This window comes from Cinclus cinclus, chromosome 6 (genome assembly GCF_963662255.1).
Source record: "Cinclus cinclus chromosome 6, bCinCin1.1, whole genome shotgun sequence".
NCBI classification, from domain to species: Eukaryota; Metazoa; Chordata; class Aves; order Passeriformes; family Cinclidae; genus Cinclus; species Cinclus cinclus.
In genome coordinates, this window is record NC_085051.1 from 3,546,031 (window position 1) to 3,690,209 (window position 144,179).

General features: G+C 42.4%; 4 protein-coding genes across 7 annotated transcripts; 3 read left to right on the forward strand and 1 right to left on the reverse strand.

Moving 5' to 3' along the window:
- The first annotated feature begins 43,555 nt into the window (after positions 1-43,555).
- PTH (parathyroid hormone) lies at positions 43,556-44,615 on the forward strand. The gene is made up of 2 exons (XM_062494585.1): positions 43,556-43,641; positions 44,369-44,615. Exons 1-2 carry the CDS (start codon positions 43,556-43,558, stop codon positions 44,613-44,615), a joined length of 333 nt encoding a protein of 110 aa, XP_062350569.1.
- Positions 44,616-48,940: 4,325 nt separating this feature from the next.
- On the forward strand, positions 48,941-76,366 carry BTBD10 (BTB domain containing 10). 3 transcript variants are annotated; one of them, XM_062494483.1, is made up of 8 exons: positions 48,941-49,030; positions 68,380-68,573; positions 69,230-69,515; positions 71,121-71,223; positions 71,938-72,058; positions 73,048-73,245; positions 73,783-73,893; positions 75,418-76,366. In XM_062494483.1, exons 2-8 carry the CDS (start codon positions 68,420-68,422, stop codon positions 75,726-75,728), a joined length of 1,284 nt encoding a protein of 427 aa, XP_062350467.1. In that variant the 5' UTR covers positions 48,941-49,030; positions 68,380-68,419; the 3' UTR covers positions 75,729-76,366. The 3 variants fall into 3 exon arrangements, with proteins under 3 accessions (XP_062350467.1, XP_062350466.1, XP_062350465.1); XM_062494482.1 differs by lacking the exon at positions 48,941-49,030 and adding an exon at positions 55,885-56,035; XM_062494481.1 differs by lacking the exon at positions 48,941-49,030 and adding an exon at positions 62,624-62,748.
- Positions 76,367-76,768: 402 nt separating this feature from the next.
- On the reverse strand, positions 76,769-103,386 carry BMAL1 (basic helix-loop-helix ARNT like 1). Of its 2 annotated transcripts, none has more exons than XM_062495710.1 (18): positions 103,265-103,386; positions 102,479-102,626; positions 99,713-99,733; positions 98,780-98,818; positions 98,392-98,433; positions 96,405-96,562; positions 94,523-94,602; positions 93,481-93,573; positions 92,380-92,497; positions 90,242-90,391; positions 88,286-88,529; positions 82,742-82,848; positions 82,244-82,394; positions 81,586-81,674; positions 80,655-80,763; positions 78,912-79,005; positions 77,827-77,929; positions 76,769-77,443 (listed from the first exon to the last, which is right to left on the reverse strand). In XM_062495710.1, the coding sequence occupies exons 2-18, from the start codon at positions 102,616-102,618 to the stop codon at positions 77,283-77,285; spliced, it is 1,899 nt and encodes a 632-aa protein (XP_062351694.1). In that variant the 5' UTR covers positions 102,619-102,626; positions 103,265-103,386; the 3' UTR covers positions 76,769-77,282. The 2 variants fall into 2 exon arrangements, with proteins under 2 accessions (XP_062351694.1, XP_062351693.1); XM_062495709.1 differs by having other exon boundaries at positions 88,286-88,532.
- A 24,068-nt stretch (positions 103,387-127,454) lies between these two features.
- Positions 127,455-128,393, forward strand: LOC134044963 (basic proline-rich protein-like). Its single transcript, XM_062494501.1, has one exon. The coding sequence runs from the start codon at positions 127,455-127,457 to the stop codon at positions 128,391-128,393; it is 939 nt and encodes a 312-aa protein (XP_062350485.1).
- The last annotated feature ends 15,786 nt before the right edge of the window (positions 128,394-144,179 follow it).

The window sequence follows — 144,179 nt, forward strand, 5'->3', positions numbered from 1 at the left end:
AAACCATGTATGGAATCTAGGTGTGAACGATCAAAATCTGAAACCAGCATAGGCTTATGCTTTGCTCTGTTAGAAAGAAAGGTTATCTCAAGCACAGGGAAAGGAAAGAATGCTCCCATTCTCCACCTACCTACCTACCTACCTTTCCCTGCCTTCCCCAAGAATGCATCTCCACATACCAGTTAGCATAGCACTGCTGGCAACTCCTCATCTCAAACTCAGAAGGGTCTTTACCTCACAGGTAACATATATTACTTTTTAAAGCTCTTTATGGCAACAAATTACTCAAGAATCACAGAATCACAGAACTGCTAGGGTTGGAAGAACTACTTTATAATTCTGTTTTTAAATACAACTATCTAGAAATACATGTAGCTCCTATCAGAAATTTAGGTTGGTCTCTGACACATAACAAGCTGCTGCAGGTGCAAAAAAAAAAAAATCTACCTTGCAAGACACCACAGCAAAACCAAATTTAACATTTTAAGGTTGTCAAGAATCAGCAATTACTTTATCTATCTTAGAGTACATCTTGTATGTTTACAACAGCTGTTAACCAACAATACACATTGTCACCAATTTTCCAATCATCTTTTAACAGCTACCTCTTCAAACAAACAGAGAACTCCCAAACACAAAATTGTCTAATGCACACTGTGGAATACCTAAAACCCTGTATCACAGACACTTTTTTGAGCTAATAAGCAAAAACAGTCTAGAATAAAGAAATCTGACAGTTGAAAGGCTTAGTTAAGAGCTCTGTAAAGAATTCCTGCTCTAGAACAGAAATTATCAATATTCCCACATTACCCATGGTATAAAAAGCCTTTGCTAGAGGAATCTTACGTGAAGCTGCTACAGAGCAACTGCTGCAGGGATCCTTCTCAATTCACAACTTCAGGGCTAAGCCCACGGTGACACTTTGTAGATAGGCTTGTGTGAAGGGTGCTGTCCTCTGATAAATCAAGAGTTCATAAGCACCTCAGGAAAAAAAAAGAAAAGCCACCACCAAACCAACACTCCAGGATCCTAGCCAACATTCCCCATCCTGTAAAAAATTCTTGTGTCCAAGGCTGAGCAAGTGCTATTATGCAGCAAACAACAGCAGCTCTGTTTGCCTCCAGAGCTACTGCAGCAATATTTAACTCACAGCTTCAGAGGGCTCTGACTCCCAAAACAAGGACAATTCTGTTTTTAACAGGAAAATGATCAGTTCCCAGATTTGTCCAAACACAGACCAAGATGCTTAAAGATGTGCTTTCCAAGTGCCAGGAAAGCCTGCTGCAGTTGCACTGAATGTTTAAATTCTAAATCCAGCAACCAGAGAGCGTGCATGTGTGTCCTTGCTAGAGATTAAATGCTCTGTCTTCTAGTTTATCACTGACAAACATTAGGTCAACAGCATGCTCCCTCCAAATTCAATCCTATCAAGATTATCGCTCACAGGAAATAGAAAATGTGCATTTCCCAACCTCTCAAACATCAGCAACAAGCCACAAAGTTCTGCAAAAACAACAAGCCAACAAATCAATTTCCCCTTTCCCTCTGACAGCTTGAACCCAGCAGGAGTAAAAAGCAGAAAAAGTAAGGTGGTAGGAGCATTTTGTTTATGTATATTCAGAAGATGAAATTCATCCAGACATCAAATCTGAGTGTACCAAGTATGTTTAAACACCACAAACACACCCCATTGTAGCCACACTACACAAAAATTACAGAAGTCCCTCATACAGAGCTCCAATTGCCACATTGCAAGGACACCAGCGCAAGCCAAAAATAAATAAATAAATCTCTGGGAACTGGAGAGATTGGAGAGACTCGGGCAACAAAGGAAGTAATATTTAACTCATCTAAACAAGGTTACTGCCAGAAAGACAAGTCTGGGTCATGTCATATCATATCATATCATCATGTCTCATTTCATCTGTGCCTTGTTCCACAAAAGTAAATCAATGAATGCTATCAGCAGAGTGCCCACATTTTCAAGCGCCACAAGGGCCAGTGACCTACCCTACACGGCCAATACCTAACCAGCGTATCTCCAAAGGACACAAGCTGTCTTTGTGGTCCAAGGTTATATCCATTGGGAAACCTTATCTGTGAGAGATACTGCTCTAAAAGATGAGTAGAGACTGTAAGCTGCTGTGGGTGCAAGTTAACCTTAAAGCACGCCTATTCCAAACTTCCCAATCACGTGGAAGACTTGGGATTCTTCCCTCAACTAGCAGAAAGACAGGCTTATCCATGTTTTAGATTTCACCAGCATTCTGATCTACAATCTGCATTTTCTTTATTAGCTGTAAGCCTGGGACCAAGAAAATGTAACACACCTCCAGGAGCTGGAGAACACACTGACAGGCTTGGAAGCTAATTAGAACAACTAAGTTTTGAAGAATTATCAAAAAGGGCCCACTAACCCAACATCAGCTATCCAGTCTTTGGCTTGGCCTTCCTGGCATTATGCCAGACTTCAAGTGTCTCACTACACACTTTCCACACAATAATGGGGATAGAGCCAGAGTAATACTGTGTTCTCTACACATGAAATACAACAAAACTAAATCTATGTGAAGGACCAGGCCCAACAACTGCAACATGGATAAATGCCACCAGAAGACCCAAAACTCTGTGGCAAAGAATATGTCAAACAAACAAATGGGGCTGACACTCGGTGAATTAAGAGAATTTCTGAAAAACAACAAGGCATTTCAAATTAGTTGAAGACTATAAAGAAACTTCCCGACTACCAATGAAGAGATTTGCCCTCTCTAAATCATTTATCTTATGAAACACAATACCAGTTCGAGTAACCAATCTAGTTAGGTCAAAGTTTACATAGCTGGGTGTATAGCTCTGTGTACAAAAATAATGACTTGCTTTTCAAACAGTTCTCCTCACTATTCTTACCCATTGAAACATGCTAGATACTGAAAGCTTGCCCTAGAGTGTGTGCTCCTCAAGCTCCATTCCTCCTGGATATATTACTACCTCTGGCAGCACAGGCGTTCAAGGTAAGGAACATTATCCAGCTGATTCAGGTGAGACTTAGCTAACAATGCATATGATCTATTTAACAGCACTATAGCACATTAATATCAAAATCCAGACTGACACCAGACATGGAAGTAGTTCTGCCACTTTCTTTAGATGACAATGACAAAACCCAAGTACAGTGCTCACTCAATTGCTGTGGGAAGATGGTGAATTGGGACCCATGGCCACCAATAACTTACCAGCAGAATTCAGCCCAACTCACAAACTGCTTCACCCAAGACCCTTGTGAAATAAGATACTCTGAGGTGAGGGTGAGCTCACAATCATGGAGTACTTGCCCTCTTTTAACCCTTTATTCTTATGGAACAGAACCTGGTTTCAGCGTGGGCCACTGTTGAATTGATCTCAGCAGAATTCTTGTCATCAGAGCTCTTCAAAGCATGTGGTTACACAGATATTTCTTCAGTATGTGCTCACACACCTCACCTCGGCCCAAGCTCTGATTTTAGTAAAGATTTCCAGTTACTTGCATGTCTAGTCAGAGGGCTTCTGTACCAGATGACTTTGTAATTACTTCTTAGAAAGTAATCTGTTCACAAAGGATATACTAGGGAAGTCCCATAGTATGTAACTATGTTTCTTTTACAGACAGTCTCTCCTCTGAAAATGAATTCAAACAAAGTAGAAGGCTTTTACTGTCCCTTTATAATTAGGTTATAAGTTGACATTTTTCTAAATTGTTACTATAGTCATCAAGTGCACTTTGAAGGTGAAAAAAAGCCCTTTTGGCATAGTTAAACTCATTTCTCAAAATTGCACAAAAGGCTTGGATCAGGTCAGAAATTAAGCCATTCCAGGAAAGCATATCCCACATAAGAATGTTTACTGTACTCCACCTCCAGTTCACATGAAAACATGTTTAACACACAAGCAGGGAGGTTTTAACCAAATTCTAGGAAATCAAGAGGCAGGCAGATTCAAGATTTGCTGAACAGAGCTGAGTTCCAGATAATTTTATCTCATTTAATTGGAAATCTGCATTAGAAATCTCACTTGCACTTTTGGTTATGAAAGGATTACAAGATAAAGGCTGGCTGTTTATCAGGGTAGTTGCATAAATCATGGATCTTGCTTTGCATAAATCATTACTCTTGAGTTAACCCTGAAAGGAGAAAAGAACCTGTCTGAAAGACATCTACAGCACAATGAGCAGAGCAGCATCACTCAATTCTGACTCTCCATCACTCAGTTGTTATTCACTGCCTTAAGAAAACAGGCCAAAGGCATCACTTCAGCCTCCTCATGAGCCTGCTGATATCCAGCCCTGGTTATCACCAGGGAAAGCTTTAGCAGCAGCAGGATTATTGCTCCAGTTCCAACTGTGATGCTGTCGTTTTGCTGGGAGGGGAAAGCCAAAAATCGAGTAAATGGAATGTTGAGTCTTCACCCACCCCCTTCAAGTGCTCTTCAGTTTGTCAAGTTTCAGTGATAAGAGACGAATCTTGGTAATTAAAATCCAGATCCACCTTTTTCATATCGATCAGACAAGAAAAGGAAAGCTACCCAAAAAAACTGCACCTGCAATTATGTTGTGTTCACTTATTATTCACAAAGCAATTACAACTGGAATACTTAATCATGAACAAAAAGCCCAGCTCTTACTCCTCTCACGTTTTTGATTACACAGGTTTGACTCATGTTCTACAAGAAATATTACATGATGAGCTTGAAGTCCTAGGAATCAACACTCCCCAGACTCCTTCCATACTTTCCCAAACCTCTTAACAGTTAAAAATGGTATTTTGTAATAATACCATGTATATAATATACTAATATGTTCCTGCAGGAATTCATAATTACTAATTTATCTGCCAACTGCTCTACCAAGCTGTATTTGAAACATAATCAACTTCTAAAGAAAAAAAGAAATAAACCATACTAGTCTACCTTTCCTTTCTTCCAATATATATGGAACAAACGACCACCAAAAAAAATACAAGCCCATTCCCACAACTTTCTTGTCTTTAAATTGACTTAAACAGATACTCAGAGTTGTACCAAGAGATGGCCTACCTGTGTTCCAAGCAGGATGCTGGCAGCCTCCTGCTCGTGCTCAGGTGAAGAGCTATTTACTCGGCAGGACGGCCGACACCGATGGCGTGCAGACTGCTGAGAGCTCCAATCCTAACTCCTATTTATGCTAATGAATGTCTTCCTCGGATCTATCAATCACACCTCTTGCACAAGGAGCCCCGGGAATGTACAAACATCACGCTGAACAACGGCGGGGAAAGGCACGAGGCGGTGTGTGCACACAGACACCAACAGCAACACCTGCTCAGAGCACAGCCTCTGTCACCACACTCAGTGCTCACCACAAACCCTGCACTGGAGATGCTCCGAAGACAAAAATTGGGAATGTCTAGTTTATTCAGACAGACAGGATTTGTTACTGCAGCTGGCAGCTTCCAAACCATGCAAGTGTCGAGGCTAAACAAAGCAGGGCTGGAACACTTACTACTGCAAGGCTTGGAATCAGTACCAGGGAGAAATACCATGGGTGAGCACGATGGCACTAACCATGCCCAGACACCCAAAGTTTACACAATGCAAGTCCCCCACACCACGTACCAAACTAGCCAAGCACAGTTTTTGCTGATATTGGCTCTCTTTCAGAATTTTTAGCTTACTACTCAGCAGCTCTGCTTCCTACAGACAAGTAACAAGCAAGCTACACTGAACATCCTCAAACACTGAATATTTTGTGATAAAAAAAAAACCAAACACACATAATTTGTGGCTGAAGAAGCCAACCAAGCCTGCAGTCACTGTGACAATTCATGTCTTCAGCAACATCCAGGACCTTCTCAGGCCCTCACTTAGACCTTCCAAATGGCTGTATAAGCATTTTAGTTTGTTGTGTGTCCCCTTCCAAGCACCGGAAACAACAACCCTCGTGAGGAACTGGGAGCTCCTCCAAGAGCTAGAACTCAGAAACAGGATGATGACACAGAACCCTTTGCTTCGGAGCAGCCAGAAGGAAATTCAGCTTGGCGTTTCAGGACCTAAGAGGTGGTATGGATGGTTACAGTTTTGTTTTGATGTTAAGTTTTATCAAAAAGTATCAGCTGCTACAGACGACTAAAATCATCTTAGACAGGCTGGGTTATTCTGGAACTGTAAGAAGAAAAAAATTAAAACGTCTAAAACCTGCAGATACACTTAATTTAGAACAACTCCCCCAATGTGCTTTCATTGTTAAAACTGTGTCTAGTAAAGCTTTACTATACCTAGAGTCCAGCAAAAAAAAGGCCAGGTACTGGCAGTAAAAAGTTAGAGATCTAGATTTGTGATTGTAGCTGCACAACAGGTAGAGGTACAAAGCCCCCCATAAAAACATAACCCATAAAATTATTCATTCCTATCCTCTATAGGTTTTTGATAGGGAAATGGCTGGGTTTTAAGGCATTTATATGTGAGTGGAGGGTGAAAAACAGGGTAGAGAAGCTGAAGGGTGAAGATCCTAGAAATGTACCCTATACCTAGTATATAATTTCCAAACTGCTGAAATAATGGTATCGCAGTTAAGAAGCACAGACACGATGGACAAATTGGGGAAGTTGGGAATCAAGAAATTCTAGCGTGCTGCAGTACAGATGGATGTCGAAGATACTAAAACTCCTACATGCTCCACTTCTTAATTATTACCGTAAGAGTTATTAAAACATTAAAAAAAACCCGTTTCAGATGCTAAAGCCTTGAAGTAGGTTAAATGAAATTAAAGGCTTCTATTTTCACGGGATTCAAACTGGTTTCGATTACAAGCCCGCTACCAACCACCGGCCACACTTCAAACTTCACTCGTGAAGTCTTTCGACAGACCCACGGGGCTCCTGCTGCAGGAGGACCATGAGCCTGTCCCGGGGCACAGGCGGAGGAGGGAGGGAGGGAGGGAAGGGCTCTCCCGCTCCGCACGGAGCGCTCCCAGCGCACGGAGCCGCGGGCCGGGGCGGCGGGCGCGGCCCATCCATCCCGGCTCTCCCGCACACGCTCGCTCCTCGGAGCGGCAGAGAACCCGCGGCCTTCCCCGCGAGCCCGATCCGAGCGCCGGCTCTGCCCGACGGGACCGCCGAGCCGGAGCCGCCGGGCAGGCAGGGCCGGGGCCGCCGCAGGCCCGCCCGGCGCTCGGGGGATGGACGGTGGTACCCGGGCCCCGCGGCGGGGGGAGCGGGGGCTCCGGGCCTCGCCCACGCTCCCCGCTTCGCCGAGCATCGACCGCGGCCGCCGCGCTCCGCCGGCCCGGCCGCCGCCACGACGCTCCCCGGCGCCCTCCATCCTCCCCTCCCGGAAAGGCGCGGAAGCCCCCGCCCCCAGGGCCCCCGTCGCGGAGCGCGGAGCGGTGGCGGTACCTGGTGCGGTACCCGGTGCGGTACCCGGTGCGGTACCTGGAGCGGGCCCCGCTGTGCCCGCCCGGCGCTCGCCGCCCCGAGGGTCCCGCACGGCCCCGCACGGCCGCTCCCGTTGGCCGCTGCGCGCGCGCTCCCCGCGCGCCCATTGGCCGCTCGCGCCGCCGCTCGCGGGACGGGGGCGGCGCGGATTGGCGGGAGGCCGCAGGCCCCGCCCACAGCCCCGCGGCGCGCGGGGAGCCGCGCGCTCCCCCCCGCACGCGTACAGGAGACATCACAGAGAGAGAGAGAGAGAGAGAGAGAGAGAGAGAGAGAGACGGACAGAAACACGGACAGACAGACGGAAACACGGACAGACAGACAGACACTGACAGACACACACATCACAGAGAGAGACAGACAGACAGATGGACAGAAACAGGGAGAGACAGACACTGACAGACATATAGACACACACATCACAGACAGACAGACAGACAGAAACAGGGACAGACAGACACAGACACACAGACACACAGTGACGCACACACACTGACACAAAGACACTGACACAGACACACAGACACTGACACACAGACACTGACATACAGACACACACTGACACACAGACACACACACTGACACACACTGACATACCAACAAACATACAGTGACACACAGACACACATAGACACACAGACACACATAGACACACACTGACACACACTGACACACAGACACACACAGAGACACACTGACAGTCACACAGACACGCACACACTTTACACACACATCACACACATCATGCACACATCACACACACACATCACACACTCATCACACACATATCACCCACATCACACACAGCTATCACATACACCACACACACATCACCCATATCACACACACATCACCTATATCACACACACATCACCCATGTCACACACACATCACCCATATCACACACACATCTCCCATAACACACACACATCACCTATATCACACACACATCACCCATAACACACACACATCTCCCATATCACACACACATCACCCATATCACACACACATCTCCCATATCACACACACATCACCCATATCACACACACATCACACACACATCACCCATATCACACACACATCTCCCATAACACACCCATCACCCATATCACACACACATCACCCATATCACACACACATCACCCATATCACACACACATCTCCCATAACACACACACATCACCCATATCACACACACATCACCCATAACACACACACATCTCCCATATCACACACACATCTCCCATAACACACACACATCACCCATATCACACACACATCACCCATATCACACACACATCTGCCATAACACACACACACATCTCCCATAACACACACACATCACCCATATCACACACACATCACACACATCACCCATATCACACACACATCTCCCATAACACACACACATCACCCATATCACACACACATCACCCATATCACACACACATCACCCATATCACACACACATCACACACACATCACCCATATCACACACACATCACCCATATCACACACACATCTCCCATAACACACACACATCACCCATATCACACACACATCTCCCATATCACACACACATCCCGCACATCCCTCCCTCTGGCGCACAGCCCGCTGTGGGGAGCGGCTGCTCAGCGAGGGGCCGGCGGTGTCTCTGCGGTGTCCCTGCGTGTGTCCGTGTCCCAAACCCTGGATGCTGCCATCCCGAACCAGCGCAGGCCCAGACCCGCCCGTGGAGCTCCAAGCCCGGATCTCCAGACCCGGCTGGGACTCTGGGATCAACCGGTCCAGCCCCTCAGAGCCCGGAGCCACCAGGCCAAGGCAGCAGTACCGCGGGGCTTGGAGCATCCTGAGCCTGCGGGGATGCTCTTTGCCAAAGAGCCGTGGGATCATGGGCTGCTGGAATCACCACAGCTGGAAGAGGATTTGAGGCCACGGAGCCCAACCCTGCTCTGCCACTGCAGCCCTCGAAGCGCTGAGCTCGACTTTGAGATCACCAGTTTGCTCTTGATAGGTGCCAGATTTGTGTGTGAAAGTCACCGCGCTCTGCTTGCCTCACCGTTTGTTACCAAACCCTGCAACGTGATGTCCTGGTGCTGTGGTGCCACCGTGCCATGCCCTGCCACCGTACGCCATCGGTTTCACAACCCAATATTGCACAGATGGACACGCATCAGCTAAACAATAAAAAAAAAAAAAAAAGAGGTATTTAAAGTTAGGAAACACCCTATATAAGCTTGTGCAACCTGTGCTATCCACATTACTGTACAAATAGGGACTATATGAGAATTGTTGTAAGCACAGTCCTGGCTTGTGCAAGGGCAGGCTGGTTTTCCAGAATGGTTTGTGCCTGACCCAGGCCATGAGAATGGGAGCTCTGCTCAGATCCTCCACGGCACCTCGATGATCATTTTATACTTACTTTTAGATGTGTGTTCCCATGATTTATTCACTCCGTAGCAGTTACATCTGGTACCTAGGTACTTCTAGACAGTGTATTTAGAATCACATAGCTGTAAACTCCTTATCATAACTGTCCAGGGGACAGTTTCTCACAGACTGTTTCTTGCTCACTGGAGCTGGGACATCATCCAGTCATTCAGCCACATGGGAAACCCAATTCTGGCAAAGATTTGAGTCTTAGTCTCCCATAAAAAGGTTTTACCATTTTGTTGTACCCTGTTATACACCAAGGATTTCTTTTTTGTTGTACTGAAACCCTCACACGTGGTAGGCAGCCCTACAGACTGTGGGGTGGGGATTTTTCATTTCAGATTCCCAAGAAAGGAAGAGTCCATTGCAGCACAGACACAAAATTGCAGTCAGCGCATATAAACTCTTAAGAAAAAAATAGATATTTTTTAAACCCCCTAGTTGGTATATGCAAATTAAAGTTTCTCAGATTACTACAGCAGTTAAATTTAGGTACATTTTTCAGAAGTTGCTCAGTCAAATGTGTCTGTGACACAAAAGGGAAGTCATGGGGAATATCCCAGCAATATTTCTGTGTGGAAACAACAGTGTCATTTGTCCAGTCTGGTTTTTGAAAAAACAGCTAAAAATTTCACTGCTTGAAAACAGCTAAAAATGGTGGGGTTTTAAAATTTGTCTCAGATAAATACCATATCCTCTAGTCATTGTAGTCCATTAATGATAAATTATAATGCAGTGACAGTGGATTAACTGATGCTCTCAGTATAAATGGTTGATAACAACAGCATCAATAATAATAATAATAATAATAATAATAATAATAATAATAATAATAATAAAGCAAATCAGATTTTTTTCAGGATTACCCTTTAAAGCCACAATTAATTTATCCCTCTTAAATTATTTATCATCAGGAAAACATCACAGTGACATTGTATCATGGTAATTTGCATTTTAATGTAGTAACATATGGTTACTTCTCAAAGAACCTACCAAATTGGTTTTTCAAGGTAGCATTGTGAATTTTTCATTGCAGGAAATAGAAGATATCAATCCAAATGTGTCCTAGTCTGGGAACACTGAATAAATTATTAAAAAAAAAAAAAAAACAACAATCCAACCCTATTTGAAACTCTATTACCCAGCACAGAGATAGCATGACACAAGGTTGTGGAAATCTATAGGTAAATAACTGCAAGTGCTTGCAAAGCAAAATCTCGGTTTGTTACCCATGAGAGTGAGACAAACACCTAAATGCTCACTGTCAGGGAGAAAAATAGAGATTTGGATCATATTTTTCAATTGAGCCACTTGTCTTAGCAGTACTAGCAAGTTACGTAATTCATAGGAACCTTTCAGGGCTTTCCAGGCTGCTTCATTACATCTCTCCAATTTTAAGCAAGGCCAACAGCTGTGAAAATTTTGAGCCCTTTACTGACCAGCTCATGGAAGTGTTTAATTTTGCACCCCCTGCCTGGACAAGGCTTCCCAATCTCCTTGCTTTGGAGGCTGGCAGAGGTGCCACTGGCAGAAATGTGAGAGGATGAACACCAAGCCACCAAGCATCAGCAGGAAATACAGCCGTGCTGCAGGAGCACAGTTTGAAACAGCAAACTTTCCTGTGCATAATTCCACTTCTTGCAAATATATACACTGTGTACCTATATGTGCTCTGTATATCTCAGGGACTGAGCTGGTTTTGTGCAAACTGCAGTCGTGTTTCTTTGTTTCAGTCACACCATGAAGTGTTTTGCATAAACCAAGGCAGGTGTTTACCATTGTCTAGCTACTTGTGAAGGCAGTAAGGGATGCTCACTTCAATTCCTTGCTAAATGCAACCCGTTTGATTAAAAGATTAGTCAAGAGAAATATCCCTTTCTGTGCTGCCAGAAGAAAGGGCATAGGTAGGTTCTGTTCAGCCAGTTTAGACTCCTGCAATATTCCATTTGTGCTCACGCTGATAGGGGCTAACAGCCACAGGGAAAGAAGGGGTTTATAAAGGATGCATTTGTGATGTAATGAGCATTAACAGCTCTTGTCCCCAAGCTGCAGTGCATTCCAGGCACAGTGATATAGGCTGGAATTTGCAAACTTTCTGCTGCGCAGGATGCAGTGAGAAAGAAACAGTCCTGCAGAAGCTCAGGACTTGCCTCGGTATGAGCAGTAACTAACACAGTTAAAGCTTGTTTGTTTTCTGATTTGTGGTACTGTGCTTCAAAGATAAGGGTCTGACCAAAACTAGTTAAACCTGTTTAGGAAAAGTTCAGGAACTTATTTTTAGCTGTGGATTAAAGCTACTTAGTGCATTTAAAGATATATTTGGATTCAAAAGAGGGCAAACACCACATGAGAGGAAATTTGTGATTTTACTCTCCAAAGAGTCAATACAGTTTTTTGACAAGCGCCTCTTTTGTCTTTTACTAATGAATTAACTGATTGAGGATACTTGTTTAGTGGCCTGAGTGGGTTTTAAATTCAACCCTGAATATACTGCCTGTTAGGTATCAGTGTACAAACAGGATGGGTAACAAATATATTGCTTACAATCGAATGCGTTCTGCTACCTTTTCTATGTTTTCCATTGTAATGTGCCAGTTCTTTGGGGCTTGGAAGCAGCTGTTAGGACTATGATGTGTATATATAGTAAAGGTTCCTGAATCACAGAATGGAATGGACATCTACAGATTGTCTGGGCCACCCTCCCTGCCCAAAGCAGGTTCACCAGGGCTGTGTCCAGCTGGGCGTTGAGCATCCACGGACAGACACTCTACACCCACTCTGGGCAGCCTGTGCCAGTGTTGGACCTCCTTTGCAGTAATAGAAAAAGGTTTTGTCCTTTGTTTAAGCGGAAATTCTGTACTCCTCTCTGTAGCCTCCTATCCTATCACTGGCCACTACTGAGAAAAGAATCTCTGCATTCCCCTGAGCAGGTATTTATCCACACAGCTCGTGGTCAGTGTGCTGGCCACCTGCAACCCCAGGGCCTTCCCCACAAAGCTGCTTTCCACCCACTTTGTCCCCAGTCTGTACTGGTGCACTGGGGTTTTCCTCCCCAGTGCAGGACTTTGCATTTCCTTTATTGAACTTCACAAGTTTCCTGTTGGCAGATAGTTATCTTTTCCTGCATGACTAAACACAAACATTATTTCTACTCTCGCGTCCTTGCCGCGTCACTTAAAAGCAGCAGAAGTACCCGCCTGAGATCTGAATGTGAAACTTCATTTCATATTTCTTCTTTTGAAAAAACTAATTAGAATGCCTCTTAACTGTGCTGGCCACTGTGCCCATGCCCTGCTATCTTAATATTAATGATATTTATGTTTTATATTTCCTCTCTTTTATTTCACTGCCTTTTGGCATATCAATGCACTTAATTATAATTTAGTACACTGAGTAGATTGATAAATGTGTGGGTGATAGAAACAGTTGCTAGGAAAGGCTGACATCCATCAGGAGTGCAGCAGGGGGAAGGGATCCTTCAGAGGAATGATGGAGGTTTAGTTATAACTTGATCATGGGAGGTTGGCACATCACTTTTTTTAAAAATGGGGCTGTCTGGGTCACATTACTAAAATGAGACATAAATAACATTATGAATTATAAAATTATATTATGAATTATTATGAATTTATTAAATGAATTATAAAGAACAAATTTTTGTACAGGATAGACTTTTTGAAAGAGCCTTCAAAGGTATTGAAGATGTGAAAGCTGTTGCTCAGTCAGAAACAGTCGACTCGCAGAAAACAATTCTACGACAGGTACCTCTGTGGGGAACCGAGGATTAAAGGGACCTCAAGGGGCTGGTGGTGCTCACCTGTCCCGGGCCCGGGCTCACAAAACCGCTTTGTGAAATGACCCTGTGCGATCTTTAGCACAGCTGCGCTTTGCTGCCTGTAACCACCTTCTAACTGCTCTCCGTTTTCAGTCTCAATGCGTTTGCCAATTCACACCTTTGTTTCTGTGCCAGCACTTGCCTTTTTAGCCAACAAACCACTCCTGCAGGGGTGCATTTGCAGGGAGCAATCTTATCCCATTTCAGCTTTCGTTTCACAGGGCTGGAGGAACCATGATCTGCAAGTTTTCTCTTGTGTAGAGACTCTCTTTCTAATCCATTCCAAGTGCCCACCTCTGCATGTTTTTCAGATTAAATTTGTAATTTTATACAATATTCCAGGTAAAGTTTCACCAAGATCTTACATGGCAAAAATATTTTCGTACTTCTACTGAAATCATATATCTTGATGGCAGCTTGGGCTTATATTTGTTTTTGGCATAACTTCCTCATGTCAGCAGTTCATAAAAAGTGTGATTCTGAAGAGTGTATTTTGGGTTCCACTTCTGTCATGTCAAAATGAGGTTCTAGTGCTATTTGTTCCCAAGCACAAAACTACATATTTGTATAAATAAATAAAATTTCTTCTTATTTCTAGCAGTCTAGGCTATAGGCTCTTTTAGTATTAATTCTAATTGGCAGTCATTAATTATTTGAGTTAATAGTGTTTCTTCACTTTATCAGTGAATTTTCATTATCATGTATCATTGTATTACTTGTATTACATGTATTACATGTATTACTTGTAGCTATTTCCTTTTATGCCAGCTCATTTCATGCTTCACTTTGCCTCTTTATTCTATTTATTAGTTTTCCATATAAAAATGTCGGAATCTGTTTCTTTCTTTTGCTTAGTAGCTACGTAATACACCCCAAGTTCTGGTTTTGAATTCATGGTCACTTCTCCCTTCTATTTCTGTTTCAGTTACCCTTTTCTTGCATAAGCTGAATGATTTGTCCTCAAGCACTGATGACATAAAATCACATCTGCCTCCCAAAAATGAAGGTGATAATTTCTCCCTCTGGGTAAAACTACATAAACTTTACATTTTTTTTTTTATTGCTCACCATGATTGCTTCACAATTTTTCCTGTTGTTCTATTAAACAGTTTAATAGTATACTTTCATATAAGCAGAACACCCTGCCTCAATGGCGTTTTCTCTGAAGAATTTCTCTTGAGCTGTTTGATTTTGTAGGTTCAGACTTATTAATGTATTTCTCATGTTTGAGTGACCCAAGAGACTGTGTCTACAGAGAAGCCTCCTGCGGATGCCTGTTGCAGGGCAGTCCAGAATCTAAGAGAAAAGGGAAAGAGAGCAGAGAACTGGGATCATTCGTTTTCTGTAGCCTGCACTGAATGAGAAATGGGTGGAGAGAAACTCCTGCTTGTTCAGCTGAGCCCAGGGAAAGACTGGGTAAGGCCTTTGAGTGCAGACAAGGTGTACTGTGACTGCTGGCCACCAGTTTGCACTTTCAGTGCTACTGCCTGTGCAAACCCTGCCTGCTGGCATAGCTCAGAGAGCCCTTCCTTTGTGATCAGGAACTTACTTCTCCACAGCCATGAACTAATTGCTGTTTCTAATTGCCCTGTGCTTTCCACCCTAGAGTAATTTCAAAAAGTTTTTACACTTGGTTTGGTTTTACTCAGGTGATAGAAGGAGCTGCTGATCCTGTGTTTTGGTGTGGAGAAAGTTAAAGACAAATCTCTCTCGGAGTTTTCTGTGTTTTTCTGTTTTCTGGAGTTGGAAAGATAGTTTGACATGGCAAAAGCAGGTAGACAAAGAGCCAAGATAACAAAGTAATTAAAGAAAGAGAGGGGTAAAAGGCAACAGAAAGTAGGGCAGGGAAGGATTTTAAACACAAAGATGTGTAGGTAGATGACAAAGAGCTGAAGACTGGCCATCAACAGCAAATGGAGTTGCAAAAATGGCACTTGACTCTTGAATCCATTTGTGATGTGCTTTGCATTTTTGGGCTGTGGAGATGGAGAAGGTGTTCAGAAAATCCATCAGATATGGAAATGGGGAATCATGTAAACTTCCCTTTATTTTGAGTGTGAATCATTGGATGGATGAGGAAAAAATACATCTTCTCTCATAGCTGCACTGTCAACACCCAAATGATGTCATTTTTCTACAGAAGAAAGTGTTGTTATTCTTCATCAAGGTTTCCAGGCTGCCACAGCACGAAGTCTGTAAAAGACAGCCTCAGACTCATGGCAAATTACATCTTCAAGGGTGAACAAGAACAAGATCCCTGCTGAAGATACCTGATTGTAACACATGTTAAGTATGGAAAAATGCAAATCCTACCTTAGGAAACTACATCATGATAAAGCAAATGTTGCGCTGAAGTGATTCCTATTGCTCCTGTGATGGGGTTACTCTGACAGCATCTCTGGCCAGGGCCTTGAAGCTGTCCCTAAAAATCTGCAGCAGATACAGCAGCACAAAGAAAAAAGGATCAGTTTGGTGTATGATTACCTTCTGGCTCTTAGGCACAGTCCCAAAACCCATTCTGAGATTTTTTAAAATTTAAAATTAGTAAAATAGTTGTGCAGTAGGAGAAAGACCATGTTCAGGAACTGTGGAACTTGTTCTAAGTAACTTATTTACTTAAAGAGACCCACAAGTCAGGAAGAGCAAAACAAGATAGTGAAGGCCCACAAAGAGGATTAGTGTCTGTAATTAACTCACCTGTGGCATATTCTTTTGTCTGCATTTTACTTTATGCCATTGGCTGTACAGAGCAGGGACCACACATGGTTTGAGATGCTACTGCAGTTCGAATAAATATTTGACATTGATTTAGAGCCATCAACCTTAGTGCCATTTGCAGTTTCCAGATTATTTATTGATGACGTGTGAGTAGCACTAGAAGACAGAAGTTGACAATCAAGGAGAGCAACACCCTGCCTTTGTTTCTTACACTCTGCTTCCATAAGCATCTGCAATTGGTCACACTTAGGGCAGCATTGAGAAAAGAAAATATTGGCTCATTTGGCTGTCATTATCTTCACTAATATCACTGAGCAGATTTACAAAGGTTAAGCAATGTACTCTGTTTATGGGACATAATTGCAAGATGCCACTGATGTTGAGGCACCCCTGATAAGATTAATATCTCATCAACCAATGAACTATATGAATTCCAACACTGAAAAATGCTTTGTTCAGATAGGTTACACTGAGCTGAGCAACTCTTAGAGAGCTGCTGAAATTCACCTTAGCATTATCCCTATAAGAACAGAAAATAATATTCTTGGCCACACAGTAAATTTAAACTCCACCAAGTGCACTTTGTAACACTCACTGCCATGAAATTATTTTTTTAAGGCACTTGAATTTACAGTCTGTGATTTAATTGCAGCTGTAATATCACTGCAATATTGCTGCAACTTCCAAGGGGGCTTGACAACTAAGGCAGAGTAATTCAGGGTCCCAAGGATACAGCCCTTTGGGGCAGAATTTAAGGACATATTGGACATCTCTCAGGTGTTTCTGGTCCCAGCACTCAGCCCTAAGCAGATAGCAGGGTGTTCAGAAATCCCAAACACTGTCACAAAGCCACAGTAGCTGTGGCACTTCCCAGAGGGGTCAACACTAAAGTGTTTTCACGGCTTGCAAATGCACAACAAACCCAGCACACCGTGTGCTGGAGTCAGAGAAAATGCCTGGTCTCCCCATGAAGAATACACAGAGGTTGTCTGCTGCAGCCTGTCAGGGTAGCCGTTTAAGCACTAATTCAATGGATATGTGCCAGCATCCAAAGATCCCCTACCCAAAAATACCAGCCTAAATGCAATAGTCCTTTCTCCAGCAGAAGGACTCAGCAGTGACTCTGAGCTGTGATCTCATTTTGGAGCTGCCTAAATGTCCAGTAATCTGGCAATTAATATGCCAACAGGGGCGTTGACAGATCTGATTTCAGTCCTCAGTCGGGTTGATGAGTGGCTTTAGTGTTATTCTTTGTCCCATTGTCCATGGGAGTGACCTTGACAGCAGGCTGCCATACAACCAGATTGCCAATCTTCTGGAACCTCTTACTTCACTGTTCGGGTCTATAGAACAAATTCTTCAGAGCAGGGATGTGGATGAGACACAGAATGTGGATTAGAGAACACTTCTCTCCTTCTACCGAGGATTCCTCTAGAGGAGAAAGCCAATCCCACTGTCCTAAGGAGAGAAGCACCTTTCTGCTCAGGTGTCAATTACATTTCTCTCTGTTCTTGGCAGGACCCAGCAGTGGGATTAAAGATGAATGCATTGCTTAGAGAGCCAGGGTTTGCAATCAGGAGCTGAGGCAGTCAGATGCCTGAAAGGCAACACTTTTAGAAACCTTATTCAGATCCATTTGGTGAGCTTTGAGGCTCACCAGTAGAAGAAATCAAACTGGGCATTTCTTCTGTGGCACTCTTTAATAGCTGCTCTTATTCGACAATGGGTCATGAGCTCCAGTCTTTGGCCATACTGGAATTTAATTTTTTTCCTTCTTCTTTATTGCTGATTAACTCAGGACAGCTTTTTTTTTTTTTCCTCAAAATTATTATGGCATAAAATATTATTTTGTACTTGAGTTTTTTTCTGTCAAATCCTGGTTTCTGTGACATGATATCAGCTGCATTCATCTTAACTATTTCCATTAGTTAACCATCTTCATATTTCTTGGTGTTTCATGGAAATGAAAGCTGTAGCACTTGGATTCACTAACTTTGCCTGAAGGGCAGTAATCCATTTTGCAGATAGAATGTGAAATAAATCAAGTCTCCATCAAGTCTTAAAATGGCTGAAGGTTCTCTTTCATTTCCTTCTTGTCCCATGCCTATTTCTTAATTTCTTTATCTTCTCTTTGTCTTACTGAGCTGTGCGCTACAATTCTTGGAATCTTTTAAAATCACAGAAAAAAATTTAGTTGGAAGGGACCTTGTCTGTGACCCCCCCACTGAAAGCAGAGGTGATCCCAAGGCTTGGCCAATTTCAAAAAAATCTGTTTTCCCTGGCTGCAAACCCCCCTCCTTCTGCTACTCTGATTTACACTGATCACATCTATTGTTTCTGCAAATGTTAATGCATGATAAAGGAGCTGTAGTTGTTTTGGAATTAACTAGACACACTATAAGCATAGTGCCCGAGTGTTTCATTTTGTTCTTTGCCTGGATGTGTAGGTGGTGAGTTCTGCTGAGCTCCTGTGAGCACAGGCTCCTGCACAACCACACCACTGTGTGGGCTCTGGACTTTCTAAGCCCCGTGTTACAATGCAGGTAAGAGCATGCAACACTAATTTAGGACAAAACACATTACGGAGATATTGAAACAAATACTCAATCCAAGCATTACAAAACCAGAAAGCTCAGAAAAATAGAGAACAAACTGTGTCAGGATAGATCAGCGCAGCTCTGGCTGTCGGTGGTGACACCAGGCAGAAATCAGGGGAGTGGCAGTGAAGGCACTGCAGGGTTTGTGATCTCTGAAGTTTCACGGTGTAGCCTGAAATGCCTCTGTTACATCACTGGTGGAACATAAGGATGCAGACATCTCTCAGAGCATGGCAGCAGCACTGATCTGGTGGCTTTTTTTTTTTTTTTTTGCTAGGGTCAAATGCTTGTCAGAGTTAGGAGAACATCAGCCAGCTGTGCAGGGAGCCACAGGCAGAGCAATGTCTTCTTCTTCCCCTTAGGAGTGTCATTAAATGGAATTGTGCCTCCCGTCTGAGACCCAGCATTGTGCTCTTCTAGCCCTCCCTCTCAGAGCCCTTCCTGTCCCTGTCCCTGTCCCTGTCCCTGTCCCTGTCCCTGTCCCTGTCCCTGTCCCTGTCCCTGTCCCTGGGGGTGCCTCCTCAGCCCCAGGCAGGCTGCAGCCCACAGAGACCACCGGGCAGGCTCCAGGGCAGATCAGAGCAGAGCACAGACACACACATGAGGCTGTAATATGTTCTAGAGCACTGGCAGGCTGCAAGAGCCCCATCTCTCCTTGCCCAGCTCGTTAGTTTGAGTGCAGTGCCATGAGGGTGCAGTGACAGTGACTCTGGTCCTGGGGTTACCTGACAGCTGTGTGCAGCCAGGGATTCCAAGGGATGCTGGCCTAATTACCTCTCCTCACAGCTTTTAACTCAAAGGAGCACCTTGTTTTTCCTGGAAGTCTGAAAAAACCCCCACTTTTCTCTGTCTTTTAATTGTAAATGCTGCAGCAGAAACAATCAAGTGCTGTACTCCCAAAAGCCTGTGCACTGGACAAAGTTGCATTTTCTCTTCAGTATGACAGAATCTAGGGGGAAAAAATATCAGGTAAAAAGAGTTTAGCCATACTGGAGCTAAAAGACATCCCCATTGATCAAACTGCTGGACCTGCAGAGGGTTTGGGGGATCCCCAGTATTCCCATGCATGTGCAGATTGATGGTGTGGGGGTGGCTTTGGGCTCACAGGTACAGATGTGAGACTGCAGAACTCATTAGCTTCTCTGTCTGTGCAGTCAGTGGGCAGGAACTCTGAGCTCCACCCCAGTGCACATCTTCAAGACATCTGAAACAGTCTCCTTGCCCTTCCCCTCATCTGCTTTTTAACATTTTCATTCCTATATGTCAGTTCCTTCTAAATTTTTTGACCAATGTTGTTTTCCAGAACAGTTATGAAAGTCTATTTCTAGTCTTGTGTACCCAAGATTGTACAAAGATATAAAGAGAAAACCTGTGTTTATTCTTCTTCCCTTATGTAAACATGTGAGACCATCTTTTTAACAAGGTAGAAGGTTTTTTTTAACCATGTTCTAATGCAAAAGACTTTGAGTTTCTGTTAGATGACTTCAGCTTCAACAGGCTGAAAAATGTTTGTGTTCTGGTTAGGGTTTTTTATCATTTTGGCTTTCACCTATCATATCCAACATACAGTTTTACCCATCTTCTTTTTCATGGAGCTCTTTAATCTCCTTTTGGGACAGCTTGCAGTTGCTCTTTATCCCAGCCATCACTGTATTTCTTCATGAGTGCTCTGTCTTGCACTCAAGTCAAAGGTGCTATTGTTTGCTGGCTGTTTTTATATTCTTTTTGGGCAGGCTAATCTTGCTCATAATTTATATTTAGGGCCACAGCTGATTTCTTCATCAAATGCATTTGGTTTTGAAGCTCTGAAGGTTTTACCCTGTCGCAGGGCACTCATTCTGGGACTGCTTTGCTGGGCCTAGCTGGAACAACTCTTTTGGTTACTCCTGGTGCATTAGGAGTTTTACAGTGCAGGTTGCTGGGTTTGTTTAGTGCAGCCTTGCCCTGTAGCTGTGAGTCAGCCTCATCTGGCAGCATTCACCAGGTTACCCAAACGACCAACCCTCACAACTTCATTTGCTCCAGTCTCTGGAATAATCTCACCACACCCACCAGCATCCTCTGTCCTTTCCTGAGCTGCTGTCCCCAGTTTCTCTGGGATGTTATGTTGGGGTTGTGTTATGTTATGTTATGTTATGTTATGTTATGTTATGTTATGTTATGTTATGTTATGTTATGTTATGTTATGTTATGTTATGTTATTGCAGAGCTCTGTCTGTCTGAATTTCATAGAGTCTTACATACTGGAGGCTGATTATTGCAGAGCTTTCTCCACAATACTGTGTTCTTTATGAGCCCACTTCATCTGCAGTTGTCCTGAACCCTTTCTGATTGGTGCTTCTGGGTTCAGGCTCTGTCCTTTTTATCCCTCTTTCTACTGCCTAGGCAATGCTGGAAGACTTGTTTTAGGGTACAGTGTAAAGTTACATAATCCCAGCTGAATGCTGAAGAGTTATCTTTCAGGTAATAAAATATTAATTTGCTCCCACCAATATTTTGAAACACATTAAAGAAGCTTTTATACTGATTCCTGCCATTTGTTAAAACTTGTGTTTAGAAAACTCCCCTCTGGATCATATTTACTCTGATGGCTTCTTTTAGAACTTTGACTGTGATGGCTCACCTGTGTGAAATGAAAATGCTGTGTTTGGGAACTGATTGTGATAGTGATAATTTAATTTGAAAGTGTAAAATTATTCCAGATGGCTGCTGATGTTAAATTAAGCACTACTGCCTTGAAATAGAGAATCTTGTTCTCTGAGTGTGACAGATGCCTCAGAAAGTTGTTACTTGGCACACTTTGGTAAGTATTAAAGATATAATCTTGGGTGAAACCAGTAATTTTGTTGATGGAAATGTCTCACAGAACACAGAAGAAAATTCATCACTGCAGAGTAGAGTTCTCTAGAAGGAAAACACTTCTTTAATGATTATTAACAAACAAAAGAAAAAGTTCAATAAAATAGCTGATCTAATTTTCTTGTAAAATCCATGGAGACTTTAGGAAAATGTCGTGGGTCAGAATGTATTTTCTTGCTTATGGTTCTGTGGTAGAATCAGCACAGTCCACTCTGAGGGAAATACAGTGAAGTTGCTTGTAGGTGTGAGGAAGAAACCTTAGACAGAAATTCTTAGTGTTGCCAGGTACAGAAGGAAGGTGTACAAATGTAACTTTTCCACAGACTCCTCTGAGGAGAGCAATTGATACAGGAAGCTCTAAACAATAACAGAGCCCAAAAAGTAGCTGGAACTTATTTTTTTAGCTACTTCAAGTTGTTCTATGAGGATAAGGAATTTTTTGTGTCACAGAATGTTTGAGCCCTTCTGTGAGGGAAGAAGTGACAATGCTCGGGGGGACTCAGTTCCTTGTTTTCCTGGCAGGCTTGAAATGTTAGAAAATAAGAGTAAGCTGACTACTTCTGCCAGGAAGAAAAAGATAAATATCAAAACTGAGTCAGAAAGGTTCCTATATGCCACATCCAAAACCATGCTGCAGAGTCTGAACTGAAGGAAACCCAAGAGCCACCTGCACGTTTGGAACTTCACCAAGATTTACTCACAGTGTGCTAGAACTCAGCTCTTTGCTTTCTGATGTCTGCAAGCTCATTTTCTTATGAAGAGCTGCAGATATAACTTCACAGCTTGGAGGAGGATGATGGCATGTGACCTTTAGGTTCCCAAGACACGTGAAGTGAAGTCAGGCTCAGGATGAAGAGTTTTCCTCCACAGGTCCCTTTCTGCTGTGCCGTGGCACTGGCTGATGCAAACAGTCACACCTCTGTGTGTGCTCATGTTTATGTGCAATCCCACTTGCCACCTCTGTTCATCAGAGATTAAAAAGTGAATATTCACTAGGAGACAAGTGAAAAAGCATGAAATTCCTTTTCTGAGTGTGCTGGTTTGCTCACATTGAAACTGGGGCTGGACTCCTCAAGGCTGAGACAGGATCACAGGCTGGGGAGAGTGTACTTCATTCCAGTGGCCAGCACATACCTGCTTGCAAATGGTTATACTTTCTAGTATATTTGGTTCCTTGAACTCAACAGCAGGAGGTTCATATTTCAGTTTTACTGTAGTGAAGCTGAGGTACGGAAAATTTCACAGCTGAAGGCTAAGCAGCCTCGGAAGAATATGAATCGGGCTGCTAAACCCACAGTTCCTGGTCTTCTTTCTAAGCCAAACTTAATCTGACTCTGTCAGATATTGTAGCATTAGGTTTATCTAAAGACTTCTGCAAATGTAGCCATGAATCCCGAAAAGCTGAAAACATGGAAAGGCTGCAGCTGGAAGTCCTACAGCCTTGGAGAGAAGTTGCATTTAGAAGAAAGAAATATGTGTAGCACACTTATTCAAGAAATGTGGTAGTTTAAGGACTGTTTTGGAGAGATAGTGGGGCATTTGAGTAGCTTCTGCTCTGTGGGATCAAAACTGACCTTGCGTCTTCTCACACAAGACATGTATTTTTTGTTTGCCTCAGTCTGAAAGGTCACTCTTTTTGAAAACATTTACTGTCTCCCAGCAAACAGTGACAGTGCTGGGCAGGTTTTGTCCAGAGAGCAGAGAAGTAGCTGAAATGTGAGTTTTCTTTAATTCATTTTGCTCCATCCAATTTATTGTGGACAAGAAGTTGTATACTTAATAAAGCCATACACATAAGGGATATTATGCCATATTCGTGATGAGCTACCCACAAGCAGAGCAAAGTGTATGTGTGGCATTGTTACTGATGAAAAACTCAATGTTAATGACAATAAATGATGCTCTGTACTATGCACTGACCCTAGAAAATAGAATCCACTGGAATGGATATGCAAATATTTGTGTGAGTCACGCCAAACCAAGGCTATGCTTCTCAGGCACGAAGCTCATTCTTAGAAAGGAGTAAAGAAACGTCTTTCAATTCACCAAGCTGACTCAGAAAATGACTATGCATGTCATAAAGCATGTTCATACAACTCTTGACGTGGTTTGCAGGCCTCAGCTCCTTTGTTCCCACTGCCTTCAAACCAGCTCGTTAGCCTAAGAGCAGTGAACCACCAAAAAAGTGCTCCTGGCAACACGAACCACAGTGCCCTGACCCAGAGAAAGGTGCAGGTTTTGCACAATGTGATCCCTCAAGGCTAGGAGCTGGAGGAGCAGCTCCAGCTGAGGTTTGCTCATTAACCTTTCTATCCATGTGGGGCAGAGGTTCACGGACCCGTGTTTGCTGCAACCTAAACCCCCAAGTGATGAATCCCCCTCTGTCCCTGTGTGCTGTGTGTGAGCTCTGTGCTTGCTTCACACCGTTGCCACAGGCAGGGAGGGGATTACAGCTCTGAACCTGCCAGTTTGGGTAGAGGGCAAGGGGAGCTGCACAGCCAGCCTTCTCCTGTCATCTCACCTCTGCTCCCTTTCTCCCCCCTGCACACTGTCTGCACATGAGTGCTATCTGCTGAGGCCTTGCATTTTAGCTTTTGTATTTTTCAGAATCTCTACTGCTTAGTGTGTAACTCTGACACTTCATATTAGGTGTTAGTGAGTTCTCTTCACAGGGTAGTGACAAAAGAATTCCTTTCTAGCTAGGGAATCAAGGACAACTGGTACCCAAAATCAGAAACAACACAGAGAGAAAGGGGGCAAGGCAGGGGGGCTGAGACTTCATAGCCTGGGGCTGTGGTTGGATAATTGACCCCAAGATGTAGATGAACCAAAACTTACAAAAGTGTAAAGACCAGGATCCACCTTGGATTTGATTTGGGTGTAGCCCCAGCCAGGCTATTGCACTGCCCAAGGTGCATCCTTTCAATAAATACCTATTTTATTCCTTTTGCTCTGTCTAGTCTCTGTTCCAGCTCAGCCTTTCCAGGCAACATGCCACCTCAGTTTTACATGCAGAGAAATCTATTGAGCAATTTCTGAAAGATTAATAAAATTTCTTTTATGGAGGAACATGGCATGCTAAAGACATTCCTGTTAAAAAAGACTAATCTGTACCCCTTATTCCTAGTGAAATTTTATTTAAAAAATACTTCTTAGTGAATTATATCTGTAATTCTACAGATAAGACTGCATGAGGAGTGGAAATGCTTCAATAGACTTGCACCTTCCATTTGATTTTTCTTTTCAAACAAAGAATTCAGGGTAGTAGCTGCTCCAACATCAAAGTCACTACTGAATATTCATATTGGAGCATGGATTCTCACAATTGTCTGTGCACTGATTGCCTGACACATTTGAGTTCTGAAAGATGAAAAAGATTTGGTGTGTTGGCTTAAGGAGATGTCTTTCACATTTGTAAGAAGCCTACAGTTTTTCTTGCACCAGAACTTTGTCTGGGGCTTTGCTGGGAATGCTTTTACAATTCTACTATGTTGAGGTGATTCAGTGTTTTGAATTCTTGCAGGCAAAAGTCCAGAGGTTAAACTTGATGATCTTGATCCAGATCAGGACACCCTACAATGATTTCATGATTTGCTGTAAAGTAACCAGTTTGAAAAGTGGCTAGTGGAGCAGATCCTAGAGAACTGAAGTGTTCAGGTCACACAGTAAAAAAAGTCAATCCTAGAGCCATAGGGAACAAATATTCTTGAGCATTCTCTCTTTATACATCAGCAGTGTCATTCTGAGAAAGAAGAGCAGCTCCTGAGCCTGAATTTCTGTCAGGAAACAACACTTCATGCAGTATTTTCTAGAATCTCTCACATTGCAATCTCCAAGTTTCAGCTTTCTCTTTGTTAGCCAGGGTTAGCACAGACTGGAGTCTCTGTTGCTTTTGTTCAATGCATTTGTGTGTTAAAGGTAAAGGACACAGTAAATACCAGCTTTGTATAATTTGCAGCTCTGATCTTGTGCTGCCTGAGAACAAATAGTCTCTTTATGTGTGGGAACAGCGACAGACACATCCTGGTCTTCATCATGAGCAACTGGGTGTTCCATTTTACCTGGAACAGCTGATATGAACAGAAGCTTAAACTGAAGGAAAGGAAGCAGAGGAATAAAGAATGATGTGTCTCAATAGGGCTTAGTCTAAGGTGAGCCAAGAAGGAAAGGAAACAGATGAAACCTGCAAGGAACCAGATGAACCCTGCATAATTGTCTCTACAGGGCTGAGAGGGAAAAAAAAAATTAGGATGGATATTAAGTAACTACGAAAAGTAGACAAAACTAGTCACACCCTAAGAGTCAATTTAAATTCCAGATTTACAGCCAGACTGTGCTGGCATCCAAAATCTTCCTCTGTTTTGTTGTTAACCAGAATGCTCCTATGTGTGTCACAGCTGCATGTGGCACAGGAATTAGGAAGCAAGTGGTGGGACAGAGAGAGTTTCTTACTGATGGAGGACACCTGGAAAGGAATGTGCAACAGCAAGGTCACTTGCCTGTTGAAAATAGGAAAGGGTCCTGAAGAATTCACATAATTTATAAATTATGTAAAAACTTGCCTCCTGCTCAAAGACAATGGACATGGTGAGAAATCTCTGAGACACATAAATCACCTCTGCTTTCTGGAATAATACTTGCATCATGTGAAGTAGAATGTTGAGTAGAAATATGCACAAACCACCCAGGGAACAGTGGGTTTTCTTATTACAATGAAATGTTGAGCTTCACTTCTAAATCCTTTTGCCTTTGTTTTCCAGTTTGCAATGTTGGACAATCACCCATTTGGAAAGATGTTATTTAACCCTAAAGGAATTATTTGACAAATGCTTTAAAATTTCCTAGAATTTTTATCTTTATATGAAGTATTGTGTGGCTCTGGTGCTGATTTTCCTGGAATTAAAATCCCTTCCTTAAGCCATCTGGGGGACATCAGTTTTCCAAAACTACCACATGGCACATTCGTATCCATTCCAGCAAGGTGTTTTCCTTGCTCTTTTGAAAATGTTGACAAATTTGACTTCGAGAGAAATGTTTATCTACTATTCATTAATTTTGAGGGTTGTAATAAAAAGTTGATGGGATTGTTTCATCTCAACGTGAGAGCACCATCTAGAGGCAAATAATATAAAACCACGCCAATCCCTTAAGTAATTACATTCTCTTTCAGAATTCTAGGGGCTTTCAGAATTATGTTCAGTATACTTTTAATAAATGTTCCCAAATTATCAAACACTCTCAAAAAATTTCAATGCTGTTTGAGATATGCCATTAGCCAATTACCTACACCTATCTAGCCCAGAGAAAGGGTAATTTCAGCTTCTTTTATTAAGCAGCTGGATTATTTAATTGATCTTTAATTGCTGTGGCAGCTTCATCTAGCTGTGCAGAGATGCCTTAGATATACATTTTATGGCATTACAGTCTGCTTTATAAATTCAGCTTATTCCCACTGATCCCGATACAGCAATTCTCAATGGTTATGAAGGTTCCTCTAAACCAGGGGGATTCATTATTGAGCCTCTTGATTCTCTGGGATGTCAGTATCTCCTTCTCTGTCATCACAAAGTAATGTAGTAATCCTAAAATGTAGGAAAGGTCTTAATTTGATTATTAAAATACTTCTTACTCTTCATACTTGTAGTGCTTCCTAAGTGTTTGCTAAGGAGGATAAGATCTAAGTGGTCATGGATTTCTTCTTCTTTTAGGTTTTATGCCTGGAAAGTGTGTGACCTGCACGCAGCACCTGCAGAGGATTGAAGATGGAGTTCAATATGTGGCTCAACTGGGTTTAACTTCCTGTGCTAGGAACAAACTTCACCTGACAAAATGTGACAAAATGCACTTGTGTCCACTCCTTGTAATTCTAGCAGACAACACAATTACCTTTAAATGTTGAAGGAAATTAAAGTCTTTTCTGGGAGGGCAGTTGAAATTTCCTTGAAGGATAACTCCAGGTTTGAAGGATAATTTCAGGTCTAATGATACCAGAAGATCACTGAAACCAAGGACTTCCAGTACCTGAGGGGAGCCTACAAGACAGATTGGAAGGGACTATTTCAAGATCATGTAGTGACAGAACAAGGGGAATGGCTTCAGACTGAAAAAGAGTAGGTTTAGATGAGATATTACAAAGAAATTCCTTCCTGTGAGGGTGGAGAGGCCCTGGCACAGGCTACCCAGAGAAGCTGTGGCTGCTCCTGGATCCCTGGAAATGTTCAAGGTGAGGCTGGATAGAGCTCTGAGCAACCTGGTCCAGTGGAAAATGTCCCTGCCCTTGGCAGACTGGGATCCTTAAGATCTCTTCCAACCCAGGAAATTCTGTGATTTTCTAAGGATCAAATTATATCCTCGAGGATATATGTGGCACTCCACAGAGAAATCAACTTAAAAGCTTGTCATGGTTTAACCCCAGCCCAGCCCCAGACAGCCCACTGCTCTCTCCCACACCACTGGGATCTGGGGGAAAAATCAGGGTAAAGGCTACAAAACTCATGGGCTGAGGTAAGAGACTTCAATAGGGAAAGCAAAAGCTCTGTACACAGGCAGAGCAAAACAAGGAATTGATTCCCTGCTTCCCCAAGGGCACGCAGTTCAGCCATCTCCAGGAGAGCAGGGTCCCATCACAGGTAACGGTGACTTGGGAAGACAAATGCCATCATTCCAAATATCCCCCTTTTCCTCCTTCTTCCCCCTACTTTCTGTGACATCCCACGGTCTGGAATTTCCCTTTGGTCAGCTGGGGTCACCTGTCCTGGCTGTGTCCCCTCCCAGGCACCCCCAAGTCCCTCACCAGCGTGGCTTTACCAAAAGCAGAGAAGATCCTGGCTCTGTGCAAGCCCTGCTCAGCAACAACAAAAACATCTCTGTGTTACCAACCCCGAGTTCAGCACAAATCCAAACACAGCCCCACACCAGTCACTGCAAAGGAAATTAACTCTACCCCAGCCTAAACCAGCACAAACATATGCAACTAAAATTTTATTCCCACTGGGAAACATAAAACTGTCAGGGCATTTGTTTTCCACATGCCTTGGGTTTTAAGGGATGGTTTTTATCCTGGAACTAAGGAGGAACAAAGAAAAAAAAATGGGAAAATTAACACAGATCAGTGGCTCTCAAGTCTTCTACATTGGATCAAATTATATAGCTTGATACCCAAGAAAGTGGAGGAAAAATATTTTCAAAAGCTTGTTAATTGCATGCTTTAGAAGTATGAAAAGTTGTATTTTCACGAAAGCCATGTGACAGTTCTGAATTAAGAAGAGTTTGGCACAGTCTGTTTTCAGGCTGAACAGATCTTTGGAGATAGCTGATTTCTGAGGTTGACTTCCTTACAGAATACTGATGTAAGTGCTATTGTGTAAGTAAGACACTGTGTGAATCACTACCTCTACATCTTGCTTCTTATATCTGATTTCTCTCAAATATTTACAATTTTTTTCAAACAGGCCCAGTTTCTGCTGTTTTTTTTCTGCCCAGGAATCTGACAGCCTTTGCTCTGCAGCTGATTAGAAATACTCACGTGCCCGATTCATGCAGCTCAATATTTGTGGTAGTGACCTATCTGGGAGGAGAAGTCAACAGGAAGGTGGTAACTTCCTAAAGCATTCTTTCTAAATCTGGAGGAGCTCACCTGTCAACCCTTCAATTGAGCAAGAAATTAGCTACATCACTGTCCAGATGGAGCCTTTGTGCAACCACAGTTCACTGACTTCAGCAGGATGACTGCAGGGTGAACCTGGCCCAGTTTCTCTGTGTTACCACAGTGACTGTGGGAAGGTTCTGTCATACCTGGGCTGCACCCAGAGCAGTGTGGGCAGCTGAGTGAGGTGATCCTGCTCTGCTGACCCCACCTGCAGAGCTGCATCCAGCTTGGGGTCCCAGCACTGCAGGGACATGGACCTGCTGGAGCCAGTCCAGGGAGAGGCACCAAGGGGATCAGAGAGATGGAGCATCTCCCCTGAGAGAATTGGGATTGCCCAGTCTGGAGAAGAGGAGGCTTTGGAGTGAAGTCCTTGCTGTACCTGAAGGGAGCCTGCTAGAAAGATGGAGAAAGACTATTTACAGGACACTGGGGAATGGCTTCAAACTGGGGAAGGGCAGGTTAAATTGGATATTAGGAAGAAATTCCTTCCTGTGAGGATGGTGAGGCACAGGCACAGGTTGCCCAGAGATGCTGGTGCTGCCCCATCCCTGGAAGTGCTGAGGGCCAGGTTGGATGGGGGCCAGGTTGGATGGGGCTTTGAGCAACCTGCTCTAGTGGAAAGTGTCATTGTCCCTGGCTGTGCTCTTGCATTAAAGACCATTAAAATCTCCAACCCAATCTGTACTATGATTCTATAATTCTACATTCTGTATTATTTGAATAGCAATTTGTTCCGATTTTTTTTTTCCTTAGGAATAGGGTTTTTGGCTATCTGTTTTCTTCTCACAAATGTGGGAGGTTTGTTTCTCAGTGCCATGAATAAGGAATCCAAAATCACTAGTTTCAGTAGCAGAAGCAAACCCATTCATTGCGAGCCGGCTGGTCCCCCGTGCCCAGGAGAGGGCAGCAGTAACAGAAAAATATCTTTCTAATATATTCAAGAATTGAAGAATATCCATGTGAAGCTGATATACAATTTCCCCTCAAGATTCTTACCATTCTTTCTCATTTCCACAGCAAGTAAACCCCTATCCTTGCTGGTAGTACAGGGGACTCTTGTATCTTTTATTGCAGATATCATCAAAAGGAACAACCATAGAAAAGAAGGTCCCCAGGCCAAATCAATTAAACCCAAAGTTTCAGAACTTATCCCTATAAGAGTTAGAGGAAGTCTCTTAGAAACCCATGGCTTGCCTCCTAAAAATTGTCAGGGACACGATTTACAGACCTTTATTTCAACTTAAATTTGGGTGGTTTTGAACAAAACGTGGATCTGCTGATGATATCAATTGGCTCACACCAAATATCAGGATTTAATAAAAAACTTATTTTGCCAAGCCGGAGCTTCCCACTGTGCATCCCTGCCTCTACAGCATTGAAAGAACTGTTTCTACAGTTCTACAGGGGAATGCCTGCTTGCCTCTCAAAACAGAAATTTGGGAGCTGGGGAATTGGATCTGTAGGCCAGATTCTCCTTTGGAGATCGCTGGCACAGAGAACATTTCCCAGGAAGAACGTTTGGCTTGTGGGAGCAATGCTCCCAGAGGAGCCTCCCATGGGAGTCTGTGCTTTTGGAACTGTACCAGTAAAAAGCCCCAACACCCTGGCAGTCTGCTCTCAAGAACCACCTGGAAAAATTTGGTCCATTGAATTCACACTGAAGACAGCGACTGCCACTGAGTTCCTGAAGTCTTGACATAGATGTTTTGGGTCAGCAAACTTAATTATTCAACATTTCATGTACTGTGTGCCTGCACTGAGCAAAGAGAGAAGCATTATAAAGGGCTGCTTCTCCTTGTTGTGTGTGGGATTTGGTGTGATAAATTCAGGTGACACCCACTCCCGCATAATCTTTTGTATTTTTGCTTTGTTTTTCTGGTTCTGAGATGGATATCTGGAGAAATCAATTGGACGTACAGATGTAATGATAATATGAGGCAAGAAAAGTGCCTGTTAGGCAAAAAAATGACCTTTGTGATACCTCCATCTCAGCAGATCCACCCTTGATTGCAAATATTCATGACTAATGGCATCATTTTAATTATAATGGAAAACTTGTTGTTGGGATGCTGCAAGTGCATTTTCAAAACCTTTTCTATTAGAATGTTTTGCCACTGCTTGCTGAAACTCCTTGAGCTGCAATAATTTTCTATTAAACTTGCCAAAGCCAACTTACAGCCAAAGCAATGTATGATATAAATTCTAAACGAGGTAAAACAAATTGATGGAAAATCTATTTAAATGCACAAGTGTCTTCACATAAATACTTCCACATAAATAGTTTTTCCATGTCTGGATTTCTTTTCTGACGAAAACAGAAAGTGAGGGGACAAAATCTTTGTGGGAAACTCATGTGCCAGTGGATGATATCTCTTGACATGTGAGATTCTTAGGAATACAGAAATTTCTAAATCAGGTCATACTCAGGATCCATCTTCTCTATCTGCCACTTTTTAGCATGTTCAAATAATTCTGATAGATGAGTGAGGCAGAAACTTCTTTGTTTATGTTGGTTACTCTTGCAGTGGTTTCCATTTTAATTATTCAGGCAGCCAATGTACCTAAATAAATCTTAGTGTTGTATAATACACCAGATCACCCAAAGAGATTTTTTCAAAGGCTGACACAACCTGCTCACTGTCCCCAGGAACAGAGGATATTTCTATACAATGTTTTGCTTAGTGTAAACAAAACTAAATACTGAAGATCCTCTACCTACCTTACATAACTTGTTTCTTTCCCTAGTTACTGAATCACTTGGCTCATAATTAAGTGGCATTTGAAATGCCTAGTTCAGTTTCCTTTGAGCAGCTAAAATTTTATTCTTTTCAGTCAACCTCACTCTATATATCTTTAAACATGATATTTGCTTTATTTTGCCCCTTGCTTTTTATTTTTCATTGGAAGCTGCTATGTAACTACCTCAGCATAAAATCCTTAAAAAAGAACAGCAATTGCTTGAGAGACAGGGTGGAAACTGTGATAATGTTTTTTTTTCCCTTTGCTTCAAGAAGGATGAGCCCAGAAACAGCAGGTCAAACATTTTCTGTGCTCCTGTACAATCACAGCTTGGGCTGGACTGCTGCAAGGTGTTAACCTTGCAATAGTAATGGCTGGGCAAGGACTGGAAAGAAAGAGCACTGCTGCTTGAAGTATGGGAGATTCTGACTAAGGGGAAATGTCTTTCTCTCCAAGGTAATTAAACAGGTTGCCCAGAGGGCTTCCAAGGTTTTTTTTTCTCCTATGCACATTTTCAAGAGCCAGCTGAATAAAGCATGCTGGGTCTGAATTAATTGTCGACCCTGCTTGTGAGCAGGCACTTGTGCTACAGGACATCTGAGTATTTGTTTCTGTGAAACATGAGATAGTTGAAAGCCTCCTCTTCTAAAGATGTTACATGGACTGTGGTCTCTTCTGAACACTGATGAATTTGAAATGCCCTTTGCAATTTTGCATGGTGTGTACTCAAAAAAAAAAAAAAAAAAGAGCTATTTCTGTGGAAATGCAAAGTATTGATGTGATATCATCACCTAGTTAGTCTAATGCTATTTACAATGCAGGCACAGAAGCTGAGCTAACACCTGTGTCTCACCATCACAGGAGGACTAGGATGTAAGTAAATGCCAGTGACAAAGTATTTATCATACTTGTGCAGTGAGATAGTACGGAGAAGTGTTTTATTACATGGAGGTAGGATTGGCACCAGAAATAACAGCTGTCAGGGTGAAACTCTCCAGAAATCCAAAAAATTACAATTATTTCAATCACTGCTCATCGTTTTGCAAAGAGCTTTTACATCATGCTTCAAAAGAACAGAGTTATAAACTTAGCAGAACATATCTACTCATATTTCTTCAGGAATATGGTATGTAGTGTGTCATAGGATTGACGATAAACTAGGAATAAAAATCCCAGAGAGAACCTCAACGGAGATGGATAAAATAATGAAGGCTGATGGAAAGAAAATAAGTGTGTCTGGAGAGCACAAAACATAGGCACTCATCAAGGGAAAATCTAGTAACACACAAGAAGCTTAAAAATCCAGCCTGCAATTTTTTTTTTTTTTTTGCAGGGGAAGACGAGATGAGGTTGCAGCCCTGGCAGAGTGGGAAATTTGTGCCTCTTGCAGGTGTCAGATCCCTTGTGCCAAAAGATGGAACACATTACATAACAGAGCAGCAGAAGGCTGGCAGCCCCATGGCTGCAATGCCCCTTCTCACACCAAACCAGGTCAGCTTTTGCTCTCAACTATCACTCCAGTCACAGGAGTGATGCAGGGACCCTTGGGTGGTATTTCCTATTATTGCAGGTAGATTTCAGCTTTGAAATTTGTGCACATAACTTTTCCTGGTTTCGTTTGATGAGGATTACCACGAGCAAGAGAGCTGTTGTGGCATTAGGGGTAACACAGCTGTAGGACACTCTTTCCAGAAGGATTCTGTTGTCTGTCCTCAATGGGATGAGGTCATATTTGAGCATATCCACAGATCTGTCTGTTGCAATGCACTGTCCCCTCTTTACATTAATCAGGGTGCGGGGCCACAGTGATTGCTCAGCCTGAGCAGAGGCAGAAACTGGCAGAAATGCACTTGCAAGCACTAAGGACTCCTGGGGTATTCTCTTTGCAAGTACTTCCAACACACAGCTCTGCTGCAGAAGGCCCTAAGAGTTTTAGAGAGTTAGAATTGGATCCAGTAATAGCTTTTTCACTCAGCATACTCTAGGTGCAGTGGCTCCTTTAAGGACAGATTTCAGAGCTCCAGAACAAAATCTTCCTTCTAAGTTTATGTTGCTTGCTAAATACTAATAGTTTCCAGAGGAAGCAACACTTCTCTGGCTTCTCATGAAGATATAAGTTCAAGGCCAGCCTTACAAATGTGCACCATTCTGTTTGAATATTTGCTCCTCATATAACTCAACCATGTGCATCCAGACTAGTGCATCAAAAATATGCCTTTTTGACCCTACCCAGTTGCACAGTGTTATAGTCTGATATTTCAGACCTGCTGTTCGTTTTACATGTTCTTTCATAAATATCTGCAGCCAAGGCCCAAATCCTCAGATGCTGAAAATTAGCATTTGCTCCTTTGAGTCGGTGTCAACCCAGCAGCTACTCCAGCAAGTGCTGAGTGTAAACCAGAGGGATGCACTAATTTTAAAGTGGTGTGCAAAGAACCTGATTTACAGAGTGAATGAGGATGTTTAGAGAAAAGAGTTATGTAATTCATCTATTTTGGGGATTAGCCATCCCCGAAGTTCTGAAAAAGGTAACTAGGTTGGGCTATTAATAGAGTCTGTTCCTGCAGTTACAGCACAGAGGCCAGCACAGAGCAGCACTCATCTCAAGCCACCTTCTCTGTGTGCCCCTGGTGAATTTATGCATCACAAATGTCTATAGATCTCTCAGATCCAAAGAGATTCAGGGCTCCAGGATGCACTCCCACCTCAGCATCTGTTGGCATGTTAGTATGCCCTATTTCCTATCAGCTTCTGGCCATGCCTTGGGTTTTTGGGTCATTTGTTTTACACAAAGATTCCTTGTGGGTTTCCTGATGTAAGAAAGAGGAGAAGGGGCACTGATCTTGGGAAAACTAATGCAGCAATTGCCTAAATTACCCTGCTTTGTAATTCCATAAGGCTGCTAGGGAAGATGGCTTAGGATCCTTCCTTCATATGGTTCTCCGTTTCTATGATACCTTTGTGGGATCACTGCAAAAGTATGAAGCTCCTATACATTTATGTATAGAAATTGTTATCTTTTCTTAAATGTTGAGAACCAGCCATTTGTTTAGGTAGTAGGCAGTGAGAAGAGGGCAGAGGAGACAATAGGAAGAAAGTAATCTGGGAAACAGTTTACCCAGAAAAAATGAATTTAAGGACTAGATTCTATAGGGTTGACCATTTGAATAATGACTAGGAGCCATTGAAAATGAAGTTACTTCTTGGGCAGAACTGGTTGATTCTTACCCTTACTAGTCTACCCCATGAGACAGAGTGATCACAATGTAAAGAAAAGAATAACAGAAAATGAGGGCAGAAATACAGGTTAGGTCCTCAATTACTCATCATTCTAGCTTGTCATTCATACCCAGTGCAAATTAAGCAAATAGTGATTTTTTTATCTTGTCCAAACTGCAGAGGTTGAAGTGACAATGTGCAGTGCATGCAAGTGGGGATCTAGTCCTTTTATAAAAGCAGAGAAAATTAAGATGAAGAGCCTGAATGTCATATGGAAGGAGACACAACCTATGAATAGATTTCAGTGGAAGATAAGCAAAGGAAAAATAGTAACAATGAAAAACTTTAAATTGAGATAGTCTGTATAGCATTCATATAAGGTGCTATATTTCTTGGTGGACTAGACTGTGAGAATTACTATCAGATTTTCATGTTAGAGCTGATATTTCAGGAGATGCTAGGAAAAAGTTTTGAGAAAATTTATGATCAACACAGAAAGATTTTTATATATATATAAAATAATATGCATGTATTTAAAATGAAGAAAATTTTTAGTTCCAGAATTTGATTTTGACAAATATTAATAGTCCAGTCAATAATTTAGTGAAAAGGCTGTATTAAATTAAGCAGGGAAAATACAGAAAAAGTGTTATCTCTCTAGCAAATAATATAAAGGTATGTAAGGATACATGAAGATATTTTCATGAAGAAACTTCAGTTCAAAATATTTATCTATGGAGTTAATCTTTGATAAGTATTTGCCTAGAAGTTTTCATTTAAAGGGGTTTATTTCTGGGACAAAGTCCTAAATATATAACAGAAAGCATTTTATGTGTTGTAATTTATAGCTCAATTAATGAAAAGCTTTGTAGTAAATACAACATATTTTTCTCCTTAGCATCACCATTATGAGAGGGTCTGCATCTCCTTGTATGTTTACATATGCTATGTTTACATAGCACATAGCAAAGTATTTTCTTTCAAAACCCCAACAATGATTTATTCAGGTTCTGTACATTTATGAGTTTTCCAGCAGATTGTGGACTAAGATTTTTCCAGGATAGCCACTGGATTACAGGAAAGGTCTGAAATGTCATCCTGCTTTTTGCAAATTGCACTTGTCATTCCCATGAGATTTCATCAGGCTTCAGAATGCTCGCTTGGTTGCTATCTGCTCATCTGCAGTGGCTGCAAAAAATATGGGAATATGAACCTGAGCTATCTTTTCAGGAGAAATGATAGAAAAATACGTGGCTACCTGCATAAAACCTGCAGTCCTTCCCTGTTTTATCCTCTATCATCCCGAATCCTCATGGTTCTTTTATGCAGAGCTGGCACAATCATTCTTACAGTGGTTTTGGTAGGTCAAACCTGACACTTGCAGGTATCTGCTGTTCCTAATCTTTAACTATTCAAACCTTTTTTAGTAGATGCCCTAAATGCTTTTTGAATGTTGGTTTTATTGAATGTGCATGTGTTTGTGTGTGCAGATTTTTACTGAAGAGAAGGTCCTGAATCCCAAAGTCTTGAGTGCAGTGCTTGAGACTGGCAATGAAACAAGAATGGATTTTAGACTCATCCCTGGTTAAGTATTAGATGCATTTCCCCCTGGGATTACTTGTGCTCCAGGAAGCAGTGTCTTTGTGTGGATTGTCAGGGATGCCATGGTGGTTTCAGGGATGGCACAAAAGAACCTGTGCCCTCAGTAGAGTTCCAAGTGCCCTGCATGGCACTGGAAGGGAACTCAGGCCTGCACTAAGAACTCAGAGCCAGCAAAGGCCTGGAAATATTCTGGCCTCTATGTGACTACAGATAGGTGTGAGTATGCATATGCATAATCCAGTTTGGTATTATCCCTAAAATCCAGTGATCCAACAGCAGTATTGGTCCAGCTTCCTGTCCACTGGAAAAGGTCATAAAATGCTGCATTGTTCATTATAGCATTGAATTCAGCAGAGCATGGTGTTTCAGTGTCACGAGGGTTAATATTTATTAATTACTGACTATAAAATGACTTACCAGAACTTTAAAATCCAAATCAAAACCTAGACTTTCACTCACAGTTTTATAAATACTTACATACCTAGTGTACAATTCACTAACAGAGCTTTAGAAATGTGCCAATGTCTACTTGTTGAAACCAACTATGGCTTTTCTAATTGTTCAGGATGCACAGAAGCATTTCTGTTACTGACCAATGAAATACGTAGGGACTCAGAGGTAGCTCTCCCTCATAACTTCCCTTGACAGGCATTTTAGCATTCCTCCAGGCTGCTCTGGGCTGTTAATTTCACCAAGCTTCAGATTCTTCCCATGAGAGAGAGATGAGGTAAGCAGGAGGCTGCATCTGGTCTTCAAAAGAGCCATGTAATGCTCTGTGACATTCTAGGCAGCTACCGTACCGGGTGGCATGCAGGGAGCGAGCACTCTTGCATTCCTGATCCCATCAGCAAAGCCTGCCATGCCCATGAGAGGTCAGCTGGGCCAGGAATTCTCTGATCAACTGGACATGGCTGAGTTACACTGAGGGCAAAAGGAAGTGTCCATCCACTGCGTGTGTTACGTTCAATTATCTAACTCTAGAAATAATCTGGATCACAATTACCATGACAGTGTTCACTCCATTTCCCCAGACAAGCAAGTGAACTTAAAGTCAGGGGAGTGGGACTAGACCCTACCAGCCTCTGTTCTCTCTCTGATCTTTCTCTCAGTGATGTTTGCATTCAATCCATCTTTGTCTAAATTTCCATAGCCTAGAAAAACGCATCATCAGTGTGCACTTTCCTCAGAAAGAAAACAGGGTGATTTGGGAATACTGTGATTCTCAAGTGAAAGGTTTTATGTAACTGGAGAAAAGATATGTTAGTAAGAAATTATGTCCAAATGCACAATTACCAGTGGCTGCTAAAACCAAACTGTATGAAGCAGACTGGACACAAACTAGAAGTCTGATAGGTGACCTTCTGAGAAATCCTTGTGCTGTTCTTTATCCAGTTGGATAAAAAACATGGGGTTGAAGCTCCATCTGAACCCAAACCCCGCCTGAAGATAGCCAACATTACTTACATAAATTACTTCTGCTGTGGTATTTGAGAAGCCACAAATCTTGTCAATCAAATGAAGTTCTAAAGAGTTTACTGGCTGTCACTTTGGCTCTTCATTGTGTCAAGACAGAAACATTCCTTGGACACATTTAGAAAGTTGCCTCACCAATCATCCAGTGTGTCATCAATTACTTTGTTCCCTTGCTCAATGACCTACTAATATTCTTTAAGCCATAGCTGCAGTTAGAAAGCATTTTATCTGGAACTAACCTCTGGAGCAAGCAATGTGGGAAAAGCCTGCTGTTGGAAATAGCACTGCAGGAATCTGACTGCAGCACTGAAGCCTTAAATCTAGAGAATGAAGAATTTTGCAGGAATATTAATACACCAGATGACATCGTTAATTTTTGAAAATGTGCTTTAGTCACTAAACAGTACAATTCTAGAAAGTTTTGTGTACTCTAAGCATATTCCAGTGATATACCTCAGGATGGGTTTAATCTCAAGATGTGGTACAATACTTTCTCTTGACAAAAGGAATAGAATATGCAAAAAAAAGTATTAAAGTAATTCAGCCTTTTTGCATTATGGTCGTTGTTCACCTACCTGCCCGTAAAACCTGTCTCATTGCTTTCCCCTTGCTTTCAGCCCTGGAGTCTGATTACATCCAATGGCACAAATTCAACATCAGTAGCACAGCAGCTGCAAACAAAGCAACACGGATTTCTTCATGCCCAATTGGTTCAGGTATCTGTACAATCTATAAGGGAAGGTCAGGGAAGGGTGGGCTGCTGGCTGATCAAGAAAAACTCTTGTCAGAGGAAAAGGCTGTGGTCAGCTCTTCCCTCCCACACTGTGGTTCCAGCACCTTTGGTTTTTCAGGCCTCTCCCTCATCCTCAGAAGTGCCATGCCCTGCCTGGTGTCTGCAATGCCTCCTGGCATGGAGAAGCCTTTCCTGCAATTAACTTTTGAGAAAATACTTTTGTATTGTCTCATTCCCATATAGCGTTCTGTGAGTTTAGGTGAAGGTAGAAGAGGACACCCTACTCAAGCTTAGATCTAGCCTCAGAAAGTTTGCTGCTGTGCATGAGGAAACAGTCACACATTTGAACTAAAATGTTCTAAACATCATTGAGTTTCAGCCTAAAAAGGTACCTGTGCTCCCTTTCTCATCTTCCAAATGAGAAGAAATGTCAGTATTGCAACATCTACACCAGAGTTTCCAATCAATTTCTGAATTGGTTGCCTTTGTCTGGCAGGTACCTGGAACATTTTATGGTCTATATTCTCCTGACTGCTCTGTTCACTTGTACCCACTGACTCCTGCACTGGCTCATTCTTAGCCTGCTGTGTTCAGAATATGGAAACTCAGAACCCACTGTGTTTTCCCTCTTCTTATTCCAAGAGGAGCAAGAATTGTCTTCTATAGGTCAGGTCTCATTTGTAGACACAAAAAATTCCTAAGAACCTGCAGATATTTTTGTCCATACTTTGGCTTTGTATTTATGTGCACAGTCTTATAACTACAAAATATCATGAGAAGCCTTTCAGCTGAAGAGATAATATTTAATTTTTCTATCTGTTGTTCCTTCTTTGTGTTAGTGTCTACAAATTTTGGTCGTCTTAAGCCTCTTACTAAACAGCAGTTCAGCAAATGTCTGGTTTCCTGGCATCAGTTCAGTAGTGCTCTGAATTTTTAAAAGGATGCTTAAGACGGGGAAAAATTTGAATCTGAACATGAATAATCCTCTGACCAGAACATTAAAAGAGTTCAACACCTTTTTCAGCTCCTCATTAAACACTGGATATACTGTGTCCAAAGAAAAGTATAAAAAATTACAGTAGGTGGTAGAAGAACTACATTCACTTGGTCCAATTTCTGTCTTTCCATTGTTTCATGTGCCAAGTTTAGCAAACTGGGATGACACTGGAGAACTTATTAGCAGCTGTATTTTCAAATAACATAATTTCTGGATATGAAGGAGAACAATCCAAATCAAGTAAGTTATTTTTTCTGCATATAAAGTGATACCAATTTTGAGCTGCCATGCAAAACATCTTTAATTATCATTGCAGGCTCTATTTGTTTACAAATAATGGGCACAGATTGAATATTTTTATTTTTGTGTCTTCACTATCCTGAAATAAAGTGCCTCTTTTTCAAGGTATCAAGTTAAGTCATCTTTGTTTGAAATTTTAGGTACAGCCCCTCACTACTTTGAAAAATGGCACTAGAATTTTGAACACTTGTCCTTTACTTCAGCTTTTGCTAAAGGTTCCATATAAATGCCAGGCCTCTGAAAAACAAATTACCTTGAGAGTTTCATTAAAGGTTTTGCATATGTCACAATAAAATCTGGAAAATTGGAGTTTTCTATTACCAACTGTGTGGGGACTTTAAAATCCTCTACTCTTATGCCATTGCACTGTACATTTGTAGTCATAGTATACCTAGGAATATCCTTTAATATTAATTTCATCATGTTTTAGCCTTCAGCTTAATGTCCTGGTGTTTCCAGGAGATCCAAATCTCCTGATAAAACATATTCCCACGAACCCCTGTATGCTGCATTTAGGGGGAAGGATATTGCCAGCTGACAATATAATGCTGGAAGCTATCTTTACTCTGTTTTCCTGAACTTGTTCAAGTGAATTGCTTCATTACGTCTCACTTCACTCACTATAGACTGAGAGAACCATGAGATCTCTGGAGCTTTTTGGAGTTTCTGACTCTTCCCTCCCTTTCCCCATGTAATTTTACAACTCTTTATGAAATACAACAGGAATAAAACACAAGCAAAAAGCATTCATGGTAAAAGCAATAATATCTTACAAAATCTGGGTTACAATGTGCAGATGCAAACTGGTTTTTTTTGTTTGTTTGTGGATAAATGCTTGGGTTTTCTGTTTTTTTTTTGGTTTTTTTTTGTTTTGTTTTGTTTTGTTTTGTTTAGGGAGAAATACACTGTAAGTCAGAAGAAGCATCTAACACAGGAAAAATATCTTGCAGCAAAAATAATCTTTCTTCATGCATATGGGAAAGAACTGTTGATTTACACATTTAACTTCTTAGAAAGCAGGCAGAATTCTATATTTCTTTCCCAAAATTAATAAAGTACTAATTTTTATCTTGGTTGCTTCAAATGCCTTCATGCTTCTTAGCACATTTGTGATATTCAGGGCTATTCACAGATATGGGTGGAACAGAGCAACAAGGGTCTAACACCACTTCAGCAACTTTTCAGTGGCACCAGCCTCTCATTAAAAACTTGATCCTCTATCATGCTTGGGGCTTCTGCTCCTTTCCAGTATATTCTTTCACAAAGAGACCTTGTATGTGACCTGAAGTGACTATTCTTATTTCCCACAAGTATTATAAATATTATCTTTTCAGTATTCTGTAAAAATATTTGGTTGTAATCTTTCACTTGTAGATAGATCACTAATCTTAATTAGTGTCTCATTTAAGTTTTACCTGCATTTAACAACTCAAAGCTTTCTTTGCAAACCCTTCCAATAGCTTCAGAGCTCACATTATCTTGGGCACAATTCTGAATTTAAAAGTCAAACTTTCTCACAACTTCCCAGGACTTTCTTTCTGTCGAGGCCTCTTCACCCTGTATATGAAATGTCAAATCAATGAAAGCATCTGAGGGTGGGTACATGAGGGTCAGGAGGGTGTGTGTGACAGTGACATCAACTGAGACAATAAAAGGGCTTCCAAGTTACTTAGAAGCTCTATTTTAAAGTTACATTTAAGGGGTCCACTAAACCAATTCAGTGGTCTTTAAATATACTTGACATCAAGAGACAGTCATCTGCTGACATACCCAAGCCAGACATCTCTTTAACTTTCTATCTGGTAAGTATATGCTACTTTTTTCCAAGTTCTCTGGAAGACTTATTAGAATATTTTATCATTTATTCTTTATCCATTTTTGTGCTAGTTTCTTTTCAGACTATCTTAAAAATAAGTGAATATTAGTAAGATCAAACTGTTCTGTTATCTGAACTAAATTTGTGAAATGAAAAAGTCAGAGACAGTGAACGAGAAATATCTTGAAGCGAATTCAAGTCCTGAATTTATTATCCTGGGTTAGATGGACTGCCAGAACCTCACTGATACTGTCGTGTCAGAGAACATGTTCTAAATGCTTTTCTGACCTAGAGCAATGTTGCAGACAAACTATTGCAAAAAATGGCATTGTGGAGTTTTATATCCCCGAGGTTTCAGTTACACCATATCAAATTTCTTAAGTGGTAACAAAAAGATGCCTTTTCTGCCTGCCAGTACTGAAAATCCAGACTAGAAAGTGATATTGGAACTGTGTCGTTTCTGCCTGTTGCAGCATCATCAGTGGTATTTTCTAAATAGTTTTCAAACGGCAGTTCTGATGATGATGCAAAAGTCAGAGGGGAATACATAAAGGAAATGCAGGATTATCCCTGAAAAAATGAGGGGCTTAATTCTGATCTCTCTTCTGTAACTCAACAAGGACTGCATAACTCAGTAGAGTTATGCCTCCATGCAAAATTGTAGTATCAGCCTCTTCATTCTAAAGAATATGAAAAAGAAGTGGAAAAATAGGGAAAGTTTTATCCTATTAATTTTTTCATTTGAATACCTATTCACAAGTATTTCACTAGACTCGAAGGTAACAAAGTCTTAATGATGATGGTGGGTTGCAATAATAATAATAATATTGGTGCTTTTCACCCAATTACACAAGAGGTACCTAGATGATGATGATGATGATGATGATGATGATGCAGGGCAGCTAAAGCTGGCCAAAATTCATGGAGTTGGCCAGGAAGTAACCATGGATTGCTCCCAAAATTAGTATCAGAAGTAAATCCTTCATTTGCATTCCTTGCTTTAACCCATTTCACAAAAAAATAATTTTTCAAAAACTCTTCTCTGATGTTTTTCAGCTTTTTTTTCTAATTTAAATTTGTTTGGAACAAACAGAAATAACTTGAATTACAGACTTTGCAAGTGTTCATTTCTACCTTTGTAGACAAAATGACTTCCATAAGAAACCTGGCTCGGGCTGCAATCATTTTATGTGCCATGTGCCTTTTTACAACCTCTGATGGAAGACCAATGGTGTAAGTGCATTATCTCATGCTGGATGACTTTTGCTGCTCCTGAGAACATGGTGGGGTTTGTCTGTGCATGTGTACGTGAGTTCTGTCCCTGCTTTTGAACCCTTTGGCCAAGCTAGCCAAACTGTCCTCTGGAAGTGGCTATACAGGTCTCAGAGGGTGTATATATATTTTTTGAAAATAAGCAGCTGAGTAGGGGGATAAAAATCATGTAAGTCTTCTCTTATTATTCAAATGTGATAAGCTCCATTAATTGGGCATTTACACAGGTGCCCATCTTTTGTACTGTGAGAATCTAGCTGTACTCACACTTGGACACTGACATCCACCACCTGAGACAAAAATCCAGAGGGAATCATGCTTCCTTAGCTCTGGTGATCACAGAAAACTACCACTGAATAAATGCCATCGTTTCATCGAACACTTACCTAATATTGTATAAGCCCTAAGGTCCTCTACAATAGCTGAAGTAAATTATGGGGACAACATTGTCACAAAACACAACTGTTTCCCACTTTTGGTGCCTTCACACTGATACATCCACTACCAAACACAAATCACCACCCACCCTCCCTCTCTTCTCCAGATGCCATTACAAATCAGCCAGGCAGTTTCTACAGCTCTGTACTGGGATTCCCTACAAAAGCTCCCAAACCTGGGCCTTTGAGCCAAGCTCTGGAATTGCAGAAGGGCCCCCGTGGTGCAGTTTCTTTGCTTTCCTTTGCTGCAGGAAAAGGTCAGTGAGTGAGATGCAGCTGATGCATAACCTGGGCGAGCATCGGCACATGGTGGAGAGGCAGGACTGGCTGCAGATGAAGCTGCAGGACGTGCACAGTGCCCTGGAGGACGCTCGCACCCAGAGGCCCCGCAGCAAGGACGACGCAGTGCTGGGCCGCAGGCTGCTTCCGGAGCACCTGAAGAAATCCGTGGATCTGGACAAGGCTTACATGGATGTCCTCTTCAAAGCAAAGCCGTAGTGAGAGCAGCCAGAGCGCTGTGTCTGTCCACGTGAGCACATGTCTGTGTAGCATTGATCAAGTAGGGCATTTCATTCCTATTTATTCTGGCTGCAGTAAGGATTAAAGGCTCTTTTCAAGGCTGTAGCCCCGCCGAGTGAGACATTTCACAACCAAATAATGAAATGTATTTCCAGTCTAGCCAGGACCACTGCTGGGTTCCTTTTGGCTGATGTATCTTATAAATTGCCAGCGTAACAGGAAAAAGAAACCCAAAATCATTTAAGGCCAGTTCTACAACTCTTACACAGGCAGTCTTTGTGTGCAATTACTAGGCCTGCTTAACACTGTGCTGTTAACCAGCAAGGAATAAATGTAGGAGAGCCTGTCTCCAGAACAGGACCTAGAGTTAAACTTTGTTTAACTTTGTACTAATGGAAATACACAAACCCACGTCTATTTTCAGAAGAAGGCCTAAAATCAGATGAACATTAATTACACAGCAAAAGCTGCACAGTAATAATTTAGTATTAAAGAGTGCAAACAGAAAAGAAATAGGAGAGGAAGCCAAAGCCTAAGATTAAAGTACAAAGGGCTAAAATTAAAACAAATTCTGAAGAATTTTGCAAAATACAGAAATGAATGGAAGGTTTGATTACCTTCTCCTCCTTCAAAAGATGAAACCCTATAATTAACTGCAGAAACAGTGGGAGCAGAGATGGTAGCACATATGTAAGCATGGCCCTAGCTATAGAACTGGGAAATTATTCCATACCAGACAATTACAACTGAAACAAAAATCTTGTGATATATGCTTTTTGTCCCTCATGTTCTGTCTCTGAACTTCGGTATGTAGCTAGGCTCATGTGTGATTTTTTTTGTGAGACCAGTGGCTCTCATGAATAAAATTACTCATTTCCATACGCAGCTTATGGTAGAATTGGGATCTCGGTTTTCCAGACCTCCAGAATGAGAACCATTAATATGCAGAAATCAACCTGGGATAGGAACCTTTAGCTGGAATACATTCAAACTCCAAGCAAGACTCAGAAATAATTGTACAGGGAAAAATCAACAATGGAAATGATTTTAAAAAGCAGCAAATACAAAATTACTTTGCAGGGTCTGTGCGCATGTGTGCTGAGGAACCTCACTAGTTTCTGATGAATAAGAAGGTTTTCCCAGCAGGAATACTGGTGGGTGCCTCCAAATTTGCCACTGGCAGAGCTCAAGCCCAGATAAATTGCTGCTGTAAGCCCAAGTGGCTGCATGGATGTTCCCATGCTGGCTCTTATTTGTTTGTTTGATGTCTGGCATGCCTTGGGGAGCCGTTAACCCCTCCTGACTCCCTACAAATAAATATACAAATATTTACAAATATAAATGCAACCTCCTGAGGGCTAGAGATGTGTTTGTGACTAGAGAGCTGTAGCCCATCCTCTGGGCCATCCCTGTAGCAATGCAAAGGCCCTGATGCTGGGAGCAGATGGTACAAGGGTTTTGTGCCACCTGTCTGGTTGTAGGATCGAAGCCTTAAGGTGCACTTTCTATTTATTCTCTAATCAGGCATCTGTGCTAACTTCAATAAATAAAATTGCATTTTTGTACCTATGTCTCACTTATATATTACCAAATAAAGTGGACCAAAAGCTCTTGGACATTATTTTAAAGCATAAGATTTGACTGGCCTCTGAGTGTTTGGAAGTTATTTAGCATTTGGGGGAAGACTATTAAGCCATTTAATTTTATGACAGCAAAATTAAGCACAGAAGTAATTTTTATTTTTTCTTTTATTCTTCCTGTGTAATGGTGGTTAAACAAAAGGTGTTTAGCTAGCACTAACCTATTTACGTCTCCTTACAATAATGAAACATGCAAAAACTGTATAATCTTCAAGTGCCAAAATCATAACCTATTTCATTTTGATCTAAACAAAAAATTCTATTATCCGAACAACAGTTCCTTCTAATCTTCAGCTATCCAATAGATAGATGATTATTTCACATACATTGAAACTTTCTGTACACTTACAGTATGTCTTTTCAGGACTAAAGACTGCACAGTGGCAGATTAATTAGTGCTAGGTAATGCCCATTAAAAATAAGATGTCATATTAACATAATTACTTATTAATTTTCTAGAAAGTAGATTTGTTATGGCTTTTCAGCTTAAACCTCTGATCAGGGTAGCAGCAGTTAAAACAGCAAAAGGTTCAGCAAAAGGGGAAGAGGGTGTTATCAAAAACATTTTAATACCAAAAAATGCAAAGATTCATCTTCATCTGGACAAATGTGCAATTTTGGTCATCTCTCTTTCATAGATTGAGGGGACCAGAATGACAATGGTGAGAATTATAGGACTACTGAAAAGTTTACACATGATAATAAATATCATCATAATAAATTGTCACAACAGCAGTCAGAAAAGAAATAAAAAAGGGACATCAAATACAGGTATATTAAATAACCAGGCCAGATGGGGCCTCACTAGAATTGAGGAGAGGGGAAGGATCACCTTGCTTTATAACCTGACAAAGGGTTTTTTTGCCAGGACCTGTGTCCTCGAAAGCCTATCCTGTGCATCTTGACTGTACACACCTGTTTTTTATAGAATTCTCAGAGAAAATCAATCACGTCTCTCACTGGTGACTCGTTGAAATAAAAAGCACCAATATCAATATCGATCCGCAGGGGAAGCTAAACAGCAGCACATGAAAAAAAAAACAAACCAAAAAGGTCGTGAAAATTTAGCAAAGCCAAAATCACAAGTCAAATAGAAAACAGCCAGATTGTGAGAACTGTGGGTAAAACCTCCTGCCGGCTATTTTTGGCTGATTCGGCTTTTTAAGATGCTCCTGACCTCACCTGCTTTAAATGCTGGTGTTTGGTGTTGCTGGCTTCATCTGACTCCTCGCCTTGTTTGCACATTCTGACAGCTTTTGTGCCAGCTGCTTGCCCCTCATTGTTCTGTTGCTGGCTTTCTAGAACTGTGTGCTTTGTCTCTCTGGCCATTGTTAAACGATGGCAAAGAGAATTCATTTAACTGCTTCATTTGTTTGTCTGTTGGAGCAAAGCTGCCATCCTTTATGGGGCATTTGGATATAGCAAAAGCACAAATCCTCGCTCTCTTGCCCCCTTTTCCCCTCCTGTCTGCAGCGTGCACAAGGAGCTCTAAAACCCTTTCACCTGCTACGGAATTCAAGCCCTGCTTGTACTTAATAATGATGCGTCAGAGAATATTTTAGAAAAAAAGACAAGTGTTTCCTTTAGATCGGAATCTGTCTGGGGTTCAGTATTGGGTTATTCCTCCTCTGTCCCATGAGGAGTGGGAAGGGTTTAATGCCACCTGTGACACTTCGGTGTCCCCTAAAGTGCGGGACAGGATAGTTCTGCTGGGATATTATGGAACGACAGCCACATCTACTAATTCTATTCCTAAACACACTGCAGATTACACAGTCTCTATAATTCCTACAGGGCTGTGCGAACATAGAATTGCAATTTAAGTCAGGATTCAGTTTTAGGATGAAGGTTGAGATACCAGAGACATCTAGCCAGCTCAACTAGATATAAACGGTACTATATGGCAGCTATCACCCCCTCAGTGCTGCTCTTCGAGAGAGATCCCAACTCCTGAGGGAGATCCCAGCTCCACGGAGGAGATCGAGGTTTTTCAGGGAGATCTCGGCTCCACAGAGGAGATCCCGGCTCCTGAGGGGAGATCCCGGCTCCACAGAGGAGATCCCAGCTCCTGAGGGGAGATCCCGGCTCCTGAGGGGAGATCCCGGCTCCTGAGGGGAGATCCCGGCTCCACAGAGATCCCAGCCCCTAGGGGAGATCCCGGCTCCTGACGGGAGATCCCGTCTCCACAGAGGAGAACCCAGTTTCTCAGGGAGATCCCGCCTCCCCCACCCCGCCGTTCCCCATGGCCGTCGGGAGGCGCTCACTCTCCAGGACCGCCCCGGCCCCTCGGACCGGCCGCCCCCGCTCTCGGCGGAAGGCTTATCTCGTTTCTGCGTGACTCGTTGCGGTGTCGGATTTGTTAATTCATTTCATTCCCGCGGTATTTTCCCCCTGGGTTTTTTATTCACAGGCTGCAGGTTTTCCCCGGCCGCTCCCTGGCAACGGCGTCCCGCGCGCGCCGCGCCCCGCCCCGCGAGTCTCGCGAGATGCGGACGCTGCCGCCGCCTCCTCCGCTGAGCGGGGGCAGCTCTCGCGAGAGGTGGAGGCGGTGCTGGGCCTGGCGGGGAGGCGGCCGCGCCGGAGCTGGTGAGTGCGGGCGGCTGAGGGCGGCTGGCGGGCCTTCGCTTACCCTTCAGCCCGGCGTCTTGGGGCTCCCGCCGGCCCTGATGCAGCGCCTTTAGGATCCGAAGGGTTCCCCGGAGATCCCCCCGGTCCGAGCCCCGCGTGGAGGGGGTGGCAGCGGAGCGCGTCCAGGTGAGTTGGGAATGTCTCCTGAGGGGAAGGCTCCGGCAGCTCCCGGCCCGCACCGGCGGCCGCGTGCTGGGGTTCCCTCGCCTCCCAGAGCCCGCAGACACAGCTGCCTGCCCCCGCCGCCCTGCTCCGGCAGCTCTGTGTCATGAGCGGGCTGGGCACGGCTTAAATTCCTGGTTTTCATCTTGCGTTGTTTGTTGGTAGCACCTGCAGGCGCTGGGAGGCCTGTGCAGAGCCCGTGGTGTTGCTCGGGTCTGCCTGACAGCCGTCGTGTCATTCCTGAGCTGTCATTTACTCACTCAACCGATTTCATAACGAGTTCGGTATCTTTATAATCTTTATTCTACGTAACCATGTTTTATTTGCAGGAAAATATCAGCTGTTTGTATCGTAAACATGTCATAGATCTGTCATAGTACAATTGCTTGTTGCAGTTCCTTTTCATTAGTTTTTTTTTCTTTACGTTCACTTTTGTCTGTAGCTATTGTGTCTGCATCCTTTTCCTCTTTATCTCTGGTCCCATCCAGTGTGTCACTTCAGAGCCCTTTTCTTTCAGAATTTGGATCAAGCTTCATCATAGACCTCTCCCAGGTTTGTTGCTGTCTTGCTTCTTTGTCCAAAGGAGTGGTTAAGCCTTGTGTCTTTTTGTTCTTCATTGTTGGCTGCCTCTTACAAATTCGAATATATGCTTAAAAATCTGGCTTCTCAGTAGCCTTTTGACTGTTCACACTGTTCTCCTTACTTCTGTTTGCCTGTATTCTTTACGAATCACCTTCAGTGATTCATTTAAGAGTACTCAGCTCGGTTGTTGCTTCAGATTTGTTGATCCTTCCCCTGGAAGATGCTGTCTTTCCCTCCTAGGTTTGCCAGAGAAACCCAGTGTCCCAGAGAAGCAATTCAAATTATCAGCCTCACGCTGTTCAGAGTCCGTAACCTGGTAGTGCATGCTTGTTATCTTTTTTTCTGAGCTAAAACACTTGTCTCTGCATCATCTGGTGTCAGACACCTGGAACTCCTATAGTTGAAAACAAGTACAGTCAAAAGGAACCAGATGGTTTTTTTTCTTTCTTTTTTATCCGTTGTCCTGTAGTTAAGGAAGACTGTTGCACTGCATTTGGCAGGTCTGTCAGTGTGTCTTGGACTGAGTCTCTTGCAAAACATCAGAGATTTTGCTTTCTTTTCCTGTTAAGACCCAGATTGCCAAGAGCCTTTGAGTATTGCCCCTGGATTTGTACCATTTCTGTCTCCAAACCTCATTGTGCATCCTGCCTACGCTTGTTGCTGCCCTCTGTGCAGATGGTGCTGTTTGGGGCTGCTCTGGGAAGTGTTTTCAGCACGTTTGTGTTTGTGTCTTAAGGCCAGGGAATCCGGGGGGGGGGGGGGGGGGGAGGGGTGAGAAAGACAACATGCTAAAGCAGCTTTCATATCCCACACTAAATTCCTTCTTGAAGCCCACTTTTCCTTTTAGGCACAATTGCAATTGAAATTGGTGAACAGCTGATGTGTGGATGACATTGTGTGTTAAATTAGTAACAGATGTCATCACTGTTGGGCTTTCTGTCACTTTGTTATAAACTGTGTGTTTTTGCAGCTTGTGTGCTATAGGCTGGAGCTGCTTTGTCCTGTATTCATACACAAAAATCAGAGCCTCATTTTGTGCCAGTTCCTTTCAGCACAGCTTCCCTTTAGCAAAGTTGCTTAAATCTTGGCCTGGTGCAGTTGCTTATCAATGAAAGTATGTATCTCTTTAAAATCCGTATAAAAGCTAATTTAGGCTTTGTTTCAGGTGTGAAAAACTGTGTGTGCAAATTTTCTTGCTCACTGAGACGTACTGCTGGGTACAGCTGTGGGCACAGACCTTGCTTGGTCCTTCAGGAGCTGTGGTTGCTGGTTCCCTTTATCTCATCCCTGGTGCCAAGTGGGATGGAGCCCCATGCCTGCCTGCTCTCTGTGTGCTGAAGGGCCACCACTGGTGGGGCAGTGGCAAGGAGTTGGGTTCTGTTCCCTTTTCCTGCACTCAGAGCCACAATCTGCTTTTGGAGGGAGAAGTTGCTCCAGTCACTGGGCTTTTTACAGGTTGAGCTGGGTGGGATTCCCACAATGAGCCCTAATACAGAGAGGGAGCTGGGAGTCATCTGCCTCGTGCTTTCTTGGCTTCCAGTGTCAAATAGCTGTTTAATCATCGTGTTCCCTTTAGGAATTACAAAGTTAAAGTGTGCAGGCTAGTGACTGGATATCTGCTGTTTATGCTGCTGTAGATAGGAATACCATCAGCTTCCTGTGGCTGCTCAGGTTTTTTTTTTTTCCTTGTTTTTTTTTTTTCTTCCCCTATCTCATTAAGAAGAGCTTCAATCCTGTCCTGCTATGTTAATGTTGAGCCTGTATTGCAAAGGATGTCTCTGAGCTGTGCTTTAATCAGTGTCAGTTTGATAATACTTCAGTGATGATAATTTATAAAGCTGTTTTTATGTGCCTGAATTGTGACTGATGTCTGCGCTAGTTTGCAAGAAACTCACTTGACAGGTATGGATTTCCATGGTATGTGGTGTTTGCATTATGAGCATGTGTCCTTTGAACTGCATTTCTTAATTAGGATGTAATGTCACCATGCTTGCATTCCCAGTGACTTTGACTTGGAAGTTGCTTTTTGTTGTTGCTGCCTCTGTGCTTTGATGACTAGAGGCAGTGAACAGCAGACCATCACCCCTTACAGAAAGTCTAAATATTTAATCTGAATCTTGGAGTTTTTGTCACAACTGATGCCAGGTTTTGTCCTTGTTGGTGACTTGTATGTTGGAGCTTTCTGATTATCCTAGCTCGCCTTTCCAGTGCTGAGGGAGCAGGTTAGAGCAGAGGAACTTCTGAAACCTGTCCTGCTTTTGGAAATCTTTCTGACCAAAGCACAGAGCTGAGCAGATGCCTGAAGTATAATGTGTTAGCTATTTGAATGTTGTCCTCAGTACTGATAGCAGGAGCCATCAAATCTTTGTTCTACCTGATGAACTGGTGGCCAGAAGACATCTTGGCCCTCTGCCTTGAAATTGCAGGGTAGTGTAATCATCTTTTTTAGTAAGAGTCCAGATTTTTGCAGCCTACAGGTATTTTCAGCAATTGCAGTGCAACTGGCTGGCTGGAAATGCATTGATGTTGGTTTTGATTAGCTTTACTTCTTTCCTGAAAGATTTCCAGAGAGCATTTTCTACCCCCTGCTGGCCTGCAGTGCCTTGAAAAATGCAAGTCCTGCATTTCACAGAAGTGCATGCCCACTTCTGTCCAGCACCTGATGTTGTCTGAGTCTTGCTTGATCTGCTCAACAACCTTTGTGCATTTTATTTTTGTTATGGCACAGAACTGAATATACTTTAGGAGTTATTTAAGATAATCTGTTCAACATCTATCACAAATTGGTCTATGATACATCCTTTCATGAGCTCTGTAAGTAATGCTGTAAACACATTAATGACTGTATTTTGCAATGTCTGGGGTGGCTCTACCACACTTTTAACTTCTCAAACCCACTGGGTCTTTACAATTCCCTTCTATTTCAGTAGCCTCCAACTTTCATAAATTAGTGATGATTCTGGCTTCAAGCTGATGTTAGCAACTGTTCTGTCTGTCCTGAAAGCTTTGAAAATTAAAGTCTGCTTCCTGATTTCCTGTTATTCCCTGTGCTGACTCTGGAGTATTTGCTTTCTGCAGAAGGGTATGAGATCATTCTTTATACCTGGAGAATTGCTAATTAGAATGTCAACTACTTTGGCCAATATGCCAGTGTTGTGTGGTCTGCTGAGGGTATTTGGATTTGATTCTTTATTTCGTGTCCTCCCAGAGCATTTTCACTTCACCAGCATTTCAGATGTGGTTCCATGTTTTCATGGAAGGCTTAGGATAGTATTTGGGGCCAGGTACTCTTGCAGGGATTTTTTTGGTTTTGTTTTTTTTTCTTGCACACAAGGTTCCCCAAAATGTGATTTGTTTATTGCCTGCAGTGTGAATCCATGAAAAAAAAAAACAACAAAAAAAAACCCCCAAAACAAACCAAAAAAACAAACCAGAGCTGAAAAGAACTTTTCTACTGCAGGAAAAAGTGGCTTTGCAGAAGTGCTTAAAAATTATTCAGGATGACTGGTTAGTTACTTCACGGAGTTTATACAGCATTTTCTAGTTGAAAATTCAAAACAGAGCAAAACAAAGAGTTCCTTATTTATAGTCTTAAAAGTTTGTTAAAACATAAAATTGAGAAGTGCATTTATATATAATCTTCACAAAAGCGCTATCAGCAGTGGTCGAGGAGAAAAAATTGGCTGCATTACAGCGAATTGTTTTTTAGAGAAGTGTTAATTGTTGAGATCCTGTGGAGTAGAGGATGGAGGGAAAACTGTCCGTAGTGTGGCATGCTTGGAACTAAGCAAGGAGTTTCACAAGATGCAGCTTTGGACATTTGGGATTGTTTCCCTTCTTTTCATAGCTGTGCCCTGGCTGCGAGTTGGGTTCCAGCCTGGCACTTCTTCAGTGACACTGCTGGGGTTCCCTGTGTGCTGTGAAAAGGGAATGCTGTTCTTCATGGGAATCAGTTCCATTTGTTTGTTTCTGTCCTTGCATGGCATCTGTTGTTTGTAAGGATTTAAGTGTGGAGCTGCAGAGCAAAGCACATAGAGGAGCTGATCCTGCTCTGAACAGGCGTTTTACTTGAAGTGTGTGTGGACCTGCATCTTCCTGCTGAATTTTCAGTATAAGAAAGATGTGGAGAAAGCAGAGGGTGTGAGACAATTTAAGGAAGTGGCTTTAAATCGCCGTTTCAGCTGCAGGTCTTATAAAAACAGCTCCTTTTGCACATCTTTAGAGTACAAAAGCTAAATTCAAATATTGGCCTCTTTGCAAAGAATCAGAACTGTGTGCCTCTCTGTCCTGAGGCACCTGCTTTGGTGTGTGCCTGAGAGGGTGAGGTGTCTATAAAGCTCTTAGCTTTAAAAGGAAGAGAAGGCTTGTGAAAAGAAGCAAAAGCTCCTCAAGAACAATGTGGTGCTCCATGAGCCCTGAGCTGCTGTGGTGCTTTGGAGTGGGAGTGGGAGCTGGGTGATGGCGCAGTGGGAGCTGTGGTGTCTCTGGGACATTGCTGCTCTGGCTCTGTGTGCCGGGAGGAGTGGGGCTCGGTGTGTACCTGCCTGGAGACGCTCCATCTAATTAGCACCGTTTGCTTCAGCTCAGGATACAGAGTGTCTTTATTCTTGTAGTGCTTGTGGGCACGGTATTGCCCCTCAGCTGGGAACCATTGCTCCTGGATTTAGAAACCAGCCTTCCTTCCTCTTGTCTTCTTAATAATACTTTTTCTGTTCTGACACAGGTTGTAGCTTTCTCCCTGTTTCTCCTGATAAATGTGTGTAGATCCTACTACCTTCTATGTGTGATATCCTCACACACTGACTGTGCTTTGCTAACCTGACTTTCCAGGTAATACACAATGAAATGCTTATCAGGGCTTTTTTAATTTCTTTTTTTCTTTTTTCTTCATGAGAAAGTTGAGTGTTTCCTTGTCATGTTAAATAAAATGCTTTTTCCTTTTCCTGACTCTGTAAGGACACCTGACCATAGGAGTCTTCCAATCAAAGTGCATTTGATTATAGAAATTGTAACAGAAAAAAAGACCTAGCCCTGTGGTGGAGAATGTATACTTTGTATTAAACCTGTTTGCTTGGGTAAAACTGAACATGGAGGCAAAACTTGGATGCAGCCAACATTTTTAAGAAGCTTGTTTCTCTTCTTACCCTGTAATAAAAACTTCTGGGTCTAAATTTAGCTAAGAGAATCTAAATTTGCCAGGCGAGGTATTCCATTTTCCATGACTTAAAGGACAGTTTATTTGAGAAGTAACTTTGTTTTAAAGAAGTCTCAATTGCTTTTGGTCTCACTTCCACATAGGATAAGTTTCATTGAATGTAATGCCAGTCCATTAAGGGTGAGGTGAAGCAGAGAGACAGTGTTTCTACAATATGTAGCTTAAAATTGTAAAGAAACTTAATAGATTTCCCATTACTTGGAAGGTTTGTCTATCTGTAATTCAGGTGTTTTTTTCCAGATGTTGTATTATGATCAGCTGCTCACTCGTGGCTACTTTATCGTTTTTGTAACCAGGTTCTGAATTACCCTGCTCTGTTGCCACCAGTGTCACTAGAGGCATGGGTGAGGAGCAGTCTTTGCAGGTTGTCTGTCTCTGCTGACAGTCACAGGGTGGTTTGATCTGTGAGAGGATTCTAAAGGGAGCTGAACAAAACATCAGACCCCACTTAAGGAAGGGTAGTTATTGTAGCTATTTTAATTACGCTTTTGGGACTTTCCTGCAGAAGTCAGTGAAATTTGACTTACCAAGTGTTTCTAAGGATTGCTGTTTATTCCATTTTGGAGGGAGGACTCAGATATAAATGTCAATTCTGTTTTCCTCTTGGTCACCCATTCAAATTGTAAAACTGTTGGTCTCTGTTCTCCACGTGGGATCCTCCCTTGAATGAACTTTATATGTTTGGAAGAAAATCATGATATGTTTGTCTTGTGTTTTATAACCAGTGACTTTTCTGTTTGGACACAGTGAATTTAATTGTTGCAAAATTGAAGTTGCCTGCCAGCATTTGTAGGACTATATTTCTTGTAACAAAATGCTCTTTTTAGTGCAGGTATCAGCAAAATGTGTAAAATATTATTGTCATGCAAATTCTGCTTCAGTGTATCCTAATTTTCTGTAATCTGCATTTAAAAAAATCAAAACCTAACGACACTAAATTCTGCATGTCTGACTTTTTTTTTTTTTTTTCTGTGTGGCATTACCTAAAGGTAAACACTGCTCTCTTAATGTAGGTTGTGAGTGCTGCATGTGTGCTTTTCAGAGCAGTAGTGTGAGGAAGCTGGCAGTGGAATGGCAGGACGGCCTCATCCTTATGACAGTAACTCCAGTGATCCAGAGAATTGGGATCGGAAATTGCATAATAGACCTCGTAAACTTTGTAAACATTCAAGGTAGGTGCTGTGTCCCATCTGTTGCATCTCAGAAACTACACTGAAAGTCCATCCTAAAGGCTACTGTATCTGGTTGTGGCAAGTCCTGTCATAAACGTTGTAATTCTTCTTACCAGGAATGCTCCTTAATTCTTTTAAAAGGTATTTTCTGATTTGTCAGCTTCCCTAATCTGTGCTTAGATTTGTTTTGCCATGGGTTGCATTTTAGTCTTTTTTTTTAAAAAAAAACAAAAACAACAAACAAACAAAAAAACCTCTAAATGCCTTGTGTTGCATATCAAAACACCAGTTGAGTGATTAAATACATGAATTTTTGGGGGTGCTTGCTAGGAGTTACATCCCTAAAATATGTGCAGCTTGTCCATGGTGAGAACTAATAGTTGCTTGCATGCCAGTATCACTCTTTGTAGCACTTTCTTTGTTAAGCTGTGTGTCATATCTTGCTTTTGCTTGCATCCCTCACAGTAACAATGTTTTTTTTTTTAATATGCTTCTTGATTTGACAAAATGATGACATAAATTAGTGTTTTTCCAGCGTACAGTGTTCAAAAATGAACTAAGCAAAGCAGTTAGTCACCTTGCAAATGTATAAGAAGAAACATATTGCTGGAAAGATATTTAAGTATCCAAATAAGTGGGTATCTTTCAAGTACTTTGCCCTTTTAGAAGTGCTAAATATAACTGAAACGTCTCTGTTAACGAGCTAAAATTGTTAGTTATTCCAGCTTTCCTGCTGACAAGATGATAAGAAACGAGCTAAGGAGCATATTCAATACCAGCAACTCATTTCACATTTTAGTTGTGTCGATGCAGATAAACTGGACTCAAGTGTTGTCCAAAGTACTGTGTAGGCAATTAATCCTGCGGGTTATTTTCCTGCCATTAATTCTTGAACGATTGTGAGAAATCCAAGAGGGCAGGACAAAAGAATGCAGCAGTAATTAAAAGGCTCACGGGGAGCCCCATGTAATTAGAGGGCTGTGCTGTGAATAATGGGGTGGTTAAGGGAGACGGGAGGAGGCTGCTGGTGCTGCTGCTCAGGGTAGGTCTGTGGGGTGTGACTGTGTACAGCTGATGTTGTCATTCAGGTGCTGGTGCCCGAGGCCACTCCGTTGTTAGGATTTCAGTGCGGCACAGCCTCGGCAGCGAGCGGCGTGGGTAGGACGGGCTTTGTGAGGGCTGGGCAGTGCCCCCCGACTGAGCCCAGGCCAGGCGGTTCAGCTCCGAACTTCCCATCGCCGGGGATCTGGAACGAAACCTAAAACTGCTCCGGGACAGAGGAGCCCTGATGGGGCTGTTAGGAACTGAAAAGGGCTCCTTAGCACCTGCGGTCTGCCACGGGGACTGCGGATCCTCGGGTGCTCTCCGTGTGGCCAGCTGAGGTTTAGCAGCAGGGAGCCGAGGAGGAGACCGGCCTGGTTTGTGACCTGTCAGGGACGTGGCACCGCCACAGCGGGGAGAGAGAGGAGCACGAGTTTCCAGCAACGTCATGTGGTCTAAAGGGCTCTTGGGTGGGCAGGGGAGTTACTGCAAGCCTGGTTTCAGCAGTTCAGAATTGCCTCTACTCGACATCTTCCCTGAAGGCACAGAGGCTGCTGAGTATCCTCTGAGACAGGGAAAACCCAAAGGTTGAGGAATGGCTTCTTGATCAGTCGTGGAAATTATGGTGGCAAACTGTAGGCTGGGAGCAAGTTTGAAATAAAGTGTGGTAGCTGGAAGAAGCTGCAGCTGGGCCAGTCCAGCCCAGAGGAACAGGACACATGTCTGACCATGTGTGGTCTGGGGTGGATTATCTATCTTGAGGAAATGTTTCAATAAAAGCTGTGCAGCTTTCTGCAAAGATTATTTGATGCAGATAGGAGTTAACTCAAGGACGTCCATGGGCTGTTGTTTTCAGAAAAGCTGCTGTTGATCATTTCATGCAATCTGGATTCAAGGGTCACACATCACAAGGTAGGAAATCTGTGCCTCAAAGATAATTGCAGCTATTGGACATGTTTCTGGCAAAACACAATTTGTTTCCAATGCTGAACAGCATTTTTACGGAAACTTAACATGTATGCTAGGGATTTAGTATTCAAGCTAAAATCTGATCATTTTCATTTTTTTCCCCAAATAAAGTGATTTTGGAAATCTTTGAGAATGAGAATCTAAATAATAGATGTTGTAGTAGAATAAGGGATAAATAAGGATAAATATTTTGTTACGTTATTCCTTTGAGATACTTGATTACTTCAGAGAATCTAATTATTGGAAAATGGTGTACTTTATTCAAAAGCCTGAACAAAATAATTGTATTTTGTGTGGCTGAATATAGACATATTGCTATAGTTTCTGACTTGACAGTTTTTCCTCCAGACAAGTGAAAGTATATGTGAAAAATACAGTGTGAGGGGGAAAATGCATTTGGAAGCATAAGTTGTAGTAATGTAACTAGAACAGTTATGTTAAAACGTTTGAGTACTCCAGTCTTGTTTGTCTTACTCAAAATATGAGTATATTATCTTGATGATACCTTGTTATCATCAAGAGGAGAGTACTTCTGGTTTGGAAAACATAATGGTGAAATAAGAGCTTTGTAATAAATAATCTCAACAAGGGAGTAATATAGGAGATAGATGCTTAGCTTGTCACTTCTTCGTGCTTTGGAGTGCTTAATCCTCCAGCCTTAACATTCTTAAAATAGCTTAGATAATTTTCTTGACTCACAGAAACCATAATCTAGGGCTGTGAGCAGCCCTGTGGTGTAGGGCTCATGTGGCAGCAAGGAAGGCCACGGGTCTGTTTGGGGCTGAGGACGTGGGACAGAACTGTCCAAAGGGGAATGGATTGAATCTTTGTACAGGTCAGCATTAGACCCTGTTCTTTCTAGTTTGAGTGTCCAGTTGTATAAACCTGCCAAGTTGTGCTGTTGTTTTCTCTTCTCCTCTTACTTGTTCTGAGATGGCCAATGGAATGGAAAACTCTGAAGGGAGAAATGTGGAAAATAAGGTCTAAAAATATAATGCACATGATTCCTGGTATAAATCTGCACAGCCTGTCAGGATGAATTTATATGGTGTTGAAGATGACTAAATAATCATACAATCTTGTTTGTCTAAGCTATTACGCAGAATTCTTGCAGATGCTTTTTATTCAAGTACCTGAATAAGATGGAAGAAAATGTTCAGGAACCATATGTTGAATTAACAGTGGTAAAGGTTTAAATAAATGGTCTCTGAATTAATATTTTCATTATTCAGTGTTGTTGTCCTGTGCTTTTTATTCAATTTTTCATCAGTCATTAGTTTCCCCCATGTAATTTCTCTGTAGTGTTGGACTTTTTGTTGTTGGAAGACTTTAATTCTCATGCACTGAGTGCTTTTTCTAGAGTTGTGGTGAAAAACCTTTGGCTTAAATTTGCCTCTTTCGTAAGATTTCTCCTGGATTTAATTTTCTAAATCTGCTTCTGTTTTAGTCCCTTTTGACAGTTTCTTATTTGTTCATTCTGTTTAGATATTAATATATCCAAAATCTTGCCTGCATTTATGAACAAAATGTGACTCTGCTTTGATTCTGTTGCCACGACTCTTGGATCTTTGAAAATCTTCAGTTGCTTTTTGCATCTTGTCCATAGATGAGAAGTTATTGTTAGGTTATTATTTAGCAGATGCTAGATGCTGGGATTTCCCCCCTCCCCCCCCCACCCCAATATTATTTTTGCCTGCTGTTCAGGATGCATTCACGAGCTGTGAGTGTAAGTGCCACATGTCTCAGCATTTTGTAAAGTACATGAAGCATCCCCAGAAGGGTCCCTTTCTCATCTGTGGAAGGAAATCAGAATGTGTAATGTGTTTTTTACTGTGGGACAGGTTTTATTTCAATTCCTGTGATTTCTGCAGTTGAACATTTTGCAGCATGGGGCAGGCCTGCACAAGGTAAGGCATGAAAATAATGAGGCCTGATTTGCCATGGGCTTGGGTCATACTGTGCATCACTTGCTTTCAGTTCACTGCAAACATGCCTGCTCCTAATTGCAGCCTGGCACTGGCAGATCAAAATCGCCTCATCTGGGCTTTGTAGGCTCCAGGATGGAAGGCCCTCAGGAGAAACTGAGGTGGAATCCAGAAAAATAGGCTGCACTCAGTGATGACTTTCAATGACACCAGTCTGTTCATCTTTTGTAAGGTACCCAATGTCTAGTGAGTGGTCTTAGAGTTATGAGGACTGGGATTTTCATTTCCTTTGTGACATCCTTCATGTCTGCAATGACAGCTTATTGGCAACTTCAGAGCAAAAGCACATCCTAAATCCTCCTGAACTTTCTCAGCACCCAAATTTCCTTTCCCAAATGTTATCAGATGATATTTGTGGTGGGCTTTGGCACATTTAATTAGGATACAAAGCACTTCAGAGGTGATTGTGCTCAGAACTAGAACTTTTTTATGGACGACTTTACTCTTCATTGTTTCTACCTTTGATCTCTGAGAATCTAAACTGTAATGGCTACATAGGGTTTGTCTTTGGTCCCAGCTTGTTTGAATTTGAACTTCTGAAGCTGTTTTTTAATAAAGGGAGATTCTTTCCAGTTCTAAGGAGGGTAATATTACTCCGTTTCTTAGTTTGATTTTTGTTTAACATCCATGTTGAAAATGGAGCAGTAATTGGTATATAAATAAAGGCAACCAGCCTTCTTTTATGAAGGTCTTGTGTTTGGGTAGCTTGATAGAAGTCATAAGGTGTGAATGTATTTCCTCCTAAAGGTTAAGTCCTTGCTTTAAGAAATCCCTTTGGCAACTGAACACTCCACTCATGAGATCCTTTCCTGAAATGGAACTGAATTACTAAGAAGTACATTACTCATGGTTGAGAGAACCCACTGAAGACCAGAATTATGTGAATATTAAAGAATTTTGAGGGTGGAAAGTGTTGACATCTGCTTAGAGCTGAAGGAAGATCCTGTGGCAGACCCCAAATTAAGCAGTGAGAATTCTTTCTGAGGGCTTCCTTACAAGGAGCCCCAAATCAAATGTGGCTTCTGGACTGTGTCTCTGTAAGGTTTTGATGGGTGCATATCCTGTCCTGAGGGGTGGTTTGGTGGGATTTGGGAGCCAATCCATCCATGGCATGCTCTTTTTACTTGATGTAGGAATGAAGAAGAAAACACATCCTAATTCTGCTGTGGAGAGGAGACCACATACAGGGAACCAGGGGAGCCAGGATACTTTCTCTTGCTGCTGGGGGGCTGTTCTATTAGAGGCAAAAAATGCCTGAAAGGGTTTTTTCCAGCATGCTTTTCATGCAGCTAATAGCAGTGTCTTTCTTGGCTTATATTGAAGGGAAGAAAGGGCTTACAAGGCTGATGGGTATTCTTCCCGTGGGGCATGGGGAAGGTGCTCGTGTGAACCATCACAAGACCCTAAAACCAGAAGAAAATTCACTGGTTCGGGTAATTGAAATTACATGAGCAGAAATCTTCCTTCCATGTGTAAAGAGCTGGCTCTCGAGCCTGGAATGCCGATGTTCTCCTGCCTTTCTAATCACAAGTCTCTTGTTTTTCCTACTGACTTCCCTCTTTATCACAGCAGTCATTTGCTGAACAATCCTCCTCATTTCTTCGGCTTGCATCATGTTTTAATTTCTACCCTACGACACCCTGATTGTTATTTATTGTAGGACTTAGTTCTAAGCTATTCCTCCAGTGTATTGTGACTTCTTAGAGCAGCCTGCAGACATTCTAAAAAGACTCATTTAAGGAAAGCTGTCTCATAGTGCCTAGTTATCCTCCCACCATAAAAAATCTTTAGAAAATTTTACTGACTTGTAGATTAATTTAATTTGCTTTGTTGCTTTCTTATGCTTGGTGGGCTCGCCATGATGGCCTGTTGATGCAAAAATGCACAATGCTTTCTGACCAGTAAATGTACTGATTATTATAATTATCTACTAATGATGTTTAAGTTATTACCAAGAATAGTACATTTTCCCTAGCTTAAATTTGCTGGCAAAGGGGTGCTTGTAGTTACAAAATTGAGTTTGTGCTGCCTTGCTCTCAAAAGGCTCTTGCTGTACCTGCTTATGAACTCGGTGTTAGGGGAATTCATTTTAAATATTAATCCGGACAGATTTTATAGGAACGATCTGCCATCCCCTGGAAGTGGCGTGGCTTTGTGTGCCGGGGGTGATCTCTGCTTAGGAGAGCCATGCAGGGGAAAGAAGCGCGGGAGCATTTCCCGGGCTATGCCTGTGTCGGGGCTGAAGAAGTGCGGTGACATTTCCCGGGGCCGAGGGGGCCGCGGGAGCGTTTCCCGGGGTGTGCGTGTGCCGAGCCCGGGCGGTGGCAGGACTGGAATAGCTGAGGCAGCCGGGGCTGGCTCTGCCCAGCCCAGCCCAGCCCAGCCCTGCCGTGCCCAATGGCTGCGGGCCCGCGGCTTGCGGGGTCACACGTCATGGCTGAGGCACAGAAGCCCCAGACACCTGGCATCCAGCGAGCGGCTCCCCGCGCATCCTGCCGGGGAGGGTGATGGAGGGAAAAGTGAGGCTCCCCGACGGTGCCGTGAGCTACTGAGGAAGCGATGGAAATATCAAATATGCTGAACTTAACAAGTGATGCCAAAGGATGCTGATCTGGCTTTCAAAGCTGCCTTTTTGGAAGGAACAGAATTCCTTTGTGCTCTGATTCCAAAATTGTTCCCGTGCTTTTGTGTTTCCTCCCTGACAGACACGAGAGGAAGGTGAGTGTTTGTTAACAGGAATAATGTGTGGGCATTATTCAAGAGAGGAATGAGGAAAAGGCAGAGTCCTGTCCTTTGTGTGCACGGGTCAATTGAAATGTCTGCTGACAAAGAACAGGCTTGAGGGGGAGGAAGAGGGGCATAAGCGCTGACGTTGTGTTAAGTCCTGGCAGGATGAGCAGAAGGGATTTCTCCTGAAGCCTCAGAGCGTGGCAGTTGTAACTTAGTGCACAGATAAAGCTCTATAGCCTGGCTCTACAAGTGTTGATGATGGGGTTTGCCCTAGCAAAGGCTGCATCTGAGCTTATATGTTAAGGAGAGTTAATATAAGTTTTAGATGATGGGGGAAAAAAGGGTTAAAAATCTTGGTTAATTTTCCACTGCTGTGTCCTTTTCATTTATTGAAGGTTTCAGGGTGGGTTTGGGAGTAATAAGTATATGGGTTAAGCACTGTAATACTGTGTAGACAAGAACTGGTTTTATAAAACAAGTATGTTTATTGGCAGTATTCAGTAGGATGCACATGGAGTTTTTATGTTGGAATACATGCTGATTGTTTTGGCAGTGGGATTAATTCGGTCTAATGACTTCTTGTAATAATTAGTAATATATTCAAAGCAATCTGTTGTTATGTATAAAGACAAACTGAAGCTCTCCTTCCACAGATGACTCCAAAGCATCATTAAATTGAAGAGCATTTACATTTTTTAAAAACAGCTCTTCCCTTAACTACAAAAATAGGAAGCATTACCAGTATGACAAGTTGCCATTTTGATGGTACTTTTTTTTCCCCTCCTTCACATCATATTAAATAGATTTGCTTAAATAAAACCTTGAGCTTATTTGCTTTGCTTCATGAGGCAACTGCTTTTAAAGAAAATGCCTCATTCCCTTACAAAGACAGAGCTTCCTTGATCCCTGTCTGAGGGGAAAATAATTTCTGTGACTGACTTAAAGTTCTTTGAATGAGTGTAGTGCACATGTTCCAGTGTTCCTTTGGAGCCGGGGGAAAAATGGGTATTGAATTTGTGAATATTGCCGAAATACATGAATATTCATGAGGTTTTTTGTTTTGAATTTGTTTATTTGGAGGGTTTGTTTCTTTTTTTCCCTGTAGGAAAGTAATTGATAAAGCAGGATGTTCTTCCCTTTCATAAACTTTTGGGTACTAGGTGGCCTTACATATATGGGGCTTTTTCCAGCTTTAGTGGATGAAGAGATGAGGGCTTAAAATGGTGTTTTCTTTGTTCCTTTTCCTCTCTTATGCTTACATAATTGAATATAATATATACTATATATATATATGAATATAATATATACAACATAGTTGAATGCAATGTGTCATTCAGCACACAGGAGAAAATTCTGCTTATGGGTTGGTGCTGTGCCTTATTCCCAGCCCGGAGTGCAGCTGGTGGTCATCAGCTGAGGAATCCATTGAAAGCTGACTTTGCAAGCACTTCTTTTCAGGGTGAGATGGCCATTGTAGCTTCACATCTCTTCCTTGGAGGCTTGGAGTAGGGCTCTGTGCCAGCTCCACTGGGTGCTGTGGCTGAGATTTCGGCTGAATGCAGCGTGGCAGCCATGGCTTCCTGGCACCTGGAGCTTGCAGTGTTTCACTGCTGTTGGAGGAGTCCTGCTGGTGTGTCTGTTTGCTTGGTGCTACTATGGACCACACGAGTTCCTGTTTGCCTGTTCCTCAAATGGAGTGGCTCTGCTTTGGTCAGTCCTGTGCCCTCTGGTGTAGATTGGCAGGAAGCTGCAATAACACGGCTGTGGGCCTCCCCAGGGAATGCCAATTTGTCTTGCCTTCCTCTCTGGGGCCAGGTTTGTACTTAGTCACTCACATTGCTGGTGTGCAGTGGAGGTTTTGTGCATTCCCTGCAGAAACAACCTTCTGGCCCCACTGGCTTTGTTAGAGGGAGAAAACAGGATGTGATCGAGTCCTTCTGTCAAATCGAAATTACTTGGTAGTTCTGATGTCTTCCTTTTTCTTTGAACATTTGCAACTTCTTCTGAAGCCTCTTTACAGGAAAGTAAAAATCACAGGTCTTCTTTCATACGTGCAGGCCGCAGATGAGCTCCTTTTTACCAACAGAGCAGCTCCGGGACCCAACTTTCCTAGTGAGGTATCACAGGGTAAAGTCGATGCCTGTCTCTTCTGACAGGCTAAGCTCCACCTGTGTATTTGCTCTTTGTTCAGATTTAAAGTCATGTTAGTGTTCTTGTTCATTGTAGAGCAAAGTTGTATTGAAGGGGTAGCATTTATCTGAGTGCTTATACTGTTGAACACATGGAACTTCAAGTTTGTCGGGTACATATCCAATAGCTCAAAGAACTCGTTTTTATGAACTGTGACTCAACAGTGGTGAGATTTAAGACTGACATTTTAGACGGCTGTTACTAAGATGAATGAAGATTCGTGATTCAGCCACTGCTTTCTCAAACCAAACTGCTTGAATTCTCAAAAATCTTGCCATTTTGGCTGTGCATCTCGTGGCTCTTAGATGATGCTTCAGTCTCACAGTTAGCATTAATCCGTACATTAAAGGAGCAAAGTGCAACATAGGAGCAAGCAAGTGAATGCTGAGGCCAGCTGCAATTTGAACAGCCCTTTGAAATTATTTACTAATCCATCTGTTTCAGGAACAGTTGATGTACTCTTCAAGGATGGTGTCCTCCTCCAGCTGCAGCCTCTGCCTCTCCCAGCGTGGTGTGCTGAGCTGAACTGAGGGCCCAGGCTCCATGGCATGGCCGTGGGTGGCAGCAGGAGCAGCCTCAGGGATAATCCCTGAGCACTGCCCCTCTCCTCCAGGCTTGCTGGCTGCTGGCACCAAAGCAGAAGTAGCCCCAGCTGCCATTTGGGGAGGTACAGCTGTGCCTGCCATGGCCCTTCCTTGGGGCATGGCTCAGGAGGAAGTGTGGTGCCAGCTGACTCAGTGTGGCTTCCTGTAGCACCTGGTTTTATCAGCTCCTGCAAAGAGATTATTCACTAGGGCTTGCCCGGCTTCACTGGGAACTCTGAATCGCTGCTTGGAGGCTAATGGGGCTTTAGATGCTTTTCTGGATTAAGAATCACATTTTAATTGCCTTCTCTGTTAAAGGGGAATTCGCGTTTGCTCTGCCAGTAAGTCCCATTGCATCCCATTACAGTGGTTCAGTTTCATTTTCTAGGGTGTTTCCCTTATTTAAAGCAAATAGAGCTCTTTAGTGCCTGAGAAACAGTGAGTCATGCATTTTGATACTATAAAATGTGACACCTGCAAAACTCTGTTTTCTCACAGCATGGTTGGAAATGTTATCAGGTCTAGGATCAAAGCTGTGCTTCAACAGAGGCCGGATCACGTAAGGCATTATTGGGATTTACAGAGATGTTTTGTCACCAGACTGCTATGTAGGTGTTTGAGTACTCCACAAATACACACCCCCTTTTGAGGCACTCTTGATTATACCACAGCATGCAAATATAAATGCACAGATAAGATACAAAGCTTCTTAAAAAAAAAAATCTCATCATTTTTTTTTTTGAAGTTTAGCTGTAGTAGTAATGAATATTATCATGTTTAAACTGGGGCTAGACTTGGGTCTTGAATTTGAGACTGTAATCCATGTTTCTAATAATTTATGGGTGTATTTTGCATCTGTTAAATTGGTAATACTATGTGTGTATGTATCTGTCTCGGAGGAAAGGTGCAGAAGTTTTCCTAAATTGCTGATGTTGTTTTGTTGGGTTTTTCTGAGGTTTGCAGATCTTACCCTGGCAAACTTTTGCACATTTCACTTCAAAAATAAAGAATTTACCTTTCTCTAATAGAGAGGTAAAGCAGGTAAGGAGGCATCTTAGCCATGCTGAAATGTTATAAATCCTAATACCTTCAGAACTGCATTAGAAGTCCTCAGGAAATTTCCTTTTAATGGAAGTGCTTGGATCATTATTCTTGGACTGTAAATCTGAGTGTTTTCAGTCAGGAGCAAAGCTTGCAGTTCTTCTCCCTTGTTCAATAGACCTTTGGCTGACTCCACATCCCAAAGATGCATTTCTTGCTGCAGCGTATTTTAGGCTTGGCAGGAAACAGGATTGCAGTAGATTCCCTCTGCACCAAACTTGAGCTTTGTGGACAGGAGATTCTGCCCTCATTCAGGCAGGGCAGGGAGAATCTCATGTGCCTTAGTGAGAGGTGCATCTCAGACTCCTTGCCTTGTGCTGAGCACTCATCTGTCACGGCCTTTTTGTTTTCAGTTTAGCTCCTCTTCCTGTCAGACTGAAACTGCAACATCTCATGCTAATGGAAAGCCTTGTGTTTCTTTTTTTTATTTTTTTTTTTTGTCCCTACTTCTAAGCAACCTAAAAAGAAGACTCTGCTCAACGTGCTTGTCCAGTGAATGCTTTTATATTTGTTGTGCTTGTTGTAGCCAGGCCATCATTGTTACCTCTCTGTGCTCTCCTACAGCATCCCTGCAGTCATGGTTTCAGGTCTCTTGGTAGGCAGTTAAGGGATCTGCAGGCTGCCAGCAAGTGGAGCATTGAGGTTCCTTTGGAAATCATGACTCTTCTTTGTCTGTCAGACCTTGTAGGTGTGCAGGTGTCTGTCTGGGTTATCCACTACCCCAGGCTTTGAGAATTTCTTCAGTTAAACCCATAAATAAGGACTGTTGTCTTGCCCATGCTTGAAAGGTAAACAATAAAGGAAGTGCTTTAGGAGTTCCAGTGGAGTTCAAGGGCGCAGACATGTCTGTGCTGTGCAGACATAAATTTGTCTCTTTGAAAGAGTATGAAGAGAAATAAGGATTTTTGGTACATTCAACAATAGCTGTGCAAGTTGATTTTTAATTTTTAGATCGTTTCTGAGAGTTGTGGATCTCAAAAGTGGCTGGTTTTGTTGGTTGGTTTAATAACTACAAAATATAATTGATATCTTAAACTGAGTAATGTTACTTCATCACAGTCTAAAATATCTTAAACTATTACATTAAATTTGCTGGTTTGGAACAAATATCCTACTTGTTATTGACAGTCTGGTAGGTCGTGGCTTTGATAACTTGCTGCCTGGGTTGTGGTGGCTTACTGTTGTTCTTTTTAGGAATAAGTGAAAATTCCAAACAGAATGTGCAGAAAGAAACTTTTGGCTGGTGTGACTTGATGGATCCCCTCATTTAAGACTGTCTTTGCAAAGGGCAAGTTGCAGGAAAATTGCAAAGTCAGCCTGTGGTCTGAGAAGGTTTTGCCAAAACAGGTTGCCTTGGAGAAATAAAAATGACCACTTACTTCTAATTTCATTTTTTGATTAGAACATTTAATTTAACAGTAAGAATCAAACTAAAATGCTCATTTGTATTTGACCTGCCTGTTCTGGAAGAGATTTGTGTGAATGCATCTTCACAGGCAGGCTCAGCTGATCAGGTGCTGTCTCTGTAAATCACACAGCAGCTAACAGGTAATTCCTGCTGTCTGCTTAATGTTCCAAGTAATTAATTGTTTGTAAATACAAGCATGAGTACAGCAAAGCAAATGGAGCTGGATAATCCTAATCTTGGAAACCTGTCTGTGGAGTGTGAATGCCTTGAAAATTTAGATGTATAATGTCTCTCAAATTTTGGAATGCTGAACATGTCACTTATTTCTGTTTTCAGCACCTCATCCCGTGTTGCTAAAGGAATAGACTACACCAAAATGAGCCTCTATGGTGCAAGTGGCGGACACGAGAGATCGAGGGACAGGCGCAGATCGAGTGACAGGTCTCGTGACTCGTCCCATGAAAGAGCAGAATCTCAGCTCACTCCATGCATCAGGAATGTCACTTCACCAACAAGGCAGTATCACTCTGGTGTGTGCAGATCTCTGCATTTCAGGATTAAAATTCTCTAAATTTGAGTGCTGTTTTGTTAAAGGAATACAATAAAAAGTGTTATTTGTTGATGGCACATCATACAAATTTCTTACATGTTCCCTGGGCTGGGAATACCCTTCCTGGATAGGCTGTAACTTCCTTTTCAGTCTGCAGTGGCTGTTCCTACATGATGCTCTTAGTTCAAATCACAAGAACAATCTAATTTTCGAAGATAATTGACTGAATGCTTCCCCTTTACTGTGTAGGTTCTCGGTATCTGGATATAGAGGAAATAGAGTTTTTTTTAAGTGACAAAACATGGTTTGTTTCTTTGAGCTGTAGCACCAACTGTGATGCAATAGCTTCTGTATTATGTTGAGTTCCTTTCTAAGTACCAGAGTAGTGAATTTTCTTTGTAAAGACTTTTGGGGAAGGTGAGGTAGATTTGATGTCTAGGTGATGCAAACTTCAGAACCTCATAAATAGGCAGTTGTTTTTGAAGGTTTCTTTAACCAGTATACATTTAACCAAAATAATTTGTACTTCTCAAATTGATGCATTTTGTGCCTGGAAAGACGCAAACAGTTTAGAGCTCACGTGAATCTCTAATTTAATTTCTTGTTTTTTCTCATTCCGTGTCGTCGCCACTGAAGATCGTGAGAAGGATCACAGTTCATCCCGGCCCAGCAGCCCCCGGCCCCAGAAGACATCCCCCAATGGTTCAGTTGTCAGCATGGGCACCAGCAGCAGGAACAGCAGCCAGTCCAGCTCAGATGGCAGCTGCAAGGCTGGTGGGGAAATGGTTTTTGTGTATGAAAATGGCAAAGAGGGAGCTCGGAACGTCAGAACTTCCGAGCGAGTGACGCTCATCGTGGACAACACCAGATTTGTTGTAGATCCCTCCATCTTCACTGCACAACCTAACACAATGTTGGGCAGGTTTGTATGTTTTTTAGTTTTGGCTTTCTTTTCTGTAGTCCCCAACTGTTACAGAGAACCATAAATCCATGGTGGTTATTTAAACTGTTTGGACTCATACTGCTGCAGTTGATCTTGCTACAGTTTAATATTACTAGTTTGCAAATGTCTTTAAGTAAAAACCAAATGCAAGTTCTCTGATTTTGGTGGGGAAGCCGAGCTATGTCTATTACCTAGAGATGACAGCTGATCAGTAAATTACCATTTCATGATGTTCCCATTTCTTTCTGTCTTCCTGGGCATTGCTTCTGTGTTCAGTCAGCCTCATTCTTCCTTGTTTTTATGCTAGGTGCTTCATAAAACAAAGTGGCATACTGAGTGTAGACAGTTTATTTCAAACAGCAAGGAGGACAACCTTGAAGGAATTTGTGTCGTGGGCCTACCCTGACAGTATTCAAGCTCAGCCCATTTATCTTCTGAAATGTCAAATAATCAGCATAACAGCCCTGAGCCACTCAGCAGAGAGGCTGAATGCTCTAAAAGATCAACACCTGAATGCAAGCCTGCAGTATGTGTGTAATGTTTTCTGTAGAAACTAAAATGAGCAACATATTTAACATGTTTGCTTGGTGGGAAAAGGTTCAATACTTGCTCAAATTCTGCTTGATTTTGCCTTGTCCAAATGCAGAGGGCACCACTTAAAATCTTGCATCAAGAAAGAAACAAAATGCTTGTCTGTGTCACTTTTGATTTAGCTTTTTCATTAACAAAGAGCTATTTCTCAGAACAGAAGGATATAATCACATCTAAAATACATGTATATAAATCTCTTTGCCACAGCACAGGTACTAAATACAATTAAACAGTTTCTGCTATGTTTAAATTACTGCAGTGTGGGATAAATAGTACCTCGGATCCCTGTTTTGTGAAAAGTTGGGCGAGTCAGAGAAGGCAAGAAATGTTTCTCTGCCTAAACTGTCAAAGGAAAGAAATGGAAGTAGGAATCAATAGAATTAAATAATTGATTTAAAGCACTTGTATATTATACAATCCATGAATACATGTAAATATCCAGACCGACTGGAAGCGTATTAGCTGAAATAAAGCAATGAAATAGTTTCCCTTTCCATGCCCAGCCTCAGAGCAGGTGGTGCTGCCTAATGCAATGGATTTTTTTGTGCACGTGTGATGCTGAGTTATTCTCCCGTTGGGATTGGCTCAAGGAACAAGCTTATTTTATCTTCTGCTAATTGAAAAGTCGGTTAATAGAGATACGGAAATACTGCTCTAACACGCAGGTTATTTATAAACCACTTTCCCTCAATGTCAGTCTGCAGGACACTAAGCAGGAGCAGCTTGGGAGGTAAAAGTACCTATAATAAGAATGTATTATTTGCCTTAAGCCTGTATCCTGTTAGACTGCCTTTTTCTAAATGTTATTTCTTGAAGAGTGGTCAGAAAAGACACCTCGGATCATGAAGTGCAAAACATAATCCCAACTGAACAGAGTGCACTGCTTTTTCCCCTGCAGTTGCTATACAATTTCTTACATTTTATTTTTCCTATTTGCAAACAAGAAAAGCATAGTAAGGGATTCTAACCCAAATTCCTTTTATTCTTGAGCAGGATGTTTGGATCAGGCAGAGAACACAACTTTACACGACCCAATGAGAAAGGAGAGTATGAAGTTGCTGAAGGAATTGGCTCCACTGTGTTTCGTGCTATTCTGGTGAGTTCTTAGGAGCAAATACTGTTAGGACAAGCACTATTAAAAAGTAAAACTTTTTGGTTTAACCCAGCTTTAATATCTTGATTCTGTGGATGGCATAAATATTGCTGTTTATATTGCTTAGTAGAGGGGGGGGAAATGCTTGGTATGGACCCTCTTTTTCTAAACATGAGTATGTTACAGTCGGGGAGAGAGAAAGTACATGTGAAAGAAACCAAAAATGACTGCTGCCAGCAATCAGTTCACCTTTTCCTATGCATTTAGTTCACCAAATTTAGGTATATTCCACCCTTCTAGAGCTGAAATTGGGTGAAGCAGAGTACTGGAAGTGAACTTGTTGCAGTTAACAAGAGTAAAGCAAACTTCAGTCTGAGCTGGAAATGGCCCCTTATTGAAGAAAGTAGAGCTGTTGGCTGCTTTGTCAGCAGCCTTGGAAGAAGTGGCAGCTCTTGGAAGAGCTCAGTCAAATATGGATAAAAGACTGCAGAATTACCAGTATTAATAGTTGTCACTTAAATAACAGTTTTAACCAGAGCTCACTCCTCTGAATGCAGCTCTGAAAACTGATACATTTGTGGACAGGAAGAGTCACAAAGTTTAACATTTGTTACATTTTGGGGGCTTTCTTTGTGAAGAAGGTAAAATGAATGAAATGAAGAAATGTTTCTGTTGGTGGATGTTGTGCATTGTGTATTTTCTTGGTGCATCCTGCAGGATTACTACAAGACTGGGGTAATACGCTGTCCTGATGGGATATCTATTCCTGAGCTGAGAGAAGCATGTGACTATCTCTGTATCTCCTTTGAGTATAGTACTATAAAATGCAGAGATCTGAGTAAGTACAGAGTTTATTAAAATAACTTGAATTATACAAATTGACTTAACTGCATGTGTGTTAATTCTAAATCATGTCCTTTATTGAGATAAAGAAGATGGCTGGCACTACATTAATAAAATCCATCCCTTTTTATCTCTTATGTAATAAAGCCTTAAACCCGATGGATTTATGTTGTTTGAAAAATAAAGTCTGATATTTCAGCATCTGATTCCGTGCTGTGGTCACCCTGTGGAATACTTAACTCTGTGATTGCATTTGCAGTACAGATACAGTAACATTCCATGGTCCCTTTTTTTTTTTTTTTTAAGGTAATTTTTTTCAGCTCCGAGCCTAGGAGAAGGAGGCTGTCTCCCTGCTGGGAGTAGCACAGCTTTGCTGGTGGAGTGCGCTGCTCCAGGGCTCCCAGGACATGCTGTTCTCTCCAGCTCCTTCACCCCTGAGCCTTGGCCTGTGCCTGTGGCTGCTCTGTTCTCCCTGTGTGTGCAGTGCAGGGCCAGCCCGTGGCATTCCTGCTGGGAATGCTGTGCAGGACACCAGTGCCTTCCCCAGCAGGACCACCCACCCTGCCACACACCCCAGCTCTCTGTCCTAACAGGGATTTAGCAGCTCCTGCCGTGAGGGCTTTGAGAAGCTTTGGGTTTAAGCTGCTACTTACGGAACGTGGGTTGTGTGCTCTGCTCTCCCAGCAGCTGGCTTAAATGATGTTTCTTTTAGGAAAACGAAGAGCAACCTTGCACAATTACCAAATGTTTAGCAGCAGTAAAATGTAAAGGAGGTCTCAAAGTTACTCCAACACCATGTTAATATCTGCAGGACAGGCTGCTAAATATTCAAACGAGGTCTGAGCTTACATAAGCTCATAGACTAAGTGTCTTTACACCTGTCTGCAGTAATACTGCAAGATAGACAGATCTACTCTTTCTTATTGATGCCTTCATCTCTTTACCAAGCTTTCAAATGTGCCTATGCTTAAAATTTTCTTCTAGGTGCTCTCATGCACGAATTGTCAAATGATGGTGCTCGCAAGCAATTTGAGTTTTACCTGGAAGAAATGATTCTGCCATTAATGGTAGCCAGTGCCCAGAGTGGGGAGAGGGAGTGCCACATCGTTGTGCTGACAGATGATGATGTTGTTGACTGGGATGAAGAGTATCCCCCCCAAATGGGAGAGGAGTATTCGCAAAGTAAGTTTATCCTCATTGTTCCCATCAAGTTGATTTAAAATTGTTGTACAGAAATAAACATGTTATTTTGGGTAGTTCTGCTTAATATTTTGTTTCACAGATGCATATGTTGCTTGTTATGTTCAAATGTAATTGAAAAGAGAAGCTAATTTTTATTATTGAGGTATTGTCAGCCAGTGAGGGGGAAGAAAAGACTTCTTCAGAAAGAGCAGTGGGTAGGAGTCATGTTAGCTGTGGGAGAACAACTAGAGGTATTTTTGAGGAAAAAAGCAAGTGTTACTATTTATGGAGTATTACAGTTATATGGATGATGAGTTTAAGCACCTGTAAATGGACTGTACTTTCTTGCAAGATGCAAGACCCATTCCCCAGTATCTTCAGCTATTTATCTCCAGAGTTCTTGAGTTTCTCCCCCTCTTTTGAAATAAAAATACTGGAGTAAAGCAAAACAGTGGAAAAGATAAACTTTGTGTTTTAAGGCTAGGAGGTTAATATTTGAATACAAGGATTTTTTTTCTCATTAAAATGTTTTTTTAGTTATTTACAGCACAAAGTTGTACAGGTTCTTCAAATACATTGAAAATAGAGATGTGGCCAAATCGGTTCTGAAGGAAAGGGGGCTCAAGAAGATCCGACTGGGCATCGAAGGTAAGGGAAGCAGTGCTTGTACTCTCCCCCTCTGGCCTTCAGGCTCTGCTGCACTTCCCTGCATTGTGGTTCTCTCTGTAGCTGGAAAAGCAAGGGGTTGGTGTTGCTTTCCTGCTGAGGCTGGGTGACAGAGTGGCCACAGGGGGAATGGTTGGTGCCCAGCAAGCAACAGGCCCAGCTGGAAAACCTGATTATGGGCTCCAGATTGGTGTCGAAGTTGTGTCTGGCTGCTGGGCTCTGTGCAGACAACTTAGGTGCTTCCTGCTGCCTTCATAACGTGCATCTCGTGCCCTCTGCCTTTTAGTTTCCAAACAAAATGTCTGTGCTTTGTTTGGAGTAACTGTGCTTTTGTACAGCTTTGGATATTGTGTTCTTGGCCTGGTATCCTTTCCCAGGGTGTGAAATGAAAAATGTCGTGTTAAGTGGCAGGCAAACATTTTCTTTCAGGAAGTACAAAACTATTCAGTGTATCAGTGAGGTGCAAAGAAACACTGATCTGAAATAAACATCATGTAAGTTAGGAGACTGCTCTGTAAAATCTCACTGAGTAATCTGATTTTTATCGTGAACATAAGAAACGGGTTCCTTTGCATTACATTTTTCTTCTGATTGTTGACCCAGATTATTTTAGAATCCTGCCTTTATCATTAGCAGGATTTCTATCATTCACTTACCAAGTTGTCATAGTTACATTTGTAATTTGCCAAGAAAAAGCAAATGCTTGTAACTGGTGGGCTCTAAAATAACTGATTTCAGCTGAAGAAGGTGGAGGCCTTGTAGATAAACAAGAACTGGCCCTGCCTGTAATGGTGCCTAATAACAGATTATTTCTGCTGGCATTTCTTGGTTTGACAAGGAACAGCTGTGTCACCAAACTGTGAGGCTGATGCCCTGTAATAATGTGTAAAATGGACATTGTTGTTGGGGCACAGGGCAGAGGTGATTCAACACAGCAAATCCATCTGCACTGGCAGTGCCAGTGGTTGCTGTGCTGTGTACAGGCAGTGTACAGCTGACAGGGCTGTGCTCTGTTACAGTCAGTGCTGATGGGCTGTGCTGTGTACAATCAGTGCTGATGGGACCGTGCTGTGTTACAGTCAGTGCTGATGGGGCTGTGCTGTGTACAATCAGTGCTGATGGGACCGTGCTCTGTTACAGTCAGTGCTGATGGGGCTGTGCTGTGTTACAGTCAGTGCTGATGGGGCCGTGCTGTGTACAGTCAGTGCTGATGGGCTGTGCTGTGTACAATCAGTGCTGATGGGGCTGTGCTGTGTTACAGTCAGTGCTGATGGGGCTGTGCTGTGTTAGTCAGTGCTGATGGGGCCGTGCTGTGTTACAGTCAGTGCTGATGGGGCCGTGCTGTGTTACAGTCAGTGCTGATGGGCTGTGCTGTGTACAGTCAGAGGTGATGGGGCCGTGCTGTGTACAGTCAGAGGTGATGGGACCGTGCTGTGTACAATCAGAGGTGATGGGACCGTGCTGTGTACAATCAGAGGTGATGGGCCGTGCTCCTGCCTTTGCCAGGTTACCCCACGTACAAGGAGAAGGTGAAGAAGCGGCCGGGCGGCAGGCCGGAGGTGATCTATAACTACGTGCAGCGGCCGTTCATCCGCATGTCCTGGGAGAAGGAGGAGGGCAAGAGCCGGCACGTGGACTTCCAGTGCGTGAAGAGCAAATCCATCACGAACCTGGCGGCGGCAGCAGCGGACATCCCGCAGGACCAGCTGGTGGTGATGCACCCCACGCCGCAGGTGGACGAGCTGGACATCCTGCCCATGCACCCGGCCCCCAGCAGCAGCGAGCTGGAGGCCGAGGGCCAGAACCCCCCGCTCTGATCGCGCTGCCCACCACAAGCATGCTCCCTCCGTGACTGTACTCAGCTCATGCCACCCTGCGATGCCAGTTTCTCCATTGTGTCCCGGTGTTTAGGATGTTGCAGCGGGGGGCTGGCGGGGCCCCGGGGGTGCCTGGCTGCTCTGGGAGGAGCGCGGCTCCGGCGCTGGGCTCGGTGACGTTCGTGTCTGTGTTTACCATAGCTGTGTGACGTTGGTGACTCGTGAGCTGGCCTGGCCCCGCTCCACGGCCCTGGAAGCAGAGTGGGAATTGATAGTAGCACTTTACAAATGGTTCAGAAGTGGAATTTGAAGCCATTTTTTATAAATGTATTGCACAATACTAACAAAGTGCTTCTATCAAAGGTATTAATTGTACATAGTTTTGCTCTGAATAGGTTGACCCTTTTAAAGTTACTGTATATGGTTGAGCACAAAACTACTTACTCTTGGGTTTTTGGATTAAGGACGTGATTCAATGACCCATGTAACATCTTGTTCGAGTTCTTTAGTGAATTTTTTCACTTGTTTGCAGCGTGAGCCATGTTCAAAAATTGTGAACAACAGACAGGGGCTTTATCCTAAATTTTGCCTTACCTTAAGCTGTTCACAAATATTTATTTAATACGTTTTTCATAAGTGTCATGAAATAGGAAAATGCAAATGGTTCATTCTTCATTTATTAATGATTGTAAACAAGTTTTTCATGCAAATAAAGTTTCCATTATTTTAATGGGCTTGAATTATATGTGAATTATGAATTTTGCAAGTAGTTGCTTTTCTTTCCTCAGAGGAAGGATGGTTAATATTAAGTGAAAAACAAGTATCTCTTCAAGATAAGCAGCCTAATTCAATGCACCTACCCTTTTGTGCTTTTCTCAGGATAAACCTGGATCTAGGAGTAAATACCAACAGCTTCTCTGGGAACTTACTGTCATGACAAAGTCATGCAAGTGTAGGTAAGGCACTGGCTTTCCTCCCTTTTCCCCAAGGCTAAAGAAATGATAAATACCAAGTGCTTCTAGCATGCACCTTCAGCAGGGTTTTATCAAATTTATTTATCAAAGTAAATGCTCCATCTTAGAACAAGGGAAACATTTATTTTAAAAATATTTAACTGTCTAATACATTACACTTTAACAATATTTATAGTAAAGGATTCTTACAAGAAAGAATAAACAGCTTTATGGTACAATTAGTATAAGAAATATCCACATGGGGACTGTTTTGCAGTGTAAAAACACACCATACATCTGAAATGGTCATTTGCATATAAAAGCTACCACTGATGCCAGTGAGTTGCACAGTGATTTAAAAAAAATTTCCAACAACAGAATCCAAAATATACAAGTATCGCAAGCTATACACAGCTAACCGAATCAACACAGAACACTGTAGCAGGTTATTCCACTTTGTCTGAAGTTACACATGGTAGGATGAGTTGCGTTCTGACACAGCTTTTATGAAGTTCCCACATAAAAGCCTCTCAGTCCCACGAGTTTCACAGGCTGCGGAGCTCCACCAGTAAATGCACTTGGATCTGGGGTGCTGGAGGATTTACAAGGGCCAGGGCAGGTCGCTGAAGTCCACGGGGCCACCGAGCCCCGCGTCGGCCTCCAGCAGGCTCATGATGACAGCCATGGCTGCCTCGTCGTTGCTGGGGCTGCTGGAGCCCTGCTCCGTGTCGATCATGTCCATGCCGATGTGGGAGTTGTCCCCTGCGGGAGCACAGCACAGCTCGGATCAGCTCCGCGGGGCTCTGCTCGGCCCGGGGGCAGGGGAGGGGCACTGTGTCGCTGCTCCCAGGGACTGCCAGGCCGCACCCGCACACTGCAGCAGCACCTGAGCTCCTGCACACCGACTCGGCAAGAGGAAAGAGGTTTCCAGGCGCTAGCCTGCCACTTTCCTTAGGTGAAGGCAAGTTTACAAAATAGGCTGCCAGGTGCCTCTCTGGGCACACAGAGCGCCTGGCTGTGGGCTCTGTGCCTCAGCTGGAGTCTGCAGATGGTAAAAGCAAGTTACTGCTAAAACCAACCATCTTGGTGCAGTGTCCACGTGTGTCTAGCTGGGAGTGAGGGTGTGCGTGTGGGACTTCACTTACCCAGGATAGAGGAGTTGTCAGAATACGGGTACCCAGAATTATCCTGGATTTGTCCTGACAGTAGCCCAGCTGAAGAAATGTCTGGAGTGCCACCATTCAAGATCTTGAAAGACAAAACAGAAGTTCTAAAGCAGCATGAAATGGTGTATTAAGTCTTAAACTGTCCTATACTGGAATTTTTAATATAGGGTAGATGGACTTCCCAAAATAACCCTGTGGTTTATAACAAAAAAAATCTAAACAAGGGGAAAACACCCAGGGGGTGCTAAAAACACCCAACCCTGCACCTGTATTTTCCTTTGTGCCATGCCAGCAGCTCCTATTCTGTGCTATCATGTTGAATACTGTAGGGCAGAAGAAGAAAGAATAACTATTACTAGAATTGTAACTCTGTTCCAACTTGGAGTTTTATTTCAGGAACAAAGAGAGCTAGGAATAGGCAAGAAATATTTACTGTCTGTTCCAGTACAAGCAATTCTTACAAGCAAGTCATTACTTCTGAGAAAAAGAGGTTAAGTAAGCGCAGAAAGATCTGGGTAAGTGTTCTTCTTGCTTTGGATAGGACTTCCATAAGCATTTAGAGATTGCTGGAAGCAGCCAGGACAAGAATTCAGGTGGCTCAGTGCTGGTAATGGCACCTGAATGCTACTCAAGCAATCTTAGAGCAAGGCAGGTGCACGGTGTTGACTTAAAAATAACCTCGCAGTGCCCAGGCAAGCAGGGAATTGTCCCGGTTTGTGCTCCAGCAGCACAGGAACATTGCTGGGACTCAGCCAGTGCTCCAGTGCCAGCACTCCCAGCCTTCACCAGTACGGGGTGGCAGAGAGATTTTGGAGGGTGGAGAGAGATGAGGAGAGCTGTTCCTTGCAGCTCTGCTGATAAAATACAACCTAAAGGGCAAGGGAGTGTCAAACACTGCTGGTGTTTGGGACCTGCTGCTTGCTGCCCTTCAGGCAGCTCTGCACAGGGGCTGTGACCACGGCAGGGCTTTGGTCCCCTCCCTTTTCCAGCCCGGCAGCCAGGAGCTGTTCCCTGAGCACAATCCCCTGCCCTGACTGCCCAGACTGGGGGGAAGCTTCTCTTACCTTCTTCCCTCCTGGCGAGGATGTGTCGGGCGGGGGGGTGCTGGTGATGTTCAGGGGACTTGAGCCACAGCTGGAAGGTGAAGATCCTCTTATCCTAAAGCACGCATAAAATAGGGCACAGATTTACAAGCGACTCAGAGACGTGGAGTTTTAAACACTGACTTCATAAGGTGCTAAAAGCATGAGCTTCATTTTTGTAATCTCCCATTCTCAGTGTTCCTCACAGCAGCAGGAGCAGAACTGCTGCTGTTTGCAGCCAGACCAAGAGTCCTGTGTAAATGCAGCCTACTGGGTCCGCAAGCTTTACCTCCTCCCTGTTTTCATCCTGGACAGCCTTCACAGAGTCAGAAGGAAAAGGTCCTGGCCTCTAAGGAAAGCCTCATTTTTACTTTTACTCATTTTACGTCAATTTTCACCAGCTAAGAGCTCCAGCTGCCTCAGCCACAGTAAACCAGACTCCTCCAGTGAGCCCCTGCTACAGAAGTCCACTGGACACTGGATTGTTTTTAACAGCTCAAAGCTGCATTGTTCACTTCCATTCTCCACAGCTTGATCAAACATCATTAATAATGAATAATGTATTGACTGTAGAACCAACAAATCTCCACACTGAAGGGAAGAGGGGTAGTTACAGAGAAAAGCAATGGAAATGGGAATCTTCTCCTTGGCAGAACCACCCTGGGAAAGCTGAGCAGAAGGCAGCTTTGGAAAATAGTAACAGCTGCTGAAAAAGGACTGGAACTAACCCAGGGTCTGAACTGCAATGCAAACATGGGTGGTAACAGCACTACTACACTCACTTGGGCTAATTAAATGCTTTACAGCTACTAAAAGGGATGGTTAAGCTTCAAAGTATTGGCTCAGCCATGTTTTTCTTTTTCCTATTCCTCCAGAGAGGAATGAAGCCTTAGGGATGCTGCTGCCTGAAGTGAGGATGGAGAGAGTCTCCTGCCTGCAGCAGGAACAAAGCTATGGGAAACAGACTGAATGTGCTCCTGGACTGCAGCTCAGTCTGGTTAAATTGCTACCACCAAACATCTGCTGGGTCAGGCCCCTTTTATAGGACAGGGAACACAGTCCCCAAGAGGAAATCCCTGAGGAACAGGGACTTTTAGCCAACAGAAATGAAGTGGTACCCACTGAAAGCAGCTGCTCACACAGGGGAGAGCACGAGAAGCAGCTGTGGATCCCCACAGTCTCTTGGTGACCCTGTGCCTGACCCAGCCCCACATCCTGACTGCCATGGGAAGGCTCCAGCATTGTGTCCTTGCTCCAAGAGCTGCAGGGGAGCTGCACAAGCTCATCGTGCACATCTAACAACTCCAAAAGCATCTGAGTGAAGGGATTGCATGAAAACAAACACTGCTGTTTTGGCACACACTCAATAGCTTTGGCATTTGGAGGTTGTGCCACTCAGCCTCAAGTCACTGGGAAAAGAACAGTCTGGAATGGATTTGTTTCTAGGTAGCTGCTCTCTTTAACTCCTGTTTCTGGTAAACAGGCCATCATTATCACCACTGAAAAAAAAATGCCAGTATCAGTCTTGCAACAGGAAGCTGTAGCTTTCCTTGTGGGGGCTGATGACCTCAGGGATGCTGAACAGGAATCTATAGCTGTCTGAGAAATACAGAGTTGGATCATTCCTTATTCAGCTTGAATAAATTGTTCTTTCAGAGGAAATCAGGGAAGTCTAACTCCTCCTAAAGAACAGTAATAAAACAACTTCACACCACTTTCTCTCACCTGTGAATCTCCATGATTTCTTCAGCAATCATCCTCCCTATTTTACCCGCCCCAGCTCTTGTTCCACCTGGAATTCCAGGCACAGTGGGATGGGTCCTTTTGGGGCCACCTGAAATGAGCAGAAATTTTAAGGTCAGAGAAAAGCTTGCAAACCTTCTCTATAGGGAAATTGTGTTTAGGCTCTGAGTGGCTGCAGGACCTTTGAACTGGATTTATTGATAATTCCACCAAGTGGTGAGTGCCTTCAAGTGGGTAAAAAAGCTCTGAGCTTTGCACTGAGCTGTGCTGGGTCTCAGATGTTCCTCTGTGCCAGCAGAGACAGAACAGACCCCAACTCTTTTAGAATCTGGCTGTTCTCTTCCAGAATTGAGCATCTGGTGCTACCTCTTGTCCAGAGCTGGTACAGGATGGCCTTGTCAGACCTGCCCTACTCTGTGCCCAAACAGGCTCTTCTCAGAATATGTTTTTTTTTGTGAAGAACTTGCCAGTGCATGCTCCATTCAATATGGTATAAGCCCAAGGTACCTGATGACTGCAGATAAAGCCCCTGCAGGTAACTGCAGGAATCTAAAAGTGGAGGGAGAAGAGAGGTCTGACCAGTTAGGAGCTGTTCCTGCAATGTGATTTCACACTTGCACAGCCCTTGAGAGGTTGTCAGGAAGGAGCCTGATATACTCCAAGCAGAGGAAAGCCCACACTGAGAGGGCAGGAAAGGCCTCAGCATTGCTTATCCAGAATGGAGAATTGCCTGCTTCTGGAAATGCATATTTAACAACAGCAACCCTCAGCAGGTGTGGCTCAGACCCAAAGCTAAACCTTATTTTCCTTAGGGTATGAACCCATCTTGGTGCAGAAGGGCAGCAAACGTGAGCAGGCAGGATGAGCTGCTCCCAGGACAGGCAGCCAGGGCTTCCCTGAGCACAGGGGTTACCTTCTCCAGCCTGGAGCACGCTGTCCATGCTGTGTGGGGATGCTGCCAGCTGGGGAAAGGCCCCATCCCCACTCTCCAGGACCGTGGTGCTGTGGAGGGCAAGGATTAGAGAAGTCAGTGAGAGAAAACCCTACAAGTAGAAAAAAAGCCCGTCAGGGATTAAAACCCAAGTCATGCAGCCAAGAGTTTCAGCAGTGTGTGAGTCAGTGTCACCCCTGTGACTGGCACCGGGGCTGGGCAAACAACAGAAATCAGCCACCCTGCTCCACCTCACAGCGTGCACTGCAGGACCCCAACAGCTCCTCTCAGCACACAACTCCTCTACAGCAATCATTCTGCTGAGAAGCCACCTCAAGAGAAAGGAAAAGGGGGAGGGAAATACCTGCCAAAGCAAAGACATGCACGTCCCTTAAGTTCCTACCAAGACCGAATCCCAGCTTTTCCCCAAGAAAGAAAATATTTCCATTTTCTGCAAGTTTTAACAACCAGAAATTAAATGACTGCAATTGTTAAACTAAATCCCCTCTCCCTGGACTGTTATCTGGAGAAGACACCTACTGTCTTACAGAAGGTGTGCACGTATTTAGGTCAAATCTCATATGAGAAAAGGGCAAAGCAAAGGGAATTCCCAGGCACCTGTTGAGGGAAGAACACTTACCAAACAACTGTGTTTGTGGAGACAATGTATTCTACTTCTTTGGTCCAAGGGTTCATGAAACTGAACCAGCGACTCCGCAACGTAATAAAAGAGCCATCTTTTATTTTAAACTTGTAGCAGTTAGTTGTAATTTTTTCTCTTGTCTGCAAAACTGAAGACAAGCAGAAAGCAAGTCATTTGTGTCAAGTGTACATACCTACATACATAAACAGAGCCCTTGTCAGGGAAAACCCAGTTAATTCCTCCCCACATGCCTCAAGAAAAATGCTATTCCTCCCTCATCCCCCTCACCCATCCTGAGCCTCAAATATTCCCTACAAATCCATGCAAGTCTGAGATAATCACAGTGCTTGGCACATACAGCACAATGCTCTTGACTAAAGCATTTGCAAGCAGCAATGCCCAAATCTTTTCAAGTCTGTTTGGTTTCCTTAAAACATAACAACTCTTCCTGATATTTTGAACAAAATTTCTTTCCTGAATTATTAATAACTGTACCTTGTCTGTGACATTCTGCAAGATGTGCTATATCATCTTGATGAAAATATTCATAACACGAAGTACCTAGAAGTTCCTGGGGTAAATATGCCAGGATGGCTGTTGCCCTGGGGAAGGGAGGGAGAAGAAGAAAATAAAAGAGAAAGGAAAAAAAAATAAATAAACCTTTTCGAGTTGAAGCATTAGCCAGAGATTCCTACTCACACTGAGGCTGAGGCTCAAGTAATGTGGAAAGGAATTTTCAGCTTAGAAGGTAAAAAAAAAAAAATTCCTTAAGAATACTATTTTTAATTCTCAGGTAATTAAAAAAGTAGCTAACACCCAGAGCCCTCAGGTATTACACTTGACCCACCACCACCAGAGGGGATGTAAGACTTTGTAAATAGCTTTGAAAATTTGCTGTAATTTGGAGAATTTAAGCCTGAAAAAAGCCTGAAAAAGCAACCACAAGATAACATGAAGCTTTCTTTATAAAGTTTCTTTCTTTTTGCCACTGCAAAACAGACATCAAAGGTTTGGAGAATTCAAGAGTGGGACAGAACACCACACCAAACTCAGCTCGGATTTTGTACGTTTCTTAGAAGAAAATTACTGAGGGAGAAGTGACAGTTCCTTGAAGAAACTGAAATAAGTGTCACAATTCCAAACTATTCCAATGCAAATAAAACATGAAGGGCAATAAGGAACAAACCTAGGTGGATCAACACCTCTCCTGCAATCTCAAAAAAGCCCAAACTAAACATTATAAAATGTAGAAATTTGGTACATATTTATAATTATGGCTAAGAACAGGCTGAAAAAAAAGCTTAAACACAAAATCTGTAGGATTTCCATGCAGGGCATTTCTGTACGTTCCCAAACACACCAAGAGAATTCGGCACCAGCTGAGAGCACCTCAAGTCCTCCTCCACAGGGAGATTGAAGCCCTGAGCCTTGGAGAAGGAAACAGGAATCCAGACTGACTTTTGTCTGCTGAGCCTCATCTGAGGACACTTAAAACTCCAACAAAACCCATCAAAGCAGCTCCTGAGAACCACAAAGCAGCAAACCAAGCCTGCCTATCCTTAAAATGAAGAGCTGGGAACCAAGTCCAGCTTATTCCAGCGTTTTTCCAAGAACTTTAGCAACCAAGGCTTTTAGCAGCACTGCTGTGGGGGGATAGCCCACCCAAATGGGGAACAACCAGCACGAGCTGCTACAGGTCATTTGTCAACCCTTTTCTTTTCCCAGCAGGATGAATGGGTGCTGTGGAAAGGTGAATAATCTGCACCGAATCACAGACATAATAGACTGGCTGCATTCAATATCTGACTGTGTTCTATTATGCAAGGAAGGAAATTGTTTGTGTCCTTCTGGAATTTCATCCTGCATTTACTTTTCCCCTCAGCTCGCTTCTCCAACTTAACAAAGCAGCTCTGAGTCCTGAAGCTGTATCTGATGACATCTGCACAGGTAAAAAACTTAATTTTACTCTCAAATTCACCATGCAGACCAATGAGGAGTCCTGAATAAGAGGAGAGATGATTCTCTTTAAAACTCTGCTCGGTGTAGCTGCCATTCCAGCAGTGAATTGTTCAGCAGTTCCCTGGCTGTGGCAGCCCAGATAATTGGAAATCCATAACCTAATCCACAGCTGTGCTTCTCCACGGACCATGCAGTCCCTGAGGACAGAAAGGGTCACAGGGGGTTTAGGAAGGGTTTGTTTCCTGCGTTCCTTGGACAAATGATAAATGAACAGTGCAAATCTACCTGAACAAAACAACCTGACTTGGAAATAAACTGTTTTCAACTTTTACAGGTGCCTAAATATTCTCCAAGAGAAGCAAGGATCATTGGATGTCAACTTCAGGCCTACAGATGAGGCTTTATTCTAAATAAATTCCCTTTCAAAGAGCCCTTTGAAGTAGCATAGACATCTCAGGGACTGTAAACAACAGCTGGAAAGCAATTGGACAAAAGCACATGTGCTTAAATCCAATGGGTCAATATTTTCTGAGTCTCATTATTTTGGAAATGCCTCAAAACTACACATCAGGGGAATCTGTCTGATCTTTTGAAAATAAAGCTTGTCTATGAACAAGTCAGAGTGGCATTTTCTGAGCAACAGAAAGCTACGAATGCTCCCACAGCTCCCAGAGTGAACACCAGCTCTGAGAATTCAGGAATTGGTATTTTCAAAGGCTTTCTATCAAATTAAAGCCAGAAACACCCAGACTAACCAAAACCCACAAACCAAACCACCCCCAAAACAAATAGGTAATGTTAAAAAAAGTCTCCATACTGTACTTCCTACCATGACTATCCTCTAGTTCCTCTCAAAGGGCACTAAAGATCAGCTGAGTCTCCCCAGAAGCAATTCCAGCAGGCAGGTTCTGTCAGAGTTTGGAGTTTGGGCTTTTCTGTGTCTCAAGCAGCTGAGCCAAAGCCACAGGGAAACTGGAACAGCCTCACCTGGGCAGTCTCAATCCCTCTTGACAAGGAAGGGAACCAAGCAACCCCCCTGCACCCAACCCAGCATAACCTCTCCATTTACATCCTTCAACCTCCTACTTCTCCCTCCATGGTCCAGTCATTTTCAAGGAAGATTCAGGTCATATGTCCCTGCTACTGAAGAAAATTCAAGCCATTTCTTTTGGAAAAGGAAAGAATTAGCCCTTTAGATACTAAATTGATGTTTGAAAGCAGATACCACACGGGAACAAGTTCTCAAAGCGTTTCCAAGAGATAACCCTTGGGAAAAGCTTTCCTTCTTACAAACACAAAGGGTCACAGAGAGAAGCATTAATGCAGCAGAATGTGTCCTAGTAAACAGTTATGTAAGTGTACATGCTAGCAAAGCCCAACCCAGCCTCTGCAGGCTCCCAACTGCGTGCTGTTTGCAAGAGGTTTCAAGTAACAGAGGAACCAATTAGGGTCAAGTTTCAAAATATTTTCTTCTGGAGATTACACACATACATAACACCCCAAATGAATTGGCAGAAATGATCCTGGCCTTATTCTTCCATGTTTTTGGAAGTTTGGGGGATTTTTTTTTTTTAATTTCATCAGTCATAATGAATAAATGTGTAGTCACAGATTTGAGCTCCACCTCAAAAGCCAACCCAGCTTGCAGTAGAAAAGCTAAAAAGGGCAGCAATTTCTTTTCCCAGTGGTGTCTACAGTGCTGCAAGGAAAGCTGTCCATAAGGCAGTGCTGGACAGTGACCTGTGGTGGAAGCTCTTAGGGCTGTTTAAATAATTATGTAGATATTGGCATTTGCTAGTATATATTGATTCTTGCAAATTATTTTGACATAGTACAATTTGTAATCACTTTTATCTGCTTTTGATATAATATTATTTGTCAGCTTTTGTGGCCAATACCCTGGCCCTGTGTAATTTATGTATTTTAGTGTGATAAATATATTAGAGTTTTGCATTCTTGCAAAATATTGAAATAAAGACTATGTGCTGTGTATTAACTGTTGCAGAAGTAGTTAATGCTTTTATAACTAATTTACAATGGTAAGAATAACTCAGTTCTGTGAAATAGATAATGGTGATTTAATGTACTTGTAGAATATCCTATGAGAATAAGGTAACATTGAAAAGAACCAGGACACCAAGAGAAAAATTTACAATTGACTCTCTGGTTATCAGGAAGTGTCAAACAAACAGAACAGAGCTTCAAGAATAAATAAAATACATTGATTTCATCTACAGGATGGCTTGAAGACAAGCCAAAGGTTAAAACCAAGCAGAAGAATTCCCAGAACACCTAAACTCCCAGGAATGTTCAAATTCGTGTGACTATGCATTCAACCAATGTAATTAGAAAGTATAAATGAAAATTGTTTTAAGTTTTTAAAAATCGTAAAGAGTGAGTGTAGGAAATAGAAAAGGTATAAAACTCACAAAGCTGTGTGAAAGCAAATCTCAGGATGGAGAAATGCAAGAATGCCGAAGATGCAAGGACAAGAAACAACAGGGCTGTGAGCTGTGAAAAGATAGGCCTCAGGAAAATATGTTCAGTGAGACAGTAGAAATGTGTAAGCTTAATAATGAAGCTTTATCCATTGTTTTAGGCTATTACAAGCAAGCATTGTTCAAAGCAAGATGCATGTGCAGCTTTAATTGGCCTGAGCAAACGCTTGTCAGATTTTAATATTATGCTATTGGCTAGAGAGTTGCTAAAAGACTTTGTAAGAGAGAACTTCATCTGCTGTTGTTTAAACTGTTATAAAGTGTGCCTCATAAGTTGATACAGTCTTCAAAAATAGGGGAAAAAACTGTTAGTTAAGGAAGGGGGTTTTGTACAGTGATCAGATTTCAATTCTCCCAGGCAGCTGATCACTGTGACATCAAAGCCACAAGAAAACTTGTGGCTTGTTTCTTGTGTAGAAATTTTCATAGACTGAAGAGGGAAGTCTCCTCTCCCAAGTAAACTAGTGAAAGACTATTTTAAAGATGGTAAACTGACTGAGTTGTTTCCTTAACATTTTTCTGTGTCAAGGAAAAGTAGTATGTAGGGGAAGGTAAAGTAGTCTAAAGTTTTATTCTAAGTTTTTGGTTTTTTTTCTTATAATTTCTAGTAATAAAGTTCCCTTTGTACCATTTAAGGTTAAGCTTGTTTTGCCTTCCTCCTAATCCTATCTCACAGCAAAAAAATTCCAAATTGGTGAACCAAAAGCACTGCTCTGTGCTAGCAGCTGAAGCTGTTTCCATCTCCTTTGCTTGGCTCTGTAAAATGAGACTGATTACTGTGATGTGTGAGAGCCGGAAGGAGGGATGCAGGACTCCAGATGGCTCTCAAGATGCTGTTTATTGTATCCAGATGATACAGCAGTTCAGGGGTTGTGGGTGAAAGAGCCTGGCCTAAAGCTGTCAGCATCAGCTGTGGGCTTGTCTGAAGCCACTCTAGTTCTGGTTACAATACTTCTCTTTGCTGAGCATCTTAATACATAACAACCAATCAATATCTTTACTGTTACCTATAGCCTATCATAACTACTAACATCACCATATTCACGTTACTATTTTCCAATCACAAAAAGTTAGCATGTCACAGTTTAAGATGGAAGTTGTTTTTCAGTTTTCTCGCAGTGGAAAATTCTGAGACCTTTTTTCTACTTACAGCATGGTCATTCTTGCTTGTCTGTGGAATCTTTTGCTTGGTAAAAACATCTTCTGTTTGAGGTGGGTTTATCCTTTGCTCTTAGCCATAAAAACCCCTTCCAACTAACATGCTAACATACCCTTTGGCTTCTTAGTTATCCAGTAAGACCAGCTCAGCAATTCTTTTCTTCTATATCAAAACTTGCTTTTATTTCTATTCCTTCTTCAGATTCTACAATCAAAGATCTTTCTGCTAAGCACACGCTTCCGTGAGACCTTGCTATCCATCCCAACAGCGATGGAACAAAGGCTTAGAAACAACTGCTGCAGCATTCCCCTCCCACTGCTCATGTACATATACGTGAACATAAGAGAAGGACAAAGCATCCCAGGAAGCCAAGAGGAAGCCAGCAGGTGAGCTTTGTGTTTGTGACAGCAGGGGAGCTCCCACCTCTGGTCCACGAAGACGAATTTGCCGTCGATGGCGTGCCGGGACACGTACTCGGTGGGCTTGACGCGGATCTCGCCGTTGGCCGGCTGCGGCACCACGTGGGGATGGAGCCTCCCGATGGCCACCAGGCAGCTCAGATTGCAGCCCTCGTTATCTGGCTCGTTGTCCTCATCCAGCCCCATCTTCGTGGGAGGCCAGCTTTTTAAGTAGCCTGTGCTATGAATAGTGCAAAAGCTTTTGCGGTCTGCTGCGGAAAGAAAACAACCGAAAAAACAAAGCAATAAAACCCAAGAAAGCGGTTAGGTCGTGGATACAGCTTCAGAGAACTTCAACTCCGTTCTGCTCAGGAGACCTCATCACCCCCCAGAGCTGCCTGACAGGAAAGGGGAACCAGGAAATTTGGGATATTCTTCACTAAGGAGAGCCTGGACTAGAGCAGGCTCAGGGCAGAGAGAGCTCATCCCTCTGGAACTGCCTGGCAGGAGGGGGCAGCCGGGGGGGAATCGGCCTCTTCTCCCAGGAAGCAGCCACAGGATGAGAGGACACGGCCTCAAGCCGTGCCAGGGGAGGGTCAGGCTGGACATCAGGAGGAATTTCCTCCCAGAAAGGATTGCTAAGCATTGGAAGGGGCTGCCCAGGGAGGTGCTGCAGTCCCCATCCCTGGAGGTGTTCAAGAAGTGACACAGCACTCAGTGCCCCAGTCTGGTTGGCATGGGGATTTTTGGTCAAAAGCTGGGACTCAATGACCTTGGAAACCTTCTCCAGCCTTAATGACCCTGTGGTTCTAAAGGATTTTTCAGCACTCCTGCTGTAATGCAGCTAATCTCATATAATCCAATAAACAATTTATCTTGGCAAAAACATTGTTTATGCTGAAACATCACATAGCTCAGACCAAGGTTGCTTTTGGTAATTTTGAGCAGAAGTTGCATCACATTTTATTATTTCAACAAAGGAGGCAAATAACCCAAAGGAATGAATGAAGAAATTAGTAGATTAATAAAGAAGATGCCCCTTTCATCCTAACCTGAGGCTCCTACAAAACCCATGTTTGGCAGAACATACACTGTCTGGGGTGTGCAGGGACAGCTGTACACAGGGCTGATGAAAGTTTGCAATGTCAGTATCCACAAGGAGAATTCCTACTCCTCAGCACTGAGCAAGCCTGAAAACTCCAAGGAAGATGACTTTCATGGGGAGGTGGAGTAAAAGGTTTGTGCCAGCTACACAAACTGGCTCCCTCAGCAGTGAGCACAAAAGCAGGATATCCAAGGCTGAAGCTGAACCTCATGAGGAGCTGGGACAGCTGCCACAGCCAGAGAATACACCAAAATTACCCCTGTTCTCTTGCTGTTTTCTTTACACTTTAACTAACACCTGATGTATTATTCACAGTACTCAAAGAAGAAACCTTCACATTTGGGCTAAATATATATTCCAACATGCCTAGAACAATAGCCTGCAGAGGAGAAAATACTACCAACACTGCTAATGCTACGAGCAAATATTCCAGGTGTAGAAATGCCATGTTGCCAGTACTCAGAATGTACCAAACCTACAGATGAACCTAGAATTACACTCATTTTTTTGAGGTGGCTATTCATCCACATGTCACTGGGCAAATGTGGAACAGAGCACAAAGAACAGCTCCTCTTTACTGGAGAGACTGGTCAAGACTGAATGTGATCTGACCACATCTGAAGATGATGCAATAACACCTCAGAACTGTTTGCACACACTGCCTGAAAAAGCTTCAATAAAGCAGTGTGGAAAATTTGGCTTTGGTGTGTAAGAGATACTGGAGAGGGGCGAGGGGGAGTTTGAAGAAGTATCAGACCTAGACATAGTTCAGAATCTTAGTCAGAAACATCAACAAACGTAAAAAATTTAACACTGCAAACGAGCAGTATAAAAAATAAATCCTGACAGCCTTAGTAATAAAAGCATGATGGTTACCTTTCTTCTTTGAGCAGGTTGAAGGGAAATCCTTGTCCTCTACTTTGACAGAGGGCCTGTTGCACTTCATCCTGCAGAAGAAGGAGCGGCGCGCTCCGGAGCAGAGGCGCGAGGGCCCGGGCGTGATGTCTGTCCTGACAGGGAGCCCAGCTGTGCAAACAGAGAGGGAGGGAGGCTCAGGGGAATGCCCAGGGAACTGCCCACAAACCCCACCCCACAATGCTTCCCCCCATCCTGGGTTTGAGGTTCTGATGTGGGTGGCTGTGCACTGCAACGCTGCGGTTCTGACTCCGCTCTCTGCTCTCAGAGCTCAAGAACACGGAGTGCTGAGTGCCAAGAGCAGCAAGGGACTGGACAAATCCACACAAGGCCTGTGATAAACACTGCAGTTCCTCTGAACTGGTTAAAAATAGAGACATTACTTTTCCACAACCAGAGCAGAATTCCATGCCCAGTCACTCAGGAGGTTCCTGACCCTTCAGACTGGCACTTCTCTATCACAACACCCTCCCAGCAAACACATGTGCACACAGAGCAGAAGAGCCCCAGTGACACTACAGGGACAGGAGGAAGGAAAAGGTAGCAGGGACTCACACAGGAACTGCAAATCCCCAAGACCTCCAGTTATGTCTCAGAAGTCTCTCTTGCCTTGCAGAAATACGTGCGCACTGACACGCCCTAACAATAAATCGTGACCTTTCTCATATTCACATAGGGGATTCTTTTCTGTGGGAAAACCAACCAAAATACATCACTCTGGTACCACCAGGGCCCTGGGAAGAAATGGAATGCTTCCATGGCAGGCATCAGGAGCACAGGTATCAGCAAGGTCAGTGCTCCAAGGGCTGATGGAGGATTTAAATCTCACAGCAACTTTTCCACAGCCTGCTATCAACTCCAGCCATGGGGATACGTAAAATCAAGCAGCTGTCAACATGAACAAAAAACTTCTCAGGCCTTGTAGTGTTTTAACATAAGGAGGAAGAAGCAATTCCAGTATTTCAGTAGGATGTGTGCCTCCCTTACAATTGCACTGGAGTGAGGTGATCTCTAGGAGGTCAGGCTGCCCTGTGCCACATGCCCTCCAAGCTGCTGCACCGTGGTGTGAGTACAAGCTGTGCTGAGTTACTCATGCCAGGACTAAAATAAATACGTGCACACATCCTCATACTCCTCACCAGTATGAGCTCTTGAAATTCTACCAATCCGTCTATCATAGCAGATGGGAAGACTGTAATTCATAGTATTTATTTTTGCCCTAACTTTGTCAGAGGCATACCAAAAAAAAAAAAAAAAGCCACCCAGAAAAACCAGGAGGCAGCACTGGATATTCATGCTTGACAACTGATGAAACCAAGAGCCAGAAAAAACTTCAGCTGATTCTGTTGAAGCCTCCAGGCTCCCTGCCCTCGAATGATCTCTCTCAACTTCAGCTTCTGAAGTTGAGCTGGTGGCTTCTGTGAGCTGAGATCCAGGAGGTTCCTGCTCCTGACAAGCATGAGACTTAATGACCTGGAAATCTGCAGTTGTAAGATACCACCTTCCACTACAGCAGTGCAGACTCCTGTTATGAGAGGGAATTAAACACCCACTCACCCCCAGAGCAGCATAGATACAGAACTTCTTTAAAGTACCAGAGTGGAACAGAGCTGAGAGACATGGCAGGAAACGATTCCAAAGTTAAAAACCTTCTGAGAGAAAGGCTGGGTCATTGATGGCAGTAAGCAATAAATAAGTAGATAAATAAAATGAATCCTCTATCTTGGCTGACAGCTAAGGACTACCACAATAATACTGAGTGTATTCTGACCATTTTGAATGATGGATTAGAACAAATGCTTGCTTTGCTCTAGTGGAAAAAGTTAAAGCTTGGATGCCTGGAAGAGAGAGGACACGTCACAGGTGAAGCCAGTTCCAGCAATGCCTCTGTGCCACAGTGCATGCCAAACCCAACAGCTTCCAGGTACCTGTTTCACACTTTTTTTTTTCCCCCTGTTTCTTCCTGTCTTTAAGCTACAACTTCCTTGGAATGAGACAATCCAGGCAGCATCCCTCCCACACCTCCACTTCAGGAATGAAACAGAGCCCCAGCAGCAGTGACTCCAGCTGACATTTTTCCCAAAAGTGGTACCACTCACTTTTTGCATCTATGAGTCTTTCTCGTGGCGCAGTGTCAGAAGAAGAGAGCTGCTCCTTCACTTTGGCAATGTCTTTAGGATGGAGATAATCAAATAAACTTTGACCAATCAAATCATTCTGTAGAGATTGAACATTCAGTCAAAAAGTAAAATAATGGCTCAGTGTATTTTCTTCATTTTAGCATCCAGTATGAACACTCCTTTTACATATAGGTGTAACCAAAGAATACCAAACATCCAGATCCAGCCTCATTGCAGGGGTTTTGGATGACCTTTAAAGGGTCCCTTCCAAACCAACTACTTGATGATTCTGTGATATGATGGAAGCTTCTTCTCTGTGTATGGAAGTTATGACTACCTTACACAGTAATTTCTGTCATCTTTTTTCAGTAAGAGTTTTGCAGAACTAGCATGCTCAACTCCCCCCCACCAAATATTCTGGTTTTTATTCAATCTTACTTTGTCTACCACACATTTGAATGGAAAATATCCTAATTGCAAATGTTCCCTTCCATTATTTACATATGAATAGGTGTTTACTATATACCTAACAAAAGACTGGCTGAGGAAAACTTTTGAAGCTAATACAGGTTTTAAATTTGATGAGGAGTGTAGATGATAGAAAAAAAAAAAAGAAGATTATTTACACAATACATGGTCCAAGTAAAGCCTTGTGTTGAGCATATATTAAAAACCTGGCTTTGGTATAACTGCTTTCCAGTTTCCATCAGTAAGCATGCAAGCAAAACCAGAAGAGATAGAAAGAAAACTAAGCTGAAAAATCCATGTGAAGCTACTGGAAGAACCCCAGACTGGTATTTCCCAATTAGGTAATGCCTTTGCAAGCCTAAGGGTAAATCCTTGAGCAGAATGCATCAATCAGTGAATTAAATTCAGTTCCTTTTCACTTCCTTGCTTTGAATGGAAACCAGAAAACAATCTCCTCTAATGACATGGCAGAGAAAAGCTCTCTCTCTCTTTGCAACTCCTCTCAGCTTTCAAGACAGACTCCTCTCATACCTACCCCCCAGAAAAAGGCACAACCATCAAAAAGCTCTCAAATCTTTTAAGAGCTAATATACTTAAAATGGAAAAGAATACCTGACTGTAGTTGAGGATCTTGAAGACAGATTCTGAAACAAACAGTATCTTCCCTCTGTCACAGCCCACAACAAAAAGAAATCCATCTGCTGCCTAATTGAGGGGGGGAAGGGAAAAGTCAAATCCCAAGTTATACATCCTCACTGTATTGTTATAACCTTTAAAAACACTTTGTGCACAATAGAATTTTTACACTGGGAGAGCTGTCTTAACACTGAGAGGGTAACTGAGTCAACAGGAAAAATGTGAAATTACAATGAAGGGACTTTTTCTCATCTACAAACATTTTTGGTATCATTCTGGGCATTGTGCCCAGAATGTAAAATAACTTTTATGAGAAGAAAGAACCCATATCTTGTCCAATAATATTATGATTATGTTTAATAGTGCCTTCAAATTAAAATGTTATTTTAACTGTACTTTAAAAAGCTCCTCTTTTAGAAACCAACCATAACCTGGATATGTATTTTTGTTCCTCAAGGGAACTAATTCCTATTTGCAAAGTACTGCCTTTCAGTCATACACAAGCATGCAGGAATGGGCCCCAATTATGGATCTTCAGAGTAACAATGCTGCAGAAAGTAAACTCTGCATCTGGACACTGCAGTGCTTCCAAAATTGCACAGCCACTAGAAGAGCTTAACTGTGACTAATGAGATAAACTCTCCACACTACAAAAGCAATGTAACAGCAGACAGCTGAACATGCTAAGTCATGTTGCATCAGTGACCTCAATAAAAAGGTGTTCACTGTATTTCTGTACACTGAAAATCATGGCCGGGTAACCCAGGGCAGCAAGCCTGTAAGAAAACAATTCAGGGGATTTGGTTTGAACATGTAATAACTGAAGATTCTGATGGCTCCCATCTAAATCCCCCTCTTCAATCTTTCTGCTTAAATTAAGAAATGCTAGTCATCATTAAACTCACTGACTCTGTGAAGCAGTCTCCAGATTCCTTAAGGCAGAAAAATACTGATGGTGTGCTTTCGGAGAGCTATAGTCACAGATATTAATATCTCTTAATTAAAAGTTGGAACATACCCTGAGAATAAGATGTTTTAATTCATCATCTGATAGAAAAGCAGGCTTGTAGTTAGCTTCTGTATATGGGTTTGTAGCACCTAAAGAAAACAAACAAACAATTCCCACATCACCAACATTACACACTTAAATGAGCAATTCTCCTTTGGCTGCTTCTTAGACTGTTGTTCATTGCAGGAGTTCTTTTGGTTTTGTTTTACTATCAACATGAGCTCTGTTGGTATTAACTTAAAAAAGGGATGAAGCTTTTTTTTCTAAGACATAAGCACTGCATTAGGTAGAAATGCAAGTTAAATGCCTCTGAGATTAGAAATCATAAAAATAAGATATTAAAGAACAAAAGCCTTCAAACTATTTCTTCTCCTTATAACTCTAAAACATGACAAGCTCATGCAAACAAATGATCACTTAGGAATTTACAAATCCATTCCATCATTCCAAGCCAAAGATAAAACACAGCATTACAGTAACATCATCTTCCAATGCCAAAACCCCAAAACTGGCAACAAATGAGGCAGCTATTTATTAAGGAGTAATTCTTCTCATTCTATTTTCTTTATTAAGGCAGAGGAGAGTCAAATTAGTAACCACTGAAGTGTTTTGAAGTATTAACCTCATCAAAAGACAGTGGCAGGAAAGTTAAGTCTTTCAAAACCACGAAGTTAAATATGACCGAAGGCAGCAGCTCTCCTAGAAATGAGAACAATCACCAGGGTGTTTCTTACCATTAGCTGCATCCCCCATTTTTTTTTTTTCTCAGTGGCTCATTTCTTAGGCTTAAAGCTTTTAAAATCAACACCAATTGTACCCAAGCATTGATTCACTCATATGAAGCTTTAAGAACACACAGAGATTTCTCACAACCTCAACTCTTCCAAACCTGTGTGTATCCCTTCAAGGGCTTGCAAGAGAAACTGGTCAAAAAGATCAAAATTGAGTTTTCAAAGTAATCTCTGTTCTTCCACACAAAGCTAAAGGTACAAACACAAACCCTTAGAGGGTTATTCCTGCGGGAATATCATACTTAAAATGTAACCTCTCTTATCCAAAAATTTGGTGCATTGCCTGCTTGGAGTAGTGTTCAGTGCTGCACCAGAATTAACTGTGCACTGCCCTGAAGCCCTTTGTTCCCTCTCCTGAGCTGCCCCAGCTGTCTTGGTACTATGGAACCTGGCAGTAGTGATGAATAGGTCAGATGATGGAAAATTATTCTTTTCTCATCCCCAAGTTCCCCCAGTCACATCAGGGCATTTACTGCACCATGAACTAGTAACCTGTGAATGAATACTGAGCATCAGATGCTAGGAAAAGGGGAGCAGTCCTCCCAGAATTAATTAACTTACTCCTTTTTGGCAAAAAATGAAGAAAAGAAGTGTGGCTTTGAGGAAATGACACTTGGAATGCCCCTGCAGCCCCAGGTGATACCTGGAGAGGCTGCCTGCAACAGAGGCTGGACAGTGTTAAAGGAATAAAGTAGGGATTTATTAAAAGCCCTTCAAAAGATGCATCTTGGGCAGTGCAAGAGCTGGGCCACAGCTACAGCCAAGGTGGACCCAAGATGAGATGGACCCCGAGTCAGGAGTTTTCACACTTTTATAAGTTTTGGTCCCTTCCCATATTGGGGTTCATTGTCCAATTCCAGCTCCAGGCTCTGCAGTCCCACCCTCCCAGATTCTCTCCTCAATTCTCTGCTCTTTGCACTTTTTGGGGCTGAAGCTGCAGTGGTGTCCTTGGTTCTGGGGCTGGAAAAGGATTGTTTTGTGTGAATGAACTGTGAGGAGAACTTGCTGACCCTTGATGTGAAGTTCAGAGTCACACCCCAATGCAGTGCAGTATCTGGAAAATATGAAAGCTGAAACTTAAGGCATCACAGGCAACTCACCACGAAGTGTTTTCATGTGCTGGACAGCCATCCTGAGTACGGTGAGCTTGTCCAGCTTGCGGGACATGGCATTGCACGTGGGCACCAGCGAGGCCAGCTCGTCTATGAAACTGTTCATCTTGTCCCTGCGCCTCTTCTCGATCTGACTGTGAGCCTCCCTGCACACAGACACACACACAGAGTAACACATGGAACAATGAAACTGTTCATCTTGTCCCTGCGCCTCTTCTCGATCTGACTGTGAGCCTCCCTGCACACAGACACACACACAGAGTAACACATGGAACAATGAAACTGTTCATCTTGTCCCTGCGCCTGTTCCCAATCTGACTGTGAGCCTCCCTGCACACAGACACACACACAGAGTAACACATGGAACAATGAAACTGTTCATCTTGTCCCTGCGCCTGTTCCCAATCTGACTGTGAGCCTCCCTGCACACACACACACAGAGTAACACATGGAACAATGAAACTGCTCATCTTGTCCCTGCGCCTGTTCCCAATCTGACTGTGAGCCTCCCTGCACACACACACACAGAGTAACACATGGAACAATGAAACTGTTCATCTTGTCCCTGCGCCTCTTCTCGATCTGACTGTGAGCCTCCCTGCACAGAGACACACACACAGAGTAACACATGGAACAATGAAACTGTTCATCTTGTCCCTGCGCCTCTTCTCGATCTGACTGTGAGCCTCCCTGCACACAGACACACACACAGAGTAACACATGGAACAATGAAACTGTTCATCTTGTCCCTGTGCCTGTTCCCAATCTGACTGTAAGCCTCCCTGCACAGAGACACACACACAGAGTAACACATGGAACAATGAAACTGTTCATCTTGTCCCTGTGCCTGTTCCCAATCTGACTGTAAGCCTCCCTGCACACAGACACACACACAGAGTAACACATGGAACAATGAAACTGTTCATCTTGTCCCTGCGCCTCTTCTCGATCTGACTGTGAGCCTCCCTGCACACAGACACACACACAGAGTAACACATGGAACAATGAAACTGTTCATCTTGTCCCTGCGCCTGTTCCCAATCTGACTGTGAGCCTCCCTGCACAGAGACACACACACAGAGTAACACATGGAACAATGAAACTGCTCATCTTGTCCCTGCGCCTGTTCCCAATCTGACTGTGAGCCTCCCTGCACAGAGACACACACACAGAGTAACACATGGAACAATCAAACTGTTCATCTTGTCCCTGTGCCTGTTCCCAATCTGACTGTAAGCCTCCCTGCACAGAGACACACACACAGAGTAACACATGGAACAATGAAACTGTTCATCTTGTCCCTGCGCCTGTTCCCAATCTGACTGTGAGCCTCCCTGCACACAGACACACACATAGAGTAACACATGGAACAATGAAACTGCTCATCTTGTCCCTGCGCCTGTTCCCAATCTGACTGTGAGCCTCCCTGCACAGAGACACACACACAGATAGCTTGGCTGTATGAAACAATGCCCAAAACCTTCTCAGGGTAAGTGAGCTATCCTGTCACCCTTGTGGAAAGGACAGCAGACATCCTTTGGACCTTTGCTGTTAATTATCTGGGTGAAGAACAGTTATAATCGACAGGAGAGGTTGCAGTACAACTTCTGGTTTTTTGCCAGAAAACACACCAATGTTGGTAAATTTTCTATTTTCCCACATTAACATTCACTACTAACAATTTCACAACCCACTATCAAGTCTGAAAGATGAAAGATGAAGGATGTAATATTACCAGAAACATATCTGGCTTCAGTTTCAACAGCAGTGAGGTGACTAAAACCAAGTTACTCACCAAATTAGTTGTTTCACTCTATGCAAACGTAATGAAAAATGTGAATAGTGCAAAGATATGGAAAAATAAAGGAAGGTCAAAGCTAGAAAAAGGTCTTTTCAGAAGAAACATACACAAGTAATTCATAGATGGCAAAAAGCAAGAGACAATTCTATTAAACTTATTTGTTTAGAGCATTACCTTGCATTTTTTATCCTGCCTTGTTGGTCTGCATACTCCAGTCTGTTGAGAAATGACATCACAGTGTTACAGCATTGAAAGCACTCAACCCAACTCTTTTACTTCATCTCACATCCTACTGATCCTCATTAAGATCAGTTTTTTTATAATCTGAATGTTTATTTAACCTTTCTAGAGCAAAGATCAGTATCTATAACATTGTGCCTCAGACTTGGGGGTGTTTTAGCTTGTCTGTTCCATGCTGTCTAAACTAAGATTGTTTAGATTATTCCTTCATCCCAGCAAAGCAATAAACTGGGACCGCAGTGGCACTGAGAACAGGCATCCACAGTCAGGATCCTGTGTCAGAACTGTGGAACTGAGATTTCAGTGACTGTATCAACAGTACCTTCCATGTTGGTCATCTTTATCTGTATCCATACCTTCCCTGCAGAAACAGAACAAAGCAACACATCACAAATTCAGCAGGACTGGCAGAACTGTTAATCCAACTACCACCAAGTCAGAATCAAGTATTCCTGCCACCTCTAAACCATAAAAACAAAAATAAGAGTATATAAACAACAACCTGGAAGGACTAAGGAAGCTGTGTGGTTTTTGTAACATTAAAACATTTTCTTAAATTAGTAGTGTCTCCTTCAGAACTCACTAAATGGCACAGTTTGATGCGTTTGACAGCAAAACATGCTGCAGCTCAAAGATATCATCTGTTGCAAAAATGTTTTTCAGTTAACTAGAGGAAGGGGAAAAAATCCAACTTCGTGCAGATGTCTGTATGTTCCACAGCTCAGTTTGCCTTACAGGAGTTGGTTTTGGGGTAGAAAATGGTAATAACTCAAATTAACACACCACTGAAATTGGCAAAATGCATGGAGAGAATAAAAGCCTGTGTGAAACTAGCCAGGCACACTGGAAATTAGTACAACTTTCAGTGGAGATACATGGTGTGCTTTTATTTCACCATGAAGAAAAGAAGTAAGAAGAGAGGCACAAAGAAGAGAAATTAATCTCCCTTATTACACTTAATATTGTAGCCACATGTGCACAACTAAGCAGGAGAGGAGAATATAAGTTTTCATAGCTGTACTTGGTAAGAAAAGCTAAATGCCCACAACTACACCTCTCTTCTTAGACAAAATAATTAGGAAGAAAATGTTTTGATTTATGTAAAACTGTGCTTACATGGGCATTCATTACATGGGCCTGTTCATTCTGGTTTCATTTCTATCTGTGAATTTTAAGTCTATGGAAGCAAAAGGCAGGGAAAAAATACTGGGCATCTTTGTCAAATGAAACAAATAACTAAAATATTTATACTTACTCAAAAGGAAAGCCATCGAGCCTGAAAAGAAAGGAAAATAAAGTACACCATATATAGGAAATAAAAACAATGTCTTACATTTTCTGCTGAAGTTCTCAAGCTAATTCATATTCTAATTGAAATGAAAAGCACAATGAACACAGGACAATAGCAGTGAGCATTTTCTAAAGAAATAAGCTTGTTCCAATTAATCTATTTTTTGAAAGAATAATTCTGCTTTTTAAGAAAAAGAGAGCATAGTTCATTACACTTAACGTGAAAAACTAATAAAATAACTAACCTAAATTATGTTATGCAAATCATTGAGATATTGTTTCATCTTCAGAAAGGAAAGATCTGTGCTTTATGCGTGTTGTCCTTGTGGTTAGATAAATGGGATTTCAGAGGACTCTAAGGCCAGAAATAAAACATAAAAATAAAAATAAAGTATCTGAAGTTTCTCAGTTTTTGATTCTTGCCCAGCAGGACAGATGCACATTCCGCTTTAGTCTAAAGTCCCAAGCTGAACATTATACAGACTTTAGGGTATCATAAGGAAATTAAACAGAATTTCTACATGCAAACTAACTGCTGGCATCACTTCAGGACTGTAAAGTGACCTGAAATACCACTGAGCTTTACCATGATAAGAGGCTATGTTTTATAAGAGCCTTATGAAAAACTCTTCTCATCTCAGCCAATAACATCCTAGTTATTCCTGTTCAACAATGGACACCAGCCTTCTTAAAAACAAACATGTCAGCCCTTCATGTATTACTTACTGCACTTAGATCAATCATCTTTGTGATCAGTTTTAAAATAATAATAATAATAATAATAATAATAATAATAATAATAATGTTAAATGTTTTCTTCATCTCACAATCTGCACACCTGAGTTACTGTCTCTGCCACTGACTTCTGATGCTCCCAATTTACCACTACCTTTAGCTCTGGGATGTTTGTGAGTAAAACCCCCCAGAAAGCAAAATCTAGAAGAGGTACAAGGCAAATTACTAATGCATAAGGGTAGTAGTTTGTTTTCTCATCATGTAACATTTCAATTGAAAACATTACTCCCAGCAAAAGAAATTTACTGCTCCTAGTCCTGTGCATGAAGTCCTGGACAACAGCATTGGATCAGCCCTTGCTGAAGTGACAGCAATAAGCTGGGCAGGAATTTTCCTGGAGGAGTTGCAGCAGAGAGAATTAAAAAGCTGTTGTGGAGAGCTGAAAGTGAAGCTGATGACTCCTCTTGCGTACACTCAAGAGGTGAACAAAGGACCATCCTAAAACACTGCTTCTGCCTCCCTTAATCCCTGGCTTCACTGGCACTTGGGTAATTTATATAATAAAACCAATAAAAGGCAGCAGAAGTTGAACAGTAGCATTTCTGAGCATTTTCCCATACATACACATATAAGGCAGTCTGTCTTTAAGTTCTGCTTTCCAAGAGGAACATTTAGTAGCCACCACTTACTTTGCAACACAAAATGCTACACATACCACACACCACACTGTGGTATGACTACACAATAAGTAAACTTATTTTACTAAGGATCCAAGGAAACAGTTTCCACACATTTTAAAAAATGCACACAAAACCTAAAGGGCAGAATTATACCATATGAGAACGAGCTGTCTTTTAGAAAAGAGGACTTGAGTGATGCTTCCTACACAGAGAAATAAAAATGGAGAAAATTTTTTTAGAGAAGAGAAAGGTAGTAGGATTGAGGCTGTTCACTCAACTTTGTAGTAATCAATTTGACTAGAGGGAAACACGTACTTTTCAGGGAGACTAAAGGCAGTCCAGAGGGGTATTTAAAGTTTCATGCTTAAGTTCTGCTAAAAAGAATCTATTTCTTAATTGTGATGCTCAGCATGGATTAAAAATTCTGCCCCTCCCCATAAAAAGAGCTGCCAACAATCCAAAGGCCCCCAGCAATAAAATCTGTGCTAAGTTACATAAAAATGGACTCTGTGGCTGGATGCATAATGGATGTGGTCACTCACAAGTTCCCCTGCAGCCACACTTTGTAAAGTTACAATGCAGAGGAGGCTTGCACAGGCACTTGCAGTTAAGTAGGTTGCTCTTGGTGTTCCCAGTGCAGGAGACATTACAGGTCTGGGAGTTTGGCAAACTCTGCTGTACCCTTCACTGCTCTAAAGCAGAGTTGGTGGGAGTTCCTTCTACAGTTGATAACCACTACAAGATTAAACTTGATTAAAAGAAAGACAGCTCCAATACGTCAAACCAGAGACTAACCAGATTCATATTCAAATGAGAGACCAAAACAGCTTCATCAGGAAAAGGGGCAGCACATTGATAAGAGGTGACTAAATAGGCAAAAAAATAGATGACGAAAAGGAACTACTCCTAGTTTTATTTCCACTCCTTAATAAATTTATCTTCCCCCTCTGTTAGTTCAGACACTGTATTTCCTATGTCAAGAATATCAATATAATCAACCTTCACATCTGTACTTTTCATCACTACCAGTTCCACTCCCCCACCAGCCAGAAGTTTTTCTCCTCAGCCTTACCCCATGTGATAGCCCCCAATTCTAGCTGCACTGAGATGACAGCTTTATTTTTTTATTATTATTATTTAATAATGAACTTGCCTCTTAGTGCATAGTAGCTTTCTTCCTTATTAAAACCTTTAAAGCAGGTCATAAAGAAGAGGTTATTTAAAAACAGTTATAAATATTTCTATAGTCTTCCCCACTGTATTGTTGTGTTACCACTTCCTTTTAGCAGTGCTAAATCAAGAGAAATCCAACTTACTGATAATCAGTTGAGCTTCCCTTTCTTTTCCTATTACAGTCCATTCCTGTAGTGCTAAGGGAACTGGAGATCAAGTCAGCAGGGTCTGGTGACATAAAGTCACTAATTGTAGAAGATATGTCCATCCTTTGGTCTGCCATTGGACTGTCTAACATTAGGGAAGAAATAAAAAAACAACCCCCCAACCAAAAAAACACTGCATTAATATAAGCAGACACATATTTTTAACCAAAAAAAGGTATCTTAAACCTAGAATTCTTAAAAAACTGCAACAACTGGTTTCTATTTTTTCCTCTTGCTGTAAACATAACAGGTAATGTCTCCTTTTCCAGTTACTGTTGTATGGAGTATTGCAGACAAACCATGACCACTCTCAAAACACATTATGTAACACAATTGTTTTTAAATTTGTCAGAATGATCTTGAACTAAACCAGGTTTATGTTACCTGGCCAACAACTGCTTTTACCCAACAGGAATACTTCTGACAGGGGAACACTTGTTTTAGTGTGTCTCTGCATTTGAAGAACTCTCATGAGTCACAAACTTTAAAGTTCTTTTTCCATTGAATTCAGAACATTTCCATAGAAATAAACACCTCTGCTCAGCAGACTCCACAAATAAAGTCATTATAACCTAATGGTGGTCTAAGGAGCCTACTTAAAGGTACAAATGAATCTAATTGGCTTTTTAATCCTCTAGACTGCAGATAATTACACTGTTGGAAGAAACCCTGTGAAAAGTTCCTTGCTGAATAGCATCAGCTGTGAAAGAGAAGAGTTTTTACCTGAAGGCCTGTCTTGGAAGCCTAAATCCACTTGGGCAAAGATGATGATGCTCAGCCCAAAGCAGCGGACAACCTTAGAACTCTTCCATGCCTCATGTTCTATTGGTCAAATACTTGCAAAAACCTGAATGAGAGGAAAACCAGCAAGGTTAAAAAACACCTTAAAACCAATTGTTTTACACACAGTTTCCAAAAGCAATAGATGTTTCCAACTCAGGGATCAAACATTAATTTTCTTACAAAGTGTAGAAGCTTTATCCATCCATCCAAAGAGTTAGGTGTTGGGATGTGCATCTCCAATGGACCAAACTTTGGGCAGAAGGAATCTCTGGCACCATCTCCTTTTGGGCCCTTTTAACCATCCTGTGGTCTCTGCACAAACCCCCTCTGCTCACAATGATCACATGATGACAACCATGAGCACATTTGCTGTCAGATGCTGCCAGAATGAGTTAAACTGCTGTCACAGAGCAAAGGACAGGCTCACCCTTCACTCCTGACTGACTTACTCTAAGGGTGGTCCTAAGTTTGGGCTTGGCTTACTGTTTCATTTCCCACTGTAACAGCAGCTGGTATCTTGGAAGGACAGTGGTTAAACATGGTTTAATTCTGCAGGCTTCAAGATTTATATAAAACCCACACCCCATACTACAACTCAAGCCCTCAAATGTGTTTCCCAACCCTACTACAAACATGTGGATGCCCTTCCCTTCCACACTGCTGTCACAAAACAAGTTTTTCAGCAAAACTTGCTACAGGAGATTTCAAAACTCTTCCATATTTTCCTCCTGCAAGAAAACTTCCAAAATCTATTGGACACACAGTTCTCTGGCTGATGCACCTGGGAACATCCTGACTGCCTTTCCCAACTTGTGAGAGTAGTAGAACTTCCCAAGTACACAGAACAAGCAGCTCCCGTGACACTCTCTGAAGTTCACAAGCCAAACATCCCGTCAATATGGTCACACTGTAACTATTTCTGCTGAAGCATGTATGTAAGACATGCCATGACTTATTAGCCAAAAAAAAAAAAACAAAAAAAACCCAAACAAATAAAAAGTTGTTTGTTATCATTTTTTTCAGCTCTGCCAGAATGGCAAATTCAGAATTTCACAAGCTTAAATTATCTAAATTTCTGGTCCTGGCACTGTCGCTGAGGGCTCATTGTCCATCTCATCCAACAACTCCTCTGTGGTCCTTTCCCAAATAACAAATAACCCAACCAACCTCTTTTCCACTTCTGAGAATGTGTGGAAATAGTGGTAGAGGCACATTTAGCTGGCAGCAGAACTGACCAAAGCTAGATCAGTACAAATTTAAGGCAAATGATGAAATGCCATTGAATCTGTAACCACATTTGTTTTGCAAGGCTTTCATTCACACCCGCAGCTATTTGTAGGTCAGGCTCGCTGTCTCCCTGTGCCAGCCTTTTCCCAGTTGTTTGCTTTGTCCTCTCACCCCCAGCAGCCCAACAGTGACAGACTGTTACTGTGGTGGATGAGGTTGCTGCATCTCCATTTACCAGCAAAACCAGTCATTGGCCATCTCTCTGTGCTCGGTTCAGACCCAAACCCATCATCTTCAGTCTCAGCTGATGTGGAGAAATCAGTTATAGCTAAATTTAGTGTGTTTCTGAACACCTCTCTGTGTGAGGGTGCTGGCAGAACTCACATTTTACTGCATTAGGTAATTCCATGGACCACCTATGATGACCTCAGACATAAGGCTGGGATGAGCTGGAATGAACAAAGCAAACAGGCGGTGGAAGAAAAAGGGTTTGCAAGTTTGCCACAGTCCTCTCTCTTTAAGAATGCCTACAACAGTCAGCATTTCAGCTTCAGAAACAGAACACTGCACCACAAGCCACCAGACACTAATGCAAAAAAACAAATTGTTGCTCATCTCAAACAAAAATTTCTTATCAGTTTTATAGAAAAAAATCAAGTATTCATTCAGCTGTGCTATTTTTTACCTGTCTATATTTTATAGTTTTGAAGCAGCTATTTTAAGTGTCTTGATCATTTAAGCAGGGAAAAATACATAAAGAGCAGAAGTCTCCATTTATTTTTCAGTCAGCCCTTTCTCTACCATGTTCCAAATGCTCACCAAGTCCTAACAATCACAGTCCTACATTTTAGCATTACGAGACTTAAGAACCATGCATGTCTCTTGAAATGAGTTTTAAAGTTAAGAAGATGTCAACTCAATGATCAGAGCAAAAATCAGCATGCCCCACTAAATAGTGAACAGTTCAGAGAAATGTCTTTTCACAAGGCTTTCTGAAAATTCTAGGAAACTGAATATTCTCAGTCTTTTCAGCCTCCATCTGCTGGATGTTCAATGCCTAAAAAAAAATTCTCTGTGAGGAAGAACACAAAAGTTACCCATATATATAAACAAAGTTCAAGTCTTCCATTTATGAAACCAAACCTGTTGCCAAAGTATTCTAAGGACCTACTTGAAAAAAATGCCATGGAGCCTACTTCCTGATTGCATTCTCCTGCAGAGGAGACTCAAATGATATTTTGTCACTGTATCCATGACAATTTGTCTCTACAGCCTGTGTGGGACTACTTCCTTGGGATTCCCCTTCCTTGCATTCCATCCTCCTCTGATCCCCTGAAACAAGGCTAATGAGGCAGCAAAAAGGAATCTTATTGTTCGTCCCTTAGAGAAAAAAAAAGTGAGATGACACGTGACCAGCTTAATCATGCAGCAAAGCTGATCATGAGTACACAAACACCTCTGAGCAAATCAAGGCCACTGCTAAAAAGTAGGTCAGCTCCAGGAGCCAAGCACCCACCCAGAGTCAGGACCTCTTTACACAACCCCATCAGCTCTGGTCCCCCCAGGCAAGAGGCAGCCCTGTCCTGAAAGAAATGAAATTCATAACTATATGAATCACAAGTGTCTTGCGTCTCAAAAGCACAATTTCGCAATGACAGAGGAAAATCCTGGTGTGGTTTCCTGAAGAAGTCATTGAAAAGATACTCATTGTCCCTATGGGTAATGACTGAAGCAAAAACAACTCCAGAAAGGAAATAATCTACTTCCCTTGACAGCAGTATTCCACTGCTGGAGTTAAGTGTCACAGCACAAGCTGGTACAGAACAGAAAAAGAGGTTATTTATCTCCCCTAGCAGCAGTTTGCTGCTGCTGGAGGCTCCTGACACACTTGCACTTGGTGATGGAGACTCCAGCTCAGCAACACGAGGACTCCAAGCATCCCTGAGATGATTTCAAGACGTAGACGAGCATCCATGAGCTCAGTGCTGCAAGTAACTGATGCCTAAAGAGGCCTGCCTGGAACAGAGGCTGGACAGAGTTAAAGGAATAAAGTAGGGATTTATTAAAAGCCCTTCAAAAGATTCACCTTGGGCAGTACAAGAGCTTGGCCATGGCTACAGCCAAGATGGACCCAAGATGGACCCCGAGACAGGAGATTTCACACTTTTACAAGTTTTGGTCCATTCCCATATTGGAGTTCATTGTCCAATTCCAGCTCCAGGCTCTGCAGTCCCAGCCTCCCAGATTCTCTCCTCAATTCTCTGCTCTTTGCACTTTTTGGGGCTGAAGCTGCAGTGGTGTCCTTGGTTCTGGGGCTGGAAAAGGATTGTTTTGTGTGACTGAGCTGTGAGGAGAACTTGCTGACCCTTGATGTGAAGTTCAGAGTCACACCCCAATGCAGTGCAGAATTCTGGAAATATGAAAGATAAAACTTAGGGAATCATAGCCAGCAGCTCCTATATCAGAACCTTTATTATGGAATACTCCATAGGAATCACAGGAAGATCTCTGAAGTAAAGCAGGATAGCTTCCTTTGCCCTCAGTACTTAAGGAATACTTAAGCCAGAACACTTCCTATCTTCCCAATATATTGCTACTGTTTGGCTTTAATGGCTCTCTAACACCATTTACAAGTACCCTGCACTCCCAGAAGATAAAAAGCCCTGTGGCTTCCTCTCACAAGCAGATGCATCTCACCACACTCTCTGGTGCAAAGAAGGGATTTCACCCTGGTTTGTTTGTTGAGGTCACCCTTGTACCACAGGGTCCTCAGCATGTTCACCAGCCCCTGGCAGCCCGTGATTCACAGCAGAGTTTTCCAATTCTTCCTGACATCAGCTGCTCATGTCTGGACCTTGACCACATACTCAGAGCTGCTCCTGCAGCCCCCACAACAGGGCAGGGGGATTCCCTGCTCTGTGGAAGGCAGAGGCACAGCCCTCAGCTGCCCAAGAGACCCCCCTCTCCCAAAAGCTTTCCTAGGGAAAAAGCAGCAGGCTGGAGGGAAGCAGCCCATGGATTTTAACCAGCCACAAAGCTACAAGATAAACAATTTTGACATGGAAGGGGAAAAGTGTCCAATAAACAGAAGAAAAACTCCATGTGCAGTTTCTCAGTAGATCAATATGTCCAGGTACACTCCCACACCAAAAGCATCTGTTCATCAGTAGGGTCTCTGGGAAAAGGCAGAACAGGTCATATCATGGCATCACCTCACGACAGCTCTCCAGACTCTCACAGAGGTGATGGAGACACAGAACCTCTTATTGTATTCACAGAACACTGAGACTTCCAGATCAAGAGGGGTCTTGCTTCCTGTCTCTCCTTGTTTATGAGGGAAAGCACCTGCAATCTTTACTTCCAGCTACTTTAACAAAGGACTTCTCTGTTGGCTCCTCTGCCTCAAAACCAAGAGTCAGTTTTAACTAAAATAACCTTCTCTTGCACGGGGGAGCTCAAAACTAGACTCAGAACCCAGAAGTATCTCAGCAGGACTCAGAAAATGGGAAGGATCATTTCCCTCAGCCTTCTGGCAGCACAACTCCTGATACAATCCAGGAAGCTCTTGAACCATCAATATCTTCGCTGTCAAGCTCTTTTCCAGGTGTTCAGTCCCTAATCTGTACTGAGACATGGAGTTTTTCCTCTTCAGGCATAGGACTTGGCATTTCCCTTTGCTAACTTCCTAAGGTTCTTTATGAGATTTTTGGTGACCCTTTTCTCTGGTCTGTAGAGATCACCCTGCTCAGTAGCACACTTATGTGGTGTCTCAGACACTGCTCCCAGGTTTGCACTTGTCTGCAGCTCTAAGCATAAAGTTTCAGACAGCATGGAAGGAAAGGAAGACAGGCTGGTTCTGGAAAGAAAACCAAACAGTATTAAACAACCTCCAAAATCCTCTCAGTGAAGCAGACAAACATGTGTTTCAAGGTGGTGTAGTCACACGGGAAGGACTTAGGGATAGAAGTATCAACCACCTTCAAAGCAGAAAATGAAAAATGGATCAAAACCAAAGCCAACCCATGTCACACTCAGGAATCAAACCTGTTTAGGCCAGCTCTGCTATGGATGAAGTCTCTCCCTCCTCAACAGGAGGAGGGGACTGGGATATACCTGTAGCACTAAAGCTCAAGGTCTAGCTTACAATTCTACAGAACAGTCGCTGGAGACATCACCAGAACCAGCATCCTGATCATCCAGCTGACCCTCAGCCATGGGAGATTTCATTTCCCCTCACATCTCAGGAGTGCCTGCCTCTCCACCTACCCACTGAATCCCAGCTGCAAGAGAGTTTCACCAAAGCTTGCTAGTTTGCAACCATGACTGAAGGCTTGATCTAGTATAAGCTTCTCGTCAGCCAAGATTAGACTCTTTGAGCTCTTATTCTTTGAAGTGAGCTTATGCTGCCCTGTTTGCATATTTCATTCTGGGCAGCTATCAAAAGGAAACATCACAAGGGAACTAATCAGGCCCTTGTGAAAAGGTGGTGATGCACACTCTTGGAAATCAGTACTAACATGCTGCTGTTACCAAAGGAATTTGGCCTGCTTCAATAATCAATCTGCCAGCACATGCACTCCTCAGGTTCCAAGAAACTGCTTTCACAGGGAAAACAGAAAGGAAGGCCAGGCTTGAAAGGATTTATAAAACCTCTACACATGAAACAAACTGTAGCCTCTCTGCAGACTACTGGAACTAAGAAGTACTGGTCCTCACATACTCACACGCTATATATATGGTATATATACAACATATATACATGGTATATACACCCATATTCATTCTGGGTATAGCTCCCAGTGCTGCAGGAATTCCTAAGCTCAGCCCCAGCACACAGAATGAGACTCAACCAGCACTTCAGGTGTCTCCACTGAGAGCAGCAGCCACTGAATTCTGCCTCATAGCTCTGCAAACTCTGTGTGCTGCTGGGTGCCTCGTGACATTTTACAGACACACTGAGATCACCACGGATATTCTAGGAACACGCGTTCATATTTCACCTCAAATGTCAACAGGGATACATTAAGGAGAATTTTACTAAAAAAGTGTAGCCGCCACACAACATCTGTAAGCTAATAGCTGATCTCCTACAAAGAGTAAAAAAAGTTACACTAAGAATTACACCCAGCTCTGTCAATGAAAGATCCACTCAGTCAGCACACTCCTTTGCATGTCTTTGGATTTCAACAGGTCCTGCTTTTCTAAAACATCCAGATTGATTTCACTGGAAAGGGATACAGCCACTATTCCATAAAATGGAATAAAAATCAGTCATATTGAGAAATACATCTGGTTGTAGGAAAAGGACTGAGCCCAATGTCAGAAATGTTTTAATTATTTAAACCCAAAACACCCAAGCCAACATATTTTAAAACAATGCTTCAGGAATGTTGTTCAGCACAGCACCCCAGAATTTCTGTAATACAAGTTATGGAACAAAGTAACATTAAAAACAGGGCCCAACAATGTTAAATGTTGGTAAAGTAAGTTCACAAAACCTGTATTAGGATGTGATATTTAATATTCATTTATTCCAATCCTTCAGAAGATTTTATGTATGTGTGAGAAGAAACAAGGTATTGTATTTACAAGACTTGGGAGAACAAGAAGTCTTAAAATTAAAAGACAACAGAAACTTTGAGTCCTTTGGGCCAGTTACTTCAATCTACTCCTCTGACATCAAAATCAACTGTTTTATAGTAATGGCAGAGTTGAAAGAAACAAACCCAGGCACAACAAAAGAAACCTACTCCCTCAATTGTTACAATCTAACCTTCTCTGACTTTCCAAGCCGGGTCCAGCCTCTATGTGAGGGACACAGTTTAACAACCATCGAATGCACTCCTTGCTCACCCACCCTAAGGCAACCAAGGGATTTGGAGAGGCTGGGAGGCAGAGCAGGGTGTGTGAAAGACAGGAAAATCCATCCTACCATGTGGGTAAATCAATTATCCAACATTAATGGGCTTCAAGGAAAAACCTAATCGAAGTCGATTTCTTTAATAGCTTATGTACTTCCAGCATGCTTTGATCAGAAACACACACCCAAACCCACATAACAACAAAAACCTTCTCAGCTGAGGAGGCAGCGATTCTGTGAAGTCTCCCAAGTTGTACACATTACTTCTGACCTGACAACAACAGAAGAGGCACTGTAGAGTTGACTTCAAAGCCAAACTTTATAGATTAGAAATTTCTCTGTAAGAGGACTGTACACAACCTGGAGTGACATTTCTGGAGGAGGAGAAGCACACAAGATAACAACTAGGTAAGCTACCCAACTCACTCCCCATGTTATACAAATTTACAATCAGTGCCTTTGTAGCTCACAGCTGGAAATGCCTCCTTTTTGCACTTGCAGTACAAAAGGTGCAGCTTTTTGTCTCAAGAGTTCATCCAGCTCCTAAATATAAGCAGCAGTTTACAATAGACAGATGTTTTAGATACAGGTCTTAAAGACTTCAATTAGCCAAACAGAAGTAAGTTTCATATTGGTAAATGCACATCTTCTAATCTAGAGATGATAAATAAAGCCCAACTGTACACTGTAAGTATTATTATGACTGTGATACGATCTGGGTAAATTTAATTTCCTTGCTGCAGCTCAGTGAAGCTCATGGATCCTCACAACCCAGCAAATATTCTTCCTGTAGTTCATAATCTCAAAAGTTGTTTTTCAGTGGCAAGGAAGTAAAATCCTCTCAGAAGTTCAAAGAATGTGTCTTTTAAATGAAACTGCAGCCTAGAAAAACACTTCCTCATTTATGTCAAAAGTAGAATTTTACCCTGTGATCAGTGACTTGGCACACCATGGAACCCCTTTCAGGGCTTATTCCTCAAGCTCAGAACTACTGCATGTATTTTTAATACCTCTTGTAATAGGATCTCTTGCCTTTAACATTTCAAATGAGCACAACTTTTAACTCCAGTCACTCTTCTCACTGGCACAGCACTATCTTAGTACTCCATTAGTTACTCCAGCTTCCAGCCACCAAGTCCTTCTTGGCTTTTGTCAGGTCCTCATTTTCTTCCTTCCTCTTACTGCAGCATTGTAGGCATCCAAACCAGACAACACATTCGAGCCACGGCATGAATAATACTACTATCCATGTAATATTTTCTCACTTGACTTCTAAAGTTGATGCATTATGGGAAGTTAGCCATTTTTCAGCTCAATAGATTGAAGCACTACTCCCTTCTTTTAGCCTCTGAAGTGCATCTATTAATGTGAAAAACCTAGTTTCTTTTGAGTTGAAGCACCTGGTCCAAATACTTTCAGAGATATTGCACAGAGCTGTTTTCCAGTCATTATTACACAACAAACCCAAACACATTTGGCATGTGCAAGACCTTTCATTCAGAGATCTATTGCCAGACTGCAGCTAAATACTTCATATCTTCAGGGGACAAAGCATTGGAACAAGAGGGTAGAAATATCACCAGAAGGAGCAAAGGCAGGTGATTCTATTTATAGCTGACACTTTCATTTCCAGTTTTTGCATATTCCCTCCGGTCCTGCTGGATTTCATCTCTGGCTGGAAGAAGCCACCCCTGCTCTCAGCACTCTGCCAACCTGACAAAGCAAAGCCAACAGGCTGTCACTTTCCCTTCCATCCTAAAGTAAAATCCTGGGAAAAGGAAGAAACTCTCACCCTGCCTGGAACCAAGCTGGGGTATTCCTCACTCTGGCTCTTCCAGCTCACATATCCTCAGACTAATTTGCGCCCACTGATTTCTTATAAGCTCTTTTGGACGTCACACAAAATCAGCTGCCAAACACAAATGCAACCCATGCATGTGAATGGCCATATTTCTTCCTTCAGACTATCTTAGAGGCTCAACTTAATTTTTGTTCTACACTACCAGTGCTTTTTGGATAAGAGGGCATCACAGCTTTTTGTTAAGTGTACGAGTAGGAATCTGGTAAAAACAAATTCCAGATAATGTACAATGATGGCATAGCTACTGTATATGTTAAAGTTTGTGTGGAAACAGAAATTTACAACACTAAAATTACTGACAGATTTCCAGTTTTAACAAAAATCTCTCCCCACACATGCACCTGCAAATAGCTGCAGCTACCTCTGTGTGCACCTGGAGTCCCTCTGCTGGTGGAGCAACAATAAACACTGACATAAACAAGCTCAGCAGGTTCCTTTCCTCAAGTCCCACTATTTGCCAATTAAATCCAAATCAAACTAGTGAAACCCTGACACTGCAACAATTTAGCACTTGCTAAACTGTTTTATGGAAAACAGGTGAAGAAGCACACATCAAAAAAAAAAAAAAAAAGCTGCACATCATTTTCAGTCTGGGCCGATGCTTCAGAGGTAACTCCAGCATCTATACCCAAAATGCAGGTTTTTAAAGGAGGGATTTGCTGCTAAGGCTGAGAAGGCCTGCCTTCCTAAGCCATGACAGCTCACTCTGGGGCATTATCTCAGACTCTGCCCTTCCAAAAGAGCCACACAGAGTTGGAAGCACAGCCACAGAGAACACTTGAGAAACGGGGCAGGCTCCCAAGGCCCCCCAGGCCAGCACTAATATTGACACAGCACATTAGGAGCAGAATTGCTGTAGCTGACAACTCTCGGCCCAGCCAAAGCAGTGCTAAGGACTGCTACAGAACAAGGCAAGGGATGGCAGGACAGTGAAACCACAGTGACAGCCCGAAGTCCTTTGGCAGGAACTTAAAGGAAAAATCAGATGTCTCCATCGTACCATATACTCAACACTTAATCAAATGCTCTCAGCTTCTACTGCAGCACTAGCTACTTTTTATGCTTCCTTCTCTCTTCCTTGGAAAAAGTGGAATTTCTGTGCAATGTGACACATGCTCAAGATGAGCCCCAAACACCCTACAAGGTGAACCTCACTGAAGCCAGCATTTTGAACTACTTTAGTTTCAAAGCTTTGTAATTACAACATTCAAAGTAAGACTTGGTGGAGGAAATCAAGTGATAGTTTAGGGAAAAACCATGAGAATATGGCTTGGAGAAAGTAGTATTTTTCTGTCTCAGAATAAGCATGAGATACTGCTGAAAATCTCACAGTGAAGTTTCACAGAACAGCTGATAGAACACCTTAGTGCCAAAGGGATGGCTTTACTCTTTTTTTATTCTCTTCCCCCACACTTCCCCTCCAGTACTCCAGCAGAGACTTTTATGAAGTCCCCAGAGCCTGCCTGTAGAGTGTGTTGAATTCATCGGGCTGAACAATAACTTGAGAGAAGTTATTGTCTTCTGGGGAGTTAGAAATCCCAACTGCCTTGCTGAAAGGTCAGAAGATACCCAGAAGCAGCTCAAAGCAGGGGGAGGAAAAGGGGAAGGGAATAACTGTCCCATCCAACTACAGCAAGCAGTTAAAATACCCCTGATACAGCCCTTCTGCACTTTCAAGGTATTTTCAGCACTCCCACAGGACTTGTTTTCAACACTCAAATCTCTTCTTGGTTTGAGCAAGACAAGGTGTGCTGAAACCTTTCCACTGATCCACATCTGCACTGTGACATTTTCTCCGCTCTTTTGTGAATGACAAGTTATGAATGTACAGACACAGTAGAGGAGTATTTCCATCCACTCTGCAGTCACTGCTGCAGTGGGAGTACAAGCTTTATTTTCTTGAGAAAGGCCTACAGCAATAGGACAGCCCTTTAGAGAAATGGTTGATACAACACATTCTTTTTTTGTGCCTCTGTACATTCATGCTGATGCTGAGAACCACCAAATTTCCAAACCTGTCACATTCAGCAGCCAGCAAAACAGCTGGATACTACCCTCAGACCTGCATTTTCCAGACAGGCTTTTAAATCAGTGATTTCTAATTTAAATCAACAGTCAAGTTTGAATGTGTACTTTTACATTACAACTGAAACTGAAGAAGTCTTAAAATTGCTGCTGAATTTGGAACAAAGACTCATGCTCCCAAATCATGACAACCTTTACAATGGCACAGGAATGATCAGGGAATACCAGCAGCTCACTTAATGGGTTCCTTATTGCTATGCAGACATCTCAACCATTAAAACAATTAAAACTAATGGAAATGCAAGTGGGGAAGAAGAGTGTGTAATAGACAAAAAGTAGACCAAAAAAAACCAAGAGAGAAAAAATTCTGCCATGACCAAACACAGAAAACTGAGGAAGAAAACCTGCTCAGAAAAAAGACCCAACACAACAAACTACAGCCATCCACCCCAAAAAAGGACTCTTCATAAAACGGAATGCTGCATGACTTTTAAAAAAAATATTTCCTGTCTTTGACTCAGAGATCCATCCACACTACCTTCTTCCACTCTTAACCAAGAAGGGATGCAACACAGAGCAAAGGGAACATCTGACTAACAGTTGCAACCAGAGGTATCTCCAACCCATTGTTTTAGTTCCAAAAGAGAACATTCCAAGACCCACACAGTCTGATCCCAGTGGACCTAGGAAGGATCACTAGCCAGTTCACATTCCTCCTCAAAAAAGCTTAAGTAGGTTTAGATTATTTTATTTCTGCAAGTAGCAGACTTGTACCAAATACTAATAATGCAGTCCCTTAGTTACCACTTACAAATGCTCATAATTATTTACAGCTCCTGAACAGAGGATGGCTTGGATATCATCCAACAAATCCTCAGCAATTAAATTTATTAGAAATGGAAAACTTTCTGCTTTCACTCAGTAGAACAACAGAGGAAACGAATTCTGCTTAAGGAACAATGAGATAAACTGGTCCTATTCAGCTTAGAAAACCGGCAGGACCAAGATCTACAAACTCATCAAATGTCATAGGGACATCAAACCAAGCTTAGCTGAAAGGCTCACAACAACACTGCTCTTCCCATGGAGTGGAAAGCTGTGGAAGCCCTCTGCCTAGAAGCTCGTGTGGCTTGCACAGAGAGGCAGGAGCAGTTCGTGGAAAGGGATTCTGCTGAGGGCCACCGCCACATCTGGTGAAGTCCCTGAAGTCCCTGAGCTGAAAATAACTGTGGGCCCTAATCCTACTCTTCATCAGGAGCAACTCACAGCCCTGCTGGAAACAACTGCAGTACCTGGATCTTCTTTATGGCACAAAATGGGCTCTCTTGCCTTCATTTGTTATGAGCAAAAGAACATTATCTCCATTTCTTTATATTCGCAGAAAACTTCTACTTACAAGTGTGATACACATGGAATACTCCTAGGGAAAGCGTGAAATATACAGTGTCCTCAAAAAACCCTTCCAGGTCAACTCTGTTTGAAGTGAACTCACCTGCAATTATCACCCTACCAGCACTCAGCACCAGATGGAACATTTGAACTGAAATCAGCAGACATTAGGAGTTCAGCAAAGCAGTTTGTATAACTTCGCTTATCAGAAAGAAACCAGTCTTACACAGGAAGCCAGGTTTATATGCTCAGTGTCTGCTTTCATAAGTGGAATTCCAAATCCAGTTTGAACAGCTGAACTCCTCTGCAGTACCCAGAAACAACAGCACTGAGCAAGGAGCCCCATAAGTCAGCAGGCAGAAACCACCCAAAACAAGCACCGGAATAGCTGGCCCGAGTCTCACCTTGCCAAGCACTGCAGTCCGTACACACTGCCCCACTCACCTCAAATCTCTCCTACAGTACCAGACCTTCCCTATCATTAAGTACAACTCTCAAATCTCTTTTCAAAAGAGGCCAAAGGAGCCACTAAAACAGGCAAACTGTTACTGATCACAGAATCATTAAGGTTGGAAAAGAACTCCAAGATCATAAAGCCCAACCTTTGACCTTTGATTATACACGGGGAAAAACCCAACCAGACAAACGTGCTTAGAGCAGAAAAGAATCACACATTTCAGAGGACCGTGTACTAAACAATAAACAGAAAAACCTCTGGCTTTTTTAAAAGTCCTACTTTTCAGAAATGTTCACTTCAGTTTCATGCACTATTGTGCCCTGACTTTAACAGAGAAATACATACACTTTTTGTATGTGGGTTTTCTTCAGTCTCTCATCTGGTTCTCAACTGAAATGTTTTTGTATCTGTTTAAGTCCCTTCAGCTCTCTTCAAAGATTCTGTATCCTCTTCCAGATGCATTGAATTTATTTGTTGTCCCTAAAAGTACGAGCAAATTTATATTCTCTAAATTCAGAAGTAACTGACTAAACACAAAATATTTACCCTAAGTAACTTAACTGACAAATGTAAAGGCACTTTCATTATCTTCATGTTAAATCACTCCATCTTTGTTTTCCTAAATACGAGTATCAGCTCCTCAGGTTTCTGTCCCACTTTTGTCTCCTTCCACTATCAGTCAGTGACCGAAATTTTCACCTTATAGCAAATCACTGGTATTAAAACTTGGTATTCTTATGCAAAAAAAAAGAAGTGTTATATTTCGATCTGGTTAATTATTAAGATTACAGACCAAAAGTGATGTTTGCTTTGTATTTTAGTTTTGCTGAACAAAACACATGGGAATTACATTTCATGTATGCTTTAGAGCATAACAACGTAAGAACCCCCTGTAGTATTTTGAACCTTTTGACTTGTTTTGCTGCAAGAGTCTCTGTAGTCCCCTTTTCTCTGCTCCAAGTCTCTCTGGCCCTCCCTGTCCTTCTCAGCCTGGTAAAAGCTGCATGTCCTTGCACTTCCTTCTACTCAAACACAGAGAACAGATAAGCAGGCAAGTTTTATCTCAACACTGATACCAGATTCATTCATATCTGTTCCCTTGTACAATCATGTGTTCTGCTCTTCTCTGCTGCAACAGGAGGCAACCCCATCAACTGTTTTATAGGACACACTGATATGCTGTAATTCAGGTCAAAGTTTACTTTACAAAGATATCCTGGAAGAACTGATGTGTTGTAAGAATCCCCGACCTGCCTCCCACCTCTTCAGTTCCAAAGCTTAGTTCTTCTTGTGGCTAATTTCCAACTTTTCTAGCCTGAATTTCACTAAGGCACCTACCTGCTATTAAACCTCATTTCAGTTTCTCCTACCAGATAATGTTATCAGCTCATTGACCGAAAGATTAAACCAGTGAATTGCTTTTTCCTCCTTTAAGTAAGTTTAGTTGTGTTCCCTTCATCTAACACTCTAAATTTATGTTTGCAAAACAGTTCATTCCTTGAACTCCTTTCAGTTCTCTATTCACACTTTATCAAGGCTGGGAAAGTATTAAAGTCATGACATAATTAACATCCTACACAGATCAACCTACCTTTGAGTCCAGCTTGATATCCTTGTTTACCAAGGCACAGATTGTTTTGTGCACCTCTCTAATGTTGCCCTGGGAACTGCCAGTCAATAAAGTCCTTCCACCCTCAGTCACTTCCTCTTGGAAGTGTGACATACAGAAACAGGACTTGGCTGCTAGTTAGAAAGGGCACATGTGTTTCTCAAGCAAGCCAAGTGGAAATTGCCAGAATCAATGCTACTGACTAATCCTTGCTCAGCTCACACACAGCGACTATGAATCAATTCCATAGTTCATTTAATACAGGACTAAGTGGATTTTTACAGCGCAGCACACACTCCTCTTTGGGAGATCGAGGTGACAGAATTCACACCATTTCATTAGTTGAGAAGTTGAAAATTTAACCTTTTAACCCTTTCTAACTGCAAGAGCTTTTAACCTCCTGGCTCCAGCATTCAGCTGGGTACTCCCACACAGCACCAGTGCTTACCTAACCCCACAGTCAACTGTTTAGAGATCCAAAATAGATTAAATCAAATCCAGTAAAGAGTAGTTTTTTAAAAAGCTGAAAGTCTTTGTAGATGACAGTAAGGTGATTCAGAAGCCAAACAGATACCAGCACTGTACAATGGAGGGGAGAGACAATGAGCTCACCAGTGAGTGTCCATTCAACTTCCCTTGCAAACACACACCCAGGTCACCTCTCAAAGGGAGGTTACAGCACAAGTAACCCTACAGAGCCCCCAGGGCCATAGAAGCATTCAAGAAACACTCTGAAATATATTTATTTTGTTTGTGAGCTGCTGATGCTTTGGATAAATTTGCTCCTTTTCTAGAAGGCTATTTCATCAACACACAAGTGAAATCCATCTCCCATCCACAGCAGCACAGCCAAGAAAGCATCTGGATGAATGTCACTCCCATTATGTTTAAGAAACATTGCTCAGTGTTGGGATGGCACATGGAACCACCAAATCTAACTGCGCTGAGATAATCAATGTCTTACAGCCTGAGCAGTGGGAATGTGCAAACTGTGAAGATAAATGCAGAGCGGAACAACACAAGTAGCCACCAGGAACTAAGTGACCAGCCCTTTGAAGGGTGGAAAACAAGGAAAAGCTCACATGTGGAAATGACTGGGATGAGTACACTCCTGGAAGAATGTGTGGAAAATACACAGCTACACCATGAGGAATGACTGAAGAGAAACTCACCCGCCACTGCCAAACAAAGACTCGGCCAAATTCCATCACAAGGAGGAGTTAAAGGGGATATGCTGAGCTGGATTTGGAGGGGAAAAACTAACCCTTCACTGCAATATGCAATGAGGTTTGCTAGAAAGGGCAATCCAAGTTAGCTGTACTTATCCCTAATGCTTTGCCTTTAAACTAGTGCATCAACATTCTTCCAGGCGTTGGAAGGGCAGGGAAGTTTCTACTTCCTGAAAGTCTTTGAAATCCACTTGCCAGCCACTCCTCCAGGCAAACCTGAGAACCTGCACCCTTATTATTCTGTGACCTGGTTGCCAACACAGCATCCCTCCAAAACATCGTCACCGCCATGGAACACACACGCACAAAAGAGCAAAGTGCTCACTGAACTGAGACTAAAGGACAGAAAAACACAGGCAATTCTAAGGGTGAATTCTTGAGTGTCTGTGTCTGCAAATAAAGTCAGAGGCCAGCCAAGACACCAGTTACCAGGTTTCCCAAAGGCACCAAACAAAATTCAACAGAAAAATGGAAAAATAGGTTTCACTGACAAATGACAGAAACCAGTACTTTTCCAGGTTTGTCAAGGGACAGCATAATCCCAGTGTGTTTGGGGCTACAGGAAACTAGCAAACCACAGAAATATCCTAAAACTAGAGGACAAGTCGGATGAGCAACCTAATATTTGTTTTAAAAAATAAGAAGTATGCATGAAATGAAATGTGTGCCAAAGAAAGTAGATTACACAAGTGAATGAATCCATAGAGGCCTGAGCACTTGTCTGAGCAAATCCTGCTCTAAAAGGCACGTTCACTTTGTGTAAAAAGCAGCAAGAACTCTGCAACACTAATTTAAGCACTTAAAGGAACTTTAAAAGCCTTAAAACGTTGAATACTGGCCACCAAGATATTACAATGCTACCTGGGTCTGTAAGGAGATACCAATAGGGCACTTTCTTGCTCCCTTTTTTGTCACATGGAATTTTTTTTTGTTTGTTTTTCTTCTTCCCAAGGTGTGCAACTATTTGTTCCTTATTAGTGTTCAGACACTCTAGGAAAAAAAGTCACTTTAAGTGAAGGCATGGATTCTCCTGTGACCTGCTGAGTTAAATTTTGTCTTGCATTCCATCTATATTCCAAACAAAGTTCAAAATTCTTAGTAAATCTCTTTAACAAGGTCACATTACAGTCTTAGAAAGCTTTTCATGCCACTGAACACAAGAACAATTCTCCCAAACAGCAATTTGATAAGAACATCAAAAACAAACTATGGTGCCAATATTTCTCTAAATGGAAGCCTGGGTAGGTTTTAGAAAACTTTGCTTCTTGAAAACAGACTATTTAAACCAACTGGCAGCAAGATGAGATCTAGGCCAAGTTTGAGAATCATTCTTAAACAACAATTCAGTATTTTTTTTATTTTATTTAAACAGACAAGTCCCCTCCTCAAAGGCAGCAGAGGTGTGCACAATTAATGGAGTTCAAACCATGTATTGTCTTGGGGAAAAAAATCTTCCCCTCAGTTTCTTCCATATATTCCATTTCCTCCAGACTTCCTGGCAAGTTTAACTGGAGACATAGCTGGGTCTCTGCCAATTTTACATAAATTATCAGTTTGACAACAACTTGGACATGTAAGTGTTCAGCTCAGGCAAAGTCAGGTGATGGTGGTGAATGAGCTCCTGAGAGATTTGGGTATCTGAAAGACTTCTATATTTGTTCATCTGGAAACCCAGATGCACACGGGCCAGTGAGGGGAAAGGGAAAAGAGTCAGAGGTCTGCCTGAGTTACTCTTCCTTGTTAGAAAAGAGAATTCTTCAAAAATGGCACCATAAAAGCTCCACTGTATTGATGAAAGTAAAAAGTTGCTTATTTTTCTGGCTTCTGAGTTTCAGTGCCAAAGCCAGATTTTTCATCAAAATTTTATGTAGATTTATGAAAGAAATGACCCAACACAGCTTAATCCAAAAATACTCTGTCACAAAGCCTCTTTTTCCACATGAAGATTGCAGTGTAACACATTTCAAACAGCACTCTTCACACTTCCTGCCTCTCCTACCTCTCCTTCAGGAATATTCACTTTGTGAGCTGTTTCCTAACCCACAAAAGCAGAAAAGTTGTTGAAGCCACAAGTTGTATGGGATCAGCAATCTCAAATCATTCTGCTGGGGCAAACATTCAGCTTTGAGACCCAGCAGATTTCCCCAGGCCTGGATCCTTGTCTGAACACAAATGCCAGCAGGGAGCAGAGGGACAGGAGACGTGGATGGAAATTCTCAGCCAGGAAAGGGTTGGAGCACTGATGGAGGCTACACGGTCCACAGCAACCCAGTTCAAATGATCATCAAAACTGCTGTCCAAACTCATCCAGCTGTCCACAGATGATGCAAAGGACTCACGTGTCATTATTAACCAATCTGCTGGGCACCAAAACCAGGATTTTGTCCTGTCAAGGTCCCAGGGCAGAGCCCTGGAACAGTGACATGTTTCCCCACATGTTCCTCGAAAATCTGCAAAAATCCATCAGTCGGACCAGAATTCTTGGGAGGAACACACACAGAAAGGACAGTCAGAAAAGTTGTGCAATGGCATCAGCTGTATCCAATTGTTAAAATTTGCTCTAAAATGGTGAGTTGATAGCCTCCACCAGGAATGGGAATGCAGAAACAGTTTCTCCAATAGCTGACTGCAGTAATCTTCTCCCCGATGGGCTTTTTTCCCCCTCGTCATCTTATTCTTGATAACAACAAAAGCATTAGAGTAAGACAAATGAAGAGCCACTCCAGCTAAGAAAATAAAACAGGCACTTGCTATGGAAGAGTCTCATGGTCAAGGCAGATAAATGAGGACAGGAATTACCTCATTCAACAAATAATGCCAAGTACAGTAATTGAGATCTCATTATTGCCAGCTGGGATATCTGAAAACAGACTGAACTAGATTTTAAAATGCTGTAATAGGGAAATGCCCATCTTTCTTCACACTGTTTCCTGGCCAGACAAGCTGACCAAGTTGCACATGTCTCAGAAGGAAAAAAATATATTTACAGAAATGTCCTAAAACTTCTAACAGGAGTGCAAGAGAAAATCCCATACCAACCCAAACTAGCATAAACTTTTAGACCTGTCTTTCTATTTAAAATAGGAATATCCAATTGCTGGCCTTGTATTTCTAAAATACAAATAATGTCTAGTACTTCTAGAATTTGGACCCAAAGTGCATAGAAAGCATTTAACAACATTTTGAACAGATTGTTCTTTAATTACAGCACACTTCCAGCAATTCTAATGTTTTATGTGACAAGTCCCTCTAAGAAGTCACTGAACCTGACTTGACAGGTTTCTAAAATAAACTACAATATTCAGAGGCTGATTTGGTCATTGCAGTGAAAATAAGAAAAGAAAAAAAAAGAAACTCTATAAAAACAGGAAGAAAACATCACTATTTCTAATAGAAATTTTCAAGCCATAGTAAATTGGGTATAGAGTAAAACCAACAGTAAAATGTTACTCTAGGGCAGCAAACTTGCCTAATATTCTGGGGCTTTTTAAGACTGATAAGGAAAAAAAGGGATTCCAGGTTATCAGAGCTTCCTAAGATCACAAACGCATGTACATTTCTGCATTTAGGGATTTGGGCCATATCCTGACTATAACACAAAAATACCCTGAAGTATGTTGAGGGCACAATGTTGATACCGACTTTTTTTCCATTAGCTCCTTGAATTCATTTCATCAGTAACAGACCAATTTGCAAACGCAAATGGCAAGATTACATGAAATCCCTTGGCAACAAAGCACATTGGGAAAGGGATCAGAGAAATTAATCCTGTTTCTTAGTCAACAATTCTAGAACTTCAAACTGGAAACCCCATCGTGGTCAAGATAAGGTTAAAAAAACATAAGCCTCCAAAACAAACATATGATTTTTTTTTTGCAACCTATTCTAGACCACAGATTCTATTCCTGAAAAATGACCAGGCCTTTCAAGTCTATGGGCAAAATAAATATTATTTTCCAAGGTTATATGAAAACTAATAATTCACCCAGTAGCCAAAGTGCAGCAGAAAGCTCAAAACTCAAGATTTAAAATACAATTATCAGAGGTCCTTGAGCGAAACATAAAAAGAATATCAGTAGAACTCAAACCAAAGCCAATTTGCTGCCACTCTCAACGACAACAATGCAATATGCACAATATAAAGGGATGAAAGTTTTGATATTTTAATAGATCATTTTGCTTCAAATTGGAACAAAAGTCCTAAATTTCGTAACACTCCAAGAAGAATCCACAGACAAAGAAATCCATTCATAACAAGTTAAGGAAAAGAAAACCCAACCAAACCAGTTCAAGGAAACTATAAAGTAACAGCTTTAAAGACAGAAAAAATCGTTGTTACAAAAAAAAGAATAAAAACAGAGAAAAGTTAAGATAAAAGTTTATTAGCTTTATTTTCTCCTGTTCTTTCTAAGAAGCCAACTTTTCCTTCTCACTTCACCTGATAAATATGCTGCAGTACAGCATTATTCAGCAATTTCTACCAGTCTTTTTTATTTTGTCCATTTTGGTAAGGCAAATTATAAAAGGCAAAGGCACTTTAAAAAAGTTTCCATGATAAAAAGAACCTGAGAGCAAGAAAAATAATAATAATTTCTGAGTTTTCTGGTAGTCTTATTTCACCCTTCAAAACCTACATAAATCCCAAATGGATAATAAAAGCTTTACTTTTTTTTCTGAGTAGTCCTGTATCAAGGATCATCCAATCATTAAAACACATGGATTCCATTCACTTATTTTTCAGTCATTTTCACTTATTTCTGACACAGAAAGGAATTGAGGCAAAAGGCTGCAACTGAATGAGCAGCTAAGAATTACCATAAAAATGCCTTCCTAGAAAAGTGATTTTAGGAATCACCAAATATCCTTCCCATTGCTACAGCAGCTGCCCATGAGAAGATGGATTTCCATCCCAGCCACACAGGAAAGAACTGTTAAGGATTTAACCATGTGTCTGCTGCCCTTCCTTCCCAGGTGCCACTACACTGCCTTGTGCCTGTGGAAAAGAGACCCCACCAACATCCATAAGGAAAACCCAGTCAAAACCACCCCAAAACTACAAGCATCTGCCCCAGCTGCTTGAGCTATGAATGGGCCCCTTGCAGTCAGCAGAGAACGTCAACACCTTGGGCCCCAAGAAAGGAGACTTGTTAGTTCTCCCCTCCAAACTGCTGCCAAGGAGATCTCCTGCTCTCCGAGTAGCCTACTGGCACCATTCCTGCACAAGGCCAGCCTGGTAAAGTCCAGCACAGCTCCAGCACACGGCCACAAGCCGCTCTGACATCAGCAGCTGACCCAGAAGCGCATCTGACGCCGCAGACATTGAATAACAGCTGCTCAAATGGCAGCAGACTGAAAAGGTTACAAATTCTCAGTGCGCTGCCTAAGAAATAGCATTTTGCAGCTGAAAAGAAGAAAGTGTGACCTGAACAGAGAGAGAAGAAAGATGAATCTTTGCAGGCATGGGTCCTCAAACAATCCTGTACTTTACACATGAAGAACCCATTACCAGCCAGTTCTTGAATCAAATTAAACTACAAACCACGAACTTGAGCATCAGCTAAAATAAATTTGAAATAATACCAAACACAACAGAAACTATCAATCTTCTTTGGGGCAAAGACTGAAATGTCAGATTGGTTTTTTAGGTAATGGATATTCCAAGACTAACAAAGCCTGAAGATGCTGTTTTGATCTGCGTTCTTCTGCAGAATGGATTAAAAAAGAAATTACATTTCTCAACATCTGGTGAAAGATCAGGTTTCCAAGGAGATGAAGTCTGGGCCTCGGATAAGTAGCCTTACTGCATTTTTTCCAACAAATTGAGGTAAAAAAGGCAGGTGTAATATGCAGTTAATGGCAGGGAGTTACCTCGATACCCATCCCATTCAATGTGCAGCTCAATTTAATAGACATCACAGGTTACCTGACAATGTTCAGAGTCGTTGAATACAAATAAAACCAATTGGATAATCACAACTGAGATTTCTTCCTCACACACACAAAAAAATCCTCAGAACTTAAATAGGCTTTCTAAATAACTCAACACACCAACTCTTAGGGAGAAAAGCCTTCTGATTTTTTTAAGTGCATAATTTTTCCGCTCAACATCTTGAGTTTTAACCATGTAACAGCTGAGCATCAGTCTGGATTTGATCTGACTAAAGCTGGGACATACTTCCTACTGCAATGCAAGACCATCCATACAGATTTACACACATACCCCACAGGCAAAGGACTCCTTTGCTTTGCTTCATCCATCATCAATCTACTGCCCAAAATCTATGAAAGACCCACACTGAAAGCTCTTTCAGCAGATTTGAAAACACCATCAACCGCCTCATTTGCATCTTCAAGCACCTCCAAAACACAGACTGTAACTTCTGTGGGTTGATCAAGCAGAACTCTCAATAACCACATTTCAAAAGCTGGTAACTGAGTTCCAGTCAGCATCATCTAGTCAGCTACTGCATTTATCAAAATCAATTATTTCAGGCTGAAGCTCTCAAAATATGATGACAGCCAAAAATTAAAGTTTCAAAACATGTTTAATGTATCAAAGTAAATAGAGCAAGCTTAAGTATTGCATTCTGTAAACTTAGTGAGAACCAAAAAGCTATGTAAGATTAAAAATATGTATTTATTTTGGGCTTCTCTTTGCAGTCATTTGCATATGATATGCCTTTATACAGTTTTTATTGAAGACAACTAACTTCAGAGAACTTCCTATCACTTGACACAGGCAGCTGCTTTTTACTGCTTTTCTGCCCTTTTTTAGAAACAGAACTATAGACAAAACTGATGGTAAAGGTTAAGAATGAAAAGCATGCAGGTTACAGAACTGAAACAGAAAGTCACTACAGTATGCACCAAATTTCCTTCGTTTCACTTAACAATAATGCCTTCCTTCAGGTTTTCCTGTAGCTCCCATCAAAGTGTAACACAGGCAATGGGCCCCTGCTGAAAGCAGCTTAAAATACTGTATTTGACCATGAAAACAGCACTTCTGTACTCATGCAAACTACATAACCTGCACGTCTCCTGGTACTTCCAGCATCCTTGATATCAATTCCCTTGGAAAACCTGCCTTCCTCACCTGCAGCTCTCACAGGTCTCAGCTGTGCCATCAGTCTTACACAGCATCAAAGAACTGTGTACAACTCTAAGCTCCACCAAGCAAATCCAATGAATGCTCTCTGTTCTTATTCCTGGTTGCCCAAAAAAATCCTTGACAGCAGGCATCTGAAGGAGAAAAACAAATCTCCTTTAAAGTCCCCTTACAAACATCACCTTCCTAACACATACCTAGCAAGGGTCCCTCAACACAGCAGGTCTCTGGGAGTATGTGGTATCAGCAGCCCTAAATCCAGCTCTGGCTTTGTGGAATCCCAGCTCCAGCCACCTGAGTTTCTAAAACCCAAACCAAGCAGCTTTCTTCACATTCTCCGTGGTGCTACTTTCTTGTCTACTCTCCTTTTACAGAACTTCATCCTTCACACAGCACAGTTGGTGTCCAAAGAGACAATGGAAATGCACAGTGTGGAAGAGAATATGGGATAAAACAGCATAAAACCCCAATGAAATGCTGCGGATTATTTTACACATTCGATTTCTACAAGCAGGGATAAAAACCCATGAATGGTCACAAGAAGCACAAACCCACAGAAGTCAGGAGGAGTAAAGCCTTTCTCCTTAATAAGCAGCTGTGGTTTAGAGTAACCAGAGAGAGGTCTGTTGTTCCTGATGCTTCAAAGAGCTATTTACATTTGCATATTCCTGGAGGATACAAATCATACTTTCTGAAGAGGGCAGGGTTTAACCTCAGCCTTCTGCAAGACCATTTACAGAGACAGTTAGCCAGAATTAATACTTAATTGGAACAAAGACTCTCTTTTCTCCCTTACAGACTTAGCTGCAGCCTGTGTATTATCAGTCACCCACGTTTGAAAAGCCTTTTGATAAAGGAAAAGATACACAGGCAGGACAGGTACTTTTAATATGAGCATGTCAGAAAAAGAAATGTAGTATTTTGAATAGTGAAATTCCTATATATATATATAAAATAATACTACTTAAAGGCTGAATTTTGAAAAGAGATTAGATCACACTCTGCAGCTGACCCTTTCTAACTCAAATACTGAGGAAATACTTCAAATTTCCAGTAGGCATGTTTGCTTCCAAGGCAAGAAAACACACCCACTTGTTCCTTCACCGTTGTTTTTCCAAGTAGGAAAATCTTCCCAAAACTGTTATATTCGAGGCACTAGAGTAACAGAAACCTCAGCAATTAAAAATGCAAAGTGATTCCCTTGCCTCCTCAAGCGCAAAACCGGGAAGCCACCTTGCCGTTCCTGCTGGAGGAAACCCTTCCTTCCCCTCGCGACAGGCAAGGCGCACACAGGGGTCCGACAGAGCACCGGGACAGCTGCTCGGGATTAGGGGATCCCCAGGGAAACACGGCCGGAAGGTGCCCGGGATGCTCCCCGGGCCGAGGGGCTGGCACCTGCCCGCAGGTGGCACCGGCCACCGCGCCGCACAACCAGGGAATCCCCGAGCACCGCCAGCCTCCTGCATCGCACACGGGGCCTCCCCGACCGCGGCGGGGACCCCGGGGTCCGGGCAAGGGGCACGGTCCCCTCCGCGAGAGCCGCCCGAGCCTTCCCGACCCCGGGGGCGACTGGCACCGGGGAGCGGGCACAGTCCGGCACGCCCCCCTCCCCCCCGCCCTCCGCGGGACCCCGGCCCGGCTCTGCCCGCGGCTCCGGGCCCGCCGGCCAGCCCCGTCCCCACGGTGCTGCCACACCGCCGGGCCGGCGCGCCCCGGGGCCGCTCCGTAACGGGGCCCCACCGGAGACACGGCCCGGCACCGCCGCCGAGGGGTCCCGCCGCCATCTCCCGGTCCGGACTCCCCTCCTCCGCCGCCCCCCTGCCCCTCCCGGGGCTCTCGCGGCCCCCGGGGGCGGCGGCTTCACCGGGGCCGCGCTCCCCCCCCCCCCCCCGCCCCTCAGCGCCCCCCACCCGCCGCCCTCCGGCGCTCACCGCGGCTCCGCGCGCCCCTGGCCGCGCCGCGCCCGGCCGAAGGGAGGGCGGGCGGGGGTCGCGGCCCCCCGGCAGCGCCGCACGCCCGGCGCAGGCAGCCCCCGTCCCTGACCTACTTTCCGCCTGGCTTGCCACCCGACGGCGCACCACTAACCTACTTTCCAGCCAATGGCACCCTCCCCCGGCCCCGCACCGGACGCGCCCGCCCGCCAACGGGAGCGCGGCTCCTCGCCCGGCTCGCCCAATGGGCGGCAGCCGAGCGGGCAACGCCCGCCCCCCAGAGCGCCGGCAAATCCCCGGGCGGCCCCGCGGCATCGACCAATCGGGAGCGCGGCAGCGGGCCCCGGTCCCGCCCCCGGCTCGGGGGCGGGGCTGAGGGGCGGTGAGGGGGTGCAGCCGGGACCCGGATGTGGTGGCGGCGGGGAGGGTCCGGCCGGGGTTCGGGGCGGGTGTGCCTGAGGCGGCCGGGAGGGCTCGGCCTCGGCTTCGGCGTCAGCCTCAGCCTCAGCCTCAGCCTCAGGCTTGGCCGCGCTTCTTGCGCCGGCGGCGCCGCCCGCGGTCCCGCCTGCTCCTCGCCCCTTCTCCGGGGCTCGCCCGAGCCGCTGCGTCACCGCCGCGTGACGTCAGCCGCGGCTGTGACGTCACGCGCCGAGGTGTGAAGGTTGTGACGGCGCTGCCCCAGCCTGGCCGCTGTGCCCGGGGCTCATCTCCTTCCTTCCGCCAGCGGCGAGGCCCGGGCCCGGCCCTGGGCAAGGAGCCGGTGCCGTGGTGCCACCACCCATCCGCCTTCAGGGTCAGCTGCTCTGGGCCTCGGCACAAGCTGCGGTCGGAGCCCCGCGTCACCCCCGCGGCCGTGTGCGTGGGACGCGGTTCTGTGCCAGGGACTGGTGGTGTGTCACGCACCGCACCGCACCTCTGAGCCTCGGCCGCCCGCTGGCCTCGGAGGGACGGGTGTGGTGCTGGCACGGTGTTCCTGTCATTGATGCTCCGTCACCTCCCGGCATGGTCGCACAACGCCGGAGCTGCTCGCAGCGCCAGTTCTGTTCGGCAGGTGCGAAAAGGGCCAGCGGTGGTGATACCTGGAGAGGCTGCCTGCAACAGAGGCTGGACAGTGTTAAAGGAATAAAGTAGGGATTTATTAAAAGCCCTTCAAAAGATTCACCTTGGGCAGTACAAGAGCTTGGCCATGGCTACAGCCAAGATGGACCCCGAGTTATGAGTTTTCACACTTAAGTAAATTTTGGTCCATTCCCATATTGGGGTTCATTGTCCAATTCCAGCTCCAGGTTCTGCAGTCCCAGGTTCTGCAGTCCCAGCCTCCCAGATTCTCTCCTCAGTTCTCTGCCCTTTGCACTTTTTGGGGCTGAAGCTGCAGTGGTGTCCTTGGTCCTGGGGCTGGAAAAGGATTGTTTTGTGTGACTGAGCTGTGAGGAGAACTTGCTGACCCTTGATGTGAAGTTCAGAGTCACACCCCAATGCAGTGCAGAATCTGGAAAATATGAAAGATAAGGCATCAGTGGAATGTGGTGAAGCCATCCTGAGCACCACGTTCTAGTCTAAATTTAGATAATCCACAGGGCAGCGTAGAGGAGATGTGTTGCAAGCACATAATCACAGTGGAGCTGCTTTCAAATGCAAACATTTGCTAAACGTGATTGCGTGATCGCTGCATCAGATTATCATTGCCACATCCTAATTGTCTTAACATTTCCTGTGCTGTGATACCACGTCCCAGAGGTTTGGTTTGCGTTTCCTAGTGTAACATCAGCAGGGAAGTGTGGATTGCAGCAGGATTGCGTCGTGGCGTCCTTGTGGTTATCCCAGTCCACCATCCCTGGACGTGGGCAGGGTTAACAGCTCGTTTCCACCTGAGTGGGGACTAAACACAGGCAACAAGTGGCCCCTGCTGGATACAAACTGTTCACATCAGGATACTCCTACTCTAGAGAAACCCTCGAGCAGAAGGAGTTAAATGAAATACAGTACATTAACAGGATGGAAACGTACACCATGAGGAGAGAGGAGAAAATGCACGCTTTTATTTCCAGCAAAATGGGTCTGCTTTGATTTGTTTTAGCACACAGAAGTTATGGAGGTGGAGAAGTCTCCTTGACTACTTCTTTCGATTCAGCCTTTGTAGTTCTGCTCATTGTTTCTACCCATCTGTAGAAATAATCTCCCTTATGGACTCGATCACATAGTGTCTGTTTTAATGAGCCCAGTGCCTGTTGTAGGGAGTGATGCCAAGAGTAGTGATCTTTAGCTATTTCTGTAGGAGATCAGCTTAGCAGGCCGTATGTCAGATTTCCCAGTGAGCAATTGTTTTGAGTTGTTTTTACACCGTAGTTTCTATTCATGAGACATTAAAGAAAATAACAGCATCTGGTTAATCAAATTCTGAATCTCACCATATGATGATATGTATCAGTCCTGTTCTGTGACTTCTTTTGAAATAGATTGTCAGGTCAGTGCAGGGAATTTCTACCTGTAGGTGAATCTTAAACCTTGAAATTTTAAAGGATGAGGATTTTAAAGGTGAGGAGCTAAGAAATGACAATTTTAAATTTGACAGGACCAGAGTTCAGCTCCTGGCGCCAAAAATGTTTGCACCACACATTTCAAAGGACAAAAGGCAAACAGGAGAGGTGAGGCTTGACCAAAGCTAGAGCATTTTCTCCTTGCCAGGTACTTGAGGGAGCACTTGAAGTAGAGCACCACACAAATGGTAGGAGCTGCTGGGCAGACCAGGTCAGCTGTGTGTGTGCTCAGCTCAGGGCACTGGTCTGCACTGGTGTGTCTGATACAAAAGCAGAAGCATTTCCTCATCCAGACAACTCTCACCAGATTATTTTCAGATTTTATGCTTTTTCTTTCTAGGAATGTAGTAAATTAGGCAGAAGTTTAATTGCCTCCTTAGCTATGTTAATATGTTAATGGTTACATCATGTTTAAATACCAGAATTTGCACTAATTTTTGGCTTTAAATGACAATTTAAAAGCAGGAAGAGGGTGTGGTATGCAGCAATTGTACTGAAAATTGTGGTTTATTGGTAGAATATTGGAAAAAGTAGCTCATATTCCCGCTGACTTTCTTTACTGTATTCACATTTGAATGCTACAGTAAAAAACTTTCCAGGTCTTAGGATTTTGACTGTGTGTCAAGAAGAGTGGCAGATATGATCTCCATTAAATGCAGCCTACCTAAGGTATGATAAGGCTGTATCAGCAGTTTAATTTTAGCATCTGTAAGTTTTTAAATCTAGATAACTATTTCCTTGCACAAAAAGGAGTCTGGTTTCTCAGCTGATAAACCAAAACCTGATAGGTTTTGGTGCTTTTTTGGGGGGCAGGGGTTGCTTTCAAGCATTCTTGATATACCTCTGGACCACCCAGAGATGTTCAGAAGTAACCAGCCAAATTAATTCTTTGATGCTTTAGTTGTGTTTTCTCTCAAAAATGATTCATGACCCCAGTTAGAGACGCAGAGGACACAGATCTCCGAGTCTTTGGAGAGTGATTTTTTGTGAAATTGTTTGGAGATAGAATTATATGTGTTTATTTTTTAAATGTCTTCCAAAAATAATGTACAAGATAGGATAACTATTTTAGCACCTAACTGTGGATCCAGCTGCTTTAGAACATTTTAACCAGCTGCTGTTTGTTTGTAGGTTTTCAGCCATGCAATATTAATTTAGCTGCCTTACCCTTTTATCCAACCTCTTCCTCCCTTTGTGTCTGGACATACAAGCTATGATCTTACCTACAGCAGGAAAAGTCTGAGCTCACAGATTATCAAGACTTTATTAACTTCAATCTCAGGATTTCTTGTTCTGTCTGTACATTAAAAACCCCGGATATTACTGACCCCTATTTCTGACCCTGTTACATGGAGTTGCTGCCCTGCTTCAACCCAGGTGTGAAGGCAGAAGAAGCTGCAGACTATGGCTTGGATTGTTTGCAGACTGATGCAAGAAATCTTACAGTGGTGACATGTTGACCATAGTCTGTCACAGCTCTTTTGTGGCTGGCTCAGACCTCTCCAAAATAAAGGATTTATCAAAATAAGCTATTGCAGACTCATTCTTTTCCCAGTTCATCAAATTCTGGAGTTACTACAAAACCTAAGCAGGGGGACTGTTAGGCTTTTCTGCTTTTGTTTGTACAAACATTTGCTGCTTTAAAGGATGCACCTTCTACCGCAATGTTTCCACATTTGAGCATTAATTTCGTAAATATAAAGCAATAAATGTTGACTTTTTCATGTGCCTGCTTCCTTCTGAGCTTCTTAAAACCCGTTCTTCTTCCTTCTGGCCTTTATCATAGTTTAAAGGACTAAAAGCTTGTTTCAAGCAAAAAGAGAAGATTCTTATCCAATCCATTGATTTCAGCCCTGTGGTCTCTGAGAACACCAATTAATATTCAGAGAATCAAAAGGAACTCCCAGGATTTGGCAGAGCAGGAACAGGAAGAAGAATCTGAGGAGGAAAATCAGACTAAAGCCAGGGAATTAAGAAATTCTACGTACTTCTTTGTAATATATTTTCAATCTGTGCAGAAGGTTCAGGACAAAGAATTTCTATCTTTATCTGGATTTGACTTTAATGAAGGTTAAAGCACTTCAGAGTTTTTACTCCATTAAAAATATATGGAATTGAATTTGTATTTCAGTCTGGAGGTCTGAACTTGAAGAAAACGCGGTACAACTGTAAATATATTGAGAAAATTTTAATGAGTATAATGTTTTAAGTTGAAAATTCTAAAAGGCCACATCCTTTTCAAATTACAGCTTCTTTTTTTTTTCCCCCCTGGGATTTTATTGAAATGTTTCCTAGAGTTTTATTTATAATTTCTATTGATAAGAAATCAGTATTCATTTTTGGAGTAATTTTGAGTCAACACCATATTTATTGCTTACATTTTTTTAATGCATCACATACAGAGCTAGAGTTAGCTGGTGTGAGATTCTTCCCTTCCTTCACAAAAGAATAATAAAGAATTACAGAAGCCATTTTGTTAGAAGCGAATTGGGCCCAAGACACTCTTAAAAACTGCTGACAGTGTTTCTTCAGGATTTACTGAGGACACTAAGATTCAAGGTAGAGTTTTGCTCCCTTTTCTTGGTAGGGGTCTTAAAATTTTAGAAGTTCCATTAAACACTAAAACTTTTGCTTTTGTGACTGAAACGAGCAGAGAATGGGTTCAAACTAGCCTTGATTTCCTTGTTCTAAAGGGTAAATAAGGAGCAGAAACGGTTGAACAGAAAAGTATAGCTGGGATTGTAAATGTAATTTAAATAGTTGTTTGTTTTTAAATAAACAGTCACAGACTGTACTAATTAAATAAGTATATGTATATAAGTATAATCTTTTGCAGGTTGGAAAAACAGACCTGGAGATTAACGAGTTGGTCAGGATTACACCCACATATTAAGCCACAATTAGAGCTGAAGTAACTCATGGCAGCCTTCTAAAGAGTCTGGGCAGTCACTCAGCACCTCCACTTGGTTTTCCATATTTTAGAATATGGCAAACATTTTACTTTCACAAGGAAATCGTGAAGCTTAGGGCATATTTTGAAAAGAAGCTTTGCAAACTGTAAAAGTTAGGGGCTTGATTCTCTTTTCAGTTAGTCAGGTAACTCAGACAGGAGCTTAAAAATCCATGGTGGGAAGATGGATTTCTGGATTGACAGGCTATAATAGGATAGTGGGACAGTGACTTTATTTTTTGGTGTTTCATCTTGTGAATCTACTAGACCTTATTCTGGAGTTTTTACTTCATTCTTACACTGTCAAAATTCATGCTTGTTCCATCAGGCTTCTGCAGTGACATAGGTTGCTCTTCCCCTCGGCATTACATCTTGCTGTCCAGGGTTTTAAGATTAAGGTGCTTTCAGAGCCATGAGTGGCTGTAGACAGGAAAAAGGGAAAGAGCAAAGAATCTTTCATGTTTCATGCTAAGCCGTTGTCTATTAATTAAGCAATCTATTAATAGTGCTTTGGTACATACTAACGTTAGGCAAAAAAACCCCCCTGTTTTGTTGCTAGAGGAAAAGCTGCTATTTAAAAACCAGAGCCAAAGCAGACTAATTCTGAGGCTTATGAGTACATCAACCAGTAGGTGTGCCTGGAGTGTTGTAAATGGGAAGGGTGGGAGGACTCTGTCTTGTTATTAGTACATGTAGAAAGACAGGAAGTACTTAGGGAAGGCTTCCCTCTTGTTCTGAGTTCCAGGGAAGTTATTCAGCCAAAGACATGAATCACAAAGCAGACTAGAAGGGAGTTTTTGTATGGCATGAAGATAACAATCTTGGAGCCTGAGAAGTGGAACGGTCCAACGCTTTTGTTCCTCTGCAGATTTTTCATGGAAAATAGCAACTCCACGAATATCTGACAATGAAATGTCTTAGTGCATGAAATGTGAAGTTTATATAAGAGAGTGTCTTACTCATCAGCTGCTCTATTTTAAGCCCTGCTCAGCATGAGGACTTTCATTTTGTGATCTATTTGGACAGCAGCTGGTACATTAGAGTTTTACGTTAGCTGACATCTTTACAATCTAAAGGATACTTAACATAATCCTGTAAAACCTATTCTTATATTTGTGCTCGGTCACTCATTTTTCATCTCAGTGTCTTGCCTTTCCCCCGTGGACATTTTCTGTGCATTTCGTGTTAAAAATTGTAACAGTATCAACATGCTGTATCAACAGCATTGAAGGGATATTTTGTGGTGATGTGATCAAAAATATATATACAGCATATGTCATAAAATGGATGTGCCATTTTGGTGACTGCAAAAGGCAATGAAAAGGAATCCATACTAACATATATTTGGGATAAATTCCAGCAACTAGCACAAATAGCAGAAAAAGTGGTATGTATTAATAATTATATACAAAGACGAGCTACATGCATGGTTTAGATTCCCTTGGATATATTTACGTTGTGGAAGGATGAAGTGGATGCCAAGTTGCAACCTAATTCCAAAACCCAACAATTATCAAGGAGTTTGCCTCTTGCCATAAAGTCTTAGGACTTCATCTATCTGTTCATGAAAAAAAAAAAAAAAAAAAAGTCTTTTCCCCATTTTTGTGGATTTTGAATCCTATTCAGCTCTAAACAAATGACAAAATAGTCCTGAGAGAAGCTAAAGTTACATGTTCCTGGAGATGCTTGGGAAAAATACTGATGTGGAGAAAGGACAAAATAAGGCATTGCTGAGGGGTGGCAGGCACTGGAGCCTCGAGCATGCAGTGGAGCTCCCTGGTGATGTTTTTCCCTGAATCCCACTCCTTTTACACCCTCCCTTGTCCCCTGTTGTCATCACCTGACCTGCCTGCTCAGGAGCTGTGCTCTGGGGGACATGGACTGGAAACTGAAGCTGGGCCATGCCACGATGTCCCACTGATCACTTCAGGTGCTGGAAGGGTGACTTGACTTTTTTCTCAGCAGCAAAACTTGCCTAGGAAAGGTGGAAAGCTGCTTTTCTTCACATGTTTTGTTTCCCACGTGGGTGACCTGGCATCCGTCGTGTTTTGTGTGTTTAGCCTGCTAAAGATTTCAATTGCTTGTTGAAATATTTAGCACCAATGCCACACTAAATATGTTCTCACCCAGACTGCTGCTCCAGTCCCTTGGGTTTGAAGTGAGCGATTTAAGGGGAATTTAAGCTCCACTTGTTCCCCATGAGTGGTGGCCAGGAGGTTCTGCACCACGTGGTTCCTTCAGCTCCACTTTCATGCTGGACTTTCACCCACCATTCGTTTCTCCTGCAGCTGCCCAAACAGTTTGAACTTGAAATAAAGCCACAGAGCTCCCTCCCACATCTGATACAGCCCCATCCTCTCCACACCCACCCCATGGCTCCATGAATCTGCTTATTAATTATGTGCACCTTGCTGGGAGTGGCATAAATTTGAACAATTCCTGCACTTCTTTGATATCCATGTGATGTTTTTATTTCCATACGTGACCACAAAAATGAACATTAGGCCCTTCATGGAATGATTTTGTCTCATATAATTATTCTATGCTTTGTGAGCAATTCTTTTGCCTTTTTACTTCTGAAAAGAAAATCCCAGTAGTTCTCAGTGTGATGAGCAAAAAGACAATCATCAAAATGACCTGTTTCACTGTTTGTCTTAAACATAACCCAGATCTATCCCCTCATCATGAACATGTGTTTGGAGACAAGAAGGGCATGGAAGGACAAGTCAGGACCACAGTCATGCTGTTCTGACTGTGGTACAGTCTAAGCAGATGGTTATGCCTTGCTCTGAGTGCTAAAGATTTCTCTGGGATATGTTAATCAACACATTTTAATGACCAAAACAATGCCTTTTTAAAAAATAAAAAAATGCTGGTGGGCAGTTGCACTTCTTGGCCAGTACTATTTCAATGATTTTCACATAATGCCAATGAAATTTAAGATCCTCTGTGCATGCACTTACCATGTTTATTCCCCTGCCCATTTCCTTGCTTCCTTGGATGTGCTTCCAGGAAGTTGTCTATTTATTAGCTTTATGTCCTATCAACCAATTTTTGGAACAGAGATGGAGAAGTGATGCATGAGATTACAGGGGAGCCTGAACAGTTTAATGACAGACAAATATGCAGCACCCACCAAAATCAAACCTTGTTCTGTGCCTTCTCACACATCCTCCTGCAGGCTCCTCAGCAGAGAGCTCAGCCTTGGTGTGATACCTGCAGCCCTCTTCCTTCTGTGGAAAGAAAATCTGTGCTAAATTTTTTTTCTGCCTTCTCAGGAGGGTCATCCTTTTAGGTATGTGGCTTCTCTACTGTTGTTTTACACTTGATCTTTTAGTTAATTCACACTCCAAGGTGGAAGTGGCAGCTTGGGGAAGCCAATTATTCTGAGTTTTCTTAGGTTTGTTTCCTTATAATCCTTATGCTGTGTCACACTTAATTATGTCGATGGCATAAAGCAACATAAAGCATTCTTTTTGATATTTTTAAAGTCTCAAGATTCTCCACTGAAATACAAGATAAAAATGAAACTCATTGCTCTTTTAGCTGGTGTTTTGTTGTGGTACACCTAATTCCTTTTTTCACATTATCTTTTTGTTTTGTTTGTGATTTTAGGTACTAACTTGAGGTTCAGAGGGTAAAAGGCAAAAACATGACAAATAATAATGAAAGTCAATCAATAATTATATTAACTGGCCAATGTGAAGGTTTTGCACTAAAAAAAAAAACCCACAGACTTCTATTACTTGGCCTGTATTCAGACATATCTACCTGTTGCATTTGGTATTTCTTTTGAGTATTCAGTTCCCAAATATGATTAAGAAAAGAAATCACATGCTTATTGGAAATATGAAGGGTAGCCAGGATTCTCTTGACACACTAGAAATGCATTCTGTAGATCTCATGTAACCCTGTGGAATCCATTTGGATTTTGTAATAATCCGTGGGTTTGTTTAATGAATGTACCCAAACTCAGCATATCTGCAAATGTATGCATGGTAGCTCTGAAACTGAAAGTACAAATGAAATGACAAAGAAATTGCAAGTAAATGTCCAGGTGGTATATTATTTTTTCATGGGATTAACCTGATCCTGAGTTTAAAATTTAATGAAGACTTGAAAAAGAATTATGGAAAATGGGCAAAATAGATGGTGGCATGATGAACAAATCATGGCTGTGAGAGACAGTAAATGTGTATTTTGTCCAGCTACCATATGTCTCACTATTGACCTACAATTAGTCCTGGAAGATAGTTTTGATTCTGTAGTTATACATGGGCTAAAGAAAAGAAAGTGGTCACGTAGTGGTATGAACATTTTGTCTGATGGTGCCAAAGCCACAGGAGTGAGAGAGAATCTGTTTGATTGTGCTGGCAAATTTTGGCTCTTCAAGTCACCCTACACATGTGTGATATACAGTGTTCACAGAGGTTGTAGGGTTTTTTTCTATTATGTTATTTTTTTTTTTTATCTTCCAAGTAGATGTAATTTGCTGAGACAAATTACTGAAGTGATTTTTTTTTTCCTGTTGGTCATGTCTTGCTTACTACAGTTAGGAATGCATCTGTTTTCCTTTTTTTTTCCAAAGGTGTCTCATTTGGAGTATGGCTGTGTTTGAGGATTGGAGCTGTGGTTGGTTAAACAGTGTTTTGTGGCTTGGGCTGTCACAGAGAAGGCAGTTAAATATGTGCATGCCTTGTCATTGTTATACTACTACTACTACTACTACTAATATATATATATATATATATATATATATATATATATATATATATATAATGTGAGCAATAAATCATCAGGTGAATGCTGGTCTGAGGTATTTCTGTGCCAGCAGAGGATGAGGAAACACTCTTGGATGGTGCTTAGTGCAGACTAACTCAGATGTTACTGGCTATGGGTGGCATCATCTCCATAACTGCAATCCTAGTCCATGAAAACCCTGCTTCTTCAAAGGGGCCTTTTTCAGTCTTTTCATACATGTTTTTCCTACTGCTATTCACATAGTAACCATTTTTACCTCTTGTCTCTGCTTTTAAACTAGTTCAGTTAAACTCAGTGCTTTGAAAACAAACCTTTAAAGGCATTTCCTTTTATTTTCTGTGAGAAGCCACGGCAAATGCCGTATGCTTTTAAAGCAATTAAAAGGCTTTGTGACTTTGTTTTTTATGTTGTTAATGCAGGTGGTACAGATTCAATGGGCTTTCATGTGTAGCAAATTCATCATATATCTATTTTCTGTCTCCCAGCACCTCTGTTAGTTTGATGTTGGGCTCTGAGTAGCTCTTCATATTTCCATGGTTACAAGTAGTCACAAGGGTTCTGTAAACCCCCAAAGGCAAAGTGATTATGTCTCTCTTTTTTTTTTTTTTTTGTCATAAGAAGCAGAAAATGAACAAATTATACTATGGATATGAAAAGATTGTTTAAAACAGTGCAATATAAACTTTTAATTATCGCTCACTCCGGAAGTGTTGTCACAATTATGGCCATTTCACACTTTTTGTAAGAATGAGTTTTTACCTGAAAACCGGAAGGATCTTTTTTCTCTCCCTTTTAGTTTTGATGGGGATTTACAATTCGTTTTGAAGGTAGCAGGTTTAGAACAAAAAATGCAGGTTCCGAGCTGTGCTGTGATTAAATAATCAACAGTGACTACTAACCATTAGTGTGTACTACTGCTTATTGTTACAGACAAACAAGTGGAGGTAAGAAGCACTTCAGCTTGCTGAAGAGCACAGATGTAGACACATCCACATCAGAGTTTCAGATCTCAAATTGCTGCATTTCTTTCTAACAACAGACTGACAGCAAGTCCCTTCTAACTTTCAGATCTTGTTAAAGGCTAGGTTCTTCCCAATAAATCAAGTGCAGAGAGCTGCACCTTCTGAGAATGGGTAAGAGCAGTTAGAGACCCTTAATTGGAGAAGGCAGCTGGATGGAAGGAACAGTGTTTTTTCTGGGAGGCTTTCTCAGACTGAAGCAGTAGCAGGTTTTTGTTTTGGTTTTTTTTTTTTTTTTTTTTCAGTGGAATAGCCTCAGGTAGCTGTGATTTGTCATGGTACCCTGTGATGAAGAGCTCTAAATCAAAGGGAGGTTTCTGGATCTTCCCTGGACAGAACAGGTAGTGAGCTGCTGAGGGCAGAGAAGTGAGAGGGAGTGATAAAAGAAAGCTGGAGAAAAGCGTCTAATTGGAAGAGAAGATCTTGTCTGCTGAAAGAGTTTTGTATAGTGATAGAAGCATTGACTGGAACTGGAGAAAAGGTAAAAGAAATCTCTGCCGGGGAGAGAGACTGAGACTGTTACCACCTATACAGTGTTATTGCTTTGATGCACACAGCAAAAGAATCTTTCCAACTGGAGAGGAGAAAATGCCTCCTTTTCCTTTCTTTCTGGCAGGTCTCTTTTTAGCTGAAGGTACTACATTTGGCAAGTCTCCAAGCCAGTAGAGGCATAAACTGATTTTATGGTAAAGTAGCAAGTAACACAGTAAAATGTTTAAATAGTACAACTATAGGAGAAAGAAGTTTATTAATGGGGGAAATGGACCAAAACCACCTATTATATTCCACCGACTCCCTTGAAAGACAGACAGTAGTAAAACACAAGAGTCTTTCTCCTCAAAATTAATTATGTATTCATTTATTGTATTATGTATGTTCACAATCTCAGTGGAGTGCATGGGCACACAACACAGGTTATATTCAGACACAGTGTGTCAGAGATGCTGCATGTTTTATTATACAACAGATCTAAACACTTCCAAGCAGAAACATAGTCCATGTATGAACAACTACTGAGAAATGGTGCAAAAAAACCCCTCTGGAGTGGTGTTTGAGCTGGCTACTCCCCATTGGTACCTCCCTGCTGTGGTTTTTAGCTTAGAGGGTCAGGCAGTGTGTGTGTGCCTGGGATGTTTGAGGTGCCAATGACCATTTCATACACATATGGAACAGCAGTTAAGCAGAGCAAACACCAAGGTGGTGCTTCCAGTGTGGCAGCCAGGCCAGCTGTGAGCCCAGGGAGCAGGGCTTGTGTGGCAGGATGCCACAAGTGCCACCAAGCATCCAGAGAGAAGCATGAGAGCACAAAGAGCAGGGATTGCTGATGAGAATCTTGGCAGCCCATTTCAGATCCACCTGTAACTTTACCAGGTGAATCAGGTGCCAAGAGATGGCAGCTCCTGGATGTCAGGATTCTCTTTTTGCCAGGTGTCTTGGTTTGAAAGACAGGTGTCTGCTAAGAAAGGCAGGAGCCTCTTTTTTTGAAACGGAGAATGTAAACCCCCTCCCTCCATATTATTACAATTTTGAAATTAAGGGGCTCTCAGGCAAAGATATGGGAAATAGGAATAACAGTTCTTTACTAGGAAAATTAAAATGGAAATACAGAATTATGGAGAACGAACCAAAAAAAAAAAACCCAAAAAAAACCCAAACAAAAAAACCCCAAAACACTGCCAGAGTCAGAATCCAAGCTGTCACCCCATCAGTCACTCAGGGTGTTGGAGCAGTCCCAATAAATGGTGGCTGCATCCTCCTGCAGTGACAGATGTGGTTCTGTTGGAGCAGTGCTCCTGCAGAAGGTGCAGTTTTCCTCCAGAGGTCCAGTGATGATGTAGAAGGGTCTGGTTTTCCTCTGGAACCCAGTGGATAAGGCTGCTCTGATGTCCCAAATCTCAGATTTTATCTCGTTAGGGGATGCTTGGCTCCTCCCCCGGGGTGGAGCATCTCCCGATGGGATGATGGAATTTTACCAGTCATGCAGTGAGACTTAATGGCCCATTACTAGGAGATATCTCCTGGAGGAAGGATGGGTCCTGGAAAAGATAAAGAACACAGCTCTACCTGGTTTAACAGATGGTGATAGAATACATACTTTTGGTCACATCCTGTATTGCAACCTAAGATAACCAGGTTTAAAGTTCTTAGGAGATGGTTTGCTCCTAAGGTATGTCTGGGTAAGATTCAAGTAATGGTTACATGTTTTAAAGTTAGTGGCTGCTTCTCCCTTCATCTCAGAGTTTTCTCCTGGCAGTGCAGCTGCAAAGATCTGAGAATGTCCTCTCACTTCTTCTGTGACTATATTTTTATTGAAACAGAGAGGTTTGGTTCAAACTCTTTGGGAGTCTATCTGTAAGAACAGCAATGCAGGATACTCAGACTGTTCCAGGCAGTAACAAAGTTACAAAAGGAAAATATTAGGTAGATGCATAATTAGCATGGAATCACTCTGAAATCCTGTAAATTGGCATGATAAATTCAAATTATATGTCAAACCAATTCTTCTGTCTCCAGAGTAAGAAAATCACCTCTTTGGAATTTCAATGGGAAGCTAATTTGCTATGAACTTACTATCAGGACACTAGAATATCCTAATGTTTGGTTAAAATATTCTAGTATTTTATAACATACTGCTACATCAGTGCTTCTAAAACTATTATTGACTGCAGTAGAACTTGTGTGTAGCTTGTGACTCTGTATGCATAAATACACATTTTCCTCTCAGAGCAGTAGTTTTGCTATTTGCCTGGGGAAGATCCTTGACCCCTTCCATATGACAAAAATTGTTTTTAATCAAAGATTTTCCTTTATAGAGTATGCTAGCATAGTTTTGGCAAGGATAAGACAAAAACTGTTTTATAGAAAAACAAAGTCTTATCAGAGATGGGAAATTAGAGCTTTTCCTTTGCTGGGTTCTACAGACTTGGAGTTTTTGATACTACCAACACTTTGGGCTAAGTCCCTTTGTGAAGAGCTGTTTAGTTTTTTATAAGCCTTTTACTAGAGCACCTGCATTAAAAATTGGAAGAAATTTCTTCTTTGGTGCCCACAAGAACATTTGCTTGTTCTAACCTCTCTTCACTTTTCCAGCTATTATTGTTTGGAAAGCAAGCTTTTTTGGGGGGGGGGAGGGCCAGATGTTTATTTTATTGTAGAATTTTGTTAAGGTTCTAAATTCTGCTGCAACCTTTGGATCACCGAGAAGCCAAGGCCCAAAGATGATCCCTTTGTATGGTTACTCTCAGGGAAGCAGGAGCAGAAAATAAGGAATTCTTTTCTAATAGAAAAATTTTAGAAGTAAGAGCTTTCTCATTATTCTGCAATGTTTTGACAAGTTTCCCTTCTCATTGTTCACTCTGCACAAATGTCCTAAAAATGACATTTTTAAAAAAAAGCCTGAAGTGGTTATCCAAGCGTTTAATGTAGTTTGTTAAAGCAGATCCTAAGCTTCCCAGGAGCCAGTTGTGCAAAACAATCTGCAATTCTTCCTTCTCCACACACTCTGGTTTTGGTGGTGAAGGTAGAAAAGATTTCACAGACACCAAGAGGGAGTTTTTTGGCAAATTGCATTAAGGTTTTTGACTCATGAGGGACATTTTTATGTGTTTGCACTTTTGGGTATCAAGCCTAGAGTTTGTCAAATGTGTGCAAGAAGTATGTCTCAAAAAAAAAAGAGAGAACATGACAAGGCAGTATCATACTGCTGGGATAAAAGAAAATATCAAATTAAATGAAACTTCAGATTTTTAACTCACCTAATCAGGAGATATCATTCAGATCTGAGCATAAAAACAATCAAAATTATCTAATTTCCTAAATATTTAAAGTGGTTACACAGAGAAACTTAGTTCAGATCAAGAGAAAAAATATTTAGTAATTATAAAATAAAGCATTCATTAAGGTCTTTCTACAAATGAAGTGAGAGCAAAAGCAAATGAACATTTTATTTTACTGTGTAAATATAAAATTTAATTTCTCTTGTGTTTGGAAAGATCCTCTTCCATCCATAAACACTTAACAAGTGATAGATCAGAACTCAGAGAAGTGATTTTAAGACAGTTCAGTGCACATAATCTCCAGTGAATTAGCCTGTGGTCAGGCTGGCTGGTTTGTTGTTGCTGTGTTTGGAGTGTGTAAAACAGAAGAAATTAAAATATATTAAGCCACACAGACATGATGTAGAAGTGTAAGCTTTGGTTTTAGGTAAATAGAAATATTAAGCCACATAGATATGAACTGGAAATATAAGTCTAAGTTTTAGTAAGTAAGGATATGATTTAAGTGCCTTAAGAGAGTAATAAAAAAGATCCAGAATCTAGTGTAAAGTTTAGGCCTTGGTAAAAGTTCAAAAACTTAGCCCCAGACATAATGAAAACATAGGAAAAATATTGCTTAAATTTTTTAGATAGAACAGGTAGAAGCATTTGTGTGAATAGATAGAGCTATATGTGTAAGTCATGTATAAGAATTAACACCACTTTTGTACTATAGAACTAGAATTCTAATAGGTTTAGAAGGGATGTTTTAGGTACATGTTTTAGCTCGTGGGGTAATTTACAAGTAAAACCCCCTGAAATGGGGTGAAAATCTATCCTTCAATCGTCCACCTCATCATCATCATCATCACTACCATCACACATGGAAGGAGAAGGAGAAGGAGAAATAGAAGGAGAAGGAGAAGGAGAAGGAGAAATAGAAGGAGAAGGAGAAGGAGAAGGAGAAATAGAAGGAGAAGGAGAAGGAGAAGGAGAAGGAGAAGGAGAAGGAGAAGGAGAAGGAGAAGGAGAAGGAGAAGGAGAAGGAGAAGGAGAAGGAGAAGGGAAGGAGAAGGAGAAGGAGAAGGAGAAGGAGAAGGAGGAGAAGGAGAAGGAGAAGGAGAAGGAGAAGAGGAGAAG

Bases quoted from the DNA above. Each gene is read 5' to 3' on its own strand.
- BMAL1 (XM_062495709.1), bottom strand. From the start codon at position 102,618: ATGGCAGACCAAAGGATGGACATATCTTCTACAATTAGTGACTTTATG. The intron at 98,819-99,712 runs GTAAGTATAAAT...CTGTTTCTGCAG, and splicing joins CTCGATGGCTTTCCTTTTGA to GGAAGGTATGGATACAGATA. The intron at 93,574-94,522 runs GTATGTTCCAAC...CCCCTCAATTAG, and splicing joins TAAAACATCTTATTCTCAGG to GCAGCAGATGGATTTCTTTT.
- BTBD10 (XM_062494481.1), top strand. From the start codon at position 62,624: ATGCCAAAGGATGCTGATCTGGCTTTCAAAGCTGCCTTTTTGGAAGGA. The intron at 71,224-71,937 runs GTGAGTTCTTAG...TGCATCCTGCAG, and splicing joins CTGTGTTTCGTGCTATTCTG to GATTACTACAAGACTGGGGT. The intron at 73,894-75,417 runs GTAAGGGAAGCA...TGCCTTTGCCAG, and splicing joins GATCCGACTGGGCATCGAAG to GTTACCCCACGTACAAGGAG.
- LOC134044963 (XM_062494501.1), top strand. From the start codon at position 127,455: ATGCTCCCCGGGCCGAGGGGCTGGCACCTGCCCGCAGGTGGCACCGGC.
- PTH (XM_062494585.1), top strand. From the start codon at position 43,556: ATGACTTCCATAAGAAACCTGGCTCGGGCTGCAATCATTTTATGTGCC. The intron at 43,642-44,368 runs GTAAGTGCATTA...CCTTTGCTGCAG, and splicing joins TCTGATGGAAGACCAATGGT to GAAAAGGTCAGTGAGTGAGA.